General features: G+C 38.8%; 2 protein-coding genes across 2 annotated transcripts; both read left to right on the plus strand.

Moving 5' to 3' along the window:
• Positions 1-1,317: 1,317 nt before the first annotated feature.
• On the plus strand, positions 1,318-91,216 carry LOC138811666 (zinc finger protein 182-like). Its single transcript, XM_069999368.1, has 17 exons — positions 1,318-1,531; positions 7,526-7,584; positions 10,392-10,518; positions 11,716-11,805; positions 24,420-24,475; positions 29,011-29,093; positions 31,872-32,098; positions 34,140-34,198; positions 39,687-39,981; positions 61,261-61,350; positions 61,992-62,225; positions 84,482-84,540; positions 87,353-87,479; positions 88,691-88,780; positions 89,448-89,681; positions 89,967-90,364; positions 90,773-91,216. The coding sequence occupies exons 1-17, from the start codon at positions 1,318-1,320 to the stop codon at positions 91,214-91,216; spliced, it is 2,886 nt and encodes a 961-aa protein (XP_069855469.1).
• Positions 91,217-113,147: 21,931 nt separating this feature from the next.
• On the plus strand, positions 113,148-123,658 carry LOC138811667 (zinc finger protein ZFP2-like). Its single transcript, XM_069999370.1, is given in 5 exon segments — positions 113,148-113,286; positions 114,473-114,562; positions 115,228-116,491; positions 116,493-116,602; positions 123,564-123,658. Coding segments are annotated over 5 exon segments (1,698 nt in total).
• Positions 123,659-142,386: the final 18,728 nt, after the last annotated feature.

Raw genomic sequence — 142,386 nt, forward strand, 5'->3', positions numbered from 1 at the left:
CCCTTCTTTAATATATACATATATATATATATATATATGTGAAGAAAATAGCAGAATTTTAAGGTAGACATACTTTATAATCTTAGAATTAAATAGATTGGTGAAACTCTACCCCTTACTTTTCCAGAAACTCCCAAATTCCATCTTTGAAAATTTAAGGAGTTTTTGGTTATTTGTGTCTGACATTTGCCTTTCCTTTAAAAGTTTTTTCCCCTCATTTTGTTGTTGGTCCTGAGGCTTGAACTCCGAGCATGGGCGCTGTCTGTGAGCATTTGCAGTGCTCTACTTGCCTTTCTTTTATTAATTGCTTCAGGAAACTAGTGAAAAGTTTCCTTCCAGGGGTTTCTTAGAAAATGGTACTCTTCCTCCAAGACTCTTCCAAGAATGGTTGTCTATGGTGATTAGGGTGCACATGGGTGGAGATAGAGTACAGGGTAGGTCTATGTTCATGTAAAGCTTGATCACCAGTCTGTTTTTACTTTTCTGTTTTGCATATCCTGTTTTGTTTTTATTTTCTACTTGTTCTCTCATGCTAGAAATGCCAGCTAGGGGTCCTCAGACTTGTCTTCCCAAACTGTATCCATTACACTGTGGAATAAATCTTTTGCCTCCCTCCCTCATATCAGACATCCTAAGCTTGTCTATTAAGTATTTGTTGAGATTGTTGATGATCCTTTCCCCACATCATGATTGGGAAGGACTGTGTAGGAAATATTCACACCTGATATTCAGTCCTCCGGTGCATGGGTTCCCCATGCCTCTTTTAGTGGACCTGAGCTATTCCTCATGAAAATGGAGATCATGAGGCACATTTGGCTATACAGATGTCAACTTTGGAGCACCTATAAAATATGAAGCAAAAATAATACTTTCTTTCTGAAAAAGTAAAACGTAAGTTTCTGAGAGGCAAGGAGATAGGGATCAGGTATAAATCAGTGCTTCCTAGACTAGCTGTGTCACATAGTTTTCATTATTCAAGGGTACATTTTTCAAACATTCATTTCTAAGCATTATGTTCATTGTACTAGTATAAATAGAATTTACTTCCTACATTATTTTTGAATTGTTCATTGCTCACAGAATAAGTCTCATTATTTGCTATACAAATATTATATCCTCTTTCTTCATTCATCTCTATGATTGACTGTTGTTGATCCTGAGGTAACAGGTACAAGTATGCTAAGGTAGTCACGGATAGATTATGGTTCTGACTTCCTCTGGAGGAAAAGGTGAATGAATGGAAAACATGGAGCTTATGCATAACACTTCTAGAATTCCTTTGGCAGGAGATATGGTACACCCCTCTTGGGTTTCACTATGACCAGAGATTCCTGTCTTTGTGATGATCCACCATTATGGAGGGCATGTAGATTATGGAGGGCTTGTGGATTTCACATCCTGTCTACTGTTGTGCTGGTGGAAGTCTACCAAAATGCACTGCACAACTGGGCTCAGAGGAATGACATGATCAGTGGTACCTTGCTGGCCCCCATGTTTGTCAGTCTGTTTGGACAAGCTCACCCTGACATCTGTAACTGACTGCTGCTGAGGTCTTATGGAATAATGCCTCTCTTCATTCCATACCTCTGTGTCAGAAACATGTCCTGTTTCATGGTTTTGTATCATTTACTGTGCAAGGTTGTGCTATGTATCCATACATACTGGTAGTTGAGCTAGGTATGGTTTTGAAGGGTGGGGTGGTTTTTGATGCCTCTAGCAGGAACAATTGTGTTCTCACTAACTGCATAAATACTCTGAGGTTACTATGCAATCACCTTAACTTATGTTGCCTGTTCTGTTGATATAACCATTATGGTATAATAAGTTTGGGTCTCTGTTTGCTATTGAGGTTTATAGGCTCTTAGCCATTGCTGCAGATTTTTGGAATATTGGTTGCCAGCATTTTTGCTACCCTAAATGTTCTTGCTAGTGCTACTGATTCTGCTGTGAACCTTATCCAAACCATATGTACAACATAACATGTTAATACTTTGGCTTGATATGTTTCTGGTGCCCTGGGATGCAGGTGGGCTTAGATAAAAAGATTGTGTTATGTTTTATAATTTGGAAACAGCAATGATGTATGTTGATAATCAGGTAGACGTGCTAAAGACTCGGTAAAAAATGATGTGCCATGCTAATGGTTAGTACAACTGTGTTCTCATTCTTAAATATGGTGGAAATAAGATTTTGGCCAATATCCAGTGACATATTTGAGCAATCTAGTACTTTGATAATTTTTGGGGGGGTACGGTAATGGGGCCTGAACTCTGGGACAGGGCACAGTCCTTCAGCTCTTCCCCTCAAGGCTAGCGGGTTACCACTTCAGCCACAGCTCCAATTCCGGCTTGTTTCTTTTTGCTTATGTGGTGCAGAGGAATCGAACTCAGGACCTCATGCATGCAAGGAAAGCGCTCTACACTGAGCCACCTTCCCAACCCTCCTTTGATAAATTAAGCTTAGACATTATGGAGCTTCAGGGTCAGAAATCTGATATTGGTCACTCCACCCTACAGGTAGCACACCCTGCAGACTTAGCTACATCAGTTCTCCACTACCTGCAGGGATTTAACCTGGGAAATAGCAATCCTTTTACCATTTCTAAGCATTTTCCTGTTTCTTGTTTTGTTATTCATTTTCTTCCATTTTTCCTGAGATATAAGATGTGCTGCTTTTTCCAGGTTCAGGCTGATAGATACTTGCTCAATTTACAAAATAAAAAGGAGGACTTGTTGCAGACTCAGAGGTGCCAGGAGCTGGCAAGGTGAGAGCAGAAGCTCCACAACCCCAGACTACAACCTTCAGGGCTATAAGTACTTGCCCTTTTCATAGGAGGGAGTGTTCTTTTTAGCTTCTGGGCCTGGGGCCTTACCTGTAGGAGTTTGGTGGACAAAGGTTGAACTAGAATGAGGAAGGATGCATATGATATGCAGTTGTTGCCACATTGAGTCCTAGAACAGTGATGCAAGCACTGGACAGATATACAAAGAGTCTATAGCTAAGGTTATTTCTGAATTAAAGAGAGATTCATCATTGGTCTGGTCTCTGTCTCTTCCATTATAATCCCCTTGTGCTTCTGGAGCACTGCTGGTGTTGTGGCAGGCCCCCAGCAGTGGTAGTATGCTTACCTAGCATGCATGAAGCCCTGGGTTCAAGTCCTCAGTACCACATACACAGCAAAGCAAAATGTGGAATTGTCACTCAAGTAGTAGGCTGCTAGTCTTGAGCAAAAGAAGTTCAGTGACAGTGTCCATGCACTGAGTTCAAGCCCCAGCGTTGAGACATAAAACACAAGAAATGTAAGCTGGGTGCTGTTCCTCATGTTTGTAATCCTTGCTGTTCAATAGGCTGAAACCTGAGGATCCCAGTTCAAAGTCAGCCTGGTCAACAACATGTGAGACATTATCTCCAGTGACCACTAGAAATCCAGATGTGTGTTATGGCTCACATGGGAGAGCCCTTGAGCTCAAAGTTGGTTCCCAGGCTCAGAGTACAAGTGCCATGACCAACCAAAAAAAAAAAAAAAAAAGGATAAAATAATAAATAAATGCATCAGAAATATAGGCTTCAACAATGAAAACTAAACTTCACATGTAATCTTGGAAGTACTCCAGTTCTTTCTGATCCTTTTCTCCTTGCTTCTCAGGAATTGACTTTTACAGGATGAAATTAGGTTTTCTTTATATTATTAGAGGTGCTTTTTAGGTGAAGTCTATACATCCAAATATGCCCGTTGATTCCCATTTTAATGAGGATTAGTTCAGGTCCAAAAAAGAGTCATGGAAAATCCATACTCTAGAGCACTAATATCAGACGGGAAAGTTTCTAATCCAAACTATCCCAATTATAGTGCATGTAAAGGATTAACAAACATCACAATAAACATTTAAGAGACAAGTATAGGATCTCTGATTATGAGAGAGGGAGACTGTTGCAGACACTGGGGTGCCTGCCAGAAGCAGGCAAACTGAACAAAGGCTTCAGGGCCATTGACTCCCACCCTCAGGACTGCAAGTCCTTGCCCTTTATGGTTTGAGAAAGTGTGTGTTCTAGCTGATTGGCCTGGGGCTTTAAGTGAAGGGAGGCTTTGGTGGAAAAGATAGATTGAAATAGAATGAAGAAAGATGCGTGCTGTTTGCACTTTTTGGCAGAGTGTGCCTAGACCTATTTTATACAAGCATTTGAGAAATACAGCAGAATTGTGCCATCAGCCATCTTTCTGTCTCCTTAATTATTATCCCGGTGTCCCAGAGAAGTCTTGCTTGTGCTCTGATGACACTGTGGAAGAAGACAAACATTTATTCCACAGCTTAATGGATAAGGTCTGAGAAGACAAGTCAGAGGTCCCCTAGATATGTAGCCTAAAGCTACTGAGAGGAACTGTTAGGATCAGAGAAGAGGTAAGAATTGTAAAGAGATTTTCACATGCAAAATGAAAAGACAAAAGCAGACTGGTTTGTAAATGATTAAGATTCACATCAAAATAGACCTACACTAAACTTCACTCTTCTACTCACCTGCATTCATTCTGACCCCCAAATCAGTCTCTTTGTAGGAAAATCAGGGAAATGTGCCATGCTCTTAAGAATCCCTGTGAGGAAACTTTTCACTAGTTACCTGAAGAAATTATTAAAGGAAATCCAAGTAGAGCACAGCAAATGCTCACAGACAGTGACCAAGCTCTGAGTTGAAGCCTCAGGATGAACAGAAAAAGAAAAAACATAAAACCCTTAAATGAAAAGCAAAATTCAGAAACAGCCAAAAACTCATTTTCATTTAATAGATAGAATTGGGGATTTTCAGGAAACTTAATTGTTTGATTTTGTGAAATCCAAATCAACAGAAGGATTATGATGCATATCCACATAACCATCTTCTTATTCTATGCCAGTGTGTACATTACACTAATGGAAAATGACCCGGTATAAGTTCAGTGTCTATGAGTATGTTTGTAGCGGAGAGGGGAGGTATTAAACAATGTAAAGCAAAACAGAGATATAATTTACACTCAGCAGAACACAGGCATAGAACAAAAAGAAAGGTATGAGAAACCTCAATTTCATTATTAGAACTAAGTTCCAAGAAGTCAATGCATCTAATTCTCCCCATGTATATCCATTTTCTGGTTGGCCTTACAATATTTCACGAAGGAAACAGTGGTTTTGAAGAAGAAACTCACCTTAGCTCCCACAACAGGGAGAGAAAAGTCCCAATGCATTCAAGCACTCTTCTCAGCAGAGGTGAAGCAAGGTGGCGCCGAGCATTATGGGAAATGTAGTCTCAGTGGAGGGCTTTTGGTTTGAAAGTCCTGAGTTGTTTTTGTTTTTGGAGGGCGGAAGTGGCGCAGAGATCCTTTTGCACATGTGTCTCCCCGCCAACCTTGGGCGTTTTAAGTCTGCCCCTTCTGGGTTCTTTTCCTTTGCCTTGCTGCTGGAAGTGCCCTGAAGTAAAGTTTGGCCTTCATAGGTGGGAGCCAGGAGGCAGGCGCCCAGCTCTGTGCAGTGGAGCTTGGGAGCTGTAACTTGAAGGAATCTCAGGCTTTGGAACTGATGTCAGGTAGGAACTGTGGGATTGTTGCCGGACTCTATCCTCCATGGGTTTCTTTTTCTGGTTCTGTTTTTTTGGTCGTTGGTGGGGCTTGAACTCTGGGCCTGCAAGCAATGTTCCTGAGCTCGTCAGCTCGATAGGAGAGCTTTACACTTGAGCCAAAGCACCCGCTTTCCCCTCCATGTTTTTCTCCAGTCTGGGGTTGATAATTTGCTTGAGGTTCAGGAGCTTGTGCTGCCATTAGCTTCTGGGCCCTGAGCTGCAAGAAAATGGTTCCCAAATGTCTGAGAGCAAGCTTGGTGATTCTGCAGACAAGGAGAGCCCAAGAGCTGTGCATTTGTACTCCAAGACCAAGGGATTCTTCTATTAATCCATGTGACTTTATTGGCTTTGCCCAGGTGGAAGAGGAGTACAGGAAGAATTCTAGTGAAATTGTGAGGTGTGTGCCTGCCTTGAGTCCTCTTACATTGAAATTGTATTTGGGGCTTCTGTGTTGTTTCTCCTAGAGATATTTTAATCTGTTTGGCTTGAGTTTTTAATCTCTTGGCTTGAGTTCACAAGTGTTTGTACATGACTCTGTTTCTAGAGACAGTTGTACATGGGATATTGGAGTATTGAGTGCTGGTCCTGTATTTTTAGGAATGAAGCCTAGCAATGTATGAAGCAGAGCACACTATGAATAGCAATTGCCATCCTATATGGACAGACCTTGTCAATTTTGAGAAGCCCTAGAGGGAAGAAGCAGAAAAGCACAGGAAGGGGAAGATGTTGCTAGCATCCATTGCCTTATGCAAAAATTATTGATACTTCCCTGAGCACCAGATTCACGTGGTACTCTTTTCCTACACCACTGTCAATCACTTTGTGTTGTTGCAAGATTTGAACTAATTTCCAGGAATTGTGATGCACTGGATTGAGGAATAAGCCAGAGCATAATTATCACAGGGTACCTGAGGCTGTGGTGTGGGATGGTGGGGTAATTGTTAGGACTGAAAGTATCTATTCATGTAGTAATCCCTAATCCTCTTCTTGCTAATTTATTCAGCCTGTTACCACTATTATTTTTAGTATGTAATCATGTAAACTTATGTTAAATGTCCGATCTAAGGATTTGCTAATGCTAGCTCTTACTGGTTGGTTTTGCCTGGTAGTTCAGAAAGTATTGGTCAGGAACATTTGGCCTTAAAAAATCACAGAAGAAAACTTGAGATAATTATGTCTTACTCAAGGTTGTATGCTTTGTAGATGTTGCTTATCTTCAGGTGATATCACTCCTATATGGAGTATTTTAGGATGGCCAAGGTTCTTCTCAAGACTGTTTAGGGAAATGAACATTAGGGACTTCTCAAACCTGGGTTTACATCATCTTTACTCTTGTCCCTTTGACCAAAGCATGTTAAATGGAAATTGCAAGTCTTTGCATATGTGTGCAATGGGTACAGTGAAATGTGCCATTTGACAATCATTGTTGAAATATTTTAACACAAGAAATATATTCTGCATACATTTTTTTCTCTAACTTTGGGTGAAAACTACTGAGTTACATCATACATGCTTTCCCTGGTGTTTAAATATGTAAATGAATGAGGTAGAACACAAATTCCAATGGATTCCTAGGATACCTTTGCATTAAAAAAAGCAGTTCCTACATCCCGAAGTATGTTCAGTAATAACTACTTTTAGTGGAAATGTGATGTTTTTGCTTTCAAGTATTCAATAATATTTGTGGAAACATTCCTTTTTTTCGAATTTAATGTGTACATAAACATAGAAATTAGTTGGTTTAATAATATCTATCTACCAGGAAAGGGACTGGATTGGGTTTACTGGAGACTTTAATGCCCTGCCTGAGAAATTAAAGATTCTTCTAAGACAGCTTTATGGTTTTGCAGCCCATGTATCATGTTTGCAAGAGAAAATTCTGGACCCCAAATCTCACAGATTCATTTCTGAATATGTCATTTGCCTTATATCCCAGCCATGCTTCCAGAGTCTTCTGTTTATTGTCAGCAGCAAGACAGAATGAATGGATCTCTGGTGAGTTTTTTTTTAATTTCTCATTTGTTTTCCTTTCCATTTTATGAACCTAAAGATTTCCAAGAATAACAAACAATACCAACCACACAGATTCAGCCTCAGGAATGTATTCATAAATCAGAAAAAGATGGCATGTAGATTAGGAGATAAAGATTACTTGTAGGTTTAGCAGATTAAATGGTTATATTCTTTCTAAGTAGAATTAAGATTGGCTTCAGAATGTCTAGGTTTCATCTTGTCATAACATGTAGTCATACCTGTTATGTGATGTAGTGACACCGAGCAGGATACATCTCATGGAAGGTGAAGGGTAGATTGCAACCAGTAACATTAAACTATCTCAATGAAATTTTCCTGGAATTGCTGAAATAATGTGGTCATATGCACCTTCATGTGTTCTTAAGGAATGATTAACCTATATGTCCTTAAATTACTCTCCATATATAATTCTTGGACTACTTCATGGTCTTGGTCTTACTTGAAGCTGAGGCTATATTTGTTGCTAAACTTTATGGTCTTTTTACAAAATCCTGTTTGTTTTCTAAAGTATCCTCACAAGATTTCTTTCCTCTATAATCTCTCTCTACTTTTGGTTTTCTATTCACTTGTGTTGGTTATTTTTCTCTTTCTCTCTCTTTGTATCTATCTTTGAATAATTTTTTCTTACTTTTTTGATTCTCTCTTTCCTCCATATGTCTCTCAGTTTTTTCATTTCTTCAATGATCTATCTGGAAACTAGTTTTTCTTAGTGATTAGTTTTAGTTTGCTGACATGGCTCTTAGGATTGGCATTATTCTTACCCACTATATGGGAAATTTGTTGACTAGAGAGTTCTACAGGATTCCAGAAACAAAGAAAATTAGAGAAACACAAAAACGTAAACAGATAGACTTAGGGGAAACCAGGGTTCTGAAGCCTCTCTGGCACTTGGTCTCTGGTTGTCAGCAAGCTAGCATAGTACCTAGAGTTCACACAGGGAAGATTCCCATTGATAACATGCAAAATTGAAGTATCTATATTAATATTACAATCTGAGCAACAACAGGTTGTGAGGAAAACATGTTTCCTTATTCTCCTGAGACAGAAGACCGGCGCCCAGAGAAAATGCAGACATGAAGTTCACCTTACCTAGCCTTCAAGGTGAACAGCAGCTCAGTTTCAGATGCTATCTTTCCAACAGTAAGGAAAAGGCCTGCACTCCAGTCTCTTAACCCTCTCCAGAATTCTCTTTTAACCCTTCTGCAGCCAGCTCTCAGTGCTCTCAATTCTGTCAGGCTGGAATTCCAACCTTTCAAAACTTTTCTCCCATCAGCTCAACTTCAGAGTTCCATACAGAAAAGTACGTCCTTCCCCCAATTGATAAACTACAAGAAAATTTGATTTCACCTGATTCTGTTATCTTTGGTCTAACTTTATTTGTCGTGGTACTCAGTTTTGTTTTTCCATATCACTACTTTTAAATATTTCACTCACTGCCCGTATAACATAGGTAGTTTTGATAATAAAAAAAAATACAGTGAGGAAGTTTTCTCTATTAGAAATATCATTTGTTGCAAATTCCCACATGTTTGCTCAGGAATTGATTTTGTTCTCTGAGGAATTTCGCTATTAACTAACACAAGGGGAAATGTATCCTTAGGGATCTACTGGAGAAATGACTAAGAAATATGTAACACATTTGAGCATTTGATCATATTTATCATTTTTGTCATCTTGAGTGTTCCTTGAGCCTATATTAATTTGCTTCCACCTTCCATGAAGATCTCTTAAAATGTAAATCTTCTGAAGGAACATTTTATTCTCCTCCCACCTATATTTTGTATTGTAGAATGTAGGGAAAGTTTACAAAACGTCATGATAGCAGTTCTTTTTTACATAGGAAGGAAATATCAGGGAATCTATGACCACATTTCAATATTTAGTATTTAAACCAATCATGGTGAACCTAGGATATTTTTATGTGGGAACTAAATCAAGTCTTATAAGGGTTCAATAAATCATTAGCTACTTTCTGGAGTACTGTTACTGTTTTTAAATATTCATGTGGACACTGCTTTTCCTTGATCTAGTAATGTTGTATGTTCTGTATCCCATGTGATATCCTGAATGTGTTCTGCTTGCTTATGAGAGTACTTGTTAATAGAAGGTCTAAATAGGATTTATGGTGAAGCAGTATATGTAAATGCAGAAAAAATATTTGTTTAATTCATTTTTATGCTGATATGTACTAAAATTTTATCAAAAATAATAATATAATTTTTAGACACCTCCTTAGGCTTAATGTCATCATGCCAGATTATTGTCTCCTTAGAGTTTTTATCTTGTCTCTATTGCTAGCAGCACAAATGTGTTTGCATGCATTAGGGAATCTGTAACTTTTTATTTTTCTTGGGGCTTGAATTCTAGGCCTGGTTGTTGTCCCTCAGTTCTTCAGGTCAAGGTGAGTGCTCTACCACTTGAGTCACAGTGCTACTTTCAGTTTTCTGGTGGTTTATTGGAGATAAGTGTCTCATGGACTTTCCTGCCTGGGCTGGCCATGAACCTTGATCCTCAGACCTCAGCCTCCTCAATAGCTAGGATTACAGGCATCAGCCACCAGGTGCCCTGCAAATCTGTGTATTTTAATGGCCAGGTTTATGTATTGTCAAATATTTCTAATTTGCTATTTAATTTTCCCAGTTAAAAGATAACACAGCCAGCTGCAAACATTTTATGTAAGATAAAAACATACCTGCATCATAATGGAATTCCAGATTGGAATTCTCATGACCTAGGTCTAATTTCTTGATGGAAATGTGCCATTACAGAAGCTGATGTCATTTGATGATGTGGCTGTGTACTTCACCTTGAAGGAGTGGCAGGATCTGGATCCTGGACAGAGGAACCTTTATAGAGAAGTAATGCTGGAGATCTATAGCAACCTAATGTCCTTGGGTGAGCAAAGGTCACTTTTATTTGGAAGAACAAGTGCTTTTATTTTAGTAGACATTTGACTGTTTATGTTATTTAGGTATAATATTCCAGTCCATTCCCAGGTAAAAAACTGCTAGTATAAAAGCCAGCCAGAGTCAGGTCTGGGAGCTTGATATTGTTTGCCTTTCACACTACTGCTTCAGCCACAACACCATTTTGGCTTTTGTTTTGGGGTATAGTCTGAATTTCCATCCCAGGTTGGTTTCAAGCCTGCCTCTTCTTATCTTACCTCCTAAATGTAGGGTTAGAAGTGTAAGCCTTTGGACCATTACATTTTGTTTAAAAAAAAAAGATTCCAGTCCATGGGAAGTGTCATTTCTTCCTAAGGGAAACTTCAACTTCATTGTATGTAACTCAGGAGCTAATTTTATTCTCATTCTTTAACAAGGCAAATTAGTAGTTAGACAAAAGTTCTAAACGATGATCCACTAACAGGAAACTGACTTCCCAGACTTGGGGTGATTATTATAGGTGGATGTACAGTCTAGAAAGAATATATATTACTACTGTCAGTACGATTTGGAAATCAGTAGTTGAAAGTGTGAAAGTGTATATTTGTAAGCCAAACCTGACATAGGTTGCATTGCTTCAAGCTTGGAATCCTAGATACTCTGGAAGCTGAAATCTCAAGATTTTGGTTTGAAGCCAGCAACTGTAGAAAAATGAACATGAGACTCTTATCTCCAATTAACCATTCCAAAACTAGAAAGGTAGCCAAGACTCAAAGTAGTAGAATGCTAGATTTGAGCAAAATAGCTGAGTTCAAGCCACACAATTGGCAAAATAAATGCGTAGCTGGGGAAAAGTCCACCATGGAGCTGTTAGAATTGAGACACCATGGGTTGGGAAGGTGGCTCAGTGGTAGAGCGCTTGTCTTGCATGCTTGAGGCACTGTGTTTGATTGCTCAGCACCACATAAGCATAAAACAATCCGGAATTGGCGTTGTGGCTCAAGTGATAGAGTGCTAGCCTTGAGCTTAAGAGCTGAGAGACAGCTCCCAGGTCCAGAGTTCAGGCCCCACAACAGAACCCACCCACCAAAAAATAAAACAATTGAGAAACCAGATTTTGGAGCAACCTTGTGAGCAGGATGTCTGCAACCTTCTATTAATGATGACCCAGCAAGAACAATAGTTCTCCACTATTGCTTAATCACAGGCCTCTGTGTTCCTAAACCTAAATTGATTGTCAAGCTGGAGCAAGGTACAGATCCGTGGATAAGAGAAGACTCAGAAGAGAATTTCACAGGTGAGTTAAAGCATCTTGAAGGTGATAATTGGTCCAGAGCCTATTGGTCTGTTTATCTTGAGATGTTTAGAGGGAAATATTCCTTGTACGCCTGAGTCATGTGTAGCAGAAAAGTAGGTGATCTTTTGTCTCAAGGAATTGTAAATCCAGAATTCACGTGGAGACAAACTGAATTTGGTGTGCCAGTGTAGTTAATGTTAGCAATTCTCTTTTTCTGTAGAGAAGTCATTCATAAAGAGAAAAAGACAATAAAAAATGTAGAAAGGAGATCTCATTTTCTTTTAAACTAGTATTATGAAGTTGGGAGGAAAATAGGATTTGCTAGGGCTGCTATCCTCTGCTGTGACAATTTCTCATCAGTTATGCTGTGCATAGAGTGAGATTCAGAATGGAAGCATTAAAAGTACATAGATGAATAATTTGAGTAAATATTTCCTTGACAAAAAAAGAAAAATCTGAAACACAGAAAAACATTATTTTCCATTGTAAAATGTCAGTACTACTTTCTTAATTACTACATTGCATAGAAAATATATATTCTGCATAAAGGAATGCTTTGATATTTGAAAATCTTGTAACAGAGTGTGAGAAAATACCTTTACATTAAGGAATTTATGGATCTCATTTATGTTTTTGTCTTTTTTCCTGTTATTCATTTTAGATGTCCCAGAAATGGAGGATGAAATTAGCACCTGTCAGGAAAGTCACAATAAATATCTCTCTGAAGTAGCAGTCATGAATAGTAACCCAGGGGAGGAAAAAGTGAGACTTATAAGAAGTTTTCATTTGAGCTCAAAACAGAAGTCAGAACTGATTAACAATAATGGGAACTCCATAGGGATGAGGATAGAAAAGGTCACTGGATGTCAGAACATGGGTGTTTTCAGTGAACCTGGTAAGATGTGTGCTGCATATAGTCCTCATGTGCCTTCTGTAGTTGAAGAATATAAACAATGTGAAAGGTCTTTCACTGAGAAGACATACCCTATCATCCCTCAGAGAAAACAGACAGGAGAGAAACCTTATGAATGTAACATGTGTGGAAAGATTTTCACCTGTAAGGCATACCTTACTGTGCACCTGAGAATTCACACAGGAAACAAACCATATGAATGTAATGTGTGTGGAAAATCTTTCACCCAGAAGTTACACCTTACTGTCCACCAGAAAAGCCACACAGGTGCGAAACCTTTTCAATGGAACATGTGTGATTTGTCTTTCACCTGGAAGTCAAACCTTAGTACCAACCAGAGAACACACACAGGAAAGAAACCTTATGAATGTAACATTTGTGGAAAGTCTTTCAACTGGAAGTCAAGCCTCACTGAACACCAGAGAACACACACAGGAGAAAAACTTTATGAATGCAATGTGTGTGGAAAGTCTTTTGTCAAGAAGGCATGCCTTACTGTCCACCAGAGAACACATACTAGAGAGAAACCTTATGAATGTAACATGTGTGGAAAGTGTTTCACCCAGAAATCAAAGCTTACTCGCCACCAGAGAATACACACAAAAGAGAAACCTTTTGAATGTAACATTTGCAGAAAGTCTTTCACTTGCAAGGAATACCTTACTAGACACCAGAGAACACACACAGGAGAGAAAATTTATGAATGTAACTTGTGTGGAATGTCCTTCATCTGGACGTCAAGTCTCACTGTCCATCAGATAACACATACAGGAAAGAAACCTTTTCAATGTAACTTGTGTGGAAAGTCATTCATCTGGAAGTCAAACCTCACTGTCCACCAGAGAACACACACAGAAGATAAACCTCATGAATGTAATGTGTGTGGAAAGTCTTTCACCTGTAAGGCATATCTTACTAGACACCAGAGAACACACTCAGGAAAGAAACCTCATGAATGTAATGTGTGTGGAAATTCTTTCATCCAGAAACCAAAGCTTGTTGTTCACCAGAGAACACACACAAAAGAGAAACCTTTTGAATGTAACATTTGTGGAAAGTCTTTCACCTGTAAGGCATATCTTACTAGACACCAGAGAATACACACAGGAAAGAAACCTCATGAATGTAATGTGTGTGGAAAGTCTTTCACCCAGAAGGCATACCTTACTGTTCACCAGAGAATACATACTGGAGAGAAACCTTATGAATGTCCCATGTGTGGAAAGTCTTTCACCCAGAAATCAAGGCTTACTAGACATCAGAGAACACACTGGAGAGAAACCTCATGAATGTAACAGGTGTGGAAAGTCTTTCACCAAGAAGTCATACATTACTGGCCACAAGACAACACACACAAGAGAGAAACCTTATGAATGTAACATGCATGTCATCTATCACCTGGAGGTCAAACCTCACTGTCCATCAGAAAAGACACACAGGAAAGAAACCTTATGAATGTCATATGTGTGAAAAGTCTTAGCCAGAAGCTACACCTTACTGTCCACCAGAGAGCACAAAAACAGGAGAAAAATTTTATGAATGTAAGCTATATGGAAAGTCTTTCACCCAGAACATACAACTTTCTGTCCATCAGAAAAAAACCCACCAGAGAGAAATGTTATGTATGTAGCAGGCATGGAAATTCTTTCACCTGTAAAGCTCACCTTAACATCCATCACAGAACACAAGGAGAGAAACCTTATGAATGCAACCAGTGTGGAAAGACCTGGAGGTCACAGCTTAATACACATAAGTTGATTCACACAAATGAAATAACTTAGGATTGTACCAAATGGACAAAATTTTCGATCTGTAAGAAAATTGAAATTGCAATAAAGAACCAATACAGGATAGAGACCTTATGATATAGCAGATGTGGAGTCCTCCAACTAGAAAACACAGCTCAGGGTTGATCACAGAACACACAAAACACACAGACAGAGACACACCCTCTCACACAAAGAGGAGAGAAATCCTATATAGGAAAAATAAATGGAAAGGTTTTCAAGAAAAAGTCCTAACTCAGTTTGCATCAGAGAACAGACACAGATGAGAAAATACAAATGTAACAAATGTGGAAAGTCTTTTACCAAGTATTCATGGACCCAAGTTCATAGAACACACACACTGAAGAAATCTTACAAATATTACAAATGTGGAAATCCTTTGATCAGAAAGGAATACCTCATGTTCATCAGAGAACTGACTCAAATAGGAGAAAAGAAAGTAGTGCATAGAACCTATGTGAAATGACTTTCAATCAGAACTGAATCCTGAGCATATGTGAGAGCATAGACAGGAAAGAAATTATGAGTATAGAAATCATTTTGCCAGAAGTCACATCTGTACAGGTTCCAGAGACCGGGACACATAGCAGAATTTCTATAAATATAAACATGAGAGGAAGTGTTTCAACCAGAAGCCGTCCTTTAGCAATTAGTAAAACATTCACCCAGGAAAATAGCCCAGTGTAGGAAAACATTTGTCAGAAAACCTCTATAAATTATATAGAGAAATGCTTCCTGGCAGAGGTAAGCTAGGTATGATGGGAAACCATTCTTCACTCTTCAGCTTTCTTTGAGCCAACATTTCTCATCCTCTCATCGTGTTGAGTGGATATGGTGTCCTTCAATATTATCCAAAGCATGTGGAAACAACCAATCACAACAAGTAATTCAGAGATTCAAGTTATTAACTTGTGTCTTTTATACTAAGGAATGGTGTGTCAGGGTAATTTGATAAACTCTTCTTAGAAACATGAGCTCTGGCCCTTTGGGACTGGATTCAGGTCATCTCCAAAATGGTTAGGGGAACAATAGATAGGTAAAGAATGTGATGATTGGAGGCAAGAACATGAGAACAACCATTTTTCTACTGCTCCCTTAAGTCTCCCTCCGTATGTGTGATCCATGCCTTATAGTACAAAGGCCTAACTTATTCCAGTTCAGTTTCTGAATGGAAGATCTAATGGAAGATATTAGTCCTTATTGCAGTACATGCATAGTAGTAAAGTCTTTCTCGGAGGGGTAACAATGCTCAATAGGAAATGTATTCATGACCTAACTCATATAATGGTATAACGAATCTATATAGTATATCTACAATATATATTTAAAAAAAATATGGTGGAGGGCTTGGAAGGTGGCTTAGTGGTAGAGTGCTTGCCTTGCATGCATGAGGCCCTGGGTTCAATTCCTCAGCACCACATAAGCAAAAAGAAAAAAGCTGGAAATGGTGCTGTGGCTCAAGCGGTAGAGCACTAGGCTTGAGCTGAAGAGCTGAGGGAGAGTGCACAGGCCCAGAGTTTAGGCCCCAGGACTGGACGAAAAAAAAAAAAAAAGAACAAATGAAAAAATATGGTTGATAAATAAAGACAAGAGTCTCTGCATTTTTCCTTGGGGCAGAACCCCAAAGTGTCTTCAGTGCTTGATCTTTTCTTTATTTAATCACTGGTGATGAGCAACTTGTGATTGATTCACTCTTAGCCCATTAAGTTCTGCTGAGTAAGCTATAATAAAACACCAGTGTGGAAGATGTGTCATGCCTGTGTTATCTCATAGAGGGCAAATGTAGATATGACATTAGGGAAAATAATCAGGCACAAAATGATATTGATCAATCTCACAAAAATTGAAGTTAACAAAAACATAAAACCATCTGCCACTTGAGCTACAGCATCACTTCTAGGCCCTGAGACAAGGGAAGGAAGGAGGGAAGTGAGAGAGGGAAAGAGGAAGGGAAGGAGTGAGGAAGAAGGAAGAAATAAACTATTCAAAAGAAGAATGTTTAATTTTTGGTGAATGTGAGAATATTTCTTTCAGAGTTGGGGCTCAAGAAAAATGGCTTTTACAAAAAGCAAATTCTTTAACTGTTTACAAAATGATAAAGAGGATGTAACATTTTGTAAATTAATTTAATAATTCAGTAATATTAAGTAAGGAAGTCAGGTGTGGCTGGTGTGCTATTGGCCACAGGGTGGTTGGTGGCGTCTGCCGTCTGGTATTTATGCTCGGGGAAGGAAATGACAACATACATCACTTGCCACCCAACAGATGGGTGTGTCTGGTTTCCTGGAAGCAGGGGTGAGCATTTGGCTGATATGTTACTCAGTCTGTTAGTCTAGTGCCTGGGACTGGAATTTCCTGTAGACCTGCCTCCTGCTTAGGTCCTATTTAGGCTTGACAAGCAGTGGCACCAGATACAATGCCACATGTCTCTGTGATCATGTCCGGTGTCCTTTCCCCTGGCTTGTCTCTGGTCATCCTAGTGTTCCAATTCAACACTCTCTTGGTGCTGATTGGTTTCTTGGTGTTGGTTTTATTCTTTTTTTTTCCTTTCTGTCCTATTTTCAAGCTGTCTAAGTGTATTTGTGGACTTCAAGTCTTTGTTACTACAGGCTGCTTGCAGACTGCTAGCTGTGTAATAAACACTGCAGTATTCCATTTTCTAAAATGTGGCTTCCATCAAATATACTGTCTTCTTTTACAGAAACACAAAGGTGGACCTAACATTAGAATTTCTAGAGCCAAGATAGATGCCACAGTATAGTGATGTAATTAAAGATATCCTGGAGGCATTTACAAAATATGTCTGTTACATCAGAAAGTGCTTAATTAGTAAACCAAGACCAAGACTCCAGATCCTATATAAGCCAGTCATTCTAGATATGTCCAGAGCTGTTTGGTTACATGAAGAGCTCTACTTTCACACTTTCTTATTTTTAATTTTAATTTATAATTTTATATTGTGAAAATACTCTACAGAGGAGTTACAATTCCATGGGCGATATAATGAGTACATTTCTTATCAAGCATTGTAACCTCTTCCTTTGTTTCCCCTTCCCATCCCTTCCCTTCGTCCCCATCCCCCCCAAACCAATCATCCCCGCTTACCCCCCCTGTCCCCCCCCACCAAAGTTGTAAATTTCCTTTTTTGACATAACGACTTGTACATCTCATTGTTGCAATGGGTCCACCTGTATCCCTATTTACTTTCACACTTTCATGAAGGAATGTTTTTGTGCCATATGAGGTGTTGAACTCAGGAACTGAGTTGAAGCCAGCTAGAGCTGGCTTGAAAGTTGATTCTTTCATCTTGGCCTCCATAAAAGCTAGGAATCAAAGCATGAGCTCTGTGGGCTGTTCTGAAGAAACCTCTCGCTGGTAACAGGAGGTTTCCTTCAGTGCTTTACCTCATGCTTCCTGTGCCTTCAACAATTTCAGTATTTATTTTAATTGTTCAAAGAGAATCCTTAAATACTGCCTATGATTCCATGTACAAGAAAAGGACAGTGGACTTCACATTGTAAGATTTAGCTAGTTGCTAGCTGAAACCCTTCTGTCACACTGTTCACCCTTTTGCTTTTTGGGGGCGGAGGGATATGGATGTGTGGCCTGAACTCTGGGCCTGGGTGCTGTCCCTCAGCTCTTCAGCTCAAGGTTAGCACTCTACCACTTCCAGCTTTTTTTTTTCTTTTTCTTTTTTTTTTTTTTTCTTTTTGCTTATTTGGTGCTGGGGATTTGACAGGGCCTCATGCGTGCAAGGCAAGCACTGTACCACTGAACCATCTTCCCAGCCCAACACTTCTGCTTATCTACAGAGGACTAGTCAAAAAAATTGGGGGATTGGGAGGCACCTGTGCCCTTGGCCTTCCTACTTGTACCCCCCCACACACACACACACCATCCATTTGGAAATAGCTCATTCTCCCACGTTTACAAACTGGATGCTTTCTGAGAAGGTATGGTTCACAGACTGGAGTCCTACCTTGGCCTGTTATATAGCTCAATTTATGAATCAACATACCACATTCATTTAAAGTATGCCTGATGATAACATTTTATTAATGTTTTCTATTATTTTGTTATTATCATGTGGACAACTCTTTGCTTGAACTCACAATTTAAGGGACTTAATGCTCATTGAATTGGTAATGTACCCTATCCTTCTTTTAATTTAAGACCAGCAATTAAAAATGAGCAATTACACTCCCTCATGTGTGGAATCTTAGCAACTCAGGAAGCCGACATTAGATATTATTTGTAGGGTATCCCATGCAAAAGCTTCATGAAAATGGTATCTTAGCCAATAAAAGTGTGGCTCTGGTTATATGTGCCTATCTTGTTTGCTACTTGTGATATGTAATTATAAAATTAGTGTGTCAAAAGACCAAGGCAGAGAAGCAAGACCCTAAGGTGAAAATTCAGTGATACGAAAGGGCATCTGGTACGGAAGGTAAAGGAAGCCTCACAAATTTTTGTCCCTAAATTCAACCTGAGGACCAATAATAGGATCTGTGCAAACAATGCATTCTTCCAAATATTTAGTGGAAGCATTTGAATGTAGTTTACAGAATGATAGGTAAACAGTCTTTTACCAAGTTATTGCAAAAGGAACTTTGCATATGGCTATATGATGTTATGAATTTTATATCCTGTTATGTGGACACCATGAGTCCTGCTTGGATCAAGAAATTAAGATCTCCTGATCTAACAGGGCACTGATGCTTCACATGTGAATTATTAGTTGCTCAAGAGGATGAGCTTTAAAGATCACAATTGAAAGGCAAACTAGGTAGGAATAGCTGTGAGAGTGTTATCGCCAGTTATCACCAAATTTCCCACAAGTAGTGCTGTGAATAAAATTGATAGATTGTCAACACTTTTGTTCCTTTATTACCAAAGCTCAAGGACAGTACCCAGGGCCTGAGTAGAAAGCACTCCAAGGCCAGGGAAGATATTTTGTAAAATGGGTTCTTTGGCCCTCGTGCAGTAAAGTTACCATTCCTGAGAAGGCCTAAAGTCCTCCATATTGTATAGTCATTGACCTCAATTGAAGTTGATATTGAAATGTCTGATAGATTGTCACGAATAGATTGGTATCTTTTTTCATGTGAACCCACATGCGCATACCTTTATGTTTCTGACTAGTTCATAGGTCCTTGCAGAGGTTCAAGTTACTATGTAGGACAATGTGGTCCATGTGTGTAAAGTGCAGAATGAGACCTTCAAAGAGAGATCTCAACATATAATATATGACCACATATTTCAGTATCCCTGAAACAGTATCACAAGAAAAGAAGGAATCAAGTAGTGATGATTTAAGGTTCCAGAATACCAATATATTTGAACGATAAGACTGTGGTCTCGTGCTGTGTGCATATAGATATAGGAGAAATATTATTTTCAGTCTGAGCTGTTCAAATGTGTTTAAGCATTTTTGTTGTTTTCCCTTTCTGATTGCACTTTATTTCAAGGCCACTCCCAGGGGTGAATGACAGGATATTTAGTTTCAGCTCATTCTAAAAGCTATGTCCTCAGAAGAGAAGTGGTGAACCATGACTTAGGTACATATTCACCCTAGACACAATCACTAAGAGTGGGTCAAGTTACATAAGTTTTCAGAATGTCAAGGGTCCTACCACATGGTTCATCCTGTAGCCCTTTTCAAAATTAGGCTTTAGAAGAGTTCTGCCTTTGTATGAAGATTGTAGCTCTAAATTAGATTATTTTCAATAGCCATTCAGTGAATGTTACTGGATAAAGTATACAAATGAAGTCGTATTTATTTTAGAGAAAATTCTGATATCATCAGCAGGGGCAGGAAATATGAATCAAAGTCAGGACCCTGAAGAGTTTGCTCTCCAGAGATCTCAGTATTTAACCAAGAACCTCCAATTCCCAAGCAATCTTGATCCCAATGAGAGAACAAGATGTTAGGAGAGCCCTTGTTTCTTCCTCAGGTTAACCTGGAATGATGCACCTCAGAGTGACTGGAAGGGACAGAAGCTGGGATACAGAACACACTGGGTACTGAACAAGGCTATCATAGGATTTTCACTAGACCCTCAGGGACCACCCAAGGCCCTCTTGCATTATCTTGAGCACTTATATCTTTATGTTTGTCCAGCTCTAGGTCATTTTTCCTCCCATAATTAGCTTAACATTAAGTGTATATTTTTTCTGTTCCCTCAATGAATTGAGAAGTTCTTTTAAATGTTTTTCTTTCATTTTTCTGGATCATTTACACCCTTGTTTGAAGTCCCTGTTATAGAGGTCTCAGTACTTTGAGTAGATGACTACCTGGAGCATCCACAGCCAACCATCTTTGCCTCACTTGTATATGGGATCTGAGAAAAACCCAGCCAAAACCTTATATGTGCATTCTAACTTAAATGATTGTTACCAAAAGTTTGATGTGGAGACTTCATCTGATGTTGTGGAAGTTGGGTGGGCTCATGGTCTATGCCAGAACTCAAAATGGAAGGTACAGGAAAGAAAAGTTTGGTAATAAGCCAGCTGAGGAGAGGAGGGCAGTGCCAAAGTCTTCATGCAATAGGCAAACCTGGCAAGCCCCTTGGGACAGGAGTGAGAAGCCCAGAGCAGGGTATGTGCTCCCCATCAGTCCACCACCAGAACAGCATGGCACCTGCAGCATGGGCCAAGGTGCACACGTGTTTCTTGCAGGGCTGACTGTTGACACAGGGACCTGTCAGAGCAGTCAGTGACCTAATGTAATAGTCTTGTCCTATGTAGATGATACAATTGCTTGAGGACTAGAAGAATTAGTAGTAAAACATTGTTAGATGAACTAGTAAAAATTCTTCAGGATGTGTGTGAATGTGTGCGCCCTAAGAAGAAAAGAAATTGAAAAGTAGTTCAGAGAGAAATTCAATGACAAGTGTGGGACTTGAGTGCACAGCAAAATAGATCCATTACTATCACAATAAATAGGTGAAAAGGAAGGGTTTCCTTCACTTATTTTTACCAACCCTTACATTTCCCATTGTGTTCAAAATAATAAGAACAGAAATGTATGTGTTGATGCTTAATGTTGTACAACAGCTAGTTTATAAATGACAGCAGAGGCCTAGGGTCTCTTCTGTGTGCTGTCCCTGAACTCTCTGGAAAGGAGGACAATGCTATCGAAAGTGAACTTATGTCACTTTTAAGTTTGTCACTTAAATTCCAGAGGAATATTGACTAATTTAAATGAGCAGACTTTTTTTTTTTGCCGGTCTTTAGGCTTGAACTCAGGGGACAGGTGCTGTCCTTCAGCTGCTTTTGCTCAAGGGTAGCACTCTACCACTTGAGCCGCAGCACCACTTCTGGCTTTTTCTGTGTATGAGAACCTGAGGAATAGAACCTATCTCCTCATTCATGCGGTGCAAACACTGTACCACTTAGCTGCCTTCCCTGTCCTATAAGGAGACTTTTTATGTTAAAAGAATAAAGAATAGGTTGCTTTGTAGGATCCACTTTCCATGTGCAAGTCTGAAGGTTCAACCTCCCAAATTGAAAGGAAGAAAGTAGAAAATGGAATGACAGGAAGTATTTAGTTACAACTACAAAGAAAAGTAGGACAAAGGCAATGAACAAGTAATTAGGTTTTTGTTTGGCATTGTTTCTTTTTTCTTTCAATTGTTAGCTGTGGGGTTTAAACTCAGGGAGGGTCTGGTATATTCCCTATGCTTTTTAGTAAAGGCTTGCATGCTACCACTTCCAGCCAGAATGTCACTTCTAGTTTTCCGGCATTTCATTGGTGATAAGTCACAATGAATTTTCTGCTGATGTGGTGCTGAGGAATGGAACCCAGTGCTTCATGTATGCAAGGCAAGCACTCTACCACTGAGCCACACTCCCAGCCTGCCTCCTTTCTTAAAACAGTGTGGTTGGCAATGTGTGTTAGTGATAAAGTACTTGCCTAGCAGGCATGGAACACTATGTTTGAAATTTTAGTACCTAATAAAAAACAACAGCCCCCAAATACCCTTAGAAGCAATGGTGCTGTAGCTCAAATGGTAGAGTGGTAGCCTTCAGCATAATGAAATTCAGGAACAGTTTTCAAGCCCTGAGTTCTAGCCCCAGGAATGTCAAACAAGACCAACAAAAACAAGATGAAATGAGCAAATGAAAACAAAAATCCCCATGTCAGCAAGTTTCATTGATAAACACCACACACAAACACACACATAGACACACATACACAAATAGACTTTTATCAAACCATATTCCTCTCCTTTACCATGTCTGCTCACCCTCTCTGCAGCAACTGCTACCTACATCCACTGGAGAACTTACTCTGTGTTTCTCTTGTTTTTGCATTCTTAAAAAAATTTATTGTGAAGATTAACATATAAAAGTAGTATCAATACTCATGAGAAAAATTCCAATCAAAAGTACAATAAAATAACCATTTCATACATGTTAGTGTGGCCATAGTTTTAAACAAAACAACGAAAATCCTTCCAAAGTCTAACAAAATCTAGGAAAGATGTGACAACAATGTGAACTTGGTGCATTTCTCTCCGGTATGTAAAACTATCAAAGATGGGACAAAAAGTCCTAAAAAGAACTTAATATAGAATTACATAGAAATATTGTCCAGTACTTCTACACTTGTACATAACTTAGGGAAAAACAAAGATTTCTATAAATACCATCAAATACGGACTAAGTTTCAAGAAAGACAAATACCACAAAGAAGTCCAAGAGTATTTACAGAGATTAATTGAACTACTTATAACACACTCAGTCTTGTACAACAGTCAAAATTATGTTTGACCACACTTTTTCAGCAAATCCATTAAAACTTCATTAGGATAATCTAATGTTATTTATGTGAATGTGATGTCTGACAAGATTCTAGGCAACCTTTACCATCCATGAGAACTTACCTCCTAGGTGTCATTGAATCCCAAAAAAGTGAGGCAACATTGTGGTCAAATTAAAAAATGAGAAGCAAACTAAAGCAAATCTGCACTTAACTTAGAAGGCAAGATTTGATCATCTGCTAAATCTACAAGTCATCTTTAGCTTTTTTAGAAACATGTTCCTAAAGCTGAATCTTTTTTTTTTCTGTTTTTCAATCTTGGACACAGTTAGGTTCATAAAATGGAATGTCAAACAGAGTGAGAAAAGAATCTCATCAGAGATCCTTTCTTCTTTCTTGATATTGACAATGAGTAAAGATTATGGAACCATGGTGTGGAGAGAAGCCAAATGAGAGAGTCAGAAAAGAACCTGTGTGATTTTACCCTAGAAGTTTCTGGTCAAAACATGATAGGTGGACTGGAAAAGCATAAAGCCTTCTTATGGGAGAAGAAACATTCCTGAATCATGTAGAGCTTTAAAGTCTCCTCTAAAGACAAATCCACAGAAGACTGAAGTCTTATGTATTACTGAACAGTATTAACAGAAAATACACTCCAAAATGTAGATCCATAAAATGTAAAAGAAACAACTTATATAGGTATGTGCTTTTGCTTATACTTGTTGGTTGATTACACAAGAAATTCTTTTATCCAGCATTCTGGTTTTTCTTACACTTACCCACAATGATAATTGTTAATATAAAATGCATGAACTTTGCAGTGACATTCACAAAAAGAGAAAATCAATTCTGTTTACTTCAGTAAGGTGTTTTTGATAGGAAAGACGATATGAATCCTTTAAAAGCAGTGTTTGCACATTAGTACTGGGTTTTTCTAATTCACAAGAATGTTTTCTTACTTTGAGAAACTTAAAGAGAATTTATTATAGGCTAAGTGTTCACATTCACAATATTAAAGATGAGGAGTGTTACAACTTTCAAGGTTGGGTATTTTCTGTTTGTGCTGGGATTTGGACTGTCCATATCCACATTAGCGACTGGATATCTTGCCTTAAAATTTTCAAGTTTTCTATTTCGTATTATTTTTTAGGATATAATGTGAATTTAAAAGAGGACATTGTAACTGGGCTCTCATGTCTAATGGCTGTAATCTTAGCTACTTAGAAGGCTGAGATCTGAGGAAAGTTAGTATTATCCCCACTTTTGCTCCTCAGCTCCACCCAAACCTGAGCTCCCCCCAGACCTAGATTTTTCCTCCATACTGCTGACCACCCCTCTCTCTACCCACACCTACCTGAGCTTGCACCTACCTAACTTCCTGCTCCCCAGCTCCTCTGGCTACCCTAAGAAAGACAGATGCATGTGCTCTGTCTCCTGGGAAATATATTCCTTCTAGTAAACTTTATAATAATCTTTCTCCTGTGCCTGCTTGTGGTCCCATGGGATACACATGAAGGATCCCTACAAGGATCACAAAATAAATCCATGGGTAAAAGAATATCTGAGACACTTATCTCCAATAAAGTACCCAAAGTAGCTGGATGTCGAGATCTGCCTTACATGGTACAACATTATCATTGAACCAAATAATTTCATGGTCATTTTTGAGACCTTGAGTTCAAGAATCAGGACAAGCACACACATATCTAGGGCATTGTAATGTATTCAAATTAAATTTTATCAACTGATTAGGAACACATACACAGGAAGTCTCTCTTTCTTTTTTTTTTTTTTGGTCGGACATGGGGCCTGAACTCTGAGTCTGGGAACTGTTCCTCAGCTCCTAAACTCAAAGCTAGCACTCTACAACTTGAGCCACAGTGCACTGCAAGCTTTTTCTACTTATGTGGTTCTGAGGAATCAAACCTGGGACTTATTCATGCAGGCAAGCACTCTACTACTGAATCACTTGCCCCCGCAGTCTCTCTTATTTTAAGCGATGGAGAATAGGCTAATTATATTAGTTGAGAAATTGTAATGTGTCAGAACAGATACATAAAGTAGAGTATATCTGTGCGAGCAACATTTTGAAAGTTTCAAAAGCCATAGGAAGTGCAGAGGTCAAAAGAGGATGAATATGTTTATATAAGACATTTTCAATGAATCTTTAAGATTCATTAGCTTCAATTCACAAAAAGCAAGTTTATAAAGTCACATGGGTATGTACCAGAATCTCTAGGTTCAGGAGTATAAGCGCACAACTCCTGACTCTCCTTGTCTAGAGGACCAGAGGTTTGTCAGCCAGTTTCTGGCACCTGGAGGAACAAATGCTAATGGCAGCACAAACCTATGAGCCTATAAGATATCATTAAACCCAGACTGGGTAATGACTCTCCCTAGGATCCTCAGATGGCTTCAAGTTACACCTCCCAAGAAGACAAGCTGGGCTTCTACCTCTTGGCTCTGACTATGGAGTGCAAAACTGTACTTAAGAGCAAGTCCAGCAGCAAGGCAAAAGGAAAGAAACCCGAATTTGCAAACTAAAAACACCAACCGTGAGCAAGGAGGCATTGGCTTCTTTTCTCCCCTTTCCCCCAAACACACTTTCAAATGATCTGTGTCCTGATAGAAACTACAATTCCCATAATGCGATGCATTCACCTAGAGGAAGTGGGCCTGCTACAGGGTTTTCACTGGTGCCAGACACTTGGTCCTAAGTGTGCATGGATGCATGGGGAACTCTCTCTCCCATCTACGGGAACTAAGGTGAGTTTCTCCTTGAAAACTCAGTTTACTTCCTGAAACTTTGTGAGATCAACCAAAAGAAAGAAATGTATTAGGAGCATTAGATAATTTGGCCTTTAAATTCTTAGTTCTATTAATGTAATTGAAGTTATGAGACTCCATGGTTTTGTTTTTATTATTGTTAAAAATGTGTGTTCTGTTACATATAAATTATGTCCCTTTTGCCTTAAAATTTTGAATATCTCCCCTCTCACATTAAAAACGTATTTGTAGCTGTGTGCCAGTGGCTCATGCCTGTAATCCTAGGGACTCAGGAGGCTGAGATCTGAGGATGCTGGTCCAAAGCCAGCTCGAGCAGGAAAGTTCATGAGCTTTCTCTCCATTAAACCACCAGAAAAATGGAAGTGGCCTTGTTGCTCAATTGGTGTAGAGCTCACTTTGATCTGAAGGGATCAGGGATAGTGCTCAGGCCCAGAGTTCAAGTCACACAATCAGGTATTTACAGACATTTAACCGATTGATTCTGGAATCATTTCCCCCTGCTCTAATATATATATACTGAAATAAGATAGCAGGATTTTAAGGTAGACATACTTTATACTCTTTGAATTAAATTGATTTGTCAAACTCTCCCCATTACTTTCCCAGAAACTCCCAAATTCCATCTATGAAATTTCAAGGAGTTTTTGGTTATTTGTGTCTAAAGTTTGCCTTTCCTTAAAAAGTTTTTTTCCCTGGTTTTGTTGTTGGTCCTGTGGCTTGAACTCAGAGCATGGGCATTGTGTGTAAGCATTTGCTGTGCTCTACTTGCCTTTCTTTTATTAATTGTTTCAGGGAACTAGTAAAAAGTTTCCTCCCAGGGTTTCTTAGAAAATGGTACTCCTTCCCAAGACTTCAAAAAATGCTTGTCTAGGGAGATTAGGTTGAATATGGGTGGAGGTAGAGTTTAGGGTAGGTCTATGTTCATGTGAAGCTTGATCACTTGCTCCAAACCAGTCTGTTTTTACTTTTCTGTTTTGCATGCCTTGTTTTGTTTTGATTTTCTACCTCTTCACTGATCCTAGAAGTTTCTGGAAGCAACTGTAGGCTACATATGTAGGGGTCCTCAGACTTGTCTTCCCAGACTGTATCCATTACACTGTGGAATAAACCTTTTGCCTCTCTCCCTCATATCAGACATCCTAAGCTGTCTCTGAATGATTTGTTGTGATTGTTGATGATCCTTTCCCCACATCATGACTGGGAATGATTGTGTAGGAAATATTCATGCCTGATATTCAGTCCTCCAGTGCATAGGTTCTCCATGCCTCTTTTAGTGGACCTGAGCTATTCCTCATGAAAATGGAGATCATGAGGCACATTTGGATGTATAGATGGCAACATTGGAGCACCTATAAAATATGAAGCAAAAAGAATTCTTTCTTTCTGTAAAAGTTAAAAGTTCCTGAGAGGCAAGGAGATAAGGATCAGGTAAAAATGGCTGCTTCCTAAACTAGCTGTGTCCCATAGTTTTCAATGTTCAAGGTTACATTTTTCAAACATATATTTCTAAGTATTATGTTTATTGTACTAGTATAAATAGAATTTACTTCCTACATTATTTTTGAATTGTTCATTGCTCACAGACTTGTCTGACTATTTCTTATACAAATATTATATCCTCTTATTGCATTGATCTCAATTATTGAGTGTTGTAGATCCTGAGGTAGAAGGTACAAGTATGGTAAGGTATTCAGGGATAGATTATGGCTCTGACTTCCTCTGGAAGAAAAGGTGAATGAATGGAAAAAGTGTGAGCTTATGCATAAAACTTGTAGAATTCATTTGTCAGGAGATGTGGTGCACCCCACTTGGTTTCCTGTATTCCTAGAGATTCCTTTGTTGGTGATTATCCACCACCATAGAGGGCCTGTAGATCTCACTTCTTGTCCGCTGTTCTGGTGTTCGGAGCCTCCCAATATTCACTGCAGGACTGGTCTCAGAGGAGTGACGTGATCAGTGGTAACTTACTGGACCTCATGTTTGTCAGCCTGTGTGGACAAGCTCACCCTGACATAGACTGGATGCTGCCTTGAGGCCTATTTGCATGAATGCCTGTCTCAATATCATACCTCTGCTTCAGAGACCTGTTTTGTTTCATGATTCTTTGATCACTTACAGTGCAAGCTTGTGTTATGTATCTGTACAAGCTGGTAGTTGAGCTGTGTATTGTTTTAAAGGACGGGGTGTTGTTTCATGCCTCTTGCAGGAACAATTGTATTTTCACTAACCTTATAAATCCTCTGAGATTACTATTCAATTACCTTAACTTATGTTGCCTGTTTAGTTGATAGAACAATGATGGTAGATTAAGTTTGGGTCTCTGTTTGCTATTGAGCTTTAGAGGGCTCTTAGCCATTGCTGCCAATTTTTGGGAATATTGGTTGCCAACCTTATTGTACCACAACTCTTCTTGCTAGTGCTATTGCTTCTGCTGTGAACCTTATGCAAACCATATATACAGCACAACATGTTAATTCTTTAGCTTGATAAATTTCCGGTGCCCTGGGATGCAGGTGGAAGTAGATAAAAAGATTGTGATAAGTTTTATGATTTGGAAACAGCAATGATGTATGTTGATAATCGGGTGGACCTGCTAAAGATGTGGTTAAAAATGATGTGTCATGCTAATGGTCAGTACATCTGTGTTATCCTTCTTAAATATGATGGAAATATGACTTGGACCATTATCCAGTGTCTTATTTGAGGAATCTGGTCCGTTGATAATTTAAGCTTAGACATTATGCAGCTTCAGGGTCAGATATCTGAGATTGGTCACTCCACCCTATAGGTAGCACACCCCCAGAATTAGCTGCATCACTTCTCCATTACCTGCAGGGATTCAACCTGGATAATAACACACCTTTTGCTATTTCTTACGCCTTTTGCTCTTCATTCTTTTTGTATGCGTTTTTTTCCCATTCTTCCTGAGATATATGATCTGCTGCTTTTTCTAGGTTCAGGCTGATGGACACTTGCTCAATTTACAAAATGATAAAGGCGAGACATTGGAGACCCAGAGGTGCCAGGAGCTGGCAAGGTGTGAGCAAAACCTCCACAACCACTACCCTATTCATAGGAGGGAGTTTTCCTATTACTTCTGGCCCTGTGGGCTTACCTGTAGAAATTTGGTGGACAAAGGTTGAACAGGAATGAGGAAGGATGAATATGATCTGCACTTGCTGGCACATTGAGTCCTACAACAATGTGATGCAAGCAGTGTGCACATATAGAAAATGTCTATAGCTAAGGGCATTGCTGGAATAAAAAGGAATTCATCATTGGTCTTGTCTCTGTCTCTTCCATTATCATCCCCCTGTTCTTTTGGAGCACTGCTGGTGTTGTGGCTGGCCCAGCAGTAGTAGTATGCTTACCTAAAATGCAAGAAGCCCTGGTTTCAAGTCCTCAATACCACATACAGAGAAAAAGCAGAATGTGGAAATGTGGCTCATGTATTAGGGTGCTAGTCTTGAGCAAAAGAAGTTCAGTGACAAGCCGGGCACTGGTAGCTCTCGCCTGTAATCCTAGCTACTCAGAGGCTGAGGTCTGAGGATCCTGGCTCAAAACCAGCCCGGGCAGGAGAGACCATGAGACTCCTATCTCCAATAAACCACCAGAAAACCGGAAGTGGCGCTGTAGCTCAAGTGGTAGAGCACTCGCCTTGAGCTGAAGAGCTGAGGGAGAACGCCCAGGCCCAGAGTTCAAGCCCCAGGGCCAACCAAAAAAAAAAAAAAAAAGAAGTTCAGTGACAGTGTCCATGCACTTAGTTCAAGCCCAGGGTTGGGACATAAAACACAAGAAATGTAAGCTGGGTGCTGGTGCTTCGTGTCTGTAATCCTCCCTTTTCAATAGGCTGAAACTGAGGATTTCGGTTCAAAGTCAGACTGACCAGCAACATGTGTGAGACACTTATCTCCAGTGACCACTAAAAATCCCGAAGTGTGTTGTGGCTCACATGGTAGAGCACTTGAGCTCAGTGATGGTTCCCAGGCTCAGAGTACAAGTGCCATGACCGAACAACAAACACAAAAAGGATAAAAGTATAAATGAATACATCAGAAATATAGGCTTGAAAAATGAAAACTACACTTCACAGGTAGTCTTGGAAGCACTCCAGTTTTTCCTGATCCTTTTTTCCTTGCCTCTTAGGAATTTACTTTTACAGAATGAAATTAGGTTTTCTTTATATTATTAGAGGTGCTTTTCAGTTGAAGTCTATAATCCAAATATGGCCTTTGATTCCCAGTTTTCATGAGGAATAGTTCAGCTCCACAAAATGGACATGCAAAACTCATACACTGGAGAAATAAAATCAGGTAGGAAAGTTTCCAATCCAATCCATCCCAATTATGTTGTATGTAAAGGATCACCAAAAATCACAAGAAACCTTAGGAGACAAGTGTAGGATCTCTGATTATGAGAGAGAGAGAGAGAGAGAGACTGTTGCAGACCCTGGGGTGCCTGCAGGAGCAGGCAAAATGTGAGCAAAGGCTTCAGGGCCATTGACTCCCACCCTCAGGACTGCAAGTCATTGCCCTTTATGGTTTGAGGAAGTGTGTGTTCTAGTTGATTGGCCTGGGGCTTTAAGGGAAGGGAGGCTTTGGTGGAAAACATAGATTGAAATAGAGTGAGGAAAGTAGTGTGCTGTTTGCACTTTTTGGCAGAGTGGGCTTAGACCATTATTACACAAGCATTTGAGAGACATAGCAGAATTGTGCCATCAGCCATCTCTCTGTCTACTTAATTACCATCCCATTGGACCACAGAAGCCTTGCTTGTGCTCTGATGAGACTGCGGCGGGAGACAAAAGATTTATTACACAGTTTAATGGATAAGTCTGAGAAGACAAGTCTGAGGTCCCCTGGATATGTAGCCTAAAGCTACTGAGAGGAACTTATAGTTTCAGAGAGGAGGTAAGAATATTGAAGAGATTTTCACATGCAAAAATGAAAAGACAAAATCAGACTGGTTTGCAAGTGATTAAGCTTCACATCAACACAGACCTACCCTAAACTTCACTCTTCTACACACCTGCATTCATTATGACCCCCAAATCACTCTCTTTGTAGGAAAATCAGGGTAATGTGCCATGTACTTAAGAATCCCTGTGAGGAAACTTTTCACTACTTACCTGAAGAAATTATTAAAGGACATGCAAATAGAGCACAGCAAATGTTCACAGATAGTGCACAAGCTCTGAGTTCAAACCACAGGACCAATAGCAAAAACAACAATAATAACACCTTTAAATAAAAAGCATATTTCAGAAACAACCTAAAACTCCTTTTAATTTAATAGATAGAATAGGGTTTTTTTCTGGAAAATTAATTGTTAGATTTTTGTGAAATCGAAATCAACACAAGGATTATGCTGCTTTTCCAGGTAACAATCTTCCTATTCTAGGCCTAGGTCTAGGAAATGACCCAGTATAAGTTCAGTGTCTGTGAGTACCTTTGCAAGATGAGAGGGGAGGTATTAAAAATTTTACGGCAAAACAGATATATAATTTACATTCAGCAGAACACAGGAATTGAATAAAAAGAAATGTATGAGCAACACAGTCACATAAACTCAATTTCATTATTAGAACTAAGAACCAAACAGTAAATGCATCCAGTTCTCCTCATATTGTGGCTGGTTTCTGGAAGGAAATAGTGTTTTTCCAGTAAAATTCAGCTTAGTTCCAAAAGCTGGGAGAGAAAAGTCCCACTGTATCCAAGCACTCTTGTAACCTGGGTGGTGCCGAGCATTGTGGGAATTGTAGTCTCCAAGAAGGACATTTTCATTGAAAGTCCTGGGTTGTTTTTGTTTTTTGCAGGGCGGAGGTGGAGCAGAAGATCCTTTTGGGCATGCGTCTCCCCGCCCACCACGGGCATTTTAAATTGGTTTCTTCTGGATTCTTTCCCTTTGCCTTGCTGCTGGAAGTGCCCAGAAGTAAAGTTTGGCCTTCCATAGGTGGGAGCCACGAGGCTGGCGCCCAGCTCTGTGCAGTGGAGCTTGGGAGCTGTAACTTGAAGGAATCTCAGGCTTTGGAACTGATGTCAGGTAGGAACTGTGCGATTGCTGTGGGAGTCTCCCCTCCATGGATTTCTTTTCCTGTTTCTGTTTCTGTTTGGTCATTGGTGGGGCTTAAATTCTGGGCCTGCAAGCACCATTCCTGAGCTCCTCAGCTCAAAGGGAGAGCATTACACTTCAGTTAAAGTTCCTACTGCCCCCTCCACACTTTTCTCCAGTCTGGAGTTGATAATTTGCCTGATGTTCCGGATTTTGTTCTGGCATTAGGCTCTAGGCCCTGAGGTGCAAGAACCTGGTTTCCAAATATGTAAGAGCAAGCTGGGTGATTCTGCAGATGAGGAGAGCCCAAGAGCTGTGCATTTGTACTCCAAGACCAAGCGATTCTTCTATTAACCCATGTGGCTTTATTTGCTTTGCCCAGGTATAAGAGGAGTACAGGAAGAATTCTAGTGAAATTGTGAGGTGTGTGCCTGCCTTGAGTCCTCTTACATTGCAGTTGTATTTGGGGCTTCTGTGTTGTTTCTCCTAGAGATATTTTAATCTGTTCGGCTTGAGTTTTTAATCTACTGGCTTCAGTTCACACATGTTTGTACACGACCCTGTTTCTAGAGACAGTTGTACATGGGATATTGGAGTAGTGAGTGCTGGTCCTGTCTTTTTAGGAATGAAGCCTAGCAATGTTTGAAGCAGAGCACCCTATGAATAGGAATCTCCATCCTAAATGGACATACCTTGTCAATTCTAAGAAACGCTAAAGGGAAGAAGCAGAAAAGCACAGGAAGGGGAAGATGTTGCTAGCTTCCTTTGCCTTCTGCAAAAATTGTTGCTACTTCCCTGAGTGCCAGATTCCCGTAGTGCATTTTCCTACACCACTCTCAGTCACTTTTTGTTGTTGCAAGATTTAAACTAATTTCTAGGAGTTGTGATGAGCTGTATTGAGGAATAAGCCAGAGCATAGTTATGAGAGGGTACCTGAGGCTGTGGTTTGGGATGGTGGGGTAATTGTTATGACTGAAAGTATCTATTCATGTAGTAATCCCTAATCCTGTTTTTGCTAATTTATTCAGCCTGTTAACACTGTTATTTTTAGTATGTAATCATGCAAACTTACATTAATTGTGCCATCTATGGATTTGCTAATGCTAGCTCTAATCGGTTAGTTGTGCCTAGTAGCACAGAAAGTGTTGGTCTGGGACATGTGGCCTAAAAAGAAAATTCACAGAAGAAAACTTGAGGTATTATGTCTGACTCAAGGTTTTATGCTTTGTAGGTGTTACTTATCTTCAGGTGTGTCACGCCTAAATCGATTATTTTATGTTGTATCTTTAGGATGGCCAAGGTTCTTCCCATGACTGTTTAGGGAAATGAACCTTAGGGACTTCTCAAACCTGGGTTTTCCTCATCTTTACTCATGTCCCTTTGGCCAAAGCATTTTAAATGGCAAATTGCTAATCATTGCATATGTGTGCAATGGGTAGAGTGAAATGTGCTATTTGACACCCATTATTGAAATACTATAACATAAGAAATATATTCTGTATAAATTTTTCTCTCTATCTTTGGGTGAAAACTACTGAGGTACATCATACATGCTTTCCATGGTGTTTCAATATGTAAATATATAAGGTAGAACTCAAAATCCAATGGATTCCTAGATACTTTTGCATTAAAAAAGCAGTTCATACATCCCGAAGTATATTCAGTGATCACTACTTTTAGTGGAAATATGATATATTTTTGCTTTCTATTATTCAATAATTTCATTGGGAACATTCATGTTTTTTGAATATATTGTGTACATAAACATAGAAAATAGTTGGTTTAATAGTATCTATCTATCATGAAATGGGCTGGATTTGTGTTTATTGGATACTTTAGTGCTCGGCTTGAGACATTAAAGATTCTTCTCTTATAAGAAGGCTTTACATTTTCACAATAAAAAATAAATAAAAATTTTTTAAAGAGAAGGCTTTAAGGTTTTCCAGCTCATGTATCATGTTTGCAAGAGGACATTCTGGGCCCAAAATCTCACAGATTCATTTCTGAATGCGCCATTTCCCTTATATCCCAGCCATGCTTCCAGAATCTTCTGCTCATTGTCAGCAGCAAGACAGAATGAATGGATCTCTGGTGAGTTGATTTTTTTATTTTTCATTTGTTTTCTATTCCATTATATGAACCTAAAGGTGTCCAAGAATTAAAAACAATACCAACCACACAGATTCAGCCTCAGGAATATATTCATAAATCAGATAAAGATGGCTTGTAAATTAGCAGATAAAGATTGCTTCTAGGATTAGCAGATTAAATGGTTATATAGTTTCTAAGTTGAATTCAGATTGGCTTCAGAATGTCTAGGTTTCATCTTGTCATAAAATGTAGTCACACCTATTATGTGATGTAATGACACCAAGCAGGTTACTTCTCATGGAAGGTGAAGGATAGATTGCCACCAGATCACATCCTCATGAGTAAAATTAAAATATCTCAATGAAATTTTCCTGGAATTCCTGAAATAGTGTGGTCAAACACACCTTCGTGTGTTCTTAAGGAATGATTAACCTATATGTACTTAAATTACTCTCCATATATAGTTCTTGGACTACTTCATGGTCTTGGTCTTACTTGAAACTTTGCCTGTATTTCTTGCTAAGCTGTATGGTCTTTCTACAAATTCCTGTTTGTTTTCTAAAGTATTCTCACAAGATTTCTTTCCTCTGTTTTCTCTATTTTTGATTTTCTACTGGCTAGCGTTGGTTATTTTTCTCTTTCTCTCTCTTTGTATCTATCTTTCTATTATTTTTTCTTTTTTCATTCCCTCTTTCCTCCATATGTGTCTCAGTTGTTTCTTTTCTTCAAATGATCTATCTGGAACAAGATTTTCTTAGTGATCAGCTTTATGTTGCTAACATGGCTCTTGGGATTGACATTTTTTTATCCACTGTATAGGAAAATTGTTGTCTAGAGAGTTCTTCAGGATTCCAGAAACAAAGAAAATTAGAGAAACAAACAAACAAAAAAAAAACATAAACAGATAGACTTAGGGGAAACCAGGGTTCCAAAAGCTCTCTGGCACTTTGTCCCTGGGTGCCAGCAAGCAAGCATAGTTCCTTGAGGGCACCCAGGGAAGATTACCATTGATAACATGCAAAAATGAAGTATCTATATTAATAGTACAATCAGAGCCACAATAGGTTGTGAGGAAAACATGTTTCCTTATTCTCCAGAGACAGAAGACTGTTGCCCAGAGAAAATGCAGACATGGAGTTCCTCTTACCTAGCCTTCAAGGTCAACAGCACCTCACTTTCAGATGCTATCTTTCCAACAGTAAGGAAAAGGCCTGCACTCCAGTCTCTTAACCCTCTCCAGAATTCTCTTTTAACCCTTCTGCGGCCAGCTCTCAGTGCTCTCAGTGCTGTTAGGCTGGAATTCCAACCTCTCAAACCTTTCCCCCTTCAACTCAACTTCAGAGTTCCCTACAGAAAAGTACTTTCTTCTACCAATTGATACACTACAAGAAAATCTCTTTTCTCCTGATTTTGTGTTGGTCTAACTTCATTTGATGTGGTATTCAGTTTTGTTTTTCCTTCCCACTACTGTTGAATATTTTAATTCACTGCCAGTATAAGATTGGAACTAGTGTTGAAAAAAAATAATACAGTGACGAGATGTTCTCTATTAGAAATACCTCTTGTCGCAAAATCTCACAGATGTTTGCTCAGGAACTGATTTTGATCTCTGAGGTATTTCACTATTAGGTAACACAAGTGAAAATATATCCTTAGAGATCTACTGGAGAAAGGACTCAGGAATATGTGACCCATTTGAGCATTTGGTCATATTTATCATTTTTGTCATCTTGAGTGTTCCTTGAGCCTCCCGATATTTGCCTTCACCTCCCATGAAGGCCTATTAAAATGAAAACCTTGTCAAGGAATATTTTCCCCCCCTACCTATATTTTGTATTGTACAATGTAGGCAAAGTTTACAAAATTTCATGGTAGCAGTTCTTTTTTACATAGGAAGGAAATATCAGTGTGTCTATGACCACATTTCAATATTTAGTATTTAAACCAAACATGGTAAACCACGGATTTTTTTATGTGGGAACTCAATTAAATCTTATAAGGGCCTAATCAATCATTAGTTACTTTCTGGAGTACTGTTACTGTATTTTTTAATATTCATGTGGACACTGCTTTTCATAGATCTAGCAATGTTCTATGTTCTGTATTCCATGTGATATCCTGAATGTGTGCTGCTTACTTTTGAGAGTACTTGTTAGTAGAAGGTCTAAATAGGATTTATGGTGAAGCAGTATGTGTAAATGCAGGAAAAATTTTGGTTTAATTCATTTTTACCCTGGTATGTACTGAAATTTTATCAGAAATGATAATATAATTTTTTAGAAACCTCCTTAGAATTAATGTTATCATGCCAGATTATTGTCTCCTTAGATTTTTTATCTTGTCTCTATTGCTAGCAGCAGAAATGTGTTTGCATGCATTATGGAAACTGTAATTTTTTATTGGTCTTGGGGCCTGAATTCTCGGCCTGGCTGTTTTCCCTGAGCTCTTCAGGTCAAGGTGAGTGCTACCACTTGAGTGACAATGCCACTTTCATTTTCTGGTGGTTTATTGGAGATAAGTGTCTCATGGACTTTCTTGCCTGGGCTTGCCTTGAGCCTTGATCCTCAGACCTCGCCCTCCTGAATAGCTAGGATTACAGGCATAAGCTACCAGCGCCCTGCAAATCTGTGTGTTTTAATGACCAGGTTTATGTATTGTCAAATATTTCTAGTTTGGTGTTCAATTCTCCCAGTGAATAAATAACAAAGCTAGCTGCAAACATTTTATGTAAGACCAAAGCATACATGCAGCATAATGAAATTCCAGGTTGGAATTCTCATAACCCAGGTCTAATTTCTTGATGGAAATGTTCCATTACAGAAGCTGATGTCATTTGATGATGTGGCTGTGGACTTCACCTGGAAGGAGTGGCAGGATCTGGATCCTGGTCAGAGGACCCTTCATAGAGATGTAATGCTGGAGACCTATAGCAACCTCATGTCCTTGGGTGAGCAAAGGTTATTTTCCCTTGGAATATCAAGTGCATTTATTTTAGTAGACATTAGACTATTTATGTTGTTTAGGGAGAAGATTCCAGTCCATTCCCAGGTAAAAAACTGCTAGTATAAACGCAAGTCAAATTTGAGTCTGAGAGCTTGATGTTGTTGGTCTTTCACACTAGTGCTTGAGCCACAATTCTATTTTGGCTTTTGTTTTGGGGTATATTCTGTGTTTACATGCCCAGGTTGGTTTCAAGCCTGCCTCTTCTGATCTCACCTCCTAACTATAGGATTACAGGTGTAAGCCTTTGGACCATTACACTTAAAAAAAAAAGGCTTCCAAGCCATGGGAAGTGTCATTTTTTTCTAAGGGAAACTTCGACTTCATTATATGTAATACAAGAGCTAATTTTATTCTCGTTGTTTAAGAAGGCAAATCAGTAGTTGGACAAAAGTTCTAAGCTGTGATCCACTAATAGGAGACTGACTTGCCAGACTTGGGTAATTATTATAGGTGGATCTACAGTCTAGAATAGAACATACATTATTACTGACAGTATGCTCTGTAAATCAGTGGGTGAAAATGTGTATTTGTAAGCCAAACCAGATACAGTTTAGTGCTTCAAGCTACAAATCCTATATACTCCAGAGGCTGACACCTGAAGGTTTCAGTTTGAAACCAGCAGCTGTAGAAAAATGACCATGAGACTCTTATCTCCAATTAACCATTCAAAAACTAGAAATGTAGCCAAGACTCAAACTAGTAGAATGCTAGATTTTAGCAAAAGAGCTGAATTCAAGCCACACAGTTGGCAAAATAAACACAAAGCTGGATGCTACTCCACCATGGAGCTGTTAAGAATTAAGAAACCATGGACTGGGAAGGTGGCTCAGTGGTAGAGGAATTGCCTTCCATGCATGAGGCCCTTTGTTTGATTCCTCACCACATAAGCAAAAAAAAAAAAAAAAAAGCCAGAATTGGGGTTGTGGCTCATGTGATATATACAGTGCTAGCCTTGAGCAGAAGATCAGCTGGACAGCGCCCAGGCCCAGAGTTCAGACCCCACAACTGGACTCCTACCCCACAAAAAACAATTGAGAAACCAGATTTAGGAGCAACCTTGTGAACAGGATGACTTCCACCTTACATTAATGATGACCCAGCAAGAGCAATAGTTCTCCACTATTTCTTAATCACAGGACACTGTGTTCCTAAACCTGAATTGATTGTCAAGCTAGAGCAAGGTGCAGATCCATGGATAAGAGAAGCCTCAGACAAGAATTTTACAGGTGAGTTAAGCATCTTGAATGGTGATGATGGGTCCAGAACCCAGTTGGTCTGTTTATCTTGAGCTGTACAGAGCGATAGTATTCCTAGTGCCCCTGAATCATGTATGGCAGAGAACTAGGTGATCCTTTGTCTCAAGGAATTGTCAATCCAGAATTCTCTGGAAGACAAACTGGATTTTGTGTGCCAGTGTAGTTAATGTTAGCAATTCTCTTTTTCTGTAGAGATGTCATTCTTTAAGAGAAAAAGACAATAGGAAATGTACAAAAGGAGATCTCATTTTCTTTTAAACTAGTATTATGCATGTAGGAGGTAAATAGGAGAATGATAGTGCTGCTGTTCTCTGATAAGGACAATATCTTATGAGTTGAGCTGGGCATAGAGTGAGATTCAGAATGGAAGCATTAAGAGTACGTTGATGAATAATTTCAATAAATATTTCCTAGAAAAAAATAGAAAAATCTGAAATACAGAAAAACATTATATTCCATTATAAAATGTCAGTGCTATATTCATAGTTAGTACATTGCAGTGAAAAGTTTATAAAGCATAAAACAATGCTTTCATATTTGAAAATCTTATAACAGTTAAAATGTGATAAAATACCTTTACAGTAAGGAATTTATGGATCTCATTTATGTTTTTGTCTATTTTTTTGTTATGCATTTTAGGTATCCAAGAAATGGAGGATGTGATTAGCACCTGTCAGGAAAGTCACAATAAATATCTCTCTGACATAGCAGTCATGAATAGTAACCCAGGGGAGGAAAAAGTGAGACATATAAGAAGTTTTAATTTGAACTCAAAACAGAAGTCAGAACTGATTAAGCATAATGGGAACTCCTTAGGCATGAGGACAGAAAAGGTCACTGGGTGTCACAATATGGGTGTTTTCAGTGAGCCTGGTAAGATGTGTGCTGTATATACTCCTCGTGTGTCTTCTGTAGTTAAAGAATATAAACAATGTAAAAAGTCTTTCACTGAGAAGACACACCCTATTGTTCCTCAGAGAACACACACAGGAACGAAACCTTATGAATGTAACGTGTGTGGAAAGTCTTTCGCCAAGAAGGCATACCTTACTATCCACCAGAGAACACACACAAAAGAGAAACCTTTTGAATGTAACATTTGTAGAAAGTCTTTCACCTGCAAGGCATATCTCACTGACCACCAGAGAACACACACAGGAAAGAAACCTTATGAATGTAACATGTGTGGAAAGTCTTTCACCAAGAAGTCAAACCTTACTGTCCACCAGAGAGCCCACACAGGAACTAAACCTTATGAATGTAACATGTGTGGAAAATCTTTCACCCGGAAGTCAACACTGACTGTCCATCAGAGAACACACACAGGAAAGAAACCTTATGAATGTAACATGTGTGCAAAGTCTTTCACCAAGAAGTCACGGCTTACTGTCCACCAGAGAAGACATACAGGTGAGAAACCATATGAATGTAACATGTGTGAAAAGACTTTCACCCGGAAGTCAGAGCTTACTGTGCACCAGAGAACACACACCAAAGAGAAACCTTATGAATGTAACATGTGTGGTAAGTCTTTCACCCAGAAGACAAACCTTACTGTCCACCAGAGAACACACACAGGAATGAAACCTTATGAATGTAATGTGTGTGGAAAGTCTTTCACCCATAAGTCAAACCTTACTGTCCACCAGAGAACACACACAGGAAAGAAACCTTATGAATGTAATGTGTGTGGAAAGTCTTTTACCCAGAAGATACACTTTAGTGTCCACCGGAGAAACACACACAGGGGAGAAACCTTATGAATGTAACATGTATGGAAAATCTTTCACGAAGAAGTCATAACTTACTGTCCATCAGAATACACACGCAGGAAAGAAACCTTATGAATGTCATATGTGTGGAAGGTATTTCAGCCAAGAGTTACACATTACTGTCAACCAGATAGCACACACAGGAGAGAAATTTTATGAATGTAACGTGTGTTGAAAGTGTTTCACCCAGAACATACACCTTTCTGTCCATCAGAAAAGTCCCACCAGAGAGAAATATTATGTATGTAGCAGGCATGGAAATTCTTTCACCTGGAAGGCACAACTTAACATCCATCACAGAACACAAGAAGAGAAACTTTATGAATGCAACCAGTGTGGAAAGACCTGGAGGTCACAGCTTAACACACATAAGTTGATTCACACAAATGAAATAACTTAGGATTGTACCAAATGGGAAAGTCTTTGACCTGTAAGAAAATTGAAAATGCAATACAGAACAAATACAGGATAGAGACCTTATGATATAGCAGATGTGGAATCCTCCAATGACAAGACACAGCTCAGGGTACATCCCACAACACACAAAACACACAGACACACACACACACCCTCACACACAGAGGAGAAAATCCTATGTAGGAAAAATAAATGGAAAGGCTTTTAAGGAAAAGTCCTAACTCAGTTTGAATCAGAGAACAGACACAGGCGAGAAAATACAAATGTAACAATTGTGGAAAGTCCTTTACCAAGTATTCATGGATCCAAGTTCATAGAACACATACAGCACAGTAATCGTAAAAATATTACAAATGTGGAAATCCTTTGATTAGAAAGGAATACCTCATGTTCATCAGAGAACTGACTCACATAGGAGAAAAGAAAGTAGTGCATAGAACATATGTGAAATGACTTTCAATCAGAACTGAGTCCTCAGCATATGTGAGAGCAGAGACAGGACAGAAATTATGAGTATAGAAAACATTTTGCCAGAAGTCACATCTGTACATGTATCAGAGACCTGGACACATGACAGAATCTCTGTAAATATGAACATGAATGGAAGTCTTTTAACCAGAAGCCAAACTTCAGCAAGTATTAGAACATTTACTCAAGAAAGAAGCCCAACCTAGGAATATCTTTGTCCAAAAACCTCTGTAAATTATACAGAGAAATCCTTCATGGCACAGGTAAGCTAGGTGTGATGGGAAACCATTCTTAACTCTTCAGCTCTCTTTGAGCCAACATTTCTCATCCTCTCATCGTGTTGAGTGGGGATGGTGTCATTCAATATTATCCAAAGCATGTGGAAACAACCAGTCTGGACAAGTGATTCAGAGATTGAAGTTATTAACTTCCGTCTTTTATACTAAGGAATGGTGTGTCAGGGTAATTTGATAAACTCTTCTTAGAAATATGAGGTCTGTCCCTTTGGGACTGGATTCAGATCATCTGCAACATGGTTAGGGGAACAATAGTTGAGTGAAGACTGTTATGATTGGAGGCAAGAACATGAGAACAACTTTTTTTCTATTGCTCTCTTAAGTCCCCCTCTGTATGTGTGATCCATGCATTACAGTACAAATGACTTATTCCAGTTCAGTTTTTGAATGGAAGATCTAATGGATGATATTAGTCCTTATTGCAGTACATACATGGTAGTAAAGTCTTTCTTGGAGGGGTAACAATGCTCGATAGGAAATGTATTCATGACCTAATTCATACAATTGCATAACCAATTTGTACAGTATGTTTACAATAAAATATATATTCTAAAAAATATGGTGGATTAATAAAGACAAGAGTCTCAAGATTTTGCCTTGGGGGAGATATTTTCTCAAAATGTCTTCAGTGCTTGCTCTTTTCTTTAATTAATCACTGGTGATGAACACCTTGTGATTGATTCACTCTTAGCCCATTTATTTGTTCTGCTGAGTGAGCTATAACAGCAGTGTGAACGATGGGTCACACCTGTGTTATCTCAAAGAGGGCCAATGTAATATAACATTAGGGGAAATAATCAAGCACACAATGATATTGATTAATCTCTCCCAAAAATTGAAATAATAAAAAAATACTATCTGCCAATTGACCTACAGCATCACTTCTAGGCCTCAGAGGAAGGAAAGAAGGAAGCAGGGAAGTGAGAAAGGGAAAGAGGAAGGGAAGGAATGAGTAAGAAGGAAGAAATAAACTATTCAAAAGAAGAATGTTTAATTTTTGGTCAATGTGAGAATTGTTCTTTCAGAGGTGGGGCTCAAGAAAAATGTCTTTTACAAAAAGCAAATTCTTGAACTGTTTACAATACGATGAAGAGGATGTAACATTTTACAAATTGATTTAATAATTCAGTAATATTAACTAAGGAGGTTAGGTTTGGCTGGTGCCCTATGCTGAAAAGTAAAGTCTACAACGACATGATTAAAAGGCCAAAGCATGATAATTTGTTTAATCTATCAATATGATTGGAAAACTAATACTCCTCTTGATGACTGAATAACTAGACAAACGGTCAGTAGAAACACACATATGGATGGTGTTATCTTTACTAAATGCTGTTTATAAAGCACTATGCTATCATATTTACCAAGACAGACACACTGAGAATAGATATGAAGACAAATTGTCTAGAAATCAGTACGACAAATAAATCTGTGTTGTAAACACAATAAAATCCAACAATATGTTTCTAATAATCGAACAGTAAAACAAACAGATGGAAACTAGAATACATCTGTAAAAATGCATGCTTTCATTGTGATTTATTCAATATTAAAGGGAGCCACTTTCTTCACTTGTGAAATAAAAACAATTGCTTTCAATTATATATGGTGTTTTCACATGTATATCTTCTGGCTCTGTGTGGCAGAGCCATAGAATGTGAGGGAAAGAGGGTGATGAAAGTGAAGTATACAACTCAAGAGTAGAGATAGGAGGGAGGGATTGGGAGAGAGTGAAAACATGGAAGACACTGTATGAAAGGAAAGGCATTTATTACCTGACTCATGTCATTATAATCTCTGTATATATGACTTCCATAATAACATCAAATTACCTTAATTATAAAACACTACCTCCAGCATAAACGATTTGCTTAGTGAAGAAAATCTACCACAGTTAGAACGGTTACAATTGTTAGAAACACAATACAACACTTAATTTGAAAGATAAACTATGTCAGTGTAGGTTGAATATTAATTCTACATAAACCAGTAACAATAATCCTTTCATTGTAGTATCCAATTAACTGTTAATGTTAAATGTTGAGGTAAGAAAAACCAAGGCAAGTACTTCTGGCTCAAGACTGTCACTTTAGCCTAGCTACTAAGGAGGAAACTGAGGTCTGCATGCCAGCCTGAATAGACAACTCAAACTAAGCAGCTAATGAACAGGTTAGAGGTATGGCTCCAGTGATAGTGCCAACAGTGAGTGAGGAAGTTGACTGACTGTGAGACCTGGAGTTCAAGCTCCAATAGTAGCTCAAAAAAACCATGAGGTATGTGTATTACATGTGTTTCTAAGTTAGACACCTAACTGCAGTCATACTAGCAAGGCTTCATCTCAGATATAAAGGGAAAAGAAGATGAGTGGAGAAGGGAGAGGAATAAGAAGGAAGAAGAGAGGACAAGAGAGTAATGGAGAGGAAGGGAAAGAGGGAAAAGGAAATGAGAAGAAGGAGAGAGGAGGGGAGGAAAGCTTCATGGCATCAGATTTGACAGTAACAGGTCTGACAAGATTGCTCAGTAGTAGAGTACTTGCTTTGCATGCATGAGGCCCTGGGTTCGATTCCTCAGCACCACATAAGCAAAAAGTTGGAAGTGTTCCTTTTTTCAATTTGTAATGTACTTTCCTTGAACTGAAGAGCTGAGCAACAGCGCCCAGGCCCACAGTTCAGGACCCACGGGTGAGCTAAAAAAAAAAAACAAAAAAGAAAGAAAGATTTGACTGTAACCCCATAAATACAACTCCAAAAGAACCTGCTGGAAAAAACAAAGAAACAAACAAACAATGTGAGTCTCTGGTGGATCACACCTGTAATCTTAGGTAGGTACTGAAGAGGGTGAGATCTGAAGATTGGGTCTCAAAGTCAGCCTCGGCAGGTATAGCTGTGAAACTCTTACTTCCAGTAAATCACCAGAAAACCGAAAGTGGTGCTGTGGCAAAAGTGGCAGAATGCTAGTCTTGAACTTAAGAGCTGAGGGACAGTGTTCAGGCTCAGAGTTCAAGCCCCAAGACCTACAATGAATAATAAATAAATAAATAAATAAACAAATAAAACAAATGAAAACCTTGTATATTGAAAAACACTACGAACAAAGAAAAAATAGCATGGTATGAGAGAACTATTTGCATACCTCTAAATAGATTGCTAACCAATATGAATTATAAAATATAAAGAAAATCCTTCAAGTAATCCACACACAACAAAATCTAATTTTAAAATGGGAAAAAGATTGAAGAGACTTTTCTAAAAAGGACTACACATGCAGTTGATTAAAATATAAAAGTAGTTTAATATCAGTAGTCATGAGAAAAATTCAAATCAAAATTCCATTAAAATAACTATTTTACACATGCTAGTATGGACATAGTTTTAAATAAAAACAACAAAAATACTCCCAAAGTCTAAAAAAACCTAGGAAAGATGTGAGAAGAATGTGAACCTTGATTCATTTCTGTCAGGTATGTAAAACTATCAAAGATGAAGCCAGGTGCCCATAGCTCACGCCTGTAATCATAGCTACTCAGAAGGCTGAGATTTGAGGATCACAGTTCAAAGTCAGCATGGGCAGGAAAATCCGTGAAACTCTTATCTCCAATACAACCACCAGAAAACCAGACGTGGTGTGGTAGCTCTAGTGGTAGAGCGCTAGCCTTGAACTAAAGTGCTGAGCTACTGGGCTCAGGCCCGGAGTTCAAGCTCCTTGATCAAACAAACAAACAAACAAACTATCAATAGTACATCAGTAATGATGATATAAACACAGATTGAGAAGTCCCTCACTTTCCTAAGTAGTCATATTAAGAATCATGTCCATTCTGCTGGAGATACAGGGCCTAATAAAGATGCAACATAAAATGCTGGTCAGAGGAGTGACAAAATCCCAGGCAACCATCCCCAGCCAAGGCACTAGTAGATTGAAGTCTTCTGTGTTACTAAACAATATTAACAGAAAATACACCCCAAAATGTAGATCTATCAAAATTAAAACCAACAAATTATATCCCTAGGTGCTTTTGCTTGTACTTATTGGTTGATTACACAGGATATTCTATTATCCAGAGTACTGGTATAGTTTTTACAATTACATAGAATGGTAATTGTTAATATAAAATACATGACCTCTACAGTGACATATACAAAAAGTGAAAATCTATTCTGTATACATCATTGGGATTGTTTTTGCTCAGAAAGACACTATGAATCCTTTAAAAGCAATACTTGCACATTACTACTGGGTTTTTCTGTCACAAGAATGTTTTCTTACTTTGAAAAACTTAAAAGAATTTATTATAGACTAAGTGTTCACATTCACTATACTTAAGATCAGGAGTGTTACAGATTTCAAGGTGGGGGTATTTTCTGTGTGTTTTGGGATTTGGAATGTCCTCATACACATTAGTGACTGAACATTGTGCCTTAAAACTTTCAAGTTTTCTATTTCATATTATTTCATTAGAATATAATCTGAATTTTAAAAAAAGCATTGTAACTGGGCTATCATGTCTAATAGCTGTAATCTTAGGTATTCAGAAGACTGTGATCTGAGGAAAGTTAGTATTATCCCCACCTTTAATCCTCAGCTCCACCCAGACCTGAGCTTCTCCCAGACCTAGAGTTCCCTCCACACAGCTCGCCACTCCCTCTGTCATCTCAGACTCACCTGAGCATGTACTGAACTCACTTCCTGCCCCCCAGATCCTGTTGCAACCAGAAGAGGGACAAATGCTTGTGCTCCCTCTCCTGGGAAATATGGTCCCTCTAATAAAGCTTATAATAATCTTTCTCCTGTGCCTGCTTGTGGTCCCCTGGGATGGACATGAAGAAACCCTACAAGGATCACAGATTGAAGCCAAGGGGATATAAAAGTCTGAGAGACTTATCTCCAATACACTACCAAAGTAGTGGGAAGTGCAAATGTGGCTTAAGTGGTAGAACATTATCATTGCACCAAATAATTTCAAGGTCAGTTTCCAGACCTTGAGTTCAAGAATCAGGACAGGCAGACACATATCAAGGGCATTGTATTGTATTCAAATTATATTTTAACAATTGTTTTTGGTGTACATGTATAGGAAAACTCTCTCATTTTTTTTGTCGGTGTGGGGCCTGAACTCTGAGCCTGGGAACTGTTCCTCTGACCTTCAGCTCAAAGCTAGCACTCTACTACTGGAGCCACAGTACACTGCTGGCTTTTTCTGCTTATGTGGTTCTGAGGAATCAAACCCAGGGCTTCATTCATGCAAGGCAAGCACTCTACCACTGAACCACCTGCCCAGCTAGGCTCTCTCATTTTAAGTGATGTAAAATAGCCTAAGTATATTAGTGGAGAAACTGTAATTTGTCAGAACAGACACATCAATTGTAGTATATCTGTGCCAGCAGCATTTTGAAGTTTCAAAAGCCATAGGAAGTGCAGAGGATGAAAAGAGTATCAATATGTTTATATAAGACATTTTCAAGGAATGTTTACCATTCATTGGCTTCAATTCACAAAAAGCAAGATTATAAAGTCACATGGTTGAGTACCAGAATCTCTAGGGTTAGGAGTATAAACGCAAAACCCTTGACTCTCCTTTCTTGAAACTCAGTGCTTTGTGAGCCAGTTTCTGGCATTTGAAGGAACAAGTCCTAATGGCAGCACAAACCTATGAGCCCATAAAATATCATCCACCCCACAATGGGGAAAGATGGAAAGGGCAGACTCTGGCTAGGAGCCTCAGCTCGCTTCCAGTTACAGCTCCCAAGTTCCCCTGAAAAAGAAAAGCTGGGCTTCTACCTCTTGGCTCTGACTATGGAGTGCAAAGCTGTACTTCACAGCACTTCTAGCAGCAAGTGAAATATTGTGAGACCAATGAAAAACACAAATGTATTTGGACCACTGCATAATTTGGCTTTTTAATTCTTAGTTCTTTTAATATAATTGAGGTTATGAATCTACATAGTTTTTATTTTTGTTTTTGTTAAAAAAGTACGTTCTGCAGAATGCAAATTATGTCTTTTTTTCCCTTAAGGTTTTGAATATCTACCCTCTCAGTTTGCAAAGGTATTTGCAGCTGGGTGCCAATGGCTCATGCCTGTAATCCTAGGTACTCAGGAAGCTGAGATATGAGGATCCCAGTTCAAAGCCAGCCTGGGCAGGAAAGTTCATAAGCCTTATCTTCAACTAACTACCAAAACAATGAAAGTGGCCTTGTGGCTCAAGTGGTAGAGAGCTCACTTTGAGCTGAAAAATGCAGGGACAGTGCTCCGGCGGGGTTCCAGCCACAAGATCGACCAAGAAAAAAAAAAAAGTACTTGCAGACAGTAAACTGATTGATTCTGGCATCATCTTCCTCTGCTCTAATATATATACTGGAATAAAATAACAGAATTTAAAGACAGATATACTTTATAATCTTTGAATTAAATTGATTTCTCAAATTCTACTCATTAGTTTCCCAGAAACTCCCAAATTCCATCTATGAAATTTTAAGGAGTTTTTGGTTATTTGTGTCTGAAATTTGCCTTTCCTTATAAAGTTTTCCCCTTGTTTTGTTGTTGGTCCTGTGGCTTGAACTCAGAGCTTGAGCACAGTCTGTGAGCATTTGCTGTGCTGTAATTGCCTTTCTTTCATTAATTGCTTTAGGGGAGTAGTGAAAAGTTTCCTCCCAGGGGTTTCTTAGAAAATGGTACTCCTCCTCCAAGACTCTTCAAAAAAAATGGTTGTCTAGGTAGATCAGGATGAATGTGGGAGGAGGTAGAGTTCAGGGCAGGTCTATGTTTATGTGAAGCTTGATTACTTGCTCCAAACCAGTCTGTTTTTACTTTTCTGTTTTGCATATCCTATTTTGTTTTGATTTTCTACCTCTTCTCTGACCCTAGAAGTTCCTATTAGCAAGTCTAGGCGACATATCTACGGGTCCTCAGACTTGTCTTCCCAGACTGTATCTATTACACTGTGAAATAAATCTTTTGCCTCCCTCCCTCATATCAGACATCCTAAGCTTGTCTCCTAATGGTTTGTTGTGATTGTTTTTTAATTTAATTTAATTTTATTTTATTTGTGAACATTCGGTACAGAGGTGTTACAATTACATGGGCAGGATAATGCGAACATTTCTTACCAAGCATTGCAGCCTCCTCCTTTGTTTACCCCTCTCATCCCTTCCAGGCCTCCCCCCTCCCCCCCAATCCCAATCCTTCTCCTACCCCCCCACCCCCATACCAAAGTTGTAAAGCTCATTTGGACATGAAAACTTGTACTTCTCATTGTTGCAACAGGTCCACCTGTATCCTTAAACAACTGGTTTTTCCCCATCTCCTCCACAAGTTATACTGACATCAAATATAGAGAAAGCAGGGGTTATAATGTGGGGGAGGGACATACAAAGCAACAAAGAGATAATCTTATAAATGCGTTAGAAACACATGCATGAAAGAAGAAAACATTAAAATACATATCTAAGGGTTCATTTTCCTGACATCCTATTATCTGACCTTTTCCGCTTGACTCATACATATACTATATATAGCAAATAAGGGAAACCATGGGACCTATGTTTCTTTGGGCCTGGCTTACTTCACTTAATATAATTTTTTCCAAGTTTTTCCATTTCCTAACAAATGGGGCAATGTCATTCTTTCTGATGGAGACATAGAATTCCATTGTGTACTTATACCACATTTTCTTGATCCATTCATCTACTGAGGGGCATCTGGGTTGGTTCCATATCTTAGCTATGGTAATAAATGCTGCAATAAACATAGTTGTGCTGGTAGCTTTAGTGTGGTCTTGTTTGTATACATTTGGGTAAATGCCCAAAAGTGGGATTGCTGGGTCATAGGGGAGTTCTATGTGAAGTCTTTTGAGGAACCTGCATACTGCTTTCCAAAGTGGTTGAACAAGTTTGCATTCCCACCAACAATGAAGTAAGGTTCCTTTCTGTCCACATCCCCTCCAGCATCTGTTGTTGTTAGAGTTCTTGATTTTTGCCTTTCTAACTGGAGTGAGGTGATATCTCAATGTTGTTTTGATTTGCATTTCTTTCATGGCTAGGGATGTTGAACATTTCTTCATGTGTCTATTGGCCATTCTTCTTTCTTCTTCAGAGAAGTTTCTCTTTAAGTCTTTCACCCACTTATTTATTGGGCAGTTGTTTCTTTGAGGATTTGTTGTTGGGGGGATTAATTTTTTGAGTTCCAAGTATATTTTAGATATGAGACCCTTGTCCGTTGTATGGCTAGTAAAGATCTTCTCCCAATCCATGGGCTTTCTATTGATCTTGCTAGCTATGTCATTTGCCCTGCAGAAGCTGTGCAACCTTATGCAATCCCATTTGTCCAACCTTTCTTTGATTTGTTGTGTTTCCGGGTTTCTATTCAGAAAATTTCGGCCTGAGCCAAGGAGACCTAGGGTTTCTCCTATTCTATCCTGTAATGTTTTCAAAATGTCTGCTTTGAGTTCAAGGTCTTTGATCCATTTGGAGTTGATTCTGGTGCAGTGTGATATATAAGGAACTAGCTTTAGTTTTCTACTTTTAGTGGACCTGAGCTATTCCTCATGAAAAGGGAGATTATGAGGTACATTTGGATGTATAGATGGCAACATTGGAGCACCTATAAAATATGAAGGAAAAAGTATTCTTTCTTTCTGTAAAAGTAAAAAGTAACTTCCTGAGAGGTCAGGACATAAGGATCAGGTAAAAATGGGTGCTTCCTAAACTAGCTGTGTCCCATAGGTCTCATTGTTCTTGGTTACATTTTTCAAACATTCATTTCTATGTATTATGTTCATTGTACTAGTATAAATATAATTTACTTCATACATTATTTTTGAATTGTTCATTGCTCACAGATGTAAGTCTCATTATTATACAAATATTATATCCTCTACTTCATTGATCACAGTTATTGACTATTGCAGATCCTGAGGTAAAAGGTAAAAATATGTAAGGTATTCAGGGATAGATTATGGGTCTGACTTCCTTTGGAAGAAAAGGTGAAACAATGGAAAAAGATGGAGCTTATACATAACACTTGCAAAATTTCTTTGGCAAGAGATGTGGTGCATCCTTCTTGGGTTCTACTATGCCCAGCGATTCCCATGGTTGTGATGATCCATCATCCTGGAGGGCCTGTGGATTTCACATCTTGTCCATGGTTCTGGTGGTAGGAGTCTCCCAGTATGTATGGCAGGTCTCAGAAGTGATGAGATCAGTGGTAGCTTGCTGGCTCCGATGTTTGTCAGTTTGTGTGGACAAGCTCACCCTGACATCTTGAGCCTGGCTGCTGCCATGAGGCCTATTTGAACTAATGCCTCTCACCATCCCATACCTCTGTTTCAGAGACCTGTCCTGTTTCATGGTTTTGTATCATTTACTGTGCAAGCTTGTGTTATGTATCCATATATGCTAGTTGTTGGGCTGGCTATGGTTTTCAAGGGTGGGGTGGTGTTTCATGCCTCTTGCAGGAACAATTGTGTTCTCACTAACTGCATGAGTAATCCTAGCTTACCATGCAATCCCCTTAACTTACATTGCATGTTCAGTTGATAGAACCATGGTATAATAAGTTTGGGTCTCGGTTTGCTATTGAGGTTCAGAGGACTCTTAGCCATTGCTGCAGATTTTGGGGAATATTGGTTGCCCTCATTATTGCTACCCAGACTCTTATTGCTAGCGCTACTGCTTCTCTTGTGATCTTTGTACAAACCATATATACAGCATAACATGTTAATGCTTTAGTTTGAAATGTATTTGGTACCCTTGATATGCAGGTGGGAGTAGATAAAATGATTGTGATATGTTTTATGATTTGGAAACAGCAATGATATATGTTGATAATCACATAGACTTGCTAAAGACCCAGTTAAAAATGATGTGTCATGCTAATTGTCAGTACATCTGTGTTATCCCTCTTAAATATGATGGAAATATGACTTGTACCAATATCCAGTAACATATTTGAGGAACCTTGCCCTCAATAATTTAAGCTTAGGCATTATGCAGCTTCAGGGTCAGATATCTGGTATTGGTCACTCCACCATGCAGGCTTAGCTGTATCACTTCTCCATTACCTGCAGGAATTCAGCTGGGGAAATAGCACTCTTTTTGCTATTTCTTAGGCATTTTCCTGTTTATTGTTTTGGTATTTCTTTTTTCATCCATTCTCCCTGAGATGTATGATCTGCTGATTTTCCAGGTTCAGGCTGATAGACACTTGCTCAATTTACAAAATGAAAAGGGCAGAAGTGGTGCAGACCCTGAGGTGCCAGGAGCTGGCAAGGTGTGAGCAAAAGCTCCATGACCACAGACTCCAACCTTCAGTGCTATAAGTACTTGCCGTTTTTGTAGGAGGGAGTGTTCCTTGTAGCTTCTGGGCCTGAAGGCTTACCTCTAGGTATTTGGTGGGCAAAGGTTGAAATAGAATTTGGAAAGATGCATATGGTCTGCATTTGTTGGCACAGTGAGTCCTAGAACAATGTGATGGAAGCACTGGACAGCTCTAGAAAGTGTCTATAGCGAAGGTTATTGCTGGAATAAAGAGAAATTCATCATTGGTCTTCTCTCAGTCTGTTCCATTATCATCCCATAGCCCTTTCAGGGCACTGTTGGTGTTGTGGCTGTCTTGCAACAGTGGTAGAGTGCTTACCGAACATGCATGAAGCCTTAGTTCAAGTCCTTAGTACCACATACTTAGGGTGCTAGTTTTGAGCAAAATTTTAGGGACAGTGTCCAGTCACTGAGATCAAGCCCCAGGGCTGGGACATAAAAGAAAAGAAATGCAAGCTGGGTGCTGGTACATCATGTCTTTAATCCTAGCTCTTCAAAAGACTGAAACCTGAGGATTGCAGTCCAAAGTCAGCCAGGGCAGCAATGTCTGTGAGACACTTATCTCAAATAAAAAACAGAAATCCAGAATTGGTGCTTTAGCTCACAATGTAGAGCACTTGACTTGAGCTGAAGGGCTAAGGGATGGTTCCTAGGCTCACAGTTCAAGTGGCATGACCAAAAACCAAACAAAACAAAAGGATAAAAGAATAAAGGAATTCATCACAAATGTAGGCTTGAACAATGAAAACTATATTTCAGGGATGGGAAGATGGTTCAGTGGTAGAGTGCTTGCCTTGCATGCATGAGGCCCTGGGTTCGATTCTTCAGCACCACATAAGCAGAATAAGCCAGAAGTGACACTGTGGCTTAAGTGGTAGAGCACTAGCCTTGAGCTGAAGAGCCGAGGAACAGTACCTAGGCCCAGATTTCAGGCCCCATGACTAACAGGAAAAAAAAAGAAAAAAAAGAAAACTACATTTCACAGGTACTCTTGGAAGCACCCCAGTTTTATTTCTTTGTCTCTCAGGAATTTAGTTTTAGGGAGGATTTTTTTTTTTTTTTTGGTTGTGGGGCTTGAACTCTGTGCCTGAGCACTTGTCTCTCAGCTCTTCAGCTCAAGGCGAGCGCTCTACCTTTTGAGCCACAGTGCCACTTCGCAGGAATTTAGTTTTAAAGAATGAAATTATTTTTTCTTTATATTGTTAGAGGTGCTTTTAAGTTGAAGCCTATACATTCAAATATGCTCTTTGATTCCCATTTTCATGAGGAATAGTTCCAGTCCACAATAGAGACATGTTGAACCCATACACTGGAGAACTAAAATCAAAAGTGAAAGTTTCCAATCCAGTCTTTCCCAATTATTTTTTATGGAAGGGATTACAAAAAATCACAATAAACATGTAAGAGACAAGGGTAGGTTCTTTGATAAGAGACAGGGAGACTGTTGTAGACCCTGGGGTGCCTGCCAGGAGCAGACAAAATGTGAGCAAAGGCTTCAGGGCCATTGACTCCCACCCTCTGGACTGCAAGTCCTTGCCCTTTCTTGGTTTGAGGAAGTGTGTGTTCTAGCTTTTTGGCCTGGGGCTTTAACTCTCTGGAGGCTTGGGTGGAAATGATGTATTGAAATAGAATGAGGAAAGATGTGTGCTGTTTGCACTTTTGGGCACAGTGGGTCTAGACCATTATTACGCAAGCATTGGAGAAATATAGCAGAACTGTGCCATCAGTCATCTCTCTGTCCCCTTCATTATCATCCCATTGGCTCTCAGAGCCTTGCTTGTGCTCTGATGGCATTGTGGCAGGAGACAAAAGATTTATTGCACATTTTAATGGATAAGGTCTGAGAAGACAAGTCTGAGGTCCCTTAGATATGTAGCCTAAAGCTACTGAGAGGAACTGTTAGGATCAGAGAAGAGGTTAGAAGTCTAAAGAGATTTTCACATGCAAAATGAAAAGACAATAGCAGACTGGTTTGCAAGTGATTAAGCTTCACATCAACATAGCCTAGCCTAAACTTCACTCTTCTATCCCTCCTGCATTCATTCCTGACACCCTAAACCACTATTTCTTTGAAGGGAAATGGAGGTGATGTGCCATGTTCATAAGAATCCCTGTGAGGAAACTTTTCACTACTTCCTTGAACAAATTCTTAAGGGAAATGCAAATAGAGCACAGCAAATGCTCACAGACAGTGCCCAAGTTCTGAGTTCAAGCCATAGGAACAACAACAAGACAAAACATAAAATCCTTCAAAGAAATGCAAAATTCAGAAAAAAAAACAAAAATTCATTTGATTTAATGGATAGAACTGGGGAGTTTCTGGAAAATTAATTGTTACATTTTGTGAAATCCAAATCACCAGAAGTATTATGCTGCATACTTACCTAACAATCTCACTATTTTATGGCAGTGTTTTCATTACAGCAATGGGAAATGACACAGGTACAAGTTTATGGCTGTGAATAACTTTTTTTTTTTTTTTTTGGCGGTTGTGGGGCTTGAAATCTGGCTCTGGGCACTTGTCCCTCAGCTCTTCAGCTCAAGGCTAGCACTCTACCACTTGAGCTACAGCACCACTTCCGGTTTTCTAGTGGTTTATTGGAGACAGGAGTTTCACAGTCTCTCCTGCGCGGGCTTGCTTTGAACCTCGATCCTCAGATCTCAGCCTCCTGAGTAGCTAGGATTACATGCTTGAGCCACCGGCGCCGGCAATATCTTTGTAAAGTAGGAGGGGATATATTAAAAAAATTTAAGACAAAACAGAGATATAATTTACATTCAGCAGAAGGCAGGCATTGAATAAACAGAAAGGTATAAGCAACGCAGTATCATAACCTCAATTTCATTATTAGAACTAAGAATCAAAAAGTCAATGTATCCAATTCTCCCCATATATATCCATTTTCTGGGTGGTCTTATGTATTTCAAGAGGAAACAGTGGTTTTCAAGAAGAAACTGAGCTTAACTCCCACAGCAGGCAGAGAAAAGTCCCAATGCACAAGAGCACACTTGTTCCCAGGTATTTAGCATGGTGGCACCGAGCATTGTGGGAATTGTAGTCAGCAAGGAGGATATTTTCTTTCAAAGTCCTGGGTTGTTTTTGTTTTTTGGAGGGTGGAGGTGGGGCAGAAGATGCTTTTGCGCATGTGTCTCCCCGCCCACCACGGGCGATTTAAGTGTGTGTCTTCCTGATTCTTTTCCTTTGCCTTGTTGCTGGAAGTGCCCTGAAGTACAGTTTGGCCTTCCACAGGTGGGAGCCAGGAAGCTGGCGCCCAGCTCTGTGCAGTGGAGCTTGGGAGCTGTAACTTGAAGGAATCTCAGGCTTTGGAACTGATGTCAGGTAGGAACTGTGTGATTGCCGCGGGAGTCTACCCTCCACTGGTTTCTGTTTGTTTTTCTGTTTCTGTTTGTTTGGTGTGGCGGGAACTCTGGGCCTGCAAGCAGCATTCCTGAGCTCCTCAGCTCAGAGGGAGAGCTTTATACTTGAGCCAAAGCGCCTAGTTCCCTTTCCAAGCTTTTCTCAAGTCTGGGGTTGATAATTTGCTTGAAGTTCAGGAGTTTTTGCTGCCATTAGCCTCTGGGCCTTCAGATGCAAGAACCTGGTTTCCAAATGTCTGAGAGCAAGCTAGGTCATTGTGCAGATGAGGAGAGCCCAAGAGCTGTGCATTTGTACTCCAAGACCAAGGGATTCTTCTATTAACCCATATGGCTTTATTTGCTTTGCTCAGGTATAAGAGGAGTACAGGAAGAATTCTAGTGAAATTGTGAGGTGTGTGCCTGCCTTGAGTCCTCTTACATTGCAGTTGTATTTGGGGCTTCTGTGTTGTTTCTCCAAGAGATAATTTAATCTGTTTGGCTTGAGTTTTTAATCTCCTGGGTTGAGCTCACAAGTATTTGTACATAACCCTGTTTCTAGAGACAGTTGTACATGGGGTATTGGAGTAGTGAGAGCTGGTCCTGTATTTTTAGGAATGAAGCCTAGCAATGTTTGAAGCAGAGCACCCTATGAATAGGAATCTCCATCCTAAATGGACAGACCATGTCAATTCTGAGAGGCCCTAAAGGGAAGAAGCAGAAAAGCACAGGAAGGGGAAGATGTTGCTAGCTTCCCTTGCCTACTACAAAAATTGTTGCTACTTCCCTTAGCACCAGATTCACGTGGTACTCTTTCCTATACCACTGTCAATCACTTTGTGTTGTTGCAAGCTTTAAACTAATTTCCAGGAATTGTGATGCGCTGGACTGAGGAATAAGCCAGAGGCAACTTATGAGAGGGTACCTGAGGCTGTGGTTTGGGAAGGAGGGGTAATTGTTATGACAAAGTATCTATTAATGTAGTAATCCCTAATCCTCTTCTTGCTAATTTATTCAGCCTGTTACCACTATGATTTGTAGTATGTAATCATGCAAACTCATGTTAACTGTCCCATCTAAGGATTTGCTAAGGCTAGCTCTTATTGGTTGGTTTTGCTTGGTCGTACAGAAAATATTGGTCAGGGAAATTTGGCCTTAAAAGAAAAATCACAGAAGAAAACGTGAGGTAATATGTCAGACTCAAGGTTGTATGCTTTGTAGGTGTTGCTTATCTTCAGGTGAAATCACTCCTATATGGAGTATTTTATATTGTATCTTTAGGATGGTCAAGGTTCTTTCCAAGACTGTTAAGGGAAATGAACATTAGGGACTTCTCAAACCTGGGTTTACCTCATCTTTACTCATGTCCCTTTGGCCAAAGCATGTTAAATGGAAACTGCAAGACATTGCATAGGTGTGCAATGGGTACAGTGAAATGTGCCATTTGACAACCATTGTTGAAATATTATAACACAAGGAATATATTCTGTAGACATTTTTTCTCTAAATTGGGTGAAATCTACTGTGCTACATCATATATGCTTTCCCTGGTGTTAAAATATGTAAATGAATGAGGTAGAACACTGATTCCAATGGATTCCTAGGATACCTTTGTATTAAAAAAAGCAGTTCCTACATACCGAAGTATATTCAGTAATAAATACTTTTAGTGGAAATGTGATATGTGTTTGCTTTCAAGTATTCAATAATATTTGTGGGAACATTCATATTTTCAAATTGAATGTGTACATAAACATAGAAATTAGTTGGTTTAATAATATCTATCTGTCAGGAAATGGACTGCATTTGTGTTTCTTGGACACTTTAATGCTCTGCCTGGGACATTAAAGATTCTTCTAAGACAGCTTTATGGTATGGCAGTCCATGTATCATGTTTGCAAGAGAAAATTCTGGACCCCAAATCTCACAGATTCATTTCTGAATATGTCATTTGCCTTATATCCCAGCCGTGCTTCTAGAGTCTTCTGTTCATTGTCAGCAGCAAGACAGAATGAATGGATCTCTGGTGAGTTTTTTTTTTTCTCATTTGTTTTACATTCCACTATATGAACCTAAAGATTTCCAAGAATAACAAACAATACCAACCACACAGATTCAGCCTCAGGAATGTATTCATAAATCAGAAAAATTTGGCATGTAGATTAGGAGATAAAGATTACTTGTAGGTTTAGCAGATTAAATGGTTATATTCTTTCTAAGTTGAATTCAGATTGGCTTCAGAATGTCTAGGTTTCATCTTGTCATAACATGTAGTCATACCTGTTATGTGATGTAGTGACACAGAGCAGGTTCCATCTCATGGAAGGTGAAGGGTAGATTGCAACCAGATCTCATTCTCATGAGTAACATTAAACTATTTCAATGTAATTTTCCTGGAATTGCTGAAATAGTGTGGTCATAAGCACCTTCGTGTGTTCTTAAGGAATGATTAACCTATATGTACTTAAATTACTCTCCATATATACTTCTTGGACTACTTCATGGTCTTGGTCTTACTTGAAGCTGAGGCTATATTTGTTGCTAAACTTTATGGTCTTTTTTCAAAATCTTGTTTGTTTTCTAAAGTATCCTCACAAGATTTCTTTCCTCAATAATCTCTCTCTACTTTTGGTTTTCTACTCACTTGTGTTGGTTATTTTTCTCTTTCTCTCTCTTTGTATCTATATTTGAATCATTTTTTCTTACTTTTCTCATTCTCTCTTTCCTCCATATATCTCTCAGTTTTTTCTTTTCTTCAATGATCTATCTGGGAACTAGTTTTTCTTAGTGATCAGCTTTATGTTGCTGACATGGCTCTTAAGATTGACATTTTTCATACCCACTGTATAGGACAATTGTTGCCTAGAGAGTTCTACAGGATTCCAAAAACACAGAAAATTAGAGAAACACAAAAACATAAACAGATAGACTTAGGGGAAACCAGGGTTCTGAAGCCTCTCTGGCACTTGGTCTCTGGTTGCCAGTAAGCAAGCATAGTTCCTTGAGTTTACACAGGGAAGATTCCCATTGATAACATGCAAAATCGAAGTATCTATATTAATTTTACAATCTGAGCCACAACAGGTTGTTAGGCAAACATGTTTCCTTATTCTCCTGAGAAAGAAGCCTGGCGCCCAGAGAAAATGCAGACATGAAGTTCACCTTACCTAGCCTTCAAGGTGAACAGCAGCTCAGTTTCAGATGCTATCTTTCCAACAGTAAGGAAAAGGCCTGCAGTCCAGTCTCTTAACCCTCTCCAGAATTCCCTTTTAAGCCTTCTGCAGCTAGCTCTCAGATCTCTCAGTGCTGTCAGGCTGGAATTCCAACCTCTTAAACCTTTTCCCCTTTCAGCTCAACTTCAGAGTTCCATACAGAAAAGTACATCCTTCCTCCAACTTATAAACTACAAGAAAATTTGATTTCACCTGATTCTGTTATCTTTGGTCAAACTTCATTTGTCGTGGTACTCAGTTTTGTTTTTCCATACCACTACTTTTAAATATTTTCATTCACTGCCAGTATAAGATAGGTAGTTTTGATTAAAAAAAAAAATAATACAGTGATGAGGTTTTCTCTATTAGAAATATCATTTGTTGCAAAATCTCACAGGTGTTTGCTCAGGAATTGATTTTGATCTCTGAGGAATTTCACTATTAACTAACAAAAGTAGAAATATGTCTTTAGGGATCTACTGGAGAAATGACTCAGGAATATTTAACACATTTGAGCATTTGGTCATATTTATCATTTTTGTCATCTTGAGTGTTCCTTGAGTCTCTATCAATTTGCCTCCAACTTCCATGAAGGCCTATTAAAATGAAAATCTTCTCAAGGAACATTTTATTCCCCTCCCACCTATATTTTGTATTGTAGAATGTGGAGAAAGTTTACAAAATTTCATGGTAGCAGTTCTTTTTTACATAGGAAGGATATATCAGGGTATCTATGACAACATTTCAATATTTAGTATTTAAACCAAACATGGTTAACCTAGGATATTTTTATGTGGGAACTAAATCAAATCTTATAAGGGCCCAATAAATCATTAGCTAATTTCTCGAGAACTATTACTGTTTTTTAATATTCATGTGGACACTGCTTTTCTTTGATCTAGTAATGTTCTATGTTCTGTATACCATGTGATATCCTGAATGTGTTCTGCTTGCTTATGAGAGTACTTGCTAATAGAAGGTCTAAATAGGATTTATGGTGAAGCAGTAAATGTAAATGCTGAGAAAATATTTGTTTAATTCATTGTTATGCTGCTATGAACTAAAATTTTATCAAAAATAATAATATAATTTTTTAGACACCACCTTAGACTTAATGTCATTATGCCAGATTATTGTCTCCTTAGAGGTTTTATCTTGTCTCTATTGCTAGCAGCATAAATGTGTTTGCATGCATTAGGGAATCTGTAACTTTTTATTGGTCTTGGGGCTTGAAATGTAGGCCTGGTTATTGTCCCTCAGCTCTTCAGGTCAAAGTGAGTGCTCTATCACTTGAGTCACAGTGCTACTTTTAGTTTTCTGGTGGTTTATGGGAGATAAGAGTCTCATGGACTTTCCTGCCTGGGCTGGCCATGAACCTTGATCCTCAGACCTCATCCTCCTCAATAGCTAGGATTACAGGCATAAGCCACCAGTGCCCTGCACATTTGTGTATTTTAATGGTCAGGCTTATGTATTGTCAAATATTTCTAATTTGCTATTTAATTTTCCCAGTGAAAAGATAACATAGCCAGCTGCAAACCTTTTATGTAAGACAAAAGCATACCTGCAGCATAATGAAATTCCAGATTGGAATTCTCATGACCCAGGTCTAATTTCCTGATGGAAATGTGCCATTACATAAGCTGATGTCATTTGATGATGTGGCTGTGTACTTCACCTGGAAGGAGTGGCAGGATCTGGATCCTGGTCAGAGGACCCTTCATAGAGATGTAATCCTGGAGACTTATAGCAACTTCTTGTCCTTGGGTGAGCAAAGGTCACTTTTATTTGGAAGGTCAAGTGCTTTTATTTTTGTAGACATTTGACTATGTTATTTAGGTATAAGATTCCAGTCCATTCCGTTGTAAAAAAAAAAAAAAAACTGCTAGTATAAAAGCCAGCCAAATTCAGGTCTGGGAGCTTGATGTTGTTTGCCTTTCACACTACTGCTTGAGCCACAACTCCATTTTGGATTTTGTTTTGGGGTATATTCTGAATTTCCATGCCCAGGTTGGTTTCAAGCCTGCCTCTTCTGATCTTACCTCCTAAATGTAGGGTTAGAAATGTAAGCCTTTGGACCATTACATTTTGCTTTAAAAAAAAAAGATTCCAGTCCATGGGAAGTGTCATTTCTTTCTAAGGTAAACTTCAACTTCATTATGTGTAACTCAAGAGCTAATTTTATTCTCATTCTTTAAGAAGGCAAATTAGTAGTTGGACAAAAGTTCTTAACTATGATCCACTAACAGGAAACTGACTTCCCAGACATGGGGTGATTATTATAGGTGGATGTACACTCTAGATAGAATATACATTACTACTGTCAGTATTATCTGGAAGTCAGTAGTTGAAAGTGTGAAAGTGTGTATTTGTAAGCCAAACCTGACATAAGTTGCATTGCTTCAAGCTTGGAATCCTAGATACTCTGTAGGCTGAAATCTGAAGATTTTGGTTTGAAGCCAGCAACTGTAGAAAAATGAACATGAGACTCTTATCTCCAATTAACCATTCAAAAACTAGAAATGTAGCCAAGACACAAACTAGTAGAATGCTAGATTTGAGCAAAAGAGCTGAGTCCAAGCCACACATTGGCAAAATAAACCCAAAGCTGGGGGAAAGTACACCATGGAGCTGTTAAGAATTGAGAAACCATGGGCTGGGAAGGTGGCTCAGTGGTTCACCCCGTGATTGCATGCTTGTGGCCCTGTGTTCGATTCCTCAGCACCAAAAAAGAAGGAAAAAAAAGACAGAATTGGCGTTGTGGCTCAAGTGATAGAGTGCTAACCTTGACCTTAGGAGGTGTGAAACAGCTCCCAGGCTCAGAATTCAGGCCCCACAACCAATCCCACCCCCCAAAAATAAAACAATTGAGAAACCAGATTTAGGAGCAACCCAGTGAACAGGATTTTTGCAACATTACATTAATGGTGACCCAGCAAGAGCAATAGTTCTCCACTATTTCTTACTCACAGGGCACTGTGTTCCTAAACCTATATTGATTGTGAAGCTGGAGCAAGGTGCAGAACCATGGATGAGAGAAGGCTCAGAAGAGAATTTCACATGTGAGTTAAAGCATCTTGAATAGTGAGGTTGGGTCCAGAGCCTAATGGGTCTGTTTATCTTGAGCTGTACAGAGCAATAGTATTCCTAGTGCCCTGAGTCATGTATGGAAGAGAATTAGGTGATCCTTTTTCTCAAGGAATTGTCAATCCAGAATTCTTGTGGAGATAAACTGAATTTGATGTTCCAGTGTAGGAAATGTTAGCAATTCTCTTTATCTGTAGAGAAGTTATTCATAAAGTGAAGAAGACAATAAGAAATGTAGTAAGGAAATCTCATTTTATTTTAAACTAGTATTTTGCAGGTAGGAGGAAAATAGGATCAGGACAATTTCTTATCAGTGGTGCTGGGCATAGAGGGAGATTCAGAATGGAAGCATTAAGAGTACGGAGATGAATAATTTGAGTAAATATTTCCTTGAGAAAAATATAAAAATCTGAAATACAGAAAAACATTATTTTCCATTGTAAAATGTCAGTACTACTTTCTTAATTACTACATTGCAGAGAAATATATATAGTCTGTACAAAGCAATGCTTTGAAATTTGAAAATATTGTAACAGAATGTGAGGAAATATCTTTACATTAAGGAATTTATGGATCTCATTTATGTTTTTGTCTATTTTTCTATTATTCATTTTAGATGTCCCAGAAATGGAGGATGTGATTAGCACCTGCCAGGAAAGGTACAATAAATATCTCTCTGAAGTAGCAATCCTGAATAGTAACCAAGGGGAGGGAAAAGTGAGACTTACAAGAAGTTTTCATTTGAGCTCCATACAGAAGTCGGAACTGATTAAGAATAATGCGAACTCCTTATGGATAAGGATAGAAAAGGTCACTGGCTGTCAGAGCTTGCGTATTTTCAGCGAACCCGGTAAGATGTGTGCTGCATATAGTCCTCATGTGTCTTCTGTAGTTGACAAATGTAAACAGTGTGAAAAGTCTTTCACTGAGAAGACACGCCCTATTGTCCCTCAGAGAACACACACAGGAGAGAAACCTTATGAATGTAACATGTGTCAAAAGACTTTCACCCAGAAATCAAAGCTTACTGTCCACCAGAGAACACACACAAAAGAGAAACCTTATGAATGTAACATTTGTGGAAAATCTTTCACAAGAAAGTCATATCTTACTAGACACCAGAGAACACACACAGGACAGAAACCTTATGAATGTAACAAGTGTGGAAAATCTTTCACCCAGAAATCAAAGCTTACTCTCCATCAGAGAACACATACTAGAGAGAAATCTTATGAATGTAACTTTTGTGGAAAGTCTTTCATCCATAAATCAAAGCTTACTGTTCACCAGAGAACACAAAGAAAAGAGAAAACTTTTGAATGTAACATTTGTGGAAAGTCTTTCTCCTGGAAGGAATATGTTACTAGACACCAGAGAACACACACAGGAGAGAAACCTTATGAATGTCACATGTGTGGAAAGTCTTTCACCTGGAAGACACACCTTACTCGCCACCAGAGAACACACACAAAAGAAAAACCTTTTGATTGTAACATTTGTGGAAAGCCTTTCTCCTGGAAGGCATATCTTACTCTCCACCAGAGTTCGCACACAGGAGAGAAACCTTATGAATGTAACAACTGTGGAAAGTCTTTCACCAAGAAATCAAACCTTACTTGCCACCAGAGAACACATACTAGAGAAACCTTAGGAATGTAACGTGTGTCGAAAGTCTTTCACCGAGAAATCAAAGCTTTATCGCCACCAGAGAACACACACAAAAGAGAAACCTTTTGAATGTAACATTTGTGGAAAGTCTTTCTCCTGCAAGGCATATCTTACTTTGCACCAGAGAACACACACAGGAGAGAAACCTTATGAATGTAAGATGTGTGGAAAATCTTTCATCAAGAAATCAAATCTTAATGTCCACCAGAGAACACATACTAGAGAGAAACCTTATGAAAGTAACTTGTGTAGAAAGTCTTTCATCCATAAAAGAAACCTTACTGTGAACCAGAAAACACACACATTAGAGAGACCTTATGAATGTAACATGTGTGGAAAGTCCTTCTCTTGGAAGTCAAGTGTCAATGTCCATCAGATAATACACACAGGAAAGAAACCTTCTGAATGTCATATTTGCGGAAAGATTTTCAGCGAGAAGCTACAACTTTCTATCCACCAGAGAGCACACACAGGAGAGAAATTTTATGAATGTAACCTATGTGGAAAGTCTTTCAACCAGAACATACACCTTTCTGTCCATCAGAAAAAAAACCCACCAGAGAGAAATGTTATGTATGTAGCAGACATGGAAATTCTTTCACCTGGATGGCCAACCTTAACATCCATCAGAGAACACAAGGAGAGAAACCTTATGAGTGCGATCAATGTGGAAAGACCTGGAGGTCTTAGCTTAACACGCATAAGTTGATTCACACAAATGAAATAACTTAGGATTGTACCAAATGGGGAAAGTCTTTGATCTGTAAGAAAATTGAAATTGCAATACAGAACCAATACAGGATAGAGACCTTATGATATAGCAGATGTGCAGTCCCCCAACTACAAGACACAGCTCAGGGTTCATCACAGAACACATAAAACACACAGACACACACACACCCTCACACACAAAGAGGAGAAAAATCATATGTAGAAAAAATGGAAAGGTTTTCTAGAAAAAGTCATAACAGTATTAAAGTCTTTCTTGGAGGGGTAACAATGCTCAATAGAAAATGTATTAATGACCTAACGCATATAATGGTATAACCAATCTATACTGTATCTTTACGATAAAATATATATTTTAAAAATATGATGGATTAATAAAGACTAGACTCTCTGCATTTTGTCTTGGAGGAGAACCCCAAAGTGTCTTCAGTGCTTGCACTTTTCTTTAATTAATCACTGGTGATGAAAAACTTGTGATTGATTCACTCTTAGCCCATTTAGTTGTTCTGCTGAGTGAGCTCTAATAAAACACCAGTTATCTATAATAAAACACCCATGTTATCTCATAGAGGGCCAAAGTAGATATGATATTAGGGGAAATAATCAAGCACACAAAGATATTGATCAATCTCTCACAAAAATTGAAGTTAACAAAAAAATAAAACCATCTGCCACTTGAGCTACAGCATCACTTCTAGACCCTGAGAGGAAGGAAGGAAGGAGTAGGGAAGTGAGAGAAGGAAAGAGGAAGGGAAGGAATGAGGAAGAAGGAAGACATAATCTATTCAAAAGAAGAATGTTTAATTATTGGTGAATGTGAGAATTATTGTTTCAGAGGTGGAGCTCAAGAAATATGGCTTTTACAAAAAGAAAATTTTTGAATGTTTACAAAATGATATAGAGGATGTAACATTTTATAAATTGATTTACTAATTCAATAATATTAAGTAAGGAGGTCAGGTGTGGCTGGTGCCCTATTGGCCACATGGTAGATGGTGGGGTCTGGCATCTTGTTTTCATGCAGGGGGAAGGAAATGACCCATCCATCACTTACCACCCACCTGATGGGTGTGGCTGGATCCCAGCAAGCAGGCATGGGCATTTGGCTGATATATTACTCAAACTGATAGCCTGGGACTGGGAATTTCCTGTAGACCTGCCTCCTGCTTAGGCCCTATTTAGGCTGTCCCAGCAGTGGCACCAGATGCCATGCCACATGTCTCTGTAATCATGTCCTGTGTGCTGTCTCCTCGCTTGTCTCTGGTCATCATAGTGTCCCAATTCAGCACTCTCTTGGTGCTGATTGGTTTCTTGGTGTTGTTTTTATTCCCCTCCCCCCTTTCTGTCCTGTTTCCAAGCTGTCTAAATGTATTTCTGGAGTGCAAGTCTTTGTTACAACAGGCTGCTTGCAGACTGCTAGCTGTGTAATAGACTCCAGTATTCCATCTAAAATAATGTGGCTTCCAACAAATATACTGTTTTCTTTTACAGAAACCCAAAGTTTGACCTAACATTAGAATTTCTAGAGCCAAGATAGATGCCACTGTATATTATGTAATTAAAGATATCCTGGAAGCATTTAGAAAAAAATGTTTGTTACATCAGACAGTGCTTAATTAATAAACCAAGTCCAAGACTCCAGATCCTATATAAGCGCATCATTCTAGATATGTCCAGAGCTTTTTGGTTACTTGAAGAGCTCTACTTTCACACTTTCATGAAGGAATGTTTTTGTGCCAATATGACGTGTTGAACTCAGGAACTGAGTTGAAGCCAACTCTGGCTTCAAGATGAGATTCTCTCATCTTGGCCTCCATAAAAGTTTTTTCTTTTTGCTTATGTGGTGCTGGGGAATCCAACCCAGGACCTCATGCATGCATGGCAAGTTCTCTAACACTGAGCCACCTTCGCAGGCATACCCTTCTGCTTATTTACAGAGGCCTATTAAAAAAATGGGATTGGGAGGCACCTGTGCTCTTGGCCTTCCTATTTGTACCACACACACACACACACACACACACTCTATCCATTTGGAAATCGCTCATTCTCCCATGTTTACAAACTGTATGCTTTCTGAGAAGGGATGGTTCACAGACTGGAGTCCTACCTAGGCCTGTTATATACCTCAAATTATGAACCAACATACCATATTCATTAAAAGTATGCCTGATGATAACATATTTTATTAATGTTTTGTATTATTTTTGTTATTATCATTTGGCCAACACTTTGCTTGAATTCAGAATTAAAGGGACTTAATGCTCACTGAATTGGTAAAGTACCCTTTGCTCTTTTAATTTCAGACCAGCAATTAAAAATGAGCAATTACACTCCCTCATGTGTGGAATCCTAACTACTCTGAAAGCTAAAATTAGATAGTTTTGTAGGCCATCCCATGCAAAAGCTCCATGGAAATGGTATCTTAGCCAATAAAAGCATGGCTCTGGGTATATGTGCCTATCTTTTTTGCTACTTGTGATATGTAATTATAAAATTAGTGTGTTGAAAGGCCCAGGCAGAGAAGCAAGACCCTAAGGTGAAAAATCAGTGATACAAAAAGGGCACCTGGCATAGAAGGTAAAGGAAGCCTCACAAATTTTTGCCCCTGAATTCAACCTGAGGACCAATAATAAGATACGTGTAACCAATACATTCTTCCAAATATTTAGTGGAAGAATTTGGGTGTGGTTTACCGAATGATAGGTAAACAGTCCTTTACTAAGTGATTGCAAAAGGACCTTTGCATAGGGCTATATGATGTTATGAATTTTATATCCTGTTATGTGGACACCATGAGTCCTGTTTGGATCAAGTAATTGAGATCTCCTGATCTAACAGGGCACTGGTGCTTCACATCGGGATTCTTACTTGCTCAAGAGTATGAGGGTTAAAGATCACAATTGAAAGGCAAACTAGGTAGGAATTGCTGTAAAAGTGTTATGGCCAATTATCACCAAATTTCCCACAAGTAGTGCTGTGAATGAAGTTGATAGACTGTCAACACTTTTGTTCCTTTATTACCAAAGCTCAGGGACAGGAGTAGAAAGAACTCCAAGGCCAGGGAAGATATTTTGTAAAATAGGTTTTAGGCCCTCATGCAAAAAAGTTACCATTCTTTTTTAAGCCTAAAGTCATCCAGAGTATAGTCATTGTCCTCAATTGTGGTTGATATTGAAATGTCTTATAAGCCAGGGTAATGATAGATTGTATGAATATTTTGGTTTCTTTTGTCAAGTGAATCCACATACACAGACCTTTATGTTTCTGACTGGTTCATAAGTCCTTGTAGAGGTTCAAGATACTATGCAGGACAATGTGGTCCACGTCTGTAAAGTGCGGAATGAGACCTTCAAAGAGAGATCTCAACATATAAAATGTGGCCAAATATTTCAGTATATTGAAACAGCATCATAAGAAAAGAAGTATCAAGTAGTGATGGTTTAAAGTCCCAGAATACCAATCTACTCGAACGAGAAGACTGATCTTGTGCTGTGTGCACATATATGTAGGAGAAAACCTCTTTTCAATCTGAGCTCTTCAGATGTGTTTAAGCATTTTTGTTGTTTTTCCCTTTCTGATTGCACTTTATTTCAAGGTCACTCCCAGGGGTGATTGACAAGATATCTAATTTCAGCTCATTCTAAAAGCTATGTCCTCAGAAGAGAAGTGGTGAACCATGACTTAGGTACATATTCACCCCAGACACAATCACTAAGTGTGGGTTAAGTTACATAAGTTTTCAGAATGTCAATGGTCCTACCACACGGTTCATCTTGTAGCCCTTTTCAAAATTAGGCTTTAGAAGAGTTCTGACTTTGTATGAATATTTCAGCTCTAAATTAGATTATTTTCAATAGCCATTCAGTGAATGTTATTGGATAAAATATACAAATAAAGTCATATCTATTTTAGAGAAAATTCTGATATCATCAGCAGGGGCAGGTAATATGATTCAAAGTCAGGACCCTGAAGATTCTGCTCTCCAGAGTTCTAAGTATTTAATCAAGAACCTCCAATTCCCAATCAATCTTGATCCCAATGAGAGAACAAGATGTTAGGTGAAACCTTGTTTCTTCCTCAGGTTAACCTGGAATGACTGGAGTGACTGGAAGGGAAAGAAGCTGGGATACTGAGCACAGTGGGAACTGAATAAAGCTATCATAGGATTTTCACTAGACCCTCAGGGACCACCCAAGGACCCCTTGCATTATGTTGAGGACTTATATCTATATGTTTTTCCAGCTCTAGGTCATTTTTCCTCCCATAATTAGCTTAACATTAAGTGTACATTTTTTCTGTTCCCTCAATGAATTGAGAAGTTCTTTTAAAATTCTCTTTCATTTTTCTGGATCACTTACACCCTTGTATGAAGTCCCTATTGTAGAGGTCTCAGTACTTTGAGTAGATGACTACCTGGAGCATCCACAGCCAACCATCTTTTGCCTTACTTGTATATGGGGTCTGAGCAAAACCAGCCAAAACTTTATATGTATATTTTAACTTAAATATTTGTTACCAAAAGTTTGATGTGGAGACTTCATCTGGTGTGGTGAAAGTTGGTTGGGCTCATGGTCTATGCCAGAACTCAAAATGGAAGGTACACAAAAGAAAAGTTCGGTAAGGAGCCAGCTGAGGAGAGGAGGACAGTGCCAAAGTCTTTATGCAACAGCAAACCATGCAAGCCCCATGGGACAGGAGTGAGCAGCCCAGAGCAGGGTATGTGCTCCCCATCAGTCCACCACCAACACAGCATGGCACCTGCACCATGGGCCAAGGTGTGCAGGTGTTTCCTGCAGGGCTGACTGTTGACACAGGGACCTGTAAGAGAAGTCAGTGGCCTAATGTAATAGTCTTGTCCTAGGTAGATGATACAATTGCTTGTAGATAAGAAGATTTGGTAATAAAACAATTGTTAGATGACCTAGTAAACATTCTTGAGCATGTGTGTGTATGTGTATGTCCTAAGAAGAAAACAAATTGAAAAGTAGTTCAGAGAGAACTCAAATGACAAGTGTGGGACTTGAGTGTACAACAAGATATATCCATTACAATCACAACAAATAAGTGAAAAGGAAGGGTTTCCTTCACTAATTTTTACCTAATCTTACAAATCCCATTACGTTCGAAATAATAAGGGCAGAAATGTATCTGTTGATTCTTACTGTTGTACAACAGCTAGTTTATAAGTGACAGCAAACGCATAAGGTCTATTCTGTGTGTGGCCCCTACACTCACTGGAAAGGAAGACAATACTGTTGAAAGTCATCTAAAGTGATTGGAAATAATATCTTTACATTGCAAAGGAAGCATTGACTAATTTAAATGTGCAGACTTTTTGTTTTGCAGGTCCTTGGGCTTGATTCCAGGGCTCAGGTGCTGTCCCTGAGTTGCTTTTGCTTAAGGGTAGCACTCTACCACTTGAGCCACAGCACCACTTCTGGCTTTTTCTGTGTATGGGGACCTAAGGAATAGGACCCAGCTCCTCATTCATGGGATGCAAGCACTGTACCACTTAGCCAACTTCCCTGTCCTATAAGCCGACTTTTTTATGGTAAAAGAAGAAAGAATAGGTTGGTATGTAGCATCCACCTTCCATGTGCAAGTCCCAAGGTTCAACCCCCAATGTGAAAGAAAGAAAGTTGAAAATGGAATGACATGAAGTATTCAGTTACAAATAGAAAGAAAAAGAGGAACAAAGGCCATGAGTAAGTAATGAGGTTTTTATTTGTTTGGGATTGTTTCTTTTTCCTTTTAATTGTTGGCTGTGGGGTTTGAACTCAGGGAGGCCCTGGCATATTCCCTAAGCTTTTCACTAGAGGCTAGCATGCTACTACTTCCAGCCAGAATGTCACTTGTAGTTTTCTGCCATTTAATTGGTGATAAGTCACAATGAATTTTCTGCTGAAGTGTTGCTGAGAAATGGAACTCAGTGCCTCATGTATGCAAGGCAAGCACTCTACCACTAAGCCACCTTGCAGCCCCTGTACTAGCATTTTCATAGCAGTTTATTAGGCCTTACCTATTTGTTTGTTTCACAGATTCAACAAACCATAGAACCAAAATACTTGAAAAATATGCCACCTATAGTAAACATGCAGTCTTTGAAAAAACTGGCATTATCCTAATAACAATGCAGTATAACAACTATTTAGTAGGATTTAAATTGTAGTAGGTATCAGAAATGATTTACAGTGTATAGAAGATTGCCTGGAGATTATATAACAGGTGATATGCACTGTAAAGTAGGCTGTGTGCAGGTTACATGAAAGCAAACTAAGAAAGAAGTATCAGATGAGACAAACATAATAAATAGCAAAGTAATTACTAAATGTAACCATGTTTATATTGTAATGTAAAAATAGTAAATATATCAGGTTCTGTCTGATTTGAACAGAAGAAAATACACTCATAAAACTCAATAAGCTTTTCAAGGAGATATACATTAATTATCAAGAAATCAAAATAAATCAATATAAGGATACCCTAAGCAAAAATCAATAATGAAAAATACAAATACTGATCATGAAAAATACAAATACTGATAATATGAGAGGAAATAAACATCAGCACAAATTGTGTTACCACAGATACATTGTTACATTGGTAACAACAGGTATATCATAAATCTGTATAATAAAAATTTTATGCTGAAAAGTAAAGTCTACAAAGACATGGTTAAAAGGCCAAAGAATGATAATTTCTTTAATCTATCATTATGATAGGAGAACTGGTTCTCCACTTTTATTTTGTCGGCCCTGGGGCTTGAACTTGGGGCTTGGGCACTATCCCTCAGCTCTTGAGATCAAGGTGAGTACTCTACCCCCTCAGCCACAGCGATACCTCCGGTTTTCTAGTGCTTTATTGGAAACAAGTGTCTCATGGACTTCCTGCCCATGCTGGCTTTGAAGTGTGATCCTCATATCTCAGCCTTCTAAGTAGGTAAGATTACAGGCGGGACCCACTGGTGCCCGGCCTCTAATACTCCACTTAATGACTAAAAAACCAGACAAACAAGATGTGGAAAGCATTATCTTTACCTAAATGCTGTTTATAAAGCACTATGGTGTTATATTTACCAAGACAGACACACTGAGAATAGATCTGAAGACAAATTGTCTAGAAATCAGTATGAGAAAGGAATCTATGTTATAGACACAATAAAATTCAATAATATATTTCTAATAATCTAGCAGTAAAACAGGTGGAAATTAGAATGGATCTGTATCAAATGTATGCTATTACTATTATGGATAGAATATTAAAGGGAACAACTGTCTTAGGTCAGTTGTAAAATCATAACAACTGCTTTCAATTATGTAAGGTGAATTCACATGAATATCTTCTGGCAGGGGTGGCAGAGAAATAGAATTTGAGGAAAATAGGGTCATGAGAATTTAGTATTCAACTCAAGCATAGAGACAGGAGGGAGGGATTGGGAGAGAGTGAAGGAATGGAAGATACTGTATGAAAAGAATTTATTAATCTCTATGCATCACCTCCATAATAATATTAAATTACATTAATAATAAAACAGTACCGCCAGCATAAAAGATTTTCTTGGTGATGAAAATCTACCACAGTTAGAAGAACAGTTACAATTTTTAGAAATCTAATACAGCACTCAATTTGCAAGATAAACTATTTCAGTTTAGGTTGAATATTAACTCTACATAAACCAGTAACAATAATCCTTTCATTGTAGTATTCAATTAAGTGTTAATGTTAAATGCTGAGGTAATAAAAAAAAAAAAAAAACAAGACAAGCACTTCTGGCTCAAGACTGTCATTTTACCCTAACTATTAAGGAGGAAACTGAGGTCTGGAAGCCAGCCTAGATAGAAAATTCAAATTAAGCAGCTAATGAACAGGTTAGAGGTAAGGCTCAAGTGATAGTGCCAATTGTGAATGAGGAAGCTGACTGTCTGTGAGACCTGGAGTTCATGCTCCAATAGTAGCTCTAGAAAGCTATGGTGGAGTCTGAGGTATGTGTATTCCATGTGTTTCTAAATTAGAAACCTAATTGTTGTGAAAACTGGCAAGTCTTCATCTCAGACATAAAGAGAAAAGAAAATGAGTGGAGGAGGGAGAGAAGGGAAGCCAAAGGTCAGGAAAAAGATGGAAGAAGAGGAGACAAGAGAGTAGTGGAGAGAAAGAGGGAAAGGGAAAGGAGGAGGAGGAGAAGACAGGAGAGGAAGAAATCTTTATGGCATTAGATTTGACAGTAAATCTTAAATAAGACACCAAAAGTGACTCATGCAACAAAGAGACAAACAAACCAATGCCAGGCTCTGGTGGCTCACACCTGTAATCCTAACTACTCAGGAGAGTCAGATCTGAGGATCATGGTTCAAAGCCAGCCTGGGCAGGAAAACCTGTGAAATCTTACCTCCAATGAAACACCAGAAAGCCAGAAGTGGTGCAGTGGCCAAGTGGTAGAGTGCTAGGCTTGAACTGATGGGCTGAGGCACAAGCTCAGACCCAGATTTCAAGCCCCATGACTGACAATAAATAAATTAATGAATAAGGGTTGGGAAGGTGGCTCAGTGGTAGAATGCACGCCTCAAATTCATGAGGCCCTGGGTTCCATTACTCAGCACCACATAAGTAGAAAAAGTCGGAAGTGGGTGCTGTGGCTTAAGTGGTAGAGTGCTAGCCTTGAGCTGAATAGCTGAGGGATAGCACCCAGGCCCAGAGTTCAGGCCCCAGAACTGACCAAAAAAAGAAAACAAAACAAAGCCAAGAAAATAAATCATAAGTAAAAATTAAAAAATAAATACAAAACCAAACAAAAAAAAAACAAACAAGATTAAGTGCACATAATCAAAATCTTGTATAATGAAAAGAACTATCAACGAAGAAGCAAAAGCATGGTAGGAGAAAATATTTGCATATGTCTTTAAATAGATTCCTAACAAATCTAAATTAGAAAATATAAAGAAAATCCTACAAGTAACCCCCACACAACAAAATCTAATTTTAAAATAGGAAAAAGATTGAAGAGACTTTTCTAAAAAGGACATACACAAATAGCTGATTAAAATATAAAAGTAGTATCAATGGTCATGAGAATAATCCAAATCAAAATTACAATAAAATAACTATTTTACACATGTTAGTATGGCCATAGTTTTAAACAAAAACCAAAAATCCTTCCAAACTCCAACAAAAGCTAGGAAAGTTGTGACAACAATGTGAACCTTGATGCATTTCTCTCAGGTATGTAAAAGTATCAAAGATGGCACAAAGAGTCCTAAAAAGAACTAAATTACAATTACATAGAAATATGGTCCAGCACTTCTACACTTGTACGTACCTTAGAGAAAAACAGAGATTTCTATAAATACCATCAAAAATACAGCCTAAGTTTCAAAAAAGACAAATACCACAAAGGAGTCCTAGAGTATTTACAGAGACAATTGAAGTACTTATAACACACTCAGTCCTGAATAGCAATCAAAGTTATGTTTGACAACACTATTTCAGCAAATCCAGTAATACTTCATTAGGATAGTCTAATGTGTGTATGAGGATGTGATGTCTGACCAGTTTCTAGCCAACCTTTACCTTCCATGAGAAGTTACCTCCTAGGTGTCATTGAATCACATAACAAGTGGAACGACTTTGTCCTGACATTCAAAAATGAGAAACAAACTAAAGCAAACCTGCACTTAACTTAGAAGGCAAGTTTTGATAATCTGCTAAATCTCCAAGCCATCTTTAGCTTTTTTAGAAACATGTTTCTGAAGCTGAATCTTTTTTTTTCTGTTCTTCAATCTTGGACACCCTCAGGTTCATAAAATGGAATGTCAAACACTGAGAAATACAAAAATCTCATCAGAGATCCTTCCATTCTTTCTTGCTGTTGACAATGAATAAAGATTCTGGAACCATGGCTAGGAGAGAAGACAAATGAGAGAGTCAGAAAAGAACCTGTGTGATTTTACCCTAGAAGTTCCTGGTCAGAACATGATAGGTGGGCTGGAAAAGCATAAAGCCTTCTTATGGGAGAAGAAACATTCCTGAATCAAGTAGAACATTAAAGTATCCAGTAATGACAAATCCACAGAAGACTAAAGCCTTATGTGTTACTAAACACTATTAACAGAAAATAGACCCCAAAATGTAGATCCATAAAATGCAAAGAAACACAACTTATATAGGTATATGCTTTTGCTTATACTTGTTGGTTGATGACACAGGACATTCTATTATCCAGCGTTCAGTTTTTTTCCCATTTACCCACAATAGTAATTGTTAATATAAAATACATGAACTTTGCAGTGACATTTACAAAAAGTGAAAATTTATTCTGTTTACTTCAGTGAGGTTGTTTTTGATAGGAAACACAATATGAATCTTTTAAAAGCAGTGTTTGCACATTAGTACTGGGTTTTTCTACATTATAAGAATATTTTCTTTCTTTGAAAAATTAACGTGGAGCTGGGAAGGTGGCTCAGTGGCTCAGTGTCTTGCACGCCTGAGGCCCTGGGTTAGATACCTCAGCACCACATAAGCAAAAAGAAAAAGCTGGAAGTGGTACTGTGTCTCAAGTAGTAGAGGGCTAGCTTTGAGCTGAAGAACTGAGGGACAGCACCCAGGCCCAGAGTTCAGGCCCTATGACTAGACTGAAAAAAAGAAGAGAAAAACTTAAAGTTAATTTATTATAGCCTAAGTGTTCACATTCACAATACTTAAGATGAGGAGTGTTACAAATTTCAAAGTGGGATATTTTTGTGTGTTTTGGGATTTGCACTGTCCTCATCCACATTAGTGACTGAACAACCTGCCTTAAAATTGTCAAGTTTTCTATTTCATCTTATTTTATTAGAATATAATCTGAATTTAAAAGAGGACATTGTAACTGGGCTCTCATGTCTAATGGCTGTAATCTTAGCTTCTCAGAAGACTGAGATCTGACGAAAGTTAATATTATCCCCACCTTTGCTCCTCAGCTCCACCAAGACTTGAACTCTTCCCAGACCTAGAGTTCCCTCCATACTGCTGACCACTCCCTCCCTCTACCCACACCTAGCTGAGCATGCACCTACCTAAGTTCCTGCCCCCAGCTCCTGTTGCTACCTGAAGACAGACACATGCATGTGCTCCCTCTCCTGGGAAATATGGTCCTTCTAGTAAACCTTATAATAATCTTTCTCCTGTGCCTGCTTGTGGTCCCCTGGGATGCACATGATGGATCCCTACAAGGATCACAAAATGAAGCCATTGGTAAAAGAATGTCTGAGAGACTTATCTCCAATAAAATAGCCAAAGTAGCTGGAAGGGGAGGTGTGGCTTAAGTGGTACAACATTATAATTGAACCAAATAATTTCATGGTCATTTTCCAGACCTTGAGTTCAAGTATCAGGACAAGCACACACATATCAAGGTCATTGTATTGTATTCAAATTATATTTTAACAATTAAATTGGAATACATAGATAGGATGTCTCTCTCTCTCTCTCTCCATTTTTGTTGGTTGTGGGGCCTGAACTCTGAGCCTGGGAACTGTTCCTCAGCTTCAAAACTCAAAGCTAGCACTCTACTGCTTGAGCCACAGTGTCCTGCCAGCTTTTCCTGCTTCTGTGGTTCTGAGGAATCAAACCCAGGGTCTCATTCATGCAAAGCAGGCACTCTACCCCTGAACCACCTGCCCAGCCAGTCTCTCTCATTTTAAGTGATGTAAAATAGACTAATTATATTAATGGAGAAATTGTAATTTGTCAAGAAAGGACACAATAATTGGAGTATATCTGTGCCAGGCGCATTTTGAAAGTTTCAAACACCGTAGTAAGTGCAGAGGGTGAAAAGAAGATCACTATGTTTATATAAGACATATTCAAGGAATGTTTACCATTCATTGGCTTCAAAGCACAAAAACCAAGTTGATAAAGCCACATGGGTGAGTGCCAGAATCTCTAGGTGCAGTCTCTAGACTCTCCTTGTCTAGAGAACCAGAGGATTCTCAGCCAGTTTCTTGCACCTGCAGGAACAAGTGCTAATGGCAGCACAATTCCATTAGGCCAAAAATATCATCAACCTCAGACTGGGGAAAGATGGTAAGGGCAGACTTTGGCTGGCGACTCAGATTGCTTCAAGTTACATCTCCCAAGTTCCTCTGAAGAAGAGACACTGGGCTTCTTCCTCTTGGCTCTGATGATAGAATGCAAAGCTGTACTTCAGAGCACTTCCAGCAGCAAGGCAAAAGGAAAGAAACTTGAATTTACAAAGTAAAAACACCAACAGTGGCCAAGTAGGTTCAAGGGCCTTACCCCGGCAGCCCTCCATTCTTTCAAAGGATCTGTGCCTCAATAGAAACTACAATTCCCATAACATGATGCATTCAACTAGAGGAAGTGGGCTTGTTACAGGGTTTGGACTGGCACCAGACACTTGGTCCTAAGTGCGCATGGATACATGGGGAACTTTCTCTCCCAGCTGCAGGAACTAAGGTGAGTTTCTTCTTGAAAAATCAGTTTACCTCCTGAAACATTGTGAGATCAACCAAAACAAAGAAATGTATTAAGATCATTAGATAATTTGGCTTTTTAATTCATAGTTTTATTAATGTAATTGAGGTTATGAGACTCCATGGTTATTGATTTTGTTTTTGTTCAAAAGTATGTTCCTCTGAATATAAATTAGGTCACTGTTTTGCCTTAAAAATTTGAATATCTCCCCTCTCACTTTAAAAAAGGTATTTGCAGGGGGAGGGGGGAGGCTGGGAAGGGAGGTGAAGGGTAAACAAAGGAGGAGGCTGCAATGCTTGGTAAGAAATGTATGCATTATCCTGCCCATGTAATTGTACCCCCTCTGTACAGTATGTTCTCAAATAAAATAAAATAAAATATATTAAAAAAAAAGGTATTTGCAGCTGGGTGCCAGTGGCTCATGCCTGTAATCCTATGTACTAAGGATGCTGAGATCTGAGGATGCTGATCCAAAGCGAACTTGGGCAAGAACATTCATGAGCTTTCTCTCCAATTAACCACCAAAAATACGGAAGTGGCCTTGTGGTTCAGGTGGTGTGGTGTAGAGCTCACCTTGAGTTGAACAGCTCATGGATAGTGCTCAGGCCCAGAGTTCAAGCCACAAGATCAGGTATTTACATACACCTAGCTGATTGATTCTGGGATCATTTTCCCCTTCTCTAACATATATATATATATATATATATATGTATGTATATATACATTAAATATATACATATACATACATATATATATGAATAAAATAGCAGAATTTTAAGGTAGACATACTTTATAATCTTAGAATTAAATAGATTGGTCAAACTCTACCCATTATTTTTCCAGAAACTCCCAAATTCCCTCTATGAAATTTTAAGGAGTTTTTGGTTCTTTGCATATGAAGTTTTCCTTTCCTTTAATATTTTTTCCCTCCTTTTGTCGTTGGTCCTGTGGCTTGAACTCAGAGCATGGGCACTGTCTGTGAGCATTTGCTGTGCTCTACTTGCCTTTCTTTTCTTAATTGCTTCAGGAAACTAGTGAAAAGTTTCCTCCCAGGGGTTTCTTAGAAAATGGTACTCCTCCAAGACTCTTTCAAAAATGGTTGTCTAGGGTGATCAGGGTGAATGTGGGTGGAGATAGAGTACAGGGTAGGTCTATGTTCATGTGAAGCTTGATAACTTGATCCAAACCAGTCTGTTTTTAGTTTTCTGTTTTTCATATCCTGTTGTTTTGATTTTCTAACTGTTCTCTGATCCTAGAAGTTTCTGCCACCTGCGGGTCCTCAGACTTGTTTTCCCAACTGTATCCATTACACTGTGGAATAAACCTTTTGCGTCCCTCCCTCATATCAGACATCCCAAGCTTTTCTCTTAAGTTTTTGTTGTGATTGTTGATGATCCTTTCCCCACATCATGATTGGGAAGGATTGTGTAGGAAATATTCATGGCTGATATTCAGTCCTCCAGTGCATGGGTTCTCCATGCCTCTTTTAGTGGACTGAGCTATTCCTCATGAAAATGGAGATCATGAGGCACATTTGGATGTATAGATGTCAACTTTGGAGCAACTATAAAATATGAAGGAAAAATAATTCTTTCTTTCTGTAAAAGTTAAAAGTAAGTTCCTGAGAGGCAAGGAGATAAGGATCAGGTATAAATGGGTGCTTCCTAGACTAGCTGTGTCACATAGTTTTCATTGTTCAAGGGTACATTTTTCAATCATTTCTAAGTATTATGTTCATTGTACTAGTAGAAATAGAATTTACTTCCTACATTATTTTTGAATTGTTCAATGTTCACAGAGTAAGTCTCATTATTTGTTATACAAATATTATATCCTCTTCCTTCATTCATCTCAATGATTGACTGTTCCAGATGCTGAGGTAGAAGGTACAAGTATAGTATGGTATTCAGGGATAGATTATGGTTCTGACGTTCTCTGGAGGAAAAGGTGAATGGAAAACATGGAGCTCATGCATAATACTTCTAGAATTCCTTTGGCAGGAGATGTGGTGCACCCCTCATGGGTTCCACTAGGCCTGGAGATTCCTGTGGTTGCAATGATGCACCACCATGGAGGGCATGTGCATTATGGAGAGCCTGTGGATTTCACATCTTGTCTACTGTTGTACTGGTGGAAGTCTCCCAGTATGCACTGCATAACTGGGCTCAAGGAGTGACGTGATCAGTGGTACCTTGCTGGCCCCCATGTTTGTCAGCCTATTTTGACAAGCTCACCCTGACATCTGCAACTGGCTGCTGCTGAGGCCTTTGGACTAATGCCTCTCTCTATCCCATACCTCTGTATCAGAGACGTGTTCTGTTTCATGGTTTTGTATCAGTTACTGTGCAATGTTGTGGTATGTATCCATACATGCTGATAGTAGAGCTAGGTATGGTTTTCAAGGGTGGGGTAGTTTTTGATGCCTCTAGCAGGAACAATTGTGTTCTCACTAACTGCATAAATACTCTGAGATTACTATGCGATCACCTTAACTTATGTTGCTTGTTCAGTTGATATAACCATTATGGTATAATAAGTTTGGGTCTCTGTTTTCTATTGAGGTTTATAGGCTCTTAGCCATTGCTGCAGATTTTTTGGAATATTGGTTGCCAGCATTTTTGCTACCCTAAATGTTCTTGCTAGTGCTACTGCTTCTGCTGTGAACCTTATCCAAACCATATATACAACACAATATGTTAATAGTTTGGCTTGATATGATTCTGGTGCCCTGGGATGCAGGTGGGCTTGGAAAGATTGTGATATGTTTTATGATTTGGAAACAGCAATGATGTATATTGATAATCAAGTAGATGTGCTAAAGACTTGGTTAAAAATGATTTGACATGCTAATGGTTAGTACGTCTGTGTTATATGATATGGGCCAATATCCAGTGACATATTTGAGGAATCCGGACCTTTGATAATTTTTTGGGGGGGAGGATCTGGTCATAGGGCCTGAACTCTGGGCCTGGGCACTGCAAGGCTAGCGGGCTACCACTTGAGCGACAGTGCCATTCTTGCTTTTTTCTTTTTGCTTATGTGGTGCTGAGGAATCAAACTCAGGACCTCATGCATGCAAGGCAAGGGTTCTACCACTGAGCCACACTGAGCCACCTTCCCAGCCCTCCTTTGATAAATTAAGGTTAGACATTAGGCAGCTACAGAGTCAGAAATCTGATATTCGTCACTCCACCCTATAGGTAGCACACCCTGCAGACTTAGCTGCATCAGTTCTCCATTATCTGCAGGGATACAACCTGGGAAATAGCACTCCTTTTTCCATTTCTTAGGCATTTTCCTGTTTCTTGTTTTCGTATTCCTTTTTCTTCCATTCTTATTGAGATGTATGATCTGCTGCATTTTCTAGGCTCAAGCTGATAGACGCTTGCTCAATTTACAAAATAGAAAGGAGGACTTGTTGCAGACTCAGAGGTGCCAGGACTGTCAAGGTGTGAGCAAAAGCTCCACAACCATGGACTGCAACCTTCAGGGCTGTAAGTACTTGCCATTTTCATAGGAGGGAGTGTTCCTTTTAGCTTCTGGGCCTGGGGCCTTACCTGTAGGAGTTTGGTGGACAAAGGTTGAACTAGAATGAGGAAGGATGCACATGATCTGCAGTTGTTGCCACATTGAGTCCTAGAACAATGTGATGCAAGAACTGGACAGATATAGAAAGTGTCTATAGCTCAGGATATTGCAGAAATAAAGAGAGATTCATCATTGGCCTGGTCTCTGTCTCTTCCATTATCATCCCCTTGTTCTTCTGGAGCACTGCTGGTGTTGTGGCTGGCCCAAGCAGTGGTAGTATGCTTACCTAGCATGCATGAAGCCCTGGTTCAAGTCCTCACTACCTCATACACAGGAACGCAATATGTGGAATTGTGGCTCAAGTAGTAGGATGCTAGTCTTGAGCAAAAGAAGTTCAGTGACAGTGTCCATGCACTGAGTTCAAGCCCCAGGGTTGGGACATAAAACACAAGAAATGCAAGTTGGGTGCTGGTTCCTCATGTCTGTAATCCTTGCTGTTCAATAGGCTGAAACCTGAGGATCCCAGTTCAAAGTCAGCCTAGCCACCAACATGTGTGAGACACTTATCTCCAGTGACCACTAGAAATCCAGAAGTGTGTTGTGGCTCACATGGTAGAGTACTTCAGCTCAGAGATGGTTCCCAGGTTCAGAGTACAAGTGCCATGAACGACCCCCAAAAAAGGATAAAAATATAAGTAAATGCATCAGAAATACAGGCTTGAACAATGAAAACTACACTTCACATGTAGTCTTGGAAGTACTCCAATTCTTTCTGATCCTTTTCTCCTTGCCTCTCAGGAATTTACTTTTTTTGAATGAAATTAAATTTTTTTTTATAATATTAGAGGTGCTTTTAAGTTGAAGTCTATAAATCCAAATATGCCCTTTGATTTCCATTTCCATGAGGAATAATTCAGGTCCAAAAAGGAGATAAAGAAAACCTATACACTGGAGATCTAAAACCAGGCATGAAACTTTCCAATCCAAACCATCTCAATTATATTGTATGTAAAGGATCACCAAAAGTCACAATAAATATTTAAGAGACAAGTATAGGATCTCTGAATATGAGAGAGGGAGACTGTTGCAGACCCTGGGGTGCCTGCCAGGAGCAGGCAAACTGTGAACAAAGGCTTCAGGGCCATTGACTCCCACCCTCAGGGTTGCAAGTCCTTGCCCTTTTTTGGTTTGAGGAAGTATGTGTTGTAGCTGTTTGGCCTGGGGCTTTAAGTGAAGGGAGGCTTTGGTGGAAAAGATAGATTGAAGTAGAATGAGGAAAGGTGTGTGCTGTTTGCACTTTTTGGCACAGTGGGCTTAGACCAATATTACACAAGCATTTGAGAAATATAGCAGAATTGTGCCATCAGCCATCTCTCTGTCTCCTTAATTATTATCCCGTTGGCCCACAGAAGTCTTACTTGTGCTCTGTACAACTGTGGCAGAAGGCAAAGATTTATTCCACAGCTTAATGGATAAGGTCTGAGAAGACAAGTCAGAGGTCCCCTAGATATGTAGCCTAAGCTACTGAGAGGAAGTTTTAGGATCAGAGAAGAGGTAAGAATTCTAAAGAGATTTTTCACATGCAAAATGAGAAGACAAAAGCAGACTGGTTTGTAAATGATTAAGATTCACATCAACATAGCCTAGCCTAAACTTCACTCTTCTACTCACCTGCATTCATTCTGACCCCCTAACCACTCTCTTTGTAGGAAAATCAGGGAAATGTGCCATGCTCTTAAGAATCCCTGTGAGGAAACTTTTCACTACTTACCTGAAGAAATTATTAAAGGAAATCCAAGTAGAGCACAGCAAATGCTCACAGACAGTGACCAAGCTCTGAGTTGAAGCCTCAGGATGAACAGAAAAAGAAAAAACATAAAACCCTTAAATGAAAAGCAAAATTCAGAAACAGCTAAAAACTCATTTTCATTTAATAGATAGAGTTGGGGATTTTCTGGAAAAATTAATTGTTTGATTTTGCAAAATTTAAATCAACACAAGGATTATCATGCATATCCACATAACCACCTTCTTATTCTATGCCAGTGTGTAAATTACACTAATGGAAAATGACCGGTTATAAGTTCAGTGTCTATGAGTACGTTTGTAAGATGAGAGGGGAGGTATTAAACAATGTAAAGCAAAACAGAGATATAATTTACACTCAGCAGAACACAGGCATAGAACAAAAAGACAGGTATGAGAAACAGTCTCATAACCTCAATTTCATTATTAGAACTAAGTACCAAAAAGTCAATGCATCTAATTCTCCCCATGTATATCCATTTTCTGGTTGGCCTTACAATATTTCACGAAGGAAACAGTGGTTTTGAAGAAGAAACTCACCTAAGCTCCCACAGCAGGGAGAGAAAAGTCCCAATGCATTCAAGCACTCTTCTCAGCAGAGGTGAAGCAAGGTGGCGCCGAGCATTATGGGAATTGTAGTCTCTGTGGAGGGCTTTTGGTTTGAAAGTCCTGAGTTGTTTTTGTTTTTGGAGGGCGGAAGTGGCGCGGAGATCCTTTTGCGCATGCGTCTCCCCGCCAACCTTGGGCGTTTTAAGTCTGCCCCTTCTGGGTTCTTTTCCTTTGCCTTGCTGCTGGAAGTGCCCTGAAGTAAAGTTTGGCCTTCCATAGGTGGGAGCCAGGAGGCAGGGGCCCAGCTCTGTGCAGTGGAGCTTGGGAGCTGTAACTTGAAGGAATCTCAGGCTTTGGAACTGATGTCAGGTAGGAACTGTGGGATTGCTGCTGGAGTCTATCCTCCATGGGTTTCTTTTTCTGGTTCTGTTTTTTTTGGTCGATGGTGGGCCTTGAACTTAGGGCCTGCAAGCAATGTTCCTGAGCTTGTCAGCTCAATAGGAGAGCTTTACAATTGAGCCAAAGCACCCGCTTTCCCCTGCACGCTTTTCTCCAGTCTGGGATTGATAATTTGCTTGAGGTTCAGGAGTTTGTGCTGCCATTAGCTTCTGGGCCCTGAACTGCAAGAACCTGGTTCCCAAATGTCTGAGAGCAAGCTTGGTGATTCTGCAGACAAGGAGAGCCCAAGAGCTGTGCATTTGTACTCCAAGACCAAGGGAGTCTTCTATTAACTCATGTGACTTTATTTGCTTTGCCCAGGTGGAAGAGGAGTACAGGAAGAATTCTAGTGAAATTGTGAGGTGTGTGCCTGCCTCGAGTCCTCTTACATGGAAGTTGTATTTAGGGCTTCTGTGTTGTTTCTCCTAGAGATATTTTAATCTTTTTGGCTTGAGGTTTTAATCTCCTGGCTTGAGTTCACAGATGTTTGTTCACCATCCTGTTTCGAGAGACAGTTGTACATGGGATATTGGAGTAGTGAGTGCTGGTCCTGTATTTTTAGGAATGAAGCCTAGCAATGTTTGAAGCAGAGCACCTTATGAATAAGAATCTCCTTCCTAAATGGACAGACCTTTTCAATTCTGAGAAGCCCAAAAGGGAAGAAGCAGAAAAGCACAGGAAGGGGAAGATGCTGCTAGCTTCCCTTGCCTTATGCAAAAATTGTTGCTACTTCCCTAAGCACCAGATTCACGTGGTACTCTTTCCTACACCACTCTCACTTTGTGTTGTTGCAAGATTTAAGCTAATTTCTAGGAGTCGTGATGAGCTGGCTTGAGGAAAAACCCAGAGGCTAGTTATCAGAGGGTACCTGAGGCTGTGGTTTGGGAAGGTGGGGTAATTGTTATGACTGAAAATATCTATTCATGTAGTAATCCCTAATCCTCTTCTTGCTAATTTATTCAGCCTGGGTTACCACTATAATTTTTAGTATGTATTCATTGAAACTTATCTTAAATGTCCCATCTATGGATTTGTTAATGCTAGCTCTAATGTGTTGGCTGTGCCTCGTAGTTCAGAAAGTGTTGGTCGGGGACATTTGGCCTTAAATGAAAAATCACAGAAGAAAACTTGAGGTAATATGTCTTACTCAAGGTTGTGTGTTTTGTAGGTGATGCTTATCTTCAGCTGTGTCACTCCTATATGGAGTATTTTATGTTGTATCTTTAGGATGGCCAAGGATCTTCCCATGACTGTTTAGGAAAATGAACATTAGGGACTTCTCAAACCTGGGTTTACCTCATCTTTACTCATGTTCCTTTGGCCAAAGCATGTTAAATGGCAAATTGCAAATCATTGCATATGTTTGCAATGGATACAGTGAAATGTACCATTGGACACCATTATTGAAATAGTATAACACAAGAAATATATTCTGTACATAGTTTCCTCTGTAACTTTGGGTGAAAACTACTGAGTTACATCATACATGCTTTCCATGATGTTTAAATATGTAAAGGAATGAGGTAGAAAACAAATTCCAATGGATTCCTATGATACCTTTGCATTAAAAAAAGCAGTTCATACATCCCAAAGTATATTCAGTAATAAATAGTTTCAGTGGAAATGTGATATGTTTTTGCTTTCAGTTATTCAATATTTTTTTGTTTGAACATTCACTTTTATAAATGTAGTATGTACATAAACATAGAAATTAGTTGGTTTAATAGTATCTATCTACCAGGAAATGGACTGGATTTGTATTTATTGTAGACTTTAATCCTCTGCCTGAGACATTAAAGACTCTTCTCTTATAAGAAGTCTTTGCCGTTTTCTAGCCCATGTATTATGTTGCAAGAGGAAATTCTGGGCTGAAAGTCTCACAGATTCATTTCTGAATACGTCATTTGTCTTGTATCCCAGCCATGCTTCCAGAATCTTCTGCTCATTGTCAGCAGCAAAATAGAATGAATGGATCTCTGGTGAGTTTTTTTTTTTAATTTCTCATTTGGTTTTATTCCATTATATGAACCTAAAGATGTTCAAGAATTTAAAACAATTCCAATCACACAGATTCAGCCTCAGGAACATATTCATATGGCTTATAGATGATCAGATTAAGATTGCTTGTAGGTTTAGCAGATTAAATGGTTGTATTCTTTCTAAGTTGAATGCAGATTGGCTTCAGAATGTCTAGGTTTCATCTTCTCATAAAATGTAATCAAATCTGTTATTTGATGTAATGACACTGAGCAGGTTTCTTCTCATGGAAGGTGAAGGATAGCTTGCAAACAGATCACATCCTCATGAGCAACATTAAACTATTTCAATGAAATTTTCTTGGAATTGTTGAAATAGTGTTATGGACAGACACACATTCATGTGTTGTTATGGAATGATTAACCTATATGTACTTAAATTACTCTCCATATATAGTACTTGGTCGACTTCATGCTCTTGGTCTTACTTGAAACTTAGGCTATATTTGTTGCTAAACTTTATGGTCTTTCTACAAATTCCTGTTTGTTTTCTAAAGTATCCTCACAAAATTTCTTTCCTCTATTTTCTCTCTCTATTTTTGATTTTCTACTCATAAGTGTTGGTTATTTTTCTCTTTCTCTCTCTTTGTATCTATCTTTCTATCATTTTTTTCTTACTTTTCTCATTCCCTCTTTCCTCCATATTTGTCTCAGTTGTTTCTTTTCTTCAAATGATCTATCTGGGAACTATTTTTTCTTAGTGATCAGTTTTACTTTGCTGACATGGCTCTTAGGTTTGACATTTTTCTTACCCATTGTATAGGAAAATTGTTGCCTAGAGAGTTCTACAGGATTCCAGAAACAAACTTAGAAAATCACAAAAACATAAACAGATAGACTTAGGGAAAACCAGGGTTCGGAAGGCTCTCTGGCACTTGGTCCCTTGGTGCCAACAATCAAGCATAGTTCCTTGAGTGAACACAGGGAAGATTACCATTGATAACATGCAAAAATGAAGTATCTATGTTAATAGTACAATCAGAGCCACAACAGGTTGTGAGGAAAACATGTTTCCTAATCTCCTGAGACAGAAGACTGGCTCCCAGAGAAAATGCAGACATGAAGTTCACCTTACCTAGCCTTGAAGGTGAACAGCAGCTCAGTTTCAGATGCTATCTTTCTATCTTTCCAACAGTAAGGAAAAGGCCTGCCCTCCAGTCTCTTAATCCTCTCCAGAATTCTCTTTTAACCCTTCTGTGGCCAGCTCTCAGTGTTCTCATTGCGGTCAGGCTCAAATTCCAACCTCTCAAACCTTTTCCCCCTTCAGCTCAACTTTAGAGTTTCCCACAGAAAGGTATTTCCTTCACCCAACTTATAAACTACAAGAAAATCAGTTTTCTCCTGATTCTGTTATCTTTGGTCTAACTTCATTTGATGTGGTATTCTGTTTTGTCTTTTCTTCCCACTACTTTTGAATATTTTAATTCACTGCCAGTATAGGATAGGAACTGGTTTTGATTTTTAAAAAAATACACGGACAAGGTGTTCTTTATTAGAAATATCACTTGTTGCAAAATCTCACGGATGATTTCTCAGGAATTGATTTGGATCTCTGAGGTATTTCACTATTAGGTAACACAAGTGAAAATATATCCTTAGGGATCTACTGGAGAAATGACTCAGAAATATGTGACACTTTGGAGCATTTGTTCATATTCATCATTTTTGTCATATTGAGTATTCCTTGAGCTTCTATACATTTTCCTCCACCTTCCATGAAGCCTATTAAAATGAAAATATTATTTAATTTATTCCCCTCCCACATATATTTTGTATTGTAGAATGTAGGCAAAGTTTACAAAACTTCATGGTAGCAGTTCTTTTTTACATAGGATGGAAATATCAGGGTATCTGTGACCACTTTTCAATATTTAGTATTTAAACCAAACATGGTTAACCTAGGATATTTTTATGTGTGAACTCAATTAAATCTTATATGGGAAAAATAAATCATTAGCTACTTTCTGGAGTATTGTGAGTATTTTTTAATATTTATGTGGACACTGCTTCTCATAGGTCTAGTAATGTTCTATGTTCTGTAATCCATGTCATATCCTGAATGTGTTCTGCTTGCTGATGAGAGTACCTGTTAATAGAAAGTCTAAATAGGATTTATGGTGAAGCAGTATATGTAAATGCAGAAAAAATATTTGTTTAATTCATTGTTACCCTTATATGTACTAAAATTTTATCAAAAAATGATAATATAATTTTTCAGACACCTCCTTAGACTTATTGTTGTCATGCCAGATTATTGTCTCCTTAGACTTTTTACCTTGTCTCTATTGCTAGCAGCAGAAATGTGTTTGCATGCATTATGGAAACTGTAATTTTTTATTGGTCTTGGGGCTTGAATTCTGGGCCTGGTTGTTATCCCTCAGCTCTTCAGGTCAAACTGAGTGCTCTACCACTTGAGTCACAATGCTACTTTCAGTTTTCTGGTGGTTTATTGGAGATAAGTGTCTCATGGACTTTCCTGCCTGGGCTGGCCTTGAACCTAGATCCTCAGACCTCAGCCTCCTGAATAACTAGGAGGATAAGCCACCAGTGCCCTGCCAATCTGTGTGTTTTAATGACCAGGTTTATATATTGTCCAATATTTCTATTTTGCTATTTAATTTTCCCAGTGAATAGATGACACAGCAAGCTGCAAACATTTTATGTAAGACAAAAGCATACCTGCAGCATAATGAAATTCCAGATTGGAATTCTCATGCCCTAGGTCTAATTTCTTGATGGAAATGTGCCATTACAGAAGCTGATGTCATTTGATGATGTGGCTGTGAACTTCACATGGAAGGAGTGGCAGGATCTGGATCCTGGTCAGCGGACCCTTCACAGAGATGTGATGCTGGAGAATTATAGCAACCTCATGTCCTTGGGTGAGCAAAGGTCACTTTTATTTGGAAGATCAAGTGCTTTTATTTTAGTAGACATTTGACTGTTTATGTTATCTATGTATAAGATTCCTGTCCATTCCCAGGTAAAAAACTGCTAGTATAAAAGCCAGCCAAATTCAGTTCTGGGTGCTTGGTGTTGTTTGCCTTTCGCACTACTGCATGAACCACAACTCCATTTTGGCTTTTGTTTTGGGGTATATTCTGGGTTTCCATGCTCAGGTTGGTTTCAAGCCTGCCACTTCTGATCTCACCTCGTCAATGAAGGATTAAAGTTGTAAGCCTTTGAACCATAACATTTTCTAAAAAAAACAAACAACAACAAAAAAAAACTAAAAAAGATTCCAGTCCATGGCAAGTGTCATTTCTTTGTAAGGGAAACTTCAACTCATTATATGTAACTCAAGAGCTAATTTTATTCTCAATCTTTAACATTTCTAATCAATAGTTGTACAAAAGTTCTAAACTATGATCCAATAATAGGAGACTGACTTCCGAGACTGGGGGTAATTATTATAGGTGGATCTACAGTCTAGATAGAATATACATTACTACTGACAGTATGATTTGGAAATCAGTAGGTGAACGTGTGTATTTGTAAGCCAAACTTGACACAGAGTTTAGTGCATCAAGATTGGAATTCTAGATACTCTGGAGGCTGAAATCTGAAGATTTTGGTTTGAAGCCAGCAACTGTGGAAAAGTGACCATGAAACTCTTATCTCCAATTAACCATTCAAAAACTAGAATCGTAGGCAAGACTCAAACTAGTAGAATGCTAGCTTTGAGCAAAAGAGCTGAGTTCAAGCCACACAATGGACACAATAAACTCAAAGCTGGGGGAAACTCCACCATGGAGTTATTAAGAATAAAAAAACCATGGGCTGGGAAGATGGCTCAGGGGTAGAGTGATTGCCTTGCATGCTTGAGGCCCTGTGTTCAATATCTCAGCACCACATAAGCAGGGAAATAAAGCTAGAATTGGTGTTGTGGCTCAAGTGATAGAGTGCTAGCCTTGTGCTTAAGAGCTGAGAGACAGCTCCCAAGCCCAGAGTTCAGGCCCCACAACTCGACTGCCCCCCATAAAAACAATTGAGAAACCAGATTTAGGAGCAACCTTGTGAACAGGATGTCTGTGACCTCACATTAATGATGACCCAGCAAGAGCAATTGTTCTCCACTATTTCTTATTCACAGGGCACTGTGTTCCTAAACCTGAATTGATTGTGAAGCTGGAGCAAGGTGCAGAACCATGGATAAGAGAAGCCTCAGACAAGAATTTTACAGGTGAGTTAAAGCATCTTGAATGGTGATGATGGATCCAGAGCCCAGTGGGTCTGTTTATATTCAGGGGTACAGAGCAATAGTATTCCTAGTGCCCCTGAGTCATGTGTGGCAGAGAACTAGGTGATCCTTTGTCTCAAGGAATTGTCAATCCAGAATTCATGTGGAGACACACTGAATTTGGTGTGCCAGTGTAGGTAGTGTTAGCAATTCCGTTTTTCTGTAGAGAAGTCATTCATAAATAGGAAAAGAGAATAAGAAATGTAGAAAGGAGTCCTCATTTTCTTTTAAACTAGTATTATGCAGGTAGGAGGAAAATAGGAGTATGCTAGGGCTGCTATCCTCTGATGGGGACAATTTCTTATCAGTGGTGCTGGGCATAGAGGGCAATTCAGAATGGAAGCATTAAGAGTATAGAGATGAATAATTTCAGGAAATATTTCCTGGGACAACATATAATAATCTGAAATACAGAAAAACATTATTTTGCATTGTAAAATGTCAGGACTACTTTCTTAATTAATACATTACAGAGAAAAGTATATATTCTGCATAAATCAATGCTTTGATATTTGAAAATCTAGTAACAGAATGTGAGGAAATATCATTATCGTAAGGAATTTGTGGGTCTCATTTATGTTTTTGTCTATTTTTCTATTATTCATTTTAGATGTCCCAGAAATGGAGGATGTGATTAGCACCTGTCAGGAAAGTCACAATAAATATCGCTCTGAAGTAGCAGTCATGAATAGTAACCCAGGGGAGGAAAAAGTGAGACTTATAAAAAGTTTTCATTTGAGCTCCACACAGAAGTCAGAACTGATTAAGAATAATGGGAACTCCTTAGGGATGAGGATAGAAAAGGTCACTGACTGTCAGAAAATGGGTGTTTTCAGTGAACCTGGTAAGATGTGTGCTGCCTATAGTCCTCATGTGTCTTCTGTAGTTGAAGAATATAAACAATGTGAAAAGTCTTTCACTGAGAAGACACACCCTGTTGTCCCTCAGAGAACACACACAAGAGAGAAACCTTATGAATGTAACGTGTGTCGAAAGTCTTTCACCAAGAAATCAAAGCTTACTGTCCACCAGAGAACACACACAAAAGAGAAACCTTTTCAATGCAACATTTGTGGAAAATCTTTCATCTGCAAGGCATATCTTACTAGACATCAGAGAACACACACAGGAAAGAAACCTTATGAATGTAATGTGTGTGGAAAGTCTTTCGCCAGGATGGCATATCTTACTGTCCACCAGAGAACACATACTAGAGAGAAACCTTATGGATGTAACATGTGTGGAAAGTCTTTCACCAAGAAATCAAAGCTTACTGTCCACCACAGAACACACACAGGAGAGAGACCTTATGAATGTAACCTGTGTGGAAAGTGTTTCACCCAGAAATCAAAGCTTACTGTCCACCAGAGAACACATACAAAAGAGAAAGCTTTTGAATGTAAGATTTGCGGAAAGTTTTTCACCCGCAAGGAATATCTTACTACCCACCAGAGAACACACACAGGAGAGAAAATTTATAAATGTAACTTGTGTGGAAAGTCCTTTACCTGGAAGTCAACCCTCACTGTCCATCAGATAACACACACAGGAAAGAAACCTTATGAATGTAATGTGTGTGGAAAGTCTTTCACCAAGAAATCAAAGCTTACTGTTCACCAGAGAACACACACAAAAGAGAAACCTTTTGAATGTAACATTTGTGGAAAGTCATTCAACTGCAAGACATATCTTACTAGACACCAGAGAACACACACTGGAAAGAAAATTTATGATTGTAACTCATGTGGAAAGTCCTTCTCCTGGAAGTCAACTCTCACTGTCCATCAGATAACACACACAGGAAAGAAACCTTTTGAATGTAACGTGTGTGGAAAGTATTTCATCCAGAAATCAAAGCTTATTGTTCACCTGAGAACACACACAAAAGAGAAACCTTTTGAATGTAACATTTGTGGAATGTCTTTCTTCTGCAAGGCATATCTTACTAACCACCAGAGAACACACACAGGAGAGAAACCTTATGAATGTAACATGTGTGGAAAGTCTTTCGCCAGGATGGCATACCTTACTGTCCACCAGAGAACACACACTGGAGAGAAACCTTATGAATGTAACTTGTGTGGAAAGTCTTTCACCAAGAAATCAAAGCTTACTGTCCACCACAGAACACACACAGGAGAGAGACCTTATGAATGTAACCTGTGTGGAAAGTGTTTCACCCAGAAATCAATGCTTACTTGCCACCAGAGAACACACACAAAGAGAAACCTTTTGAATGTAACATTTGTGGAAAGTTTTTCACCCACAAGGGATATCTTCCTACCCACCAGAGAACACACACAGGAGAGAAAATTTATGAATGTAACTTGTGTGGAAAGTCCTTTACCTGGAAGTCAACCCTCACTGTCCATCAGATAACACACACAGGAAAGAAACCTTATGAATGTAATGTGTGTGGAAAGTCTTTCACCCAAAAGGTGTACTTTACTGTCCACCACAGAACACACACAGGAGAGAGACCTTATGAATGTAACCTGTGTGGAAAGTGTTTCATCCAGAAGTCAAAGCTTACTCGCCACCAGAGAACACACACACAGTAGAGAAACCTTATGAATGTAACATGTATGGAAAGTCTTTCACCAAGAAGTCATACCTTACTTGCCACCAGACAACACACACAAGAGAGAAACCTTATTAATGTAACATGTGTGGAAAGGCTTTCACCTGGAAATAAAACTTCACTGTCCATCAGAAAAAACACATGAAAGAAACCTTATGAATGTCATATGTGTGGAAAGATTTTCAGCTAGAAGCTCCACCTTACTGTCCACCAGAGAGCACACACAGGAGAGAAATTTTATGAATGTAACCTATGTGGAAATTCTTTCACCCAGAACATACACCTTTCTGTCCATCAGAAAAAAACCCACCAGAGAGAAATATTATGTATGTAGTAGGCATGGAAATTCTTTCATCTGGAAGGCAAACCTTAACATCCATCACAGAACACAAGGAGAGAAACCTTATGAATGCAACCAGTGTGGAAAGACCTGGAGGTCACAGTTTAACACACATAAGTTGCTTCACACAAATGAAATAACTTAGGATTGTACCAAATGGGGAAAGTCTTTGATCTGTAAGAAAATTGAAATTGCAATACTGAACCAATACAGGATAGAGACCTTATGATATAGCAGATGTGGAGTCCTCGAACTACAAGACACAGCTCAGAGTGCATCACAGAACACCCAAAACACACAGAAACACAGACACATACTCTCACACACAAAGAGGAGAGAAATCATATGTAGGAAAAAATGGAAAGGTTTTCAAGAAAAAGTCCTAACTCAGTTTGCATCAGAGAACAGACACAGATGAGAAAATACAAATATATCAAATGTGGAAAGTCCTTTACTAAGTATTCATAGATCCAAGTTCATATAACACACAGCAGAGAAATCTTAAAAATATTACAAATGTGGAAGGTCTTTGACCTGAAAGGAATATCTCAGTGTTCATGAGAGAACTGACTCACATAGGAGAAAAGAAAGTAGTGCATAGAACATATGTGAAATGACTTTCAATCAGAACTGAGTCCTCAGCATATGTGAGATCAAACACAGCAGAGAAATTATGAGTATAGAAAACATTTTGCCCAAAGTCTAAGGTGATTTACAGTGTATAGAAGATTCTCTGGAGATTATATTAGAGGTGATTTGCATGGTATAGAACGATGTGTGCAGGTTACATGAAAGCAAACTAATAAATACATGTCAGATGAGACAAACATAATAAATAGCAAAGTGATCACTAAAATGAAACCATGTTAATATTGTAATATAAAAATAGTAAATATATCAGGTACTGTCTGATTTGAACAGAAGAAAACATACTCAAAAAACTCAATAAGCCAAACAGACATACATTAATTATCAAGAAATTAAATCAATATAAATATATCATAAGCAACAATCATTATTGAAAAATACAAGTAGTCATAATATGAAAGGAAAGGAACCTCAGCACAAATTGTGTTACCACAGATACCGAGCTTTGATAATAACAAGCAAATTATAAATCTGTATAACAAAAGTTCTATTCTGAAAAGTAAAGTCTACAAAGACATGATTAAAAGGACAAAGAATGATAATTTCTTTAATCTATCATTATGATTGGAGAAGTAATTTTCCTCTTAATGATTGTATAACTAGACAAATGGTCACTAGAAACACAGACAGGGATAGCATTATCTTTACTAAATGCTGTTTATAAAGCACTATGCAGTTATATTTACCAAGACAGACACACTGACAATAGTTCTGAAGACAAATTGTCTAGAAATCAGTATGACAAATAAATCTATGATATAAATACAAAAAAATCCAACAATATGTTTCCAATAATCTAACAGTAAAATAAATGAAGGAAACTAGAATGAATATGTAAAAATATATGTATGCTATCATTGTGATTTATTAAAGAGAGCTACTTTCTTACTTCACTTGTGAAATAAAAACAATTGTTTTCAATTATGTATGGTGTATTCACATGTATATCTTCTGGTGGGTGTGGCAGAGTCATAGAATGTGAGGGAAATAGGATGATGAAAGTAAAATATACAACTCAAGAGTAGAGATAAGAGGGAGAGATTGGGAGAGAATGAAGGCATGGCAGATACTGTATGAAAGGAAGGGTATTTTTTACCTCCACTCATGACATATCTCTCTATACATCACCTCCATTATAAGATTAAATTACATTAATTATAAAACAATACCTTCAGCATAAACAATCTGCTTAGTGAAGAAAATCTACCACAGGTAGAACAGGTACAGTTGTTAGAAAAACAATACAACACTTAATTTGAAAGATAAACTATTTCAGTTTAGGTTGCAAAATAACTCTACATAAACCAGAAACAAGAAATTATTTCATTGTAGTATCCAATTAAGTGTTAATGTTAAATGTTGAGGTAAGAAAAATCAAGGCAAGTACTTCTTGCTCAGACTGTCATTTTAGCCTAGCTACTAAGGAGGAAACTGAGGTCTGCAAGCCAGCCTGGATAGACAACTCAAACTAAGCAGCTAATGAACAGGTTAGAGGTATGGCTCAAGGGATAGTGCCAACAGTGAGTGAGGAAGTTGACTGACTATGAGACCTGAAGTTCAAGCTCCAATAGTAGCTCAAGAAAACCATGAGGTATGTTTATTACTGTGTTTCTAAGTTAGAAACCTAACTGTAGTTATACTAGCAAGTCTTCATCTCAGATATAAACGCAAAAGAAAATGATTGGAGGAAGGAGAGAAGGGAAGCAAAGGTCAGGATAAAGAAGGAAGAAGAGAGGACAAGACAATAGTGGAGAGGAGGGGAAAAGAGGGAAAGGGAAAAGAAGAGAAGAGAGATGGGGAGGAAAGTTTCATGGCATCAGATTTGACAGTAACTGGTCTGGGAAGATTGCTCAGTGGTAGAGTGCTTGCTTATCATGCATAAGGCCCTGGGTTTAATTCCTCAGTACCACATAAGCAAAATGTTGGAAGTGTTCCTTTGGTTCAATCTGTAATGTACTCACCTTGAGCTGAACAGCTGAGTGACAGTACCCAGGCCTACAGTTCAGGACTCACTGCTGAGAAAAAAGAAAAAAAAAGAAAAAAAAATAAAGCACGATTTGACAGTAACCCCATAAATAAAACTCCAAAACTACCTCTTGGAAAAAACAAAGAAACAAACAAACAATGTGAGTCGATGGTGGATCACACCTGTAATATTAGGTACTCAAGATGGTGAGATCTGAAGATCGGGTCTCAAAGTCAGCCTGAGCAGGTATAGCTGTGAAACTCTTACTTCCAGTAAATCACCAGAAAACCAGAAGTGGTGCTGTGGCCAAAGTGGTAGAGTGCTAGTCTTGAATTTAAGAGCTGAGGGACAGCATTCAGGCCCAGAGTTCAAGCCCCATGACCTACAATATATAAATAAATAACTAATAAATAAATACAAATGAAAACCTTGTATATTGAAAAACACTACCAATAAAGGAAAAAAAGCATGTATGTGAGAAATATTTGCATATATCTCTAAATGGATTGCTAACCAATATGAATTAGAAAATAAAGAAAATCCTTCAAGTAATGCAGACAACAAAATCTAATTTTAAAGTTGGAAAAAGATTGAAGAGATTTTTCTAAAAATGACATACACATGTAGTACATTAAAATATAAAAATAGTTTAATATCTGTAGTCATGAGAAAAATTCAAATCAAAATTCCAATAAAATAACATTTGATGCATGCTAGTATGGACATAGTTTTAAATAAAAACAACAAAAATACTCCCAAAGTCTCAAAAAAGCTAGGAAAGATGTGAAAAGGATGTGAACCTTGGTGCATTTCTGTCATGTATATAAAAATATCAAAGATGAAGCCAGGTACCCGTGGTTCACACCTGTAATCATATCTACTCAGAAGGCTGAGATTTGAGGATCACGGTTCAAAGCCAGCATGGGCAGGAAAATCCGTGAAACTCTTCTCTCCAATAAAACCACCAGAAAAAGAAATGTTGCTGTGGCTCCAGTGGTAGAGCGCTAGACTTGAGCTAAAGAGCTGAGGGAGTACGGCTCAGGCCCTGAGTTCAAGCCCCTTGATCGACCTAACAAACAAACAAACAAATAATCTATCAAAGATGGTACGAAGAGTCCTAAAGAGAACTAAACATAGAATTATATAGGAATATGGTCCAGCATTTCTATGCTTGTGTGCAACAGCAGATAAAGCAGGGAGTACAACAAATGCTTGGAGAATCACTTCTCAAAGTCTACTCACTATAAGCAAAACATTGAAGCATGTAAACCAATAAATGTGTTCAAAGGAGAAAACTTTACTACATTTTATGGCAGGGATGAATTTTAAGTAAAATTAGCTAAATAAAACACACCAATCATAAAGGAACAGCCATGGTATAATTTCCCTTACTGAGCTTCCAAGGATCAACAAACTTGTGGAGCCCAAATGTAGGATGATTCCAGAGACTGGGATAGAGAGGAACAGGGGCTGCCTATTCAATGATTAAACAGCTTCACAGATGGAAGATTAAAAGTGTTGTAGCTGGATGGATGGAATGGCTTCACAACAGTGTGGCCCAGTGTTTTATCAATGAAATCTACACATAAGAATGGCTAATGTAGCCACACACAGTCTGAAACACAAGTATTCTCCCTGGACTTGGGAAACTCAAGAAAGATTATTTGCCAGCCTAGGCTACATAAAAAGATGAAGAGCTTGCTTGGAGGTGGGTGGGGGAGTGTAGTCCAGGAGATGGGAGGGCCGGGATGGTAGGGGAAAAACAAAGGAGAAGGCAACAATGCTTAATAAGAAATGTACTCATTATCTTGCTCATGTAAGTGTAAACCCTCTGTATGGTATTTTCACAATAAATAATCTTATTTAACAAATAAGAGCTTGCTGGACTACATAGCAAGACCTATCATCCAAAGAAACATGGAAAAATCAAATTTTGGATTCTGTGAAGACATATGGGTGACAAACATATCTATTTTACCTACTAAAATAACAAACTGAAAGTGAACACATGCTAAAACACTGTTTAGTTGGAAATACACACTACAAATAGCATTAATAACAAACACACATGGACAAAAATACAAATTATTATAATCTGTGTAGGTTTTGCAGATGATTTCACTGACTATTGCTCAAATGTGTCACATATTCCTGAACCATTTCTTCCACTAGATTCCCGAGGATACATTGCCACACATGCTATTTAGTATTGAAGTTCCTGAGATTAAAGTTTACTACTTAGCAAATGTATGTCAGAATTTGCCATTAGTGATATTTCCAATACGAAAACCATAGTCACTGTATGTTTATTTTCACAACAAGCTTCTATCTTTTAATGTCAGTGAGTGCAAATATGCAAGCAGAGCAAGAAGAAAAAGGAAAACTGCAGGAACCACATCAAATGAGGTTAAACCAGAGAAAGATAATAGAATCTGGGAAACTCAAATTATTTTATGTTTAGCAACAATTTTCCTGTATAATGAGTGAGAAAAATGTCAATTTTCAGAGACACGTCACCAAAAGAAAACTGATCAGTAAGAAAATCTACTTCCCAGATAAACCATTTGAAGAAAAGTAAAAATAAGAGAAAAAATGGAGGAAAGAGAAGCTGAGAGAATGAAAGAGAAAAAGAGACAGAGAGAAAAATAGACAATGAGAGAAGAAAGAGAGAAATAAAGCTAGTGAAGCCACATGGTGGTGGCTCATGCCTGTAATACTAGCTACTCAGGTGGCTGAGATCTGAGCATAGAAGTTCAAAGCCAGCCCAGGCAGGACCATCTGTGAGACTCTTATCTCCAATTAACCACTAGAAAACTGGAAGTGGCAATGTAGCACCACTGGTAGAGTACTATCCTTGAGCTGCAGAGTTTAATTATAGCGACTAGGCCCAGGGTTCCAGACCTACAACTGAGAAAAAAAAGAAGAAAGAAGGATGGTAAAGGGAAACAAAGGAGGAGGCAACAATGCATGATAAGAAATGTTCTCACTATCTTGCCCATGTAATTGTAACCTCCCTTTATGGTATTTTCACAATAAATAAATGTAATACAAAAGAAAGAAAAAAAGCTAATAAACATGAAAAATAGAATGAATTGGGAAAATAGGAAAGAGAACTCCTATGAGAGCACCATAGAGAAAAACAGAGATTTCTATAAATACCATCAAACTCAGCCTAAGTTTCAAGTAAAACAAAGAGCACAAAGCAGTCCAAGAGTATTTACAGAGATTAAGTGAAGTACTTTTAGCTCACTCAGTCCTGTAGAATATTTGAAGTTATGTTTGACCACACTATTTCAGCAAATCCAGTAAAATTTCATTAGGATAGTTTAATATTACATATGAGGGTGTGATGTCTGAGCAGTTGCTAGCCATCCTTCACCTTCTATGAGAAGTCATCTCCTAGGTGTCACTGAATCACATAACTAGTGGGACAACTTTCTCTCACACTAAAAAAAGTAGAAACAAACTGAAGCATATCTGCACTTAACTTAGAATGACAGATTTTATAATCTGCTAAATCTCCAAGCCATCTTCAGCTTTTTTTTTTTTTTTTTGTCGGTCCTGGGGCTTCAGCTCTGGGCTTTGGTTCTGTCCCTGTGCTCTTCAGCTCAAGGCGAGCGCTCTATTGCTTGAGCCACAGCACCACTTCTGGTTTTCTAGTGGTTTATTGGAGATAACAGTCTCACAGACTTTCCTGCCTGGGCTGGCTCTGAACCCTGATCCTCAGCTCCCAGCCTCCTGAGTAGCTAGGATTACAGGTGTGAGCCACTGGTGTCCAGCTACATCTTTAGCTTTTTTAGAAACATGTTCCTGAATCTGATTCTTTTTTCTTTTCTTTTCTTTTCTTCAATCTTGCACACCCTTAGGTTCATAAAATGGAATGTCAAACAAAGTGAGAAATAAAAGAATCTCACTAGAGATCCTTTCATTCTTTCTTGCTGTTGACAATGAATAAAGATTCTGGAACCATGGCTAGGAGTGAAGGCAAATAAGGGAGTCAGAAAAGAACCTGTGGGATTTTACCCTAGATGTTCCTGCTCAAAACATGATATGTGGGCTGGAAAAGCCTTCCAATGGGATAAGAATCATTCCTGTCTTAAGAAGAGGATTAAAGTGTCCACTAAAGATATATGCACGGGGGCTGGGAAGGTGGTTCAGTGGTAGAGCACTTGCCTTGTATGCCTGAGGCCATGGATTCGATTCCTCAGCACCACATAATCAAAAAGAAAAAAAGCTGCAAGTGGCACTGTGGCTCAAGTAGTAGAGCGCTGGCCTTCAGCCGAAGAGCTAAGGTACAGGGCCCAGGCCCAGAGTTCAGGCCCCACGACCAGACCCCCCCTCACCCCCCCCCAAAAAAAAGAAATAAAAAACGAAAGCTCCTACAAAAGATTGTTGAAAAATTGAACCCAAAAAAGAAAACATGCCACTTGTTCACTAAAAGTAATTATCACTGAAATACATCTAGGGATATATAAACTATTTTTCTATTAAGGTAAAGATATCTTAGGATTCCATTGATTATTTGTACTCTACCTCATTTATTTACATATTCAAACACATGTATGTTATGAACAGTATTTTCACACAAAGTTATAGAGATAAAATATATACAACACATATTTTTTGTTTTATAATATTTCAGTAATAGTTGTCATATGGCACATTTCCCTTTATGCAAATAACTAGCATACCTTGTACAATGACTTGCAATTTGAGTTTGAACCTGCTTTGGCCAAAGGTACATCAGTAATGATCACATAAACACAGATTGAGAAGTCCATCACTTGCCTAAGCAGTCATATTAAGAATCATGTCCATTCTGCTGGAGATACAGGGCCTAATAAAGATGCAACATAAAATGCTGGTCAGAGGAGTGACAAAATCCCAGTCAACCATCCCCAGCCAAGGCACCAGTAGATTGAAGTCTTATGTGTTACTACACAGTATTAACAGAAAATACACCCCAAAATGTAGATCCATCAAAATTAAAACCAACAAATTATATCCCTATGTGCTTTTCTTGTACTTATTGGTTGATTACACAGGATATTCTGTTATCGAGTAGTGATGTAGTTTTTACAATTATGTAGAATGGTAATTGTTAATATAAAATACATCACCTTTACAGTGACATATACAAAAAGTGAAAATCTATTCTTTTTTTTTTAATTTAATTTTATTTTATTTGAGAACATACTGTACCGAGGGGTTACAATTACATTGGCAGGATAAGGCATACATTTCTTACCAAGCATTGCAGCCTTCTCCTTTGTTTACCCTTCACCTCCCTTCCCAGCCTCCCCCCTCCCCCCCACCCAATCATACCCCCTCCCCCCCCACCTTACTTCATTGTTGGTGGGAATGAAAATCTATTCTGTATACATCATTGAGGTTGTTTTTGCTCAGAAAGACACTATGAATCTTTTAAAAGCAATACTTGCGCATTACTACTGGGTCTTTCTGTCACAAGAATGTTTTCTTACTTTGAAAAACTTAAAAGAATTTATTATAGACTAAGTGTTCACATTCACAATTCTTAAGATCAGGAGTGTTACAGATTTCAAGGTGGGGACATTTTCTGTGTGTTTTGGGATTTGGAATGTCCTCATACACCTTAGTGACTGAACATTGTGCCTTAAAACTTTCAAGTTTTCTATTTCATATTATTTAATTAGAATATAATCTGAATTTTAAAAAGACAATTGTAACTGGGCTATCATGTCTAATAGCTGCAATCTATGGTATTCAGAAGGCTGAGATCTAAGGAAAGTTAGTATTATCCTCACTTTTAGTCCTCAGCTCCACCCAGGCCTGAGCTCCTCCCAGACCTAGAGTTCCCTCAGTACAGCTGGCCACTCCCTCTCTCATCTCAGACTCACCTGAGCAAGTACTTAACTCACTTCCTGCCCCCCAGATCCTGTTGCAACCAGAAGAGGGACAAATGCTTGTGCTCCCTCTACTGGGAAATATGGTCCTTCTAATAAACCTTATAATAATCTTTCTCCTGTGCCTGCTTGTGGTCCCCTGAGATGGACATGAAGAAACCCTACAAGGATCACAGATTGAAGCCAGGGGGATAGGAAAGTCTGAGAGACTTATTTCCAATATACTACCAAAGTAGTGGGAAGTGAAAATGTGGCTTAAGTGGTAGAACATTAGCATTGAACCAAATAATTTCGAGGTCAGTTTCCAGACCTTGAGTTCAAGAATCAGGACAGGCAGACACATATCAAGGGCATTGTATTGTATTCAAATTATATTTTAACAATTGTTTTTGGTATACATGTATAGGAAATCTCTCACATTGTTTTTGTTGGTGTGGGGTCTAAACTCTGACCCTGGGCACTGTCCCTGGGACCTTAAGCAATCTACTACTTGAGCCACAGTGCACTGCTGGCCTTTTCTGCTTATGTGGTTCAGAGGAATCAAACCCAGGGCTTCATTCATGCAAGGCAAGCACTCTACCACTGAACCGCCTGCCCAGCCAGTCTCTCTCATTTTAAGTGATGTAAAATACGCTAATTAAATTAGTGGAGAAATTGTAATTTGTCAGAACAGACACATCAATTGGAGTATATCCGTGCCAGCAGCATTTTGAAAGTTTCTAAAGTCATTGGAAGTGCAGAGGATGAAAAGAGGATCAATATGTTTATATAAGACATTTTCAAGGAATGTTTACCATTCATTGGCTACAATGCACAAAAAGGAAGCTCATAAAGTCTGGTGAGTACCAGAATCTCTAGGTTCAGAAGTATAAACGCACAACTCCTGACTGTCCTTGTCAAGAAGACCAGAGGTTTGTGAGCCACTCTCTGGCACCTGGAGGAACAAGTGCTAATGGCAAACCTATGAGCCCATAAAATATCATCCACCGCAGAATGGGGAAAGATGGGAAGGGCAGACTCTGGCTAGGAGCCTCAGATTGCTTCATGTTTCAGCTCCCAAGTTCCCCTGAAAAAGAGAAGCTGGGCTTCTACCTCTTGGCTCTGACTATGGAGTGCAAAGCTGTACTTCAGAGCACTTCCAGCAGCAAGGGAAAAGCAAAGTAACCCAAATTTGCAAACTAAAAACACGAACAGTGGGAAAAGCGGCACTGGTGCCTCTTCCCCTCACCCCCACCTCTCCTGATTTACCCCTTGAGATCTCCCCCCACACACTTTCAAAGGTCTATGCCCCGATAGAAACTACAATTCCCAGAATGCATGCACAATTCACCTAGAGAAAGTGGGCTTGTTACAGGGTTTTGACTGGCACAAGGCACTTGGTCCTAAGTGTGCAAGGATTCATGGGGACCTTTCTCTCCCAGCTGCGGAATCTTAGGTAAGTTTCTTGAAAATTCAGTTTACCAACATAAATATTGTGAGACCATTGAAAAACACAAATGTATTAGGAGCATTGCATAATTTGGCTTTTTAATTCTTAGTTATTTTAATATAATTAAGGTTATGAAATACGAAGTTTTTTTTGTTTTTGTTCAAAAAGTACGTTCTGCTGAATGTAAATTATGTCTCTGTTTTTCCTTAAAGTTTTGAGTATCTCCCCAGTCACTTTACAAAGGTATTTGCAGCTGGGTGCCAATGGCTCATGCCTGTAATCCTAGGTACTAAGGAAGCTTCGATATGGGGATCCATGTTAAAAGCCAGCCTGGGCAGGAAAGTTCATAAGTCCTATCTCCATGTAACTACCAAAACAATGGAAGTGGCCTTGTGGCTCAAGTGGGAGAGAGCTCACTTTGAGCTGAAAAACGCAGGTACACTGCTCAGGCTGGGTTCAAGCCACAAGATCGACCAAAAAAAAAAAAGTTCTTGCAGACAGTAAAATGATTGATTCTGGCATCATCTTCCCCTGTTCTAATATATATATTGGAATAAAATAACAGAATGTAAAGACAGATATACTTTATAATCTTTGAATTAAATTGATTTCTCAAATTCTACTCATTAGTTTCCCAGAAACTCCCAAATTCCATCTATGAAATTTTAAGGAGTGTTTGGTTATTTGTGTCTGAAATTTGCCTTTCCTTATAAAGTTTTCCCCTTGTTTTGTTGTTGGTCCTGTGGCTTGAACTCAGAGCTTGGACACTGTCTGTGAGCATTTGGTGTAATGTACTTGCCTTTCTTTTATTAATTGCTTCAGGGGAGTAGTGAAAAGTTTCCTCCCAGGTGATTTTTAGAAAATGTTACTCCTCCTCCAAGACTCTTAAAAAAAATAGTTTTCTAGGTAGATCAGAATGAATGTGGGAGGAGGTAGAGTTCAGGGCAGGTCCATGTTCATTTGAAGCTTCATTACTTGCTCCAAACCAGTGTGTTTTTACTTTTCTCTTTTGCATATCCTATTTTGTTTTGATTGTCTACCTCTTCTCTGAACCTAGAAGTTCCTGTCAGCTAGTCTAGGCCACATATCTAGGGGTCCTCAGACTTGTCTTCCCAGACTGCATCCATTACACTGTGGAATAAATCTTTTGCCTCCCTCCCTCATATCAGACATTCTAAGCTTGTCTCTTAAGGGTTGGTTGTGATTGTTGATGATCCTTTCCACACATCATGATTTGGAAGGATTGTGTAGGAAATTTTCATGCCTGATATTCAGTCCTCCAGTGTAAGGGTTTTCCATCCCTTTTTTAGTGGACCTTAGCTATTCCTCCTGAAAATGGAGATCGTGAGGCACATTTGGATGTATAGATGGCAACATTGGAGCACCTATAAAATATGAAGGAAGAATAATTCTTTCTTTCTGTAAAAGTTAAAAGTAAGTTCCTGGGAGGCAAGGACATCAGGATCAGGTAAAAATGGGTGCTTTCTAAACTAGCTTTGTCCCATAGTTGTCCTTGTTCTTGGTTACATTTTTCAAACATTCATTTCCAAGTATTATGTTTATTATACTAGTATAAATAGAATTTACTTCCTACATTATTTTTGAATTGTTCATTGCTCACAGACATAAGACTCATTATTATACAAATATTATATCCTCTTATTTCATTGGTTACAGTTATTGACTATTGCAGATCCTGAGGTAGAAGGTACAAGTATGGTAAGGTATTCAGGGATAGATTATGGTTCTGACTTCCTCTGGAGGAAAAGGTGAACCAATGGAAAAAGATGGAGCTTATGCATAACAGTTGTAGGATTCCTTTGGCAGGAGATGTTGTGCATCTCTCTTGGGTTCCACTATGCTCAGCGATTCCCATGGTTGTGATGATCCATCGCCCTGGAGGGCCTGTGGATTTCACATCTTGTCCACAGTTCTGGTGGTAGGAGTCTCCCAGTATGTAAGGCAGGACTGGTCTCAGAGGAGTGTTGTGATTAGTGGTATCTTGCTGGCTCCCATGTTTGTCTGTTTGTGTGGACAAGCTCACCCTGACATCTTGAGGCCTATTTGAACTAATGCCTCTCACCATCCCATACCTCTGTTCAGAGACCTGTCCTGTTTCATGGTTTTGTATCATTTACTGTGCAAGCTTGTGTTATGCATCCATACAGGCTAATAGTGGGCTGGGTATGGTTTTCAAGGGTGGGGTGGTGTTTCATGCCTCTTGCAGGAACAATTATGTTCTCACTAACTGCATGAGTAATCCTAGCTTACTATGCAATCTCCTTAACTTACATTGCATGTTCAGTTGATAGAACCATGGTATAATAAGTTTGGGTCTTGGTTTGCTTTTGAGGTTCAGAGGACTCTTAGCCATTGCTGCAGATTTTGGGGAATATTGGTTGCCCTCATTATTGCTACCCTGACTCTTCTTGCTAGCACTACTGCTTCTCCTGTGATCCTTGTAGAAACCATATAAACAGCACAACATGTTAATGCTTTAGTTTGAAATGTTTCTAGACCCTTAGTATTCTGGTGGGAGTAGATAAAATGATTGTGATATGTTTTATTATTTGGAAACAGCAATGATGTATGTTGATAATCACATAGACCTGCTAAAGAGCCAGTTAAAAATGATGTGTCATGCTAATTGTCAATACATCTGTGTTATCCTTCTTAAATATGATGGAAATATGACTTGTACCAATATCCAGTTACATATTTGAGTAATCTTGCCCTCTGATCATTTAAGCTCAGGCATTATGCAGCTTCAGGGTCAGATATCTGGTATTGGTCACTCCACCATGCAGGCTTAGCTGTATCACTTCTCCATTACCTGCAGGGATTCACCTGGGGAACTAGCACTCTTTTTGCTATTTCTTAGGCATTTTCCTGGCTCTTGTTTTGGTATTTCTTTTTTCTTCCATTCTTCCTGAGATGTATGATCTGCTGATTTTCCAGGTTCAGGCTGATAGACACTTGCTCAATTTACAAAATGAAAAAGGGGGAAGTGGTGCAGAACCTGAGGTGCCAGGAGCTGGCAAGGTGTGAGCAAAAGCTCCACAACCACAGACTCCAACCTTCAGGCTATAAGTACTTGCCCTTTTTGTAGGAGGGAGTGTTCCTTTTAGCTTCTGGGCCTGGAGGCTTACCTCTAGGTGTTTGGTGGACAAAGGTTGAAATAGAATGAGGAAAAATGCATACGGTCTGCACTTGTTGGCACAGTGAGTCCTTCAAAAATGTGATGCAAGCACTGGACATATCTAGAAAGTGTCTATAGCTAAGGTTATTGCTGGAATAAAGAGAGATTCATCATTGCCCTTCTCTCAGTCTGTTCCATTATCATCCCATTGCCCTTCCAGAGCACTGCTGGTGTTTTGGCTGTCCTGAAACAGTGGTAGAGTGCTTACCTAACACGCATGAAGCCCTGGTTCAAGTCCTCAGTACCACATACATAGAAAAAGCCAAATGTGGATTTGTGGCTCCAGGAGTAGGGTGCTAGTTTTGAGCAAAATTTTAGGGACAGTGTCCACACACTGAGTTCAAGCCCCAAGGCTGGGACATAAAAGAAAAGAAATGCAAGCTGGGTGCTGGTACCTCATGTCTTTAATCCTAGCTATTCAAAAGTCTGAAACCTGAAGATCGCAGTCCAAAGTCAGCCTGGGCAGCAATGTCTGTGAGACACTTATCTCCAATAAAAACCAGAAAACCAGAATTGGTGCTTTAGCTCACAATGTAGACCACTTCACTTGAGCTGAAGTGTTAAGGGATGGTTCCTAGGCTCACAGTTCAAGTGGCATGACCCAAAACAAAACAAAACAAAACAAAAGGATAAAAGAATAAAGAAATTCATCACAAATGTAGGCTTGAACAATGAAAACTATATTTCAGGGATGGGAAGGTGGTTCAGTGGTAGAATGCTTGTCTTGCATGCATGAGGCCCTGGGTTCGATTCCTCAACACCACATAAGCAGAATAAGCCAGAAGTGGCGCTGTGGCTTAAGTGGTAGAGCACTAGCCTTGAACCGAAGAGCGGAGGAACAGTACCTAGGCCCAGACTTCAGGACCCATGACTACCCAAAAAAAATAAGAGGGCTGGGAAGGTGGCTCAGTGGTAGAGTGCTTGCCTTGCATGCATGAGGTCCTGGGTTTGATTCTTCAGCACCACATAAACTAAAATAAAGGTGGAAGAGGCGCTGTGGTTCAAGTGCTGGAGCTCCAGCCTTGAGCTGAAGAGCTGAGGGACAGAGCCCAGGTCCAGAGTTCAGGCCCCACGACTGAACCCCCTCCCCCCAAAAAAAAGAAAAAGAAAAGAAAACTACATTTCACAGGTACTCTTGGGAGCACCCCAGTTGTTACCTGATCCTTATCTCTTTTTGTCTCAGGAATTAAGTTTTAGGGAGGATTTTTTTTTTTTTTTTGGTCCTGGGGCTAGAACTCTGGGCCTGAGCACTTGTCCCTCAGCTCTTCAGCTCAAGGTGAGTGCTCTACCACTTGAGCCACAGTGACATTTCCCAGGAATTTAGTTTTAAAGAATGAAATTATTTTTTCTTCATATTGTTAGAGGTGCTTTTAAGTTGAAGCCTATACATTCAAATATGCTCTTTGATTCCCATTTTCATGAGGAAGAGTTCTGGTCCACAATAGAGACATGGAGAACCCATACACTGAACAACTAAAATCATATGTTAAAGTCTCCAATCCAATCTTTCCCAATTATTTTTTATGGAAGGGATTACAAAAAATCACAATAAACATCTAAGAGACAAGTGTAGGTTCTCTGATAAGAGAGAGGGAGACTGTTGTAGACCCTGGGGTGCCTGCCAGGAGCAGATAAAATGTGAGCAAAGGCTTCAGGGCCATTGACTCCCACCCTCAGGACTGCAAGTCCTTGCCCTTTCTTGGTTTGAGGAAGTGTGTGTTCTAGCTTTTGGCCTGGGGCTTTAATTAACAGGAGGCTTGGGTGGAAAAGATGTATTGAAATAAAATGAGAAAAGATGTGTGCTGTTTGCACTTTTGGGCACAGTGGGTCTAGACCAATATTACACAAGCATTTGAGAAATATAGCAGAATTGTGCCATCAGCCATCTCTCTGTCTCCTTAATTATCATCCCATTGGCTCTCAGATCCTTGCTTGTGCTCTGATGGGATTGTGGCAGGAGACAAAGATTTACTGCATACTTTAATGGATAAGGTCTGAGAAGACAAGTCTGAGGTCCCCTAGATATGTAGCCTAAAGCTACTGAGAGAAACTGTTAGGATCAGAGAAGAGGTAAGAAGTCTAAAGAGATTTTCACATGCAAAATGAAAAGACAAAAACAGACTGGTTTGCAAGTGATTAAGCTTCACAACATAGCCTAGCCTAAACTTCACTCTTCTATCTCTCCTGCATTCATCATGACCCCCCTAACCACTATCTCTTTGAAGGGAAATGGAGGTGATGTGCCAGGTTCATAAGAATCCCTGTGTGGGAACTTTTCACTAGTTACCTGAAGAAAGTATTAAAGGAAATGCAAATAGAGTACAGCAAATGCTCACAGATAGTGCACAAGCTCTGAGTTCAAGCCATAGGACCAACAACAGAAGAAAACATAAAATCCTTAAATGAAATGCAAAATTCAGAAAAGAACAAAAACTCATTTGATTTAATAGATACAATTGGAGAGTTTCTGGAAAATTAATTGTTAGCTTTTGTGAAATCCAAATCACCAGAAGTATTATTCTGCATATTTACCTAACAATCTCACTATTTTATGCCAGTGTATACATTACAGCAATGGGAAGTGACCCAGGTATAAGTTTAGTGGCTGTGAATACCTTTGTAAAGTAAGAGGGGATGTATTAAAAGAAATTTAAGACAAAACAGAGATGTAATTTACATTCAGCAGAAGGTAGGCATTGAATAAACAGAAAGGTATAAGCAACGCAGTCACATAACCTCAATTTCATCATTAGAACTAAGAATCAAAAAGCCAATGTAGCCAATTCTCCCAATATATATCCATTTTCTGGTTGGTCTTATGTATTTCAAGAGGAAACAGTGGTTTTCAAGAAGAAACTGAGCTTAACTCCCACAGTAGGCAGAGAAAAGTCCCAATGCACACAAGCCCTCTTCTGACCAGGGAGTAGCAGGGTGGCACTGAGCATTGTGGGAATTGTAGTCAACATGGAGGATATTTTCTTTGAATGTCCTGGGTTGTTTTTGTTTTTTGGAGGGTGGAGGTGGGGCAGAAGATGCTTTTGCACATGCGTCTTCCCGCCCACCGCGTTTTAAGTCTGCCTCTTCCGGATTCTTTTCCTTTGTCTTGCTGCTGGAAGTGCCCTGAAGTACAGTTTGGTCTTCCATAGGTGGGAGCCAGGAGCCCTGCGCCCAGCTCTGTGCAGTGGAGCTTGGGAGCTGTAACTTGAAGGAATCTCAGGCTTTGGAACTGAAGTCAGGTAGGAACTGTGCAATTGCTGCGGGAGTCTCCCCTCCACGGGTTTCTGTTTCTTTTTCTTTTTCTGTTTGTTCGGTGGGGCGTGAACTCTGGGCGTGCAAGCAGCATTCCTGAGCTCCTCAGCTCTGAGGGAGAGCTTTATACTTGAACCAAAGGGCCTACTTCTCTCTCCAGTCTGGGGTTGATAATTTGCTTGAGGTTCAAATGTCTGAGAGCAAGCTGGGTGATTCTGCAGATGAGGAGAGCCCAAGAGCTGTGCATTAGTACTCCAAGACCAAGGGATTCTTCTATTAACCCATGTGACTGTATTTGCTTTGTCCAGATATAAGAGGAGTACAAGAAGAATTCTAGTGAAAATGTGAGGTATGTGCCTGCCTTGAGTCCTCTTACATTGAAGTTGTATTTGGCGATTTTGTGTTTTTTCTCCTAGAGATATTTTAATCTGTTTGGCTTGAATTTTTAATCTCCTGGTTGAGTTCACACTTGTTTGTATTCGACCCTGTTTCTAAAGACAGTTGTACATGGGATATTGGAGTAGTGAGTGCTGGTCCTGTGTTTTTAGGAATGAAGCCTAGCAATGTTTGAAGCAGAGCACCCTATGAATAGGAATCTCCATCCTAAATGGACAGACCTTGTCAATTCTGAGAAGCCCTAAAGGGAAGAAGCAGAAAAGCACAGGAAGGGGAAGATGTTGCTAGCTTCCCTTGCCTTCTGCAAAAATTGTTGCTAATTCCCTGAGCAGCAGATTCACGTGGTACTCTTTCCTACACCACTCTCAATCACTTTGTGTTGTTGCAAGATTTAAACTAATTTCCAGGAATTGTGATGCCCTGGATTGAGAAATAAGCCAGAGCATAGTTATGAGAGGGTACCTGAGGCTGTTGTTTGGGATGGTGGGGTAATTGTTATGACTGAAAGTATCTATTCATGTAGTAATCCCTAATCCTCTTGCTAATTTATTCAGCCTGTTAACACTGTGATTTTTAGTATGTAATCATGCGAATTTATATTAAATGTGCCATCTATTGATTTGCTAATGCTAGCTCTAATCAGTTGATTGTGCCTGGTAGTACAGAAAGTGTTGGTCTAGAACATGTGGCCTAAAAAGAAAATTCACAGGAGAAACTTGAGGTAATATGTCTTACTCAAAGTTGTATGCTCTGTAGGTGTTATTTATCTTCAGGTTTGTCACACCTATATCGATTATTTTATGTTGTATCTTTAGGATGGGCAAGGTTCTTCGCATGACTGTTTAGGGAAATGAACGTTAGGGACTTCTCAAACCTGGGTTTACCTCATCTTTACTCATATCTCTTTGGCCAAAGCATTTTAAATGCAAATTGCTAATCATTGCATATGTGTGCAATGGGTAGAGTGAAATGTGCCATTAGACACCCATTATTGAAATAGTATAACATAAGAAATATATTCTATATACATTTTTCTCTCTAACTTTTGGTGAAAATTACTGAGTTACATCATACATGCTTTCCATGGTGTTTAAGTATGTAAATGAATGAGGTAGAACACAAAATACAATGGATGCCTAGAATACTTTTGTATTAAAAAAGCAGTTCATGGGCTGGAAAGGTGGCTCAGTGGTAGAGTGCTTGCCTTGCATGCATAAGGCCCTGGGTTTGATTCCTCAGCACCACATAAGCAGAAAAAGCTGGAAGTGCTGTTGTGGCTCAAGTGGTAGAGCACTAGCCTTGAGCTGAAGAGCTGAGGGACAGCGCCCAGGCCCAGAGTTCAAGCACCATGACTGGCAAAAAAAAAAAAAAAAAAAAAAAGGAAAAAAAAGCAGTTCACATATCCTGAAGTATATTCAGTAATAAGGAATGACTTTTAGTGGAAATATATGTTTTTGCTTTTAATTATTCAATAATTTCAGTGGGAACATTCATTTGTTCGAATTTAGTGTGTACATAAACATAAAAATTAGTTGGTTTAATAATATCTATCTATCAGGAATTGGACTGGATTTGTGTTTATTGGACACTTTAATGCTATGCCTGAGAAATTAAAGATTCTTTGCTTATAAGAAGGCTTTACGTTTTCACGATAAAAATAAATAAAAATTTAAAAAAAAGTTTATGGTTTTCCAGCCCATGTATCATATTTGCAAGAGGAAATTCTAGGTCAAAATCTCACAGATTCATTTCTGACTGCATCATTTCCTTTTATCCCAGTCATGCTTACGGAATCTTCTGCTCATTGTCAGCAGCAAGACAGAATGAATGGATCTCTGGTGAGTTGATTTTTTTTATTTTTCATTTATTTTGCATTCCATTATATGAACCTAAAGATGTCCAAGAATTAACAACAATACCAACCACACAGATTCAGCCTCAGGAACATATTCATAAATCAGGTAAAGATGGCTTGTAAATTAGCAGATAAAGATTGCTTGTAGGTTTAGCAGATTGAATATTCTAAGTTGAATTCAGATTGGCTTCAGAATGTCTAGGTTTCATCTTGTCATAAAATGTAGTCATACCTGTTATGTGATGTAATGCCAAAAAGCAGGTTACTTCTCATGGAAGGTGAAGGATAGTTTGCCACCAGATCACTTCCTCATGAGTAACATTAAACTATCTCAATAAAATTTTCCTGGAATTGCTGAAATAGTGGGGTCATACATACCTTCATGTGTTCTTAAGGAATGATTAACCTATATGTACTTACATTACTCTCCATATATAGTTCTTGGACTGCTTCATGGTCTTGGTCTTACTTGAAACTTCACCTGTATTTGTTGCTAAGCTTTATGGTCTTTCTACAAATTCTTGTTTGTTTTCTAAAGTATTCTCACAAGATTTCTTTACTCTATTTTCTCTCTCTATTTTTGATTTTCTACTTGCTAGTGTTATTTTTCTCTTTCTCTCTCTTTGTATCTATTTTTCTATCATTTTTTTCTTTTCTCGTTCCCTCTTTCCTCCATATGTGTCTCAGTTGTTTCTTTTCTTCAAATGATCTATCTGGAACAAGATTTTCTTAGTGATCAGTTTTACGTTGCTGACATGGCTCTTAGGATTGGCATTTTTCTTACCCATAGTATAGGAAAATTGTTGCCTAGAGAGTTCTACAGGATTCCAGAAACAAAAAAAATTAGAGAAACACAAAATCATAAACAGACTTAGGGGAAACCAGGGTTCTGAAGGCTCTCTGGCACTTGGTCCCTGGGTGCCATCAAGCTAGCATAGTTCCTTGAGTGCACACAGGGAAGATTACCATTGATAACATGCAAAAATGAAGTATCTACATTAATAGTACAATCAGAGCCACAATAGGTTGTGAGTAAAACATGTTTCCTTATTCTCCTGACACAGAAGACTGTTGCCTAGAGAAAATGCAGACATGCAGTTCACCTTACCTAGCCTTCAAGGTCAACAGCACCTCAGTTTCAGATGCTATCTTTCCAACAGTAAGGAAAAGGCCTGCACTCCAGTCTCTTAACCCTCTCCCGAATTCTCTTTTAAGCCTTTTGCAGCCAGCTCTCAGTGCTCTCATTGCTGTCAGGTTGGAAGTCCAACCTCTCAAACCTTTTTCCCTTCAACTCAACTTCTGAGTTCCCAACAGAAAGTACTTCCTTCTACCAATTGATACACTACAAGAAAATCTGTTTTCTCCTGATTTTGTGTTGGTCTAACTTCATTTGATGTGCTATTCAGTTTTGTTTTTCCTTCCCACTACTTTTGAATATTTTAATTCACTGCCAGTATAAGATTGGAACTAGTGTTGAAAAAAAATAATACAGTGACGATATGTTCTCTATTAGAAATATCACTTGTCGCAAAATCTCACAGATGTTTACTCACTAATTGATTTTGATCTCTGAGGAATTTCACTATTAACTAACACAAGTGAAAATATATCCTTAGAGATCTACTGGAGAAAGGACTCAGGAATATGTGACGCATTTTAGCATTTGGTCATATTGAGCATTTTTGTCATCTTGAGTGTTCCTTGAGCCTCCCGATATTTGCCTTCACCTTCCATGAAGGCCTATTAAAATGAAAACCTTGTCCAGGAACATTTTTTTCTCTCACCTATATTTTGTATTGTAGAATGTAGGCAAAGTTTACAAAATTTCATGGTAGCAGTTCTTTTTTACATAGGAAGGAAATATTAGGGTATTTATGACCACATTTTAATATTTAGTATTTAATTCAAATATGGTAAACCATGGATATATTTATGTGGGAACTCAATTAAATCTTATAAGGGCCCAATCAATCATTAGTTACTTTCTCAAGTACTGTTACTGTTTTTTGAACATTCATGTGGACACTGCTTTTCATAGATCTAGCAATGTTCTATATTCTGTATTCCATGTGAAATCCTGAATGTGTGCTGCTTGCTTTTGAGAGTACTTGTTAATAGAAGGTCTAAATAGGATTTATGGTGAGGCAGTATGTGTAAATGAAGGAAAAATATTGGTTTAATTCATTTTTACCATGGTATGTACTGAATTTTATCAAAAATGATAATATAATTTTTCAGACACCTCCTTAGACTTAATATTATCATGCCAGAATATTGTCTCCTTAGAGTTTTTATCTTGTCTCTATTGCTAGCTGCAGAAATGTGCTTGCATGCATTATGGAAACTGTAATTTTTTTTATTGGTCTTGGGGCTTGAATTCTGGGTCTGGTTGTTTTCCCTCAGCTCTTCAGGTTAAGGTGAGTGCTACCACTTGAGTGACAGTGCCACTTTCATTTTCTGGTGGTTTATTGGAGATAAGTGTCTCATGGACTTTCCTGCCTGGGCTGGCCTTGAATCTTGATCCTCAGACTTCAGCCTCAACTCGGATTACAGGCATAAGTCAACAGTGCCCTGTAAATCTGAGTATTTTAATGACCAGGTTTATGTATTGTCAAATATTTCTAGTTTGGTATTTAATTCTCCCAGTGAATAGATAACAAAGCTAGCTGCAAACATTGTATGTAAGACCAAAGCATACCTGCAGCATAATGAATTTCCAGGTTGGAATTCTCATAACCCAGGTCTAATTTCTTGATGGAAATATGCCATTACAGAAGCTGATCTCATTTGAGGATGTGGCTGTGTACTTCACCTGGAAGGAGTGGCAGGATCTGGATCCTGGTCAGAGGACCCTTCATAGAGATGTAATGCTGGAGACCTATAGCAACCTCATGTCCTTGGGTGAGCAAAGGTTATTTTTACTTGGAAGATCAAGTGCTTTTATTTTAGTAGATATTAGACTATTTATCTTATTTAGGGAGAAGATTCCAGTCCATTCCCAGGTAAAAAACTGCTAGTATATAAGCCAGTCAAATTTAAGTCTGAGAGCTTGGTGTTGTTTGTCTTTCACACTAGTGCGTGAGCCACAATTCTATTTTGGCTTTTGTTTTGGGGTATATTCTGTGTTTCCATGCCCAGGTTGGTTTCAAGCCTGCCTCTTCTGATCTCACCTACTAAATGTAGGATTACAGATGTAAGCCTTTGGACCACTACATTTTCTAAAAAAAAAAAAAAGAAAGATTCTAGGCCATGGGAAGTGTCATTTTTTTAATAAGGAAAACTTCAACTTCATTATATGTAACTCAAGAGCTAATTTTATTCTCATTCTTTAAGAAGGCAAATCAATAGTTGGACAAAAGTTCTAAGCTATGATCCACTAATAGGAGACTGACTTCCCAGACTTGGGTAATTATTATAGGTGGATCTACAGTCTAGAATAGAACATATATTACTACGGACAGTATGCTCTGGAAATCAGTAGGTGAAAGTGTGTATTTGTAAGCCAAACCTGCTACAGCGTTTAGTGATTCAAGCTACGAATCCTAGATAGTCCAGAGGCTGACATTTGAAGGTTTCAATTTGAAACCAGCAGCTGTAGAAAAATACCATGAGACTCTTATCTCCAATTAACCATTCAAAAACTAGAAATATAGAAAAGACTCAAACTAGTAGAATGCTAGCCTTTAGCAAAAGAGCTGAGTTCAAGCTACACAGTTGGCAAAATAAACCCAAAGGTGGATGCTATTCCACCATGGAGCTCTTAAGAATTGAGAAACCATGGGCTGGGAAGGTGGTTCAGTGGTAGAGGAATTGCCTTCCATGCATGAGGCCCTGTGTTTGATTCCTCAGTACCACATAAGCAGAAAAATATTGGCGATGTGGCTCATGTGATACAGTGCTTGCCTTGAGCTAAAGATCTGCTGGACAGTGCCCAGGCCCAGAGTTCAGGCCCCAGAACTGGACCCCAACCTCCCAAAAACAATTGAGGAACTAGATTTAGGAGCAACCTTATGGACAGGATGTCTGAGACCTTACATTAATGATGACCCAGCAAGAGCAATTGTTCTCCACTATTTCTTAATCACAGGGCACTGTGTTCCTAAACCCAAATTGATTGTGATGCTGGAGCAAGGTGCAGATCCATGGATAAGAGAAGCCTCAGACAAGAATTTTACAGGTGAGTTAAAGCATCTTGAATGGTGATGATGGGTCCTGAGTCCAGTTGGTCTGTTTATCTTGAGCTGTACAGAGCGACAGTATTCCTAGTGCCCCTGAGTCATGTGTGGCAGAGAACTAGGTGATCCTTTGTCTCAAGGAATTGTCAATCCAGAATTCACGTGGAGAAAAAAAAAAAAAAGAATTCACGTGGAGACAAACTAAATTTGTTCGCAATTCTCTTTGCCTGTAGAGAAGTCATTCTTTAAGATAAAAGACAATAATAAATATATAAAAGGAGATCTCATTTTCTTTTAAAATAGTATTATGCAGGTAGGAGGAAAATAGGAGAATGGTAGTGCTGCTATTCTCTGATCAGGACAATATCTCATGAATTGTGCTGGGCATAGAGTGAGATTCAGAATGGAACCATTAAGAGTACATAGATGAATAATTTCAGTAAATATATCCTAGAAAAATGTGAAATACAGAAAAACATTATTTTCCATTGTAAAATATCAGGACTACATTCATAGTAAGTTGCAGAAAAAAGTTTATATTCTGCACGAAACAATGCTTTGGTATTTGAAAATCATGTAACAGTTAAAATGTGAGAAAATACCTTTACAGTAAGGAATGTGTGGATCTCATTTATGTTTTTGTCTATTTTTCTGTTATGCATTTTAGATGTCCAAGAAATGGAGGATGTGATTAGCACCTGTCAGGAAAGTCACAATAAATATCTCTCTGACATAGCAGTCATGAATAGTAACCCAGGGGAGGAAAAATTGAGATTTATAAAAAGTTTTAATTTGAGCTCAAAACGTAAGTCAGAACTGATTAAGAGTAATGGGAACTCCTTAGGAATGAGGACAGAAAAGGTCACTGGGTGTCAGAACATGAGTGTTTTCAGTGAACTTGGTAAGATGTGTGCTGTATATAGTCCTCATGTGTCTTCTGTAGTTGAAGAATATAAACAATGTAAAAGGTCTTTCACTGAGAAGACATACCCTGTTGTCCCTCAGAGAAAACACACAAGAGATAAACCATATGAAAGTAAAATGTGTGGAAAGATTTTCACCAGTAAGGCATACCTTACTGTCCACCAGAGAAGACACACAAATGAGAAACCTTTTGAATGTAACATGTGTGGAAAGTCTTTCACCCAGAAATCAAAGCTTACTGTCCACCAGAGAACACACACAGGAGAGAAACCTTTTGAATGTAACATTTGTGGAAAGTCTTTCACCTGCAAGGCAAAGCTTACTGGCCACCAGAGAACACACACAGGAGAGAAACCTTATGAATGTAATATGTGTGGAAAGTCTTTCACGAAGAAGTCAACTCTCACTGTCCACCAGAGAACACACACAGGAAAGAAACCTTATGAATGTAATGTGTGTGGAAAGTCTTTTACCCAGAAGCTACACTTAACTGTCCACCAGAGAACGCACACAGGAGAGAAACCTTATGAATGTAACATGTGTGGAAAGTCTTTCACCAAGATGTCAAACCTTACTGACCACCAGAGAACACACACAGGAAAGAAACCTTATGAATGTAACATATGTCAAAAGTCTTTCACCACGAAGTCAAACCTTACTGTCCACCAAAGAACACACGAAGGAAAGAAACCTTATGAATGTAACGTGTGTGGAAAGTCTTTCACCCGGAAGCTGAATTTTACTGTCCATGAGAGAACACATACAGGAGAGAAACCTTATGAATGTAACATGTGTGGAAAGTCTTTCACCAATAAGTCATACCTTACTGTCCACCAGAGAACACACGTGGGAAAGAAACCTTATGAATGTAATTTGTGTGGAAAGTCTTTCTCCCAGAAGATACACTTTACTGTCCATGAGAGAACACACACAGGAGAGAAACCTTATGAATGTAATGTGTGTGGAAAGTCTTTCACCAAAAAGTCATACCTTACTGTCCATCAGAAAGCACACAGGAAAGAAACCTTTTGAATGTCATATTTGTAGAACATATTTCAGCTAAGATCTACATGTTACTGTCAACCAGAGAGCACACACAGGAGAGAAATTTTATGATTGTAAGCTATGTGGAAAGTCTTTCACCCAGAACATACACCTTTCTGTCCGTCAGAAAAAAAACCCACCAGAGAGAAATGTTATGTATGTAGCAGGCATGGAAATTCTTTCACCTGGAAGGCACAACTTAACATCCATCACAGAACACAAGAAGAGAAACCTTATGAATGCAACCAGTGTGGAAAGACCTGGAGGTCACAGCTTAACACACATAAGTTGATTCACACAAATGAAATAACTTAGGATTGTACCAAATGGGAAAGTCTTTGATCTGTAAGAAAATTGAAATTGCAATACAGAACCAATACAGGATAGAGACCTCATGATATAGCAGATGTGGAGTCCTCCAACTACAAAACACAGCTCAGGGTTCATAAAACACACAAAACACACAGACACACAGAGACACACCCTCACAAACAAAGAGGAGAGAAATCCTATGTAGGAAAAATAAATGGAAAGGCTTTCAAGAAAAAGTCCTAACTCAGTTTGCATCAGAGAACAGACACAGGCGAGAAAATACAAATATAATAATTGTGGAGAGTTCTTCAAAGTAGTCATGGATCCAAGTTCATGGGACACACAGCGGAGTAATCTTAAAAACATTACAAATGTGGAAATCCTTTGATCAGAAAGGAATACCTCATGTTCATCAGAGAACTGACTCACATAGGAGAAAAGAAAGTAGTGCATAGAACATATGTGAAATGACTTTCAATCAGAACTGAGTCCTCAGCCTTATGTGAGAGCAGAGACAGGAAAGAAATTACGAGTACAGAAAACATTTTGCCAGAAGTCCCATCTGTACAGGTATCAGATACCTGGACACATGACAGAATCTCTGTAAATATAAACATCAGAGGAAGTCTTTCAACCAGAAGCCAACCTTCAGCAAGTATTAGAACATTCACCCAGGAAAGAAGCCCGATGTAGGAAAATCTTTGTCAGAAAACCTCTGTAAATTATACAGAGAAATCCTTCATGGCAGAGGTAAGCTAGGTGTGTTAGGAAACCATTCTTCATTCTTCAGCTTTCTTTGAGCCAACATTTCTCAGACTTTCATCGTGTTGAGTGGGGATGGTATCTTTCAATATTATCCAAAGTGTGTGGAAACAACCAGTTATAACATGTAATTCAGAGATTAAAGTTATTAACTTGCATCTTTTATACTAAGGAATGGTGTGTCAGAGTAATTTGATAAACTCTTCTTAGAAATATGAGGTCTGTCCCTTTGGGACTGGATTCAGATCATCTCCCTCATGGTTAGGGGAACAATAGTTGAGTGAAGACTGTTATGATTGGAGGCAAGAACATGAGAACAACTTTTTGTCTATTGCTCCCTTAAGTCCCCCTCTGTATGTGTGATCCAGCATTACTGTACAAATGACTAACTTATTCCAGTTCAGTTATTGAATGGAAGATCTACTGGAAGATATTAGTCCTTATTGCAGTACATACATAGTAGTAAAGTCTTTCTCAGAGGGGTAACAATGCTCGATAGGAAATGTATTCATAACCTAATTCATATAATAGTATAACCAATTTATACAGTATCTTTACAATTAAATATATATTCTAAAAAATATGGTGGATTAATAAAGACAAGAGTCTCAGCATTTTGCTTTGGGGGGGAGAACTTCAAAATGTCTTCAGTGCTTGGTCATTTCTTTAATTAATCACTGGTGATGAGCAACTTATGATTGATTCACTCTGAGCCCATTTAGTTGTTCTGCTGAGTGAGCTATAATAAAACACTAGTGTTAAAGATGTGTTATACCTGTGTTATCTCATAGAGGGCCAAAGTAGATTTGACATTAGAGGAAATAATCAAGCACACGAAGATATTGATTAATCTCTCTCAAAAATTGAAGTTAACAAAAAAATAAAACCATCTGCCACTTGAGCTACAGCATCACTTTTAGGCTCTGAGAGGAAGGGAAGAACGAAGGATGGAAAGAAGGAAGGAAGGAAGCAAGGCAGCAAGAAAGGAGGGAAGTGAGAGAGGGAAAGAGGAAGGAAGGAATGAGGAAGAAGGAAGAAATAAACTTTTCAAAAGAAGAATGTTTAATTTTTGGTGAATGTGAAAATTATTCTTTCAGAGGTGGGCCTCAAGAAAAATGGCTTTTATAAAAAGCAAATTCTTGAACTGTTTACAAAATGATAAAGAGGATGTAACAGTTTATAAATTGATTTAATAATTCAGTTATATTAACTAATGAGGTCAGGTGTGGCTGGTGGGTCTGGCATCTTGTCTTCATGCAGGGGGAAGGAAATTCCCCCATCCATCACTTGCCACCCAAATGATGGTTGTGGCTGGTTCCCTGGAAGCAGGGGTGAGCATTTGGCTGATATGTTACTCAATCTGTTAGTCCAGTGCCTCGGACTGGAATTTCCTGTGGACCTGCCTCCTGCTTAGGCCCTATTTAGGCTGGAACAGCAGTGGCACTAGATGCCATGGTACATGTCTCTGTGATCATGTCCTGTGTCCTGTCTCCTGGCTTGTCTCTGGTCATTATAGAGTGTCAATTCAGCACTCTCTCGGGGCTGATTGGTTTCTTTCTTCTTTTAGATTTTCACTGTATTCTTTTTTTTTCTTTTTTTAATTTATTTTTTATTGTAAAAATACTGTATAGAGGGGTTAAAATTACATGGGAAAGATAATGAGTACATTTCTTATCAAGAATTGCAGCCTCCTCCTTTGTTTCCCCTTCCCATCCTTCCAAGCCTTCTGGCCTCGCACTCAATCCTCCGCCCCCACCCCCAAAGTTGTAAAGTTTGTTTCTGACATGACAATGTGTACTTATTGTTGCAATGGTTCCACCTGTATCCATATTTTGCTGATTGGATTCTTAGTGTTGTTTTTATTTTTTTTCTTCTGTCCTGTTTCCAAGCTGTCTAAGTGTTTTTGTGGACTGCAAGTCTTTGTTACATCAGGCTGCTTGCAGACTGCTAGCTGTGTAATAAAGACTCCAGTATTCCATCTTCCCAAATGTGGCTTCCAACAAATATACTGTCTTCTTTTACAGAAACACAAAGGTTGACCTAAATTTAGAATTTCTAGAGCCAAGATAGATGCCACAGTATAGTTATGTAATTAAAGATATCCTGGAGGCATTTAGAAAAAATATCTGTTACATCAGAAAGTGCTTAATTAGTAAACCAAGACCAAGACTCCAGATCCTATATAAGCCAGTCATTCTACATATGTCTAGAGCAGTTTCGTTACATGAAGAGCTCTACTTTCACACTTTCATGAAGAAATGTTTTTGTGCCAATATGAGGTGTTCAACACAGGAACTGAGTTGAGGCCAACCAGAGCTGGCTTCAAAGGAGATTCTCTCATCTTGGCCTCCATAAAAGCTAGGAATCAAAGCATGAGCCCTGTGGGCTTCTCTGAAAACATCTCTCTCTGGGAATAAGAGGTTTCATTCAGTGCTTTGCCCCACGATTCCTGTCCTTTCAACAATTTTGGTATTTATTTTAATTTTTCAAAGAGAATCCTTAAATCCTGGCCAGGATTCCATTTACAAGATAAGGACAGTGGACTTCACATTGCCAGATTTAGCTAGGTTGCTAGCTTAACCCCTTCCGTCACACTGTTCACTCTTCTGCTTATCTACTGAGGCCTAGTTAAATATAATAGGGAGATTGGCAGGCCCTTGGCTTTCTACTTGTAACACACACACACACACACACACACACACACACACTCACACACACACACACACACACACCGGCCATTGGATATAGCTCATTCTCCCACATGGCTTCCTACTTGTAACACACACACATACACACAAACACACACACACACACACCGGCCATTTGGATATAGCTCATTCTTCCATTTTTACAAACTGGATGCTTTCTGGTAAAGGATGGTTCATGGACTGGAGTCCCTTCTACCTAGGTCTGTCATATAGCTGTAATTGAAAGACATGAACCAACATACCACATTCACTCAAAGTAGCCCTGATGATAACATTTTATTTTTGATTTTATTATTTTTGTTATTATCATTTGGCCAACACTTTTGCTTGACCTCAAAAGGTAAGGGACTTACTGGTCACTGAATTGGTAAAGTACCCTTTCCTTCTTTTAATTTAAAACCAGTTATTTCAAATGAGCAATTACACTCCCTCATGTGTGGAATCATAGCTACTCAGGAAGCTGAAATTAGAAATATAGTATTTGTAGGCCATCCCATGCAAAAGCTTCATGAAAATGGTATCTTAGCCAATAAAAGGATGGATCTGGTCATATGTGCCTATTTTGTTTGCTACTTGTGATATGTAATTATAAAATTAGTGTGTTGAAAGGCCCAGACACAGAAGCAAGACCCTAAGGTGAAAAATCAATGATACAAAAGGGCATCTGGAATAGAAGGTAAAGGAAGCCTCACAAATTTTGCCCCTGAATTCAACCTGACCGCCACTAATATGATCTGTGCAAAAAAAAAGATAACTTTACTGAGATTGCAAAAGGACCTTTGCCTATGTCTATATGATGTTATTAATTTTATATCCTATTCTGTGGACACCATGAGTCCTGCTTGGATCAAATAGTTAAGATCTCCTGATCTAACAGGGTACTGGTACTTCATATTGGAATTAGTTGCTCAAGAGTATGAGGTTTAAAATCACAATTGAAAGACCAACTAGGTAGGAAATGCTATGAGACTGTTACCAACAATTTTCACCAAATTTCCCACAAGTAGTGCTGTGAATCATGTGGATAGACTGTCATCACATTTGTTCCTTTATTACAAAATCTCAAGGACAGTACCCAGGCCCTGAGTAGAAAGAACTTCAAGGCCAGGAAAGATATTTTGTAAAAATGGGTTCTTTGGCCTTCCTGTAGGAAAGTTTCCATTCCTATAGAAACCTAAAATACTCCATAGGGTATAGTCATGGTCCATCAATTGAAGTTGAATTGAAATATCTTATAAGCCTGGGTAATGATAAATTGTCACAAATAGTTTGGTATCTTTTGTCATGTGAATGCACATGCATATACCTTTATGTTTCTGACTGGTTCATAGGTCCTTGCAGAGGATCAAGTTACTATCTAGGACAATGTGGTCCCCATCTGTAAGGTATGGAATTAGACATTCCAAGAGAGATCTCAACATATAAAATGTGGCCAAATATTTCAGTATACTTGAAACAGTATCATAAGGAATCAATAATGATTATTTAAGATCTCAGAATACCAATATATTTGAACGAGAACACAATGGTCTTCTACTGTGTGCACACAGATGTAGGAGACATACTCTTTTCAGTCTTTTCTGTCCAGATGTGTAGAAGCATTTTTGCTGTTCTTCCCTTATGGATTGCACTTTATTTCAAGGCCACTCCCTGGGGTGAATGAGTGGATGTTTAGTTTCTGCTCATTCTAAAAGCTCCTATGTCCTGAAAAGAGAAGTGGTGAACCATGACTTGGGTACATGTTCACCCTGGACCTAATGACTAAGAGTGGGTTAAGTTATACAATTTTTGAGAATATCAATGGTCCTACCACAAGTTTCATCCTGTAGCAATAACCAAAGTTAGGCTTTAGAAGAATTCTGCCTTTGTTCAAAGATTTCAACTCTAAGTTAGATTATTTTCAATAGCCATTCATTGAATGTTACTGGATAAAGTATACAAACATAGTCATATCATCAGCAGGGGCAGTTCATATGACCCAAGGTCATGACCCTGAAGAATCTGCTCTCTAGAGATCTAAGTATTTAACCAAAACCCTCCAGTTCCCAAGCAATCTTGGTCCCAATGAGAGAGCAGGATATTCGGTGAATCCTTGTTTCTTCCTGAGGTTAACCTGGAATGATGCATCTCACAGTGACTGGAATGGACAGAAGCTGGGATACTGAGCACAGTGGGTACTGAACAAGGCTCTCATAGGATTTTCACTAGAACCTCAGGGACCACCCAAGGCCTCCTTCCATTACCTTGACCACTTATATCTTTAGTGTTGTCCACCTCTAGGTCATTTTTCCTCCCATAATTAGCATAGTATTAAGTGTACATTTTTCCCGCTCCTTTGAGAAACATCTTACCCTTAGCTCTCTTTACAGTTTCCTCAATGAATTGTGAGGTTCTTTTACATTTTTTTCTTTCAGTTTTCTTGATCAGAAACATCCTTGTATAAAGTCCCTGTTATAGAGTTGTCAGTACTTTGAGAAAATCACTACCTGGGGCATCCACAGCTAACCATCTTTTCTTCACTTGTCCATGGGGTCTGAGCAAAACCAAGCCAAATCTTTATATGTGAATTCTAATTTAAATGTTTGTTACCAAAAGTTTGATGTGGAGACTTCATCAGGTGTGTTGGAAGTTGGCTGGGCTCATAGTCTAGGCCAGAACTCAAAATGGAAGGTACAGGAAAGAAAAGATTGGTGAGGAGCCAGCCGAGGAGAGGAGCACAGTGCCAAAGTCTTCATGTAATATGCAAGCCTGGCAAGCCCCTTGGGACAGGAGTAAGGAGCCCAGATCAGGGCCTGTGCTACCCATCAGTACACCACCAGCACCACATGGCACCTCCAGCATGGGACATGGTGTGCCCAGGTTTCAGGAGGGCTGACTGTTGACACAGGGACCTGTTAGTCAAGTTAAGCCAGTGGCCTAATGTAATTGTCTTGTCTTATGTAGATGATACAATTGCTGTGGACAAGAAGAATTGCTAGTAAAACTATTGTCTGATGAACTAGTTAAAATTCTTCAGGATATTTGTGTGTGTGTGTGTGTGTCCTAAAAAGAAATTGAAAAGTAGTTCAGAGAGAACTCAAATGACAAGAGTGTCAGACTTAAGTCCTCAGCAAGATAGATCCATTACAATCACAACCAATAAGTGAAAAGGAAAGGTTTCCTTCACTTATTTTCACCTACCTTCACAAAGCCCATTGTGTGCAAAATAATAAGAACAGAAATGTATGTGTTGCTGCTTACTGTTGTACAACAGCTAGTTTACAAGTGACAGCAGAGGCAGAGAGTCTCTTCCGTGTGCGGCCCCTGCACTCAGTGGAAAGGAGGACAGTAGTATTGAAAGTGAACTAAAGTCATCGGTAAGTTTGTCTTTTAAATTGCAGGGGAAGCATTGACTAAATGAGCACATGTTTTGTTTTGCTGGTCCTTAGGCTTGAACTCAGAGGCCAGGTGCTGTCCCTGAGCTGCTTTTGCTAAAGTGTAGCATTCTACCACTTGAGCCACAGCACCACTTCCAGGTTTTTCTGTGCATGTGGACCTGAGGAATAGAACCCAGCTCCTCATTCATGTAATGCAAGCCCTGTTCCACTTCGCTACCTTGCTTGTCCTATAAGCAGACTTTTTACGTTAAAAGAAGAAAGATTAGGCTGGTATGTAGTATCCACCTTCCATGTACAAGTCCCAAGGTTCAATCCCCCAAAGTGAAAGGAAGATAGTAGAAAATGGGATAATATGAAGTATACAGATACAAGAACAAAGAAAAATAGAAGAACAAAGGCAATGAGCAAGTATTAGTTTTTGTTTGTTCATGATTGTTTCTTTTTTCTTTTAATTGTTGGTTGTGGGGTTTAAACTCAGGAGGGCCTGGCATATCTGTTTATCTTTTCACTAAAGGCTGGCATGCTACCACTTCCAGCCAGAATGTCACTTGTAGTTTTCTGGCATTTAATTGGTGATAAGTCACAATGAATTTTCTGCTGATGTGGTGCTGAGAAATGGAACCCAGTGCCTCATGTATACAAGGCAAGCTCTCTACCACTGAGCCACACTCCCAGCCCTGCCTCCTTTCTTAACACAGTGTGGATGGGGCTGGCAATGTGGCTTAGTGATAAAGTGCTTGCCTAGCATGCATGGAGCACAGGTTTTGATTTCTCAGTACCTAATAAAAAACAACTACCAAACACCCCTAGAAGCACTGGTGTTGTAGCTCTAGTGGTAGAGTGGTGCTAGCCTTCAGCATAATGAAATTCAGGAACTGTTCTCACACCTTAAGTTCAAGCCCCAGGAATGTCAAACAACAACAACAACAAATGAGCAAATGAAAACAAAAAACCCAATGTCAGCAAGTTTCATTGATAAACACACCACACACACACACACACACACACACACACTTTTTAAAACCATGTTCACCTCTTATATACCATGTCTGCTTACTCTCCCTGCTCCAAATGCTACCTACATCCATAGGAGAATTTATTCTATGTTTCTTTTGCTTTTGCATTCTCAAAAAATTATTGTGAAGGTGATATATATACATATGTATGTATACATACATACATATATGTCTATATATACACATGTGAGTATATATATACATATACACATATATGTATACATACACATGTGTATGTATACATATATACATATGAGTATTTATACATATATATGTATGTCAAATTTCCATAAGCCAGGTATTCATTTCATTACTTGATTGATTCCTCAATTGATTTCATTACTTATTGAACAATATGCATTTTTGCACAATTCCACCCACTTTTTAAAAAGCATTTATTTCTATATATCACAGAAAAACATACTAATATTAGGTATTGATCTCATTGTCCCAGTGCTGTCCCTGACCATCTTTTATCTTAAGGATTTATCACTTGAGCCATTTATCAATTTCTACTTCTGGATTTTTAGGTGATTAATTGTAGATAAGAGTTTCTGAAAGGGCTACATGAAATTAAGTCCTCAGGTCTCAGGTTTATCAACATGAGACGCTTGTGTCCAGCAACTTTAAATATTATTATATGCACTATGTTATTTGTGGTATGATTTTTCTTTTCATGATTCACATGGCTTGATCTCTGGGCCTGGGCTCTGTCCATCAGCTCTTCAGCTCAAGGCTACTGCTCTACTACTGGAACCACAGCTCCACTTCCAGATTCTTCTGTTATGTGGTCCTCAGCAACCTAACCCACGGCCTCATGCATGCAAGGCAAGCACTCTCCACTGAGCCACCTTTCCAGCCCCTACAGTAGCATTTTCAAAGTAATATATTAGGTCTTAGATATTTGTTTGTTGCACAGATTCAACAAACCATAGAACCAAAATACTTGAAAAAGTATGGCACCTATAGTAAACATGCAGCCTTTTAAAAAACTGGCATTATCCAATGAACAATGCATTGTAACAACTATTTAGTAGGATTTAAATTGTAATAGGTATCAGAGGTGATTTAGAGTGTATAGAAGATTCCCTGGAGATTATATTAGAGGTGATTTGCACTGTATAGAAGGATGTGTGCAGGTTACATGAAAGCAAACTAAGAAATACATATCAGATGAGACAAACATAATAAATAGCAAAGTAATCACTAAAATGAAACCATGTTCATATTGTAATATAAAAATAGTAAATATATCAGGTACTGTCTGATTAGAACAGAAGAAAACATACTCAAAAACTCAATAAACCAATGAGACATACATTAATTATCAAGAAATAAAAGTAAATCAATATAAACATACCATAAGCAACAATCAATATTGAAAAATACAAGTAGTCATAATATGAAAGGAAAAGAACCTCAGCACAAATTGTGTTACCAAAGATATAGAGCATTGATAATAACAGGCAAATTATAAATCTGTATAACAAAAGTTCTATGCTGAAAACCAAAGTCTACAATGACATGATTAAAAGGCCAAAGAATGATAATTTCTTTAATCTATCATTATGATTGGAGAAGTAATATTCCTCTAATGACTGAATAACTAGACAAACGGTCACTAGAAACACACACATGGATGGCATTATCTTTACTAAATGCTGCTTATAAAGCACTATGCAGTTATATTTACCAAGACAGACACACTGAGAATAGATCTGAAGAGAAATTGTCTAGAAATCAGTATGACAAATAAATCTATGATATAAATACAAAAAAATCCAACAATATGTTTCTAATAATCTAACAGTAAAACAAACAGAAGGAAACTAGAATGGATATGTAAAAATCTATGTATGTGATCATTGTGATTTATTCAATATTAAAGGGAGCTACTTGTGAAATAAAAACAGTTGCTTTCAATTATGTATGGTGTATTCACATGTATATCTTCTGGTGGGTGTGGCAGAGCCATAGAATGTGAGGGAAATAGGGTGATGAAAGTAAAATATACAACTCAAGAGTAGAGATAGGAGGGAGAGTTTGGGAGAGAATGAAGGCATGGAAGACACTGTATGAAAAGAAGGGTATTTTTACCTCACTCATATCATTATATCTCTCTATACATCACCTCCACAATAACATTAAATTGCATTAATTATAAAACAATACCTCCAGCATAAACGATTTGCTTAGTGAAGAAATTCAACCACAGTTAGAACAGTTACAATTGTTAGAAACACATTACAACACTTAATTTGAAAGATAAACTATTTCAGTTTAGGTTGCATATTAATTCTACATAAACCAGTAACAATAAACTGTTTCATTGTAGTATCCAATTAAGTGTTAATGTTAAATGTTGAGGTAAGAAAAATCAAGGCAAGTACTTCTTGCTCAAGACTGTCATTTTAGCCTAGCTACTAAGGAGGAAACTGAGGTCTGCAAGCCAGCCTGGATAGACAACTCAAACTAAGCAGCTAATGAACAGGTTAGAGGTATGGCTCAAGTGATAGTGCCAACAGTGAGTGAGGAAGTTGACTGACTGTGAGACCTGCAGTTCAAGCTCCAATAGTAGCTCAAGAAAACCATGAAGTATGTGTATTACATGTGTTTCTAAGTTAGAAACTTAATTGTAGTGATACTAGCAAGTCTTCATCTCAGATATAAAGGGAAAAGAAGATGAGTGGAGAAGGTGGGGAAGGGAAGCAAAAGGTTAGGGAAAAGAAGGAAGAAGAGAGAACAAGAGAGTAGTGGAGAGGAGGGGAACAGAGGGAAAGGGAAAAGAAGAGAAGAAGAGAGAAGGGGAGGAATACTTCATGGCATCAGATTTGACAGTAACTGGTCTGGGAAGATTGCTCAGTGGTAGAGTGCTTACTTAGCATGCATGAGGCCCTGGGTTTGATTCCTCAGCACCACATAAGGAAAAATGTTGGAAGTGTTCTTTTGCTTCAATTTGTAATGTACTCTCCTTGAGCTGAAGAGCTGAGCGAAAGCACCCAGGACCCACGACTGAGGAAAAACAAATAAGAAAGCAAGATTTGACAGTAACCCATAAATAGAACTCCAAAAGTACATCATGGAAAAAACAAAGAATCAAACAAACAATGTGAGTCTCTGGTGGATCACACCTGTAATCTTAGGTACTGAAAAGGTGAGATCTGAAGATCGGGTCTCAAAGTCAGCCTGGGCAGGTATAGCTGTGAAACTCTTACTTGCAGTAAATCACCAGAAAACCGGAAGTAGTGCTGTGGCCAAAGTGGTAGAGTGCTAGTCTGGAATTTAAGAGCTGAGGGACAGCATTCAGGCCCAGAGTTCAAGCCCCATGTCCTACAATATATAAATAAGTAAATAAGTAAGTAAATAATTAAATAAATAAATGAGTAATAAATACAAAGGAAAACCTTGTATGTTGAAAAACACTACCAATAAAGGAAATAAGCATGGTATGAGAGAAGTATTTGCATATATTTCTAAGTGGATTTTTAACCAATATGAATTAGAAAATACAAGGATAATCCTTCTAGAAACACCTACACAAAAAAAAATCTAATTTTAAAATGGGAAAAAGATTGAAGAGACTTTTCTAAAAATGACATACACATGTAGTACATTAAAATATAAAAGTAGTTGAATGTCAGTAGTCATGAGAAAAATTCAAATCAAAATTCAATAAAATAACTATTATATACATGCTAGTATGGATATAGTTTTAAATAAAAACAACAAAAATACCCTCAAAGTCTAAAAAAAGCTAGGAAAGATGTGAAAAGAATGTGAACCTTGGTGCATTTCTCTTGGGTATATAAAATTATCAAAGATGAAGCCAGTTGCCTGTGGCTCACACCTGTAATCATAGCTACTCAGATAGCTGAGATTTGAGGATCGCCGTTTAAAGCCTTTATTGGCAGGAAAATCTGTGAAATTCTTATCTCCAATAAAACCACCAGAAAACCAGGTAGCTCCAGTGGTAAAGCACTAGCCTTCAGCTAAAGAGCTGAGGGAGTGCACTCAGGCCCGGAGTTCAAGCCCCTGATCGACCAAACAAACAAACTATGAAAGATGGTATGAAGAGTCCTAAAAAGAACTAAATATAGAATTATATAGGAATATGGTCCAGCATTTCTATACTTGTGTGCAACAGCAGATAAAGCAGGGAGTACAATAAATGCTTGGAGAATCACTTCTCAAAATCTACTCACAATAAGCAAAACATTGAAGCATTTATAACAATAAATGTGTTCAAAGGAAGAAAACTTTACTACATTTTATGGCAGGGATGGACTTTAAGTAAAATAAGCTAAATAAAACACACCAGTCATAAAGGAACAGGCATGGTATAATTTCCCTTACTGAGCTTCCAAGGATCAACAAACTTGTGGAGCCCAAATATAGGATGATTCCAGAGAGTGGGATAGAGAGGAACAGGAGCTGCCTATTCAATGATCAAACAGCTTCACAGATGGAAGATGAAAAGTGTTGTAGCTGTATGGATGGAATGGCCTCACAACAGTGTGGCCCAGTGTTTTATCAATGAACTGTACACATAAGAATGGCTAATGTAGCCACACACAGTCTGAAACACAAGTATTCTCCCTGGACTTGGGAAACACAAGAAAGATTGGTTGCCAGCCTAGGCTACATAAGAAGATGAAGAGTTTGCTGGAGGTGGGTGGGCTGGGATGGTAGGGGAAAAACAAAAAGGAGGAGGCAACAATGCTTAATACCAAATGTACTCATTACCTTGCTCATCTAAGTGTAACCCCTCTGTATGGTATTTTCACAATAAATAAACTTATTTAACAAAAAAGAGCTTGCTGCACTATATAGCAAGACCTGTTATCAAAAGGAGCATGGAAAAATCAAATTTTGGATTCTGTGAAGACATATGGGTGACAAACACATCTATTTTACCTACTAAAATAACAAACAAACTGAAAGTGTTTGAACGCATGCTAAAACAGTGTTTAGTTGGAAATACACACTACAAATAGCATTAATAACAAACACACATGGACAAAAATACAAATTATTATAATCTGTGTAGGTTTAAAAGATGATTTCACTGACTATTGCTCAAATGTGTCACATATTCCTGAACCATTTCTTCCACTAGATTCCAAAGGATACATTGCCACACATTCTATTTAGTATTGAAGTTCCAAAGATTAAAGTTTACTACTTAGCAAATGTATGTGAGATTTTGCCATTAGTGATATTTCAAATATGAAAACCATAGTCACTGTATTGTTTATTTTCACAACCAGCTTCTATGTTATAATGTCAGTGAATACAAATATGCAAGCAGAACAAGAAGAAAAAGGAAAACTGCAGGAACCACATCAAATGAGGAGGTTAAACCAGAGAAAAATAATAGAATCTGGGAAACTCAAATTATTTTATGTTTAGCAACAATTTTCCTGTAAAATGAGTGAGAAAAATGTCAATTTTAAGAGCCATGTCACCAAAAGAAAACTGATCAGTAAGAAAATCTACTTCCCAGATAAACCATTTGAAGAAAAGTAAAATTAAGAGAAAAATGGAGGAAAGAGAAGCAGAGAGAATGAAAGAGAAAAAGAGACAGAGAGAGAAATAGACAATGAGAGAAGAAAGAGAGAAATAAACTAGTGAAGCCACATGGTGGTGGCTCATGCCTACACTCCTAGCTAGTCAGGAGGCTGAGATCTGAGCATAGAAGTTCAAAGCCAGCCCAGGCAGGACCATCTGTGAGACTCTTATCTCCAATTAACCACTAGAAAATTGGAAGTGGCGATGTGGCCCCAGTGGTAGAGTACTAGCCTTGAGCTGCAGAGTTTAAGTATAGCGCCTAGGGCCAGAGTTCCAGAACTATGACTGAAAAAAAAAAAGAAAGAAGGGATGGCAAAGGGAAACAAAGGAGGAGGCAACAATGTGTGATAAGAAATGTACTCACTATCTTGACCGTGTAATTGTAACCTCTCTGTATGGTATTTTCACAATAAATAAATGTAATGCAAAAGAAAGAAAGGAAGCTAATAAACTTAAAAAACAGAATGAATTGCAAAAATAGGTAAGAGAACTCCTATGAGAGTACCATAGAGAAAAACAGAGATTTCTATGAATACCAGCAAATAGAGCATAAGTTTCAAGTAAAACAAAAACCACAAAGCAGTCCAAGAGTATTTCCAGAGATTAATTGAAGTACTTATAGCTCACTCAGTCCTGTAGAATATTTGAAGTTATGTTTGACCACACTTTTTCAGAAAATCCAGTAAAATTTCATTAGGATAGTTTACTATTCTATATGAGGATGTGATGTCTGAGCAGTTGCTAGCCATCCTTCACCTTCCATGAGAAGTCACCTCCTAGGTATCACTGAATCACATAACTAGTGGGACAACTTTCTCTCACACTAGAAAATGTAGAAACAAACAAGCATACCTGCACTTAACTTGGAATGTCAGATTTTATATTCTGCTAAATCTCCAAGCCATCTTTAGGTTTTTGTTGTTGTTGTTGTTGGTCGTGGGGCTTGGGCTCTGTACCTGTGCTCTTCAGCTCAAGGTGAGCGCTCTACTGCTTGAGCCACAGCACCACTTCCCGTTTTCTAGTGGTTTATTGAAGATAAGAGTCTCACAGACTTTCCTGCCCGGGCTGGCTCTGAACCCTGATCCTCAGGTCTCTCCTCCAGACTAGCTTGGAATACGGGTGTGAGTCACAGGCACCTGGCTACATCTTTAGCATTTTTAGAAACATGTTCCTGAAGCTGAATCTTTTTTTTTTTTTCTCTTCTTCAATCTTGGACACCCTTAGGTTCATAATGGAATGTCAAACAAAGTGAAAAATAAAAGAATCTCACTAGAGATCCTTTCATGCTTTTTTGCTGTTGACAATGAATAAAGATTCTGGTACTATGGCTAGGAGCGAAAGCAAATAAGGGAGTCAGAAAAGAACCTGTGTGATTTTACCCTAGATGTTCCTGCTCAAAACATGATATGTGGGCTGGAAAAGCCTTCCTATGGGACAAGAATAATTCCTGTCTTAAGAAGAGCATTAAAGTGTCCACTAAAGACATATGCACGGGGGCTGGGAAGGTGGCTCAGTGGTAGAGCACTTGCCTTGCATGCCTGAGGCCCTGGGTTCGATTCCTCAGCACCACATAAGCAAAAAGAAAAAAGTGGTAGAGTGCTAGCCTTGAGCTGAAGAGCTAAGGTACAGGACCCAGGCCCAGAGTTCAGGCCCCAAGACCAGACCCTCCCCCAAAAAAAGAACAGAAAAAAAACTAAAGCTCCTACAAAAGATTGTTGAAAAATTGAACCCAAAAAATGAAAACATGCCACCTGTTCACTAAAAATAATTATCACTGAAATACACCTAGGGATATATAAACTATTTTTCTATTAATGTAAAGATATCTTACGACTCCATTGATTATTTGTACTCTACCTCATTTATTTTCATATTCAAACACATGTATGTTTTGAACAGTATTTTCACACAAAGTTATAGAGATAAAATATATACAACACATATTTTTGTTTTATAATATTTCAGTAATGGTTGTCATATGGCACATTTCCCATTATGCAAATAATTAGTATACCTTGTGCAATGACTTGCAATTTGAGTTTGAACCTGCTTTGGCCAAAGGTACATCAATAATGATGATATAAACACACATTGACAAGTCCCTCACTTTCCTAAGTAGTCATATTAAGAATCATGTCCATTCTGCTGGAGATACAGGGCCTAATAAAGATGCAACATAAAATGCTGGTCAGAGAAGTGACAAAATCCCAGTCAACCATCCCCAGCCAAGGCACCAGTAGATTGAAGTCTTCTGTGTTACTAAACAATATTAACAGAAAATACACCCCAAAATGTAGATCCATCAAAATTAAAACCAACAAATTATATCCCTATGTGCTTTTGCTTGTACTTATTGGTTGATTAAACAGGTTGATTATCCAGAGTAATGATGTAGGTTTTCAATTACATAGAATGGTAATTGTTAATATAAAATACATGACCTCTACAGTGACATGTACAAAAAGTGAAAATCTATTCTGTATACATCATTGAGGTTGTTTTTGCTCAGAAAGACAATAAGAATCCTTTAAAAGCAATACTTGCACATTACTACTGGGTTTTTCTGTCACAAGAATGTTTTCTTACTTTGAAAAACTTAAAAGAATTTATTATAGACTAAGTGTTCACATTCACAATTCTTAAGATCAGGAGTGTTACAGATTTCAAGGTGGGGGCATTTTCTGTGTGTTTTGGGATTTGGAATGTCCTCATACACCTTAGTGACTGAACATTGTGCCTTAAAACTTTCAAGTTTTCTATTTCATATTATTTCATTAGAATATAATCTGAATTTTTAAAAAAGCATTGTAACTGGGCTATCAAGTCTAATAGCTGTAATCTTAGGTATTCAGAAGGCTGAGATCTGAGGAAAGTTAGTATTATCCCCACCTTTAATCCTCAGCTCCACCCAGACCTGAGCTTCTCCCAGACCTAGAGTTCCCTCCACACAGCTTGCCACTCCCTCTGTCATCTCAGACTCACCTGAGCATGTACTTAACTCACTTCCTGCCCCACAGATCCTGTTGCAACATGAAGAGGGACAAATGCTTCTGCTCCCTCTCCTGGGAAATATGGTCCCTCTAATAAACCTTATAATAATCTTTCTCCTGTCCCCTGGGATGGACATGAAGAAACCCTACAAGGATCACAGATTGAAGCCAAGGGGATATAAAAGTCTGAGAGACTTATCTCCAATAGTCTACCAAAGTAGTGGGAAGTGCAAATGTGGCTTAAGTGGTAGAACATTATCATTGCACCAAATAATTTCAAGGTCAGTTTCCAGACCTTGAGTTCAAGAATCAGGACAGGCAGACACACATCAAGGGCATTGTATTGTATTCAAATTATATTTTAACAATTGTTTTTGGTGTACATGTATAGGAAAACTCTCTCATTTTTTTTGTAGGTGTGGGGCCTGAACTCTGACCCTAGGCACTGTCCCTCTGACCTTCAGCTCAAAGCTAGCACTCTACTACTGGAGCCACAGTACACTGCTGGCTTTTTTTGCTTATGTGGTTCTGAGGAATCAAACCCAGGGCTTCATTCAAGCAAGGCAAGCACTCTACCACTGAACCACCTGCCCAGCTAGGCTCTCTCATTTTAAGTGATGTAAAATAGGCTAAGTATATTAGTGGAGAAATTGTAATTTGTCAGAACAGACACATCAATTGGAGTATATCTGTGCCAGCAGCATTTTGAAATTTCAAAAGCCATAGGAAGTGCAGAGGATGAAAAGAGTATCAATATGTTTATATAAGACATTTTCCAGGAATGTTTACCATTCATTGGTTTCAATTCACAAAAAGCAAGATTATAAAGTCACATGGTTGAGTACCAGAATCTCTAGGGTTAGGAGTATAAACGCAAAACCCCTGACTCTCCTTGTCTCGAAACTCAGTGGTTTGTGGGCCACTTTCTGGCATCTGAAGGAACAAGTCCTAATGGCAGCACTAACCTATGAGCCCATAAAATATCATCCACCCCAGACTGGGGAAAGATGGGAAGGGCAGACTCTGGCTAGGAACCTCAGCTCGCTTCCAGTTACAGCTTCCAAGTTCCCCTGAAAAAGAAAAGCTGGGCTTCTACCTCTTGGCTCTGACTATGGAGTGCAAAGCTCTACTTCACAGCACTTCTAGCAGCAAGTGAAATATTGTGAGAACAATGAAAATCACAAATGTATTTGGACCACTGCATAATTTGGCTTTTTAATTCTTAGTTCTTTTAATATAATTGAGGTTATGAATCTACGTAGTTTTTATTTTTGTTTTTGTTAAAAAAGTACGTTCTGCAGAATGCAAATTATGTCTTTTTTTCCCTTAAGGTTTTGAATATCTACCCTCTCAGTTTGCAAAGGTATTTGCAGCTGGGTGCCAATGGCTCATGCATGTAATCCTAGGTACTCAGGAAGCTGAGATATGAGGATCCCAGTTCAAATCCAGCCTGGGCAGGAAAGTTCATAAGCCTTATCTTCAACTAACAACCAAAACAATGAAAGTGGCCTTGTGGCTCATGTGGTAGAGAGCTCACATTGAGCTGAATAAAGCAGAGACAGTGCTCCGGCGGGGTTCGAGCCACAAGATCGACCAAGAAAAAAAAAAAGTACTTGCAGACAGTAAACTGATTGATTCTGGCATCATCTTCTCTGCTCTAATATATATACTGGAATAAAATAACAGAATTTAAAGACAGATATACTTTATAATCTTTGAATTAAATTGATTTGTCAAATTCTACTCATTAGTTTCCCAGAAACTCCCAAATTCCATCTATGAAATTTTAAGGAGTTTTTGGTTATTTGTGTCTGAAATTTGCCTTTCGTTATAAAGTTTTCCCCTTGTTTTGTTGTTGGTCCTGTGGCTTGAACTCAGAGCTTGAGCACAGTCTGTGAGCATTTGCTATGCTGTAATTGCCTTTCTTTTATTAATTGCTTTAGGGGAGTAGTGAAAAGTTTCCTCCCAGGGGTTTCTTAGAAAATGGTACTCCTCCTCCAAGACTCTTCAAAATAAATGGTTGTCTAGGTAGATCAGGATGAATGTGGGAGGAAGTAGAGTTCAGGGCAGGTCTATGTTCATGTGAAGCTTGATTACTTGCTCCAAACCAGTCTGTTTTTACTATTTTGTTTTGCATATCCTATTTTGTTTTGATTTTCTACCTCTTCTCTGAACCTAGAAGTTCCTGTCAGCAAGTCTAGGCCACATATCTAGGGGTCCTCAGACTTGTCTTCCCAGACTGCATCCATTACACTGTGGACTAAATCTTTTGTCTCCCTCCCTCATATCAGACATCCTAAGCTTGTCTCCTAATGGTTTGTTGTGATTTTTTTTTTTTTAATTTAATTTAATTTTATTTGTGAACATACGGTACAGAGGGGTTACAATTACATGGGCAGGATAATGCGTACATTTCTTACCAAGCATTGCAGCCTCCTCCTTTGTTTACCCCTCACATCCCTTCCCAGCCTCCCCCCTCCCCCCAATCCAAATCCTTCTCCTTCCCCCCCCCCCCCCCGCACCGAAGTTGTAAAGCTAATTTTTGACATGACAACTTGTACTTCTCATTGTTGCAACAGGTCCACTTGTATCCTTAAGCAACTGGTTTTTCCCTATCTCCTCCACAAGTTATACTGACATCAAATATAATGAAAGCAGGAGTTATACTGTGGGGGAGGGACATACAAAGCAACAAACAGTTAGAAACACATGCATAAAAGAAGAAAACATTAAAATACATATCTAAGGGTTCATTTTCCTGACATCACATTATCTGACCTTTTCCGCTTGACTAATACATATACTATATATAGCAAATAAGGGAAACCATGGGACCTATGTTTCTTTGGGCCTGGCTTACTTCACTTAATATAATTTTTTCCAAGTTTTTCCATTTCCTAACAAATGGGGCAATGTCATTCTTTCTGATGGAGACATAGAATTCCATTGTGTACTTATACCACATTTTTTTGATCCATTCATCTACTGAGGGGCATCTGGGTTGGTTCCATATTTTAGCTATGGTAATAAATGCTGCAATAAACATAGTTGTGCTGGTAGCTTTAGTGTGGTCTTGTTTGTATACATTTGGGTAAATGCCCAAAAGTGGGATTGCTGAGTCATAGGGGAGTTCTATGTGAAGTCTTTTGAGGAACCTCCATACTGCTTTCCAAAGTGGTTGAACAAGTTTGCATTCCCACCAACAATGAAGTAAAGTTCCTTTCTGTCCACATCCCCTCCAGCATCTGTTGTTGTTAGAGTTCTTGATTTTTGCCGTTCTAACTGGAGTGAGGTGATATCTGAATGTTGTTTTGATTTGCATTTCTTTTATGGCTAGGGATGTTGAACATTTCTTCATGTGTCTATTGGCCATCCTTCTTTCTTCTTCAGAGAAGTTTCTCTTTAAGTCTTTCGCCCACTTATTTATTGGGCAGTTGTTTCTTTGAGGATTTGTTGTTGGGGGGTTTAATTTTTTGAGTTCCAAGTATATTTTAGATATGAGACCCTTGTCCGTTGTATGGCTAGTAAAGATCTTCTCCCAATCCGTGGGCTTTCTATTGATCTTGCTAGCTATGTCATTTGCCCTGCAGAAGCTCTGCAACTTTATGCAATCCCATTTGTCCAACCTTTCTTTGATTTGTTGTGTTTCCGGGTCTCTATTCAGAAAATTTTGGCCTGAGCCAAGGAGACCTAGGGTTTCTCCTATTCCATCCTGTAATGTTTTCAGAATGTCTGCTTTGAGTTCAAGGTCTTTGATCCATTTGGAGTTGATTCTGGTGCAGGGTGATATATAAGGATCTAGCTTTAGTTTTCTACATGTAGTTAACCAATTTTGCCAGCACCATTTACTGAAGAGGCTATCTTTCTTCCATTCTATTCTTTTAGCTCCCTTATCGAAGATTAGATGGCTATAGGTCTGTAGGTTCATTTCTGGGTTTTCAATTCTATTCCATTGGTCCTGAGGTCTGTTCTTATGCCAATACCAAGCTTGTCTCTTAAGGGTTTGTTGTGATTGTTGATGATCCTTTCCCCACATCATGATTGGGAAGGATTGTGTAGGAAATTTTCATGCCTGATATTCAGTCCTCCAGTGTAAGGGTTTTCCATCCCTCTTTTAGTGGACCTGAGCTATTCCTCATGAAAATGGAGATCATGAGGTACATTTGGATGTATAGATGGCAACATTGGAACACCTATAAAATATGAAGGAAAAAGTATTATTTCTTTCTGTAAAAGTTAAAAGTAAATTCCTGAGAGGCCAGGACATAAGGATCAGGTAAAAATGGGTGCTTCCTAAACTAGCTGTGTCCCATAGTTGTCATTGTTGTTCATTACATTTTTCAAACATTCATTTCTATGTATTATGTTTATTGTACTAGTATAAATATAATTTACTTCATACATTATTTTTGAATTGTTCATTGATCACAGATTTAAGTCTCATTATTATACAAATATTATATCCTCTACTTCATTGATCACAGTTATTGACTATTGCAGATCCTGAGGTAGAAGGTAAAAATATGTAAGGTATTCAGGGATAGATTATGGGTCTGACTTCCTTTGGAAGAAAAGGTGAAACAATGGAAAAAGATGGAGCTTATACATAACACTTGCAAATTTTCTTTGGCAAGAGATGTGGTGCATCTTTCTTGGGTTCTACTATGCCCAGTGATTCCCATGGTTGTGATGATCCATTGTCCTGGAGGGCCTGTGGATTTCACATCTTGTCCATGGTTCTGGTGGTAGGAGTCTCCCAGTATGTATGGCAGGTCTCAGAGGAGTGATGAGATCAGTGGTAGCTTGCTGACCCCGATGTTTGTCAGTTTGTGTGGACAAGCTCACCCTGACATCTTGAGCCTGGCTGCTGCCATGAGGCCTATTTGAACTAATGCCTCTCACCATCCCATACCTCTGTTTCAGAGACCTGTCCTGTTTCATGGTTTTGTATCATTTACTGTGCAAGCTTGTGTTATGCATCCATATAGGCTAGTAGTTGGGCTGGATATGGTTTTCAAGGGTAGGGTGGTGTTTCATGCCTCTCGCAGGAACAATTGTGTTCTCACTAACTGCATGAGTAATCCTAGCTTACTATGCAATCCCCTTAACTTACATTGCATGTTCAGTTGATAGAACCATGGTATAATAAGTTTGGGTTTCCGTTTGCTGTTGAGGTTCAGAGGACTCTTAGCCATTGCTGCAGATTTTGGGGAATATTGGTTGCCCTCATTATTGCTACCCTGACTCTTCTTGCTAGCACACCTGCTTCTCCTATGATCCTTGTAGAAACAATATATACAGCACAACATGTTAATACTTTAGTTTGAAATGTTTCTGGTACCTTGGGATGCATATAGGAATAGATAAAATGATTGTGATATGTTTTATGATTTAGAAACAGCAATGATGTGTGTTGATAATCACATAGACCTGCTAAAGACCCAGTTAAAATGATGTGTCATGCTAATTGTCAGTACATCTGTGTTATCCCTGTTGAATATGATGGAAATATGATTTGGACCAATATCCAGTGACATATTTGAGGAATCTGGCCCTCTGATAATTTGAACTTAGACATTACGCAACTTCAGGGTCAGATATCTGGTATTGGTTACTCCACAACGCAGGCTTACCTGTATTAGTTCTCCATTACCTGCAGGGATTCACCTGGGGAAATAGCACTCTTTTTGTTATTTTGTAGGCATTTTCCTGTTTCTTGTTTTGGTATATCTTTTTTCTTCCATTCTGCTGCTTTTTCCAGGTTCAGGCTGATAGACACTTGCTCAATTTACAAAATGAAAAAGGGGGAAGTGGTGCAGAACCTGAGGTGCCAGGAGTTTGCAAGGGGTGACCAAAAGCTCCACAACCCCGGACTCCAGGCTTCAGTGCTAATATGTACTTCGCTTTTTGTTGGAGGGAGTGTTCCTTTTAGATTCTGGGCCTGGGGGCTTACCTCTAGGAGTTTGGTGGACAAAGGTTGAACTAGAATGAGGAAAGATGCATATGGTCTGCACTTGTTGGCACAGTGAATCCTAGAACAATGTGATGCAAGCACTGGACAGATCTAGAAAGTGTCTATAGCTAAGTAATTGCTGAAATAAAGAGAGATTCATCATTGGCCTTGTCTCTGTCTCTTCCATTATCATCCCATTGCCCTTCCAGAGCACTGTTTGTGTTGTGGCTGTCCTGCAACAGTTACCACTTGCTTACCTAACATGCATGAAGCCCTGGTTCAAGTCCTCAGTACCACATACATAGAAAAAACTGAATGTGGAATTGTTGCTCCAGTACTAGGGTTCTAATGTGGAGCAAAAGTTTTGGGACAGTGTCCACACACTGAGTTCAAGCCCCAAGGCTGGGACATAAAAGAAAAGAAATGCAAGCTGGGTGCTGGTACCTCATGTCTTTAATCCTAGCTATTCAAAAGACTGAAACCTGAGGATCGCAGTCCAAAGTCAGCCTGGGCAGCATTGTCTGTGAGACACTTATCTCCAATAAAAACCAGAAAACCAGAATTGGTGCTTTAGCTCACAATGTAAAGCACTTGACTTGAGCTGAAGGGCTGAGGGGTGGTTCCTAGGCTCACAGTTCAAGTGACATGACCAAAAACCAAACCAAACAAAACAAAAGGATAAAAGAATAAAGAAATTCAGCACAAATGTAGGCTTGAACAATGAAAACTATATTTCAGGGATGGGACGGTGGTTCAGTGGTAGAGCGCTTGCCTTGCATGCATGAGGTCCTGGGTTTGATTCTTCAGCACCACATAAACTAAAATAAGAAAGCCGGAAGAGGTGCTGTGGCACAAGTGGTGGAGCGCCAGTCTTGAGCTGAAGAGCTGAGGGACAGAGTCCAGGTCCAGAGTTCAGGCCCCATGACTGAACCCCCTCCCCCCCAAAAAGAAAAAGAAAAGTAAACTACATTTCACAGGTACTCTTGGGAGCACCCCAGTTTTTACCTGATCCTTATCTCTTTGTATCTCAGGAATTAAGTTTTAGGGAGGATTTTTTTTTTTTTTGGTCTTGGGGCTAGAACTCTGGGCCTGAGCACTTGTCCCTCAGCTCTTCAGCTCAAGGTGAGCGTTCTACCACTTGAGCCCAGCCCCATTTCCCAGGAATTTAGTTTTAAAGAATGAAATTATTTTTTCTTTATATTGTTAGAGGTGCTTTTAAGTTGAAGTCTATACATTCAAATATGCTCTTTGATTCCCATTTTCATGAGGAATAGTTCTGGTCCACACTAGAGACATGGAGAACCCATACATTGGAGAACTAAAATCAAACGTGAAAGTTTCCAATCCAGTCTTTCCCAATTATTTTTTATGGAAGGGATTACAAAAAAATCACAATAAACATGTAAGAGACAAGTGTAGGTTCTCTGATAAGAGAGAGGGAGACTGTTGCAGACCCTGGGGTGCCTGCCAGGAGCAGACAAAATGTGAGCAAAGGCTTCAGGGCCATTGGCTCCCACTCTCAGGACTGCAAGTCCTTGCCCTTTATTGGTTTGAGGAAGTGTGTGTTCTAGCTTTTGGCCTGGGGCTTTAACTGACAGGAGGCTTGTGTGGAAAAGATGTATAAAATGAGGAAAGATGTGTGCTGTTTGCACCTTTGGGCACAGTGGGTCTAGACCAATATTACACAAGCATTTGAGAAATATAGCAGAATTGTGCCATCAGCCATCTCTCTGTCTCCTTAATTATCATCCCATTGGCTCTCAGAGCCTTGCTTGTGCTCTGATGGGATTGTGGCAGGAGACAAAGATTTACTGCATACTTTAATGGTTAAGGTCTGAGAAGACAAGTCTGAGGTCCCCTAGATATGTAGTCTAAAGCTACTGAGAGGAACTGTTAGCATCAGAGAAGAGGTAAGAATTCTAAAGACATTTTCACATGCAAAATGGAAAGACAAAAGCAGACTGATTTGCAAATGATTAAGCTTCACATCAACATAGCCTAGCCTAAACTTCACTCTTCTATCTCTCCTGCATTCATCCTGACCTCCATAACCACTATTTCTTTGAAGGGAAATGGAGGTGATGTGCCTGGTTCATAAGAATCCCTGTTTGGGAAATTTTCACTAATTACCTGAAGAAATTATTAAAGGAAATGCAAATAGAGCATAGCAAATGCTCACAGACAGTGCCCAAGCTGTGAGTTCAAGCTACAGGATCAACAACAAAACAAAACATAAAATCCTTAAATGAAATACAAAATTCAGAAAAAAACAAAAACTCATTAGATTTAATAGATAGAATTGGGGAGTTTCTGGAAAATTAATTGTTAGCTTTTGTGAAATCCAAATCACCAGAAATATTATGCTGCATATTTACATAACAATCTCACTATTTTATGCCAGTGTAAACATTACAGCAATGGGAAATGACCCAGGTATAAGCTTAGTGGTTGTGAATACCTTTGTAAAGTAAGAGGAGATGTATTAAAAAAATTTAAGACAAAACAGAGATATAATTTACATTCAGCAGAAGGCAGGCATTGAATAAACCCAAAGGTATAAGCAATGCCGTCTCATAACCTCAATTTCATTATGAATGAAAGACCCCCGTCGGCGTGGGGTGCCCTTCGATCTGAAGAGACCCTTCCCCAAGGAACAACGAGACCACTTGTGCGGATGCAAACAGCAAGAGGTTTATTCGGGCATGCCTCGGCTCCCAGGTGCACTCAACCTCGAGATCCACAAGGTTCGGGTTGAGTGTCTGGGAACCGGTTACACGGGTACCCGGGGCGACAAAGTCTATCGGGAGACTTGCGCACCAAGTGCCTGAAAGCACCCTATTTTTATGGGCAGCAGAAGCGAGGTTACAGAAGCGAGATGCGTGGTTACAGGGGGAATGATTGGTTAATTTCAAATTACACTCAGGGTGGGGATTGGTCGGGTTACGCTGGTCAGATGGGGTAGGTGGGGGGGGGGGAGCTGACATGCCGGTACTTGCCCCGTCATGCCGGTTCTGGTCGGAATGCCCCGAAACTTCTTGTTCCCTAATTTTGACAAGTGATTTATTACATCCCGCCCTACCCTGCCATTAGGGTTAAGTTTTACAGGAAGGGACAGGTGGGTCGGCTATTTCCCAGGAATGTCTAGCTTTAAGGCATGAATTACCGTCACGCT

The sequence above is a fragment of the Dipodomys merriami genome, unplaced genomic scaffold (assembly GCF_024711535.1).
Source record: "Dipodomys merriami isolate MVZ:Mamm:240054 unplaced genomic scaffold, mDipMer1.0.p SCAF_547, whole genome shotgun sequence".
NCBI lineage: Eukaryota > Metazoa > Chordata > Mammalia > Rodentia > Heteromyidae > Dipodomys > Dipodomys merriami.

Excerpts from the sequence above, each read along its gene's own strand:
- LOC138811666 (XM_069999368.1), top strand. The coding sequence starts at position 1,318 with ATGACCAGAGATTCCTGTCTTTGTGATGATCCACCATTATGGAGGGCA. Across the intron at positions 32,099-34,139 it reads GGCTTTGGAACTGATGTCAG|CCATGCTTCCAGAATCTTCT; the intron begins GTAGGAACTGTG and ends CTTATATCCCAG. Across the intron at positions 34,199-39,686 it reads ACAGAATGAATGGATCTCTG|AGAGCCCACACAGGAACTAA; the intron begins GTGAGTTGATTT and ends ACTGTCCACCAG.